General features: G+C 44.4%; 1 protein-coding gene across 1 annotated transcript; it reads left to right on the plus strand.

Annotated features, from left to right (window-relative positions):
* Window positions 1-19734: 19734 nt before the first annotated feature.
* znf438 (zinc finger protein 438) lies at window positions 19735-109970 on the plus strand. The gene is made up of 5 exons (XM_079575932.1): window positions 19735-19851; window positions 44981-45035; window positions 76360-76455; window positions 107075-108701; window positions 109156-109970. The coding sequence occupies exons 4-5, from the start codon at window positions 107098-107100 to the stop codon at window positions 109733-109735; spliced, it is 2184 nt and encodes a 727-aa protein (XP_079432058.1). The 5' UTR covers window positions 19735-19851; window positions 44981-45035; window positions 76360-76455; window positions 107075-107097; the 3' UTR covers window positions 109736-109970.
* Window positions 109971-144179: the final 34209 nt, after the last annotated feature.

The following is a 144179-nucleotide window of genomic DNA, read 5'->3' on the forward strand; positions in this document are numbered from 1 at the left end:
AAAGGAGGCACGGCCCGCGAGGGCCGTTCGATGCCGCTTGCGGCTTTAATTAGGCCCGAGCGGCCTGCCGTCGCAAGGGCCTATTGTAATCGCAATCACAGCGCAGTGCGCGCAGCGCACTGAACCTAAGTGCGCGGAGCGCACAAAAACAGCGCGAAGCGCTGTCCCCATGTCAACCGTAAACTCACCATGTAAAACAGTGAAGCCCACACCGGAGGTGTGGGCCCTTTATACTTATTATTGCATTAAAATGAATGGGGGTATATAGTGTGAATGGGGGTATATAGTGGATGACGAGCGCGAAGCGCTCGTCATCCACTCAGGAGACCCAGGACCCCCACGGATGCGTGCGGATCGTTGAAAGCTTTCCAAAAATGTATAATATGATATCGTCGCGAAAGCGACGATATTGTTTTTGTAAAAAATATTATTATTCTTTCTTCTTCTTTCTTCTTCTGCTCTTTGAGCAGGAATTTGACCCCCTGAACATTGTCGAAAACTCACCAAACTTTGCCCAAAATTCAGGTCCGGCGAAAAATTAATTAAAATGTGTGTTTTATATTGGGGAAAAAAAAAATGGCGCGACAGCGCCACCTACAAAAGTCAAAATACATTGCGCCAATGGGGGAGGGGCCGAAGTAAACTTTGTCGTAGAGCGACGAGATTCGGTACAGACGTTCGTCATGTGACGACAAAAAAAAAAAATTATTGTGGCCACGCCCCCTGACAAACCGGAAGTCCGCCATATTGACAGGAAGCCCGGAGAATGCTGAGTCAGCGTTTTCGCTGACATCGCATTTTAACGAACTCCTCCTAGGGCGTTTGACCAAATGAGCTCAAAATCGCTCCAGCTCATCTCGAGATGTGGGCCATCAAAAGTTATCCAAATTTTTTGGCTAAGTTTTACGGTTTGTGTGCGGCGAAGCCGCAATCTTTACGAAGTATTTTGCAATTCATCAAAAACTGAAAATCGCTCCCATTCGCACAAACAAACTCCGATTAAAAATCGGAAATATACATTTTATTGACCTTTCACCCCTGGACACAACAAATGTGAAAAAGTGACATTAGGCGCGATAGCGCCCCCTCCAGGTGCAGACGAAAAAATGCATTATGGGAAAAAAATTAGTTTGTCGGAAATGGATGAAATTCGGTATAAAAATAGTTGACGGCATCCCGATCCAAAAAGCCAATGAGACCCATATCGTATTTTGTACGGTGTTGCCATGGTGAATCAAAATACATTGCGTCGATGGAGGCGGGGCCAACGTCAACTTTGTCGTAGAGCGACGAGATTCGGTACAGATATTCGTCATGTGACGACAAAAAAAAAATATTATTGTGGCCACGCCCCCTGACAAACCGGAAGTCCGCCATTTTGACAGGAAGCCTGGAGAATGCTGAGTCAGCGTTTTCGCTGACATCGCATTTTAACGAACTCCTCCTAGGGCGTTTGACCAAATGAGCTCAAAATCGCTCCAGCTCATCTCGAGATGTGGGCCATCAAAAGTTATCCAAATTTTTTGGCTAAGTTTTACGGTTTGTGTGCGGCGAAGCCGCAATCTTTACGAAGTATTTTGCAATTCATCAAAAACTGAAAATCGCTCCCATTCGCACAAACAAACTCCGATTAAAAATCGGAAATATACATTTTATTGACCTTTCACCCCTGGACACAACAAATGTGAAAAAGTGACATTAGGCGCGATAGCGCCCCCTCCAGGTGCAGACGAAAAAATGCATTATGGGAAAAAAATTAGTTTGTCGGAAATGGATGAAATTCGGTATAAAAATAGTTGACGGCATCCCGATCCAAAAAGCCAATGAGACCCATATCGTATTTTGTACGGTGTTGCCATGGTGAATCAAAATACATTGCGTCGATGGAGGCGGGGCCAACGTCAACTTTGTCGTAGAGCGACGAAATTCGGTACAGACATTCGTCATGTGACGACAAACAAAACATATTATTGTGGCCACGCCCCCTGACAAACCGGAAGTCCGCAATTTTGACAGGAAGTCCGGAGAATGCTGAGTCAGCGTTTTCGCTGACGTCGCATTTTAACGAACTCCTCCTAGGGTGTTTCACCAAATGAGCTCAAAATCGCTCCAGCTCATCTCCAGATGTGGGCCATCAAAAGTTATCCACATTTTTTGGCTAAGTTTTACGGTTTGTTTGCGGCGAAGCCGCAATCTTTACGAAGTATTTTGCGATTCATCAGAAACTATAAATTGCTCCCATTTGCGGAAACAAACTCCGATTAAAAATCGAAAATATACATTTTTTTGACCTTTCACCCCTGGACACAACAAATGTGAAAAAGTGACACTGGGCGCGATAGCGCCCCCTCCAGGTGCAGAAGAAAAATTGCATTATGGGAAAAAAATTAGTTTGTCGGAAATGGATGAAATTCGGTACAAAAATAGTTGATGGCGTCCCGATCTAAAAAGCCAATGAGACCCATATCGTACTTTGTACGGTGTTGCCATGGTGACGTCCGGGGCCCCCCATGTTATTGTAATGGGGCTGACACATAAATGTCCCCTTATGCAACATTGCAGCGCGTTAACGCCCTCTGTCAGGAGCTTGTGGACAGTGGACATGGAAGTACGGCCCGTCAGGGCTGTCTGATGCTAATTGTGAAAATATAAACATTATGGGCGCGCTAGCGCCCTCTGCAGGCTGGAGCCATTATTCACATGGAGAGGCTAAAAATGTATTTTTGATGTTTACTGACAAAGATTAATGGCACAGCGGGGCAATAAAATGCAGTCTGGCAACGCTGGCGCCCTCGGTAGGGTTACATAGACGCGGCAATAGAGGCGCTAAAGGAGGCACGGCCCGCGAGGGCCGTTCGATGCCGCTTGCGGCTTTAATTATTCTTTCTTTCTTTCTTTCTTCTTTCTTCTTCTGCTCTTTGAGCAGGAATTTGACCCCCTGAACATAGTCGAAAACTCACCAAACTTTGCCCAAAATTCAGGTCCGGTGAAAAATTAATTAAAATGTGTGTTTCATATTGGGGGGAAAAAAAATGGCGCGACAGCGCCACCTACAAAAGTCAAAATACATTGCGCCAATGGGGGAGGGGCCGAAGTAAACTTTGTCGTAGAGTGACGAGATTCGGTACAGACGTTCGTCATGTGACGACCAATAAAAAATATTATTGTGGCCACGCCCCCTGACAAACCGGAAGTCCGCCATTTTGACAGGAAGCCCGGAGAATGCTGACTCAGCGTTTTCGCTGACGTCGCATTTTAACGAACTCCTCCTAGGGCGTTTCACCAAATGAGCTCAAAATCGCTCCAGCTCATCTCGAGATGTGGAGCATCAAAAGTTATCCAAATTTTTTGGCCATGTTTTATGGTTTGTTTGCGGCGAAGCCGCAATCTTTACGAAGTATTTTGCAATTCATCAAAAACTAAAAATCGCTCCCATTCGCACAAACAAACTCCGATTAAAAATCGGAAATATACATTTTGTTGACCTTTCACCCCTGGACACAACAAATGTTAAAAAGTGACATTGGGCGCGATAGCGCCCCCTCCAGGTGCAGAAGAAAAAATGCATTATGGGAAAAAAATTAGTTTGTCGGAAATGGATGAAATTCGGTACAAAAATAGTTGATGGTGTCCCGATCCAAAAAGCCAATGAGACCCATATCGTATTTTGTACGGTGTTGCCATGGTGAATCAAAATACATTGCGTCGATGGAGGCGGGACCAACCGGGGCCAACGTCAACTTTGTCGTAGAGCGACGGGATTCGGTACAGATATTCGTCATGTGACGACAAAAAAAAAATATTATTGTGGCCACGCCCCCTGACAAACCGGAAGTCCGCCATTTTGACAGGAAGTCCTGAGAATGCTGAGTCAGCGTTTTCGCTGACATCGCATTTTAACGAACTCCTCCTAGGGCGTTTCACCAAATGAGCTCAAAATCGCTCCAGCTCATCTCCAGATGTGGGGCATCAAAAGTTATCCACATTTTTTGGCTAAGTTTTATGGTTCGTTTGCGGCGAAGCCGCAATCTTTCCGAAGTATTTTGCGATTCATCAAAAACTAAAAATCGCTCCCATTCGCACAAACAAACTCCGATTAAAAATCGGAAATATACATTTTATTGACCTTTCACCCCTGGACGCAACAAATGTGGAAAAAATGCCATTGGGCGCGATAGCGCCCCCTCCAGGTGCAGAAGAAAAAATGCATTATGGGAAAAAAATTAGTTTGTCGGAAATGGATGAAATTCGGTACAAAAATAGTTGATGGCGTCCCGATCCAAAAAGCCAATGAGACCCATATCGTATTTTGTACGGTGTTGCCATGGTGACCCCCGGGGCCCCCCATGTTATCCAATGGGGCTGACACATACATCTCACATTATACAACATTACAGCGCGTTAGCGCCCCCTGTTCGGAGCTTGTGGACAGTGGTCATGGAAATACGGCACGTTAGGGTCGTCTGATGCCACTTGTGAAATTAAAAAGATTACGGGCGCGCTAGCGCCCTCTGCAGGCTTGAGCCATTGCTTACATGGAGAGGCTAAAAATGTAGCTCAGATGTTTACTGAAAAAGATTAATGGCACATCAGGGCAATAAAATGCAGTGTGGCCTCGCTGGCGCCCTTGGTACGGTTACATTGACGCGGCAATAGAGGCGCTAAAGGAGGCACGGCCCGCGAGGGCCGTTCGATGCCGCTTGCGGCTTTAATTTTTTTTGTTTTCTTTAATAGGGACAGTGCATATTAATGAACATCTGTAATTACGGTGTAAATATGCCGGATTATAGCAAACATGCTCATTTCCATCTGCAGTCCCTCGGCCGGCGACACAGAAAGTATCACAATGACATTTGAATGAATATTGCAATAAAAACGTCACGGTGACATTTCTGTGCCATGTAAACACAGCAGGGACGGGGCCTTTCTGTGTGGAGTTTACATGCTCTCCCCGTGCCAGCGTGGGTTTCCTCCAGGTACTACCACTAAAACATGTACAATAGGTTCCCCTCTGGGGCCAGGACTCCCCTGAAGTAAAGGTCAAATAAATAAAAATCAAATAAATAAAGACTTACTATACCACACTGGTCTGGATATTGCATCTATTAGATCGGGGTCCTAAGACTTTTTTCTCTGGGGGCCACAGTATTGTTCCTGACTGTGATGGGGGGCCGGACCGGGTTGGCTATAACATAGAATTGTATGACCCAGAGCAAAATGCCTCTTTGTGAAGTAGAGACGACTCGCCTGCACAGTCGTCCCCACGACTTTATCCACAAGATCAACACTTGATTCAGGCTCATACTTGTTTCACTGTCGTGGTTTGCAGAAATAGTAATCAAGTCTTCACACTTTGTTTTAATTTCCATTTATTTATATTTTCAAATAAAACATCATTATGTAATGTGACCAAAGTAATAACTTCTTACACTTGTATTGCGCTTTACAAGTCTGTGTCACAAGTTTCTCAAAGTACTGTAGTCATTATTCATTCTCTCCACACTCTGTGGTGGTAAGCTTCATTTACCACGGGGCTATAATGTGTTTATATTCTGATCTCTTATGTAAGTTCCCTCTACTGGACACCTGTGGAATTATTTTTTATTTATTCAAATTGCCCCCTAGTGGCTGGAATGAGTGAACTGGTTATTTAGTTAAAATATCCTAACTCCGCACAGGAATGGGCTGAGACTTACTTTTTTTGTTGACATACTCAGGGATTTGTGCTCTACAAGCAAATCATTAAACCATAGTTTGGGGACCCCTGTATAAGATGTTAAAGGGACTATACAGAGTTTAAAAATGTTAAAATGAAGTATTTTCTTCCCCCTACAGTTTCAACAATGTTCTAATGTGTAGAATGAGCTCAGACCTGTTCACCACAACTGCCTCTAAAATCCTGCACTGTCACTCAAAAAGGTGTCGAGATCGATGAAGTTAAACCAAAACTCAAAATGCAGTATTGGAACTAGCATCAAACCAAAATGTATATGTTCTGGACCTGTTCTGAATTTATTAGAAATCGCGTCCTGAAAGGTTTGAGACCCCATGATTCGGCAGGGATCGGCACCGTCAGGCCTGAGGGCAAAATCTGGCCCTCCAACAGAGAACCTCTGGCCCTCGAAATGATAAAAAAAAAAAATCAGAGATCAAATACCTGGTAAAGTCCTCCAAACATGTGGAAAATAAGGTTATTCTGCAAAAATGCCCTCACAAAACAGCTTATTAGGTCTTAATAGATACAATGTACAGTTGGGAGATTCGGCCCTTGGTGTTTTGAAAATCGGTCCTCCACCAAACAAACTGTCATAGGGAGTAGCTCGCTGAGGGCCTTTGCACAGCCAGAGGAGACCGGCCCACACTGGCTGAGAACATGCATGAGTGTACGACGTGTCCGGTAGTGAAAGCACCTGTGTGGTAGTGTTAGTGGTGCTGTGAGAAGCGTTCTCATTTCCTGTTGTGCAGATATGAAATATTGATATAATTACTCCCCTGTCTCAGCCACACACCTGCCAGAGCTCACAGGCCTCAGAGTTCTCACGCCAGAGCCACCTCGTCTGCACACTTTCACCTCTGAAAGCATGGTGACCTGAGAGTTTACAGCCTATAGGCCAGTGTAACACTCATTTGAAAGCTAAGGCCTACAATACTGATCCCAAAAAGTGGCAGAAAATACAGATAAAACCTTCAGTTCATCAAAATGCAGCATTTACTCATAGTGGAAAACGTAACAATTATTTTTATTTACCGTACTCTCCCTGATTGTTTCGTCCCTCTAATTGACCTTTCGCAAAACCCCGCCCCAAAACGGTCATTGTCCAATCATACCTCGCATAGTAATTGTTGCTATCCGTTATTCTCTGGATTTCCTGACATAGAAACAGTGGAGCATCTCTTTTTCCCTTCAAAAATCCAGGGAAAAAACAGAAGCGTTGCTAAGGTAAGACTGGTTTACCGTCTTGTCGTTTGCCAAGAGCTTCATGAGCCGTCGCTGCTGGACATCGTCACATAAAAGTTGCTTCTGCCGCTGGAATATCTGGCACGTTTACTGTTTGTAAGTGCAACAGGAAGCGTTTAGTTGCTCTGAGCAGAACATTGATATTTCCTCCACAGCCAGGGCCAGGGGCTGATCCATGGGCCGCTGCCCCCCCCCCCCTCACAGTGAGCAGTCTACTTGGACTGTGCCCACAGCCAGCCCGTCACACTTTTCTTCTCATGTGAAAGCTGCGACTTACACCTGCCCCAGATTGGCCTTAAAGTGACTGGGTGTAAGGCACAGAGGGCTTAAGCCTGAGAGGTCACAGGTCGTAAGAATGAGGAAGTCGTAACTTTCAGATTTAAGTCAGATGTGCTAAATAAGAGGCGCACGAGCAGTTGGAGCACTCTGCTCCTGTAGTTTAGGGGTCAGCCCTATGTTTCCCCACTTCTATTGATTAAGCTTAGGCACCAGCCCACTATCCTTAAGGTTAGTGGCAAGGGCAGGGTCAAGCTGATTGATATACAGTATGTATGTATGACGATTCACTCGCATGATGTGATTGGTCGATGTACCAAGTCACATACAGTAAAAGAATTGCACTCGGGGAACATAGGTAACATAGTTTAGCTAACTGTAGCTAACTAACTTAACAATAACACTTCTATTTATTCAGTACTAGACTAACAAAAGAGGAGAACTTACCCAGTAGTGTAAGAGCGTGACTAGTCCACAAAAGCCGGTTACACCGTGTGCTTACACTGTGTCCGCTGCTTTAGCCTCGATAGTTGAAGCGTCGCCTTCGTTTCATATTTTGCATGTATTCTTCCACTGCACATTGCAACCCATTTACATTATCGCTCTGGTATTGCATCAAAAAGAGGAATCTGACATTTGTTGAACTCCACTTCTTGATGAAGTGAGCGACAGTAACCAAGGGGGCGGGGCTTTGGCAAGAGGTCAATTTCTTGCTACTACACATTTACTGCACCTGCTGTGGTGCATGTTTTTGAACTTTTAACCATATTATAATGCCATTTCCTTCAAAAAGATACCTGGTAAGTATTTTACTTTGAGTAATCCAGTTCACCTGGTTTGCTGAAGCTTACACTGCGTTCCAAATTATTATGCAAGTGACATTTTATATCTGATTTTCTAAATTGTCAACTCAAATGAGAGTCAGCATAATTTTAAAGTCTTTAACTGGTAGAGGATCATTTAAATGTGGTTGAAAAAATCTCCCAGTGATAACAGTATTTTTTTCAAAAATAAATATAGCAAAAACCTCAAACTCTACTGTTACAAATTATTATGCAACTCATGGTTTCAATACATTTTAAAGCTTGTAATTAACTGAAAATGGTCATTTGTTGAATTTGTAGCATTAGGAGGTCGTATTTACTGAAATCAAAAGCTATTTCAATCCAAAAAAAAATCTTAACAGGTCGAGTTATATTTTACCAAAGGAGCCCTTGTGTGATAGCGGCTTCAAAATTCTGAAATCCATTAAAGTTTTTGGACAGTTTCTGCTTGGATTTCTTTGCAGGATGTCAGAATAGCCTCCCAGAGCTGCTGTTTGGATGAAAACTGCCTCCCACCCTCATAGAAGTTTTGCTTGTTGAGGCTCCAAAGGTTCTCAATAGGGTTGAGGTCAGGGGAGGAGGGGGTCCACATCATGAGTTTCTCTCCTTTTATGCCCATAGCAGCCAGTGATGCAGAGGTATTCTTTACAGCAGGACATGGTGCATTGTCATGTATGAAGAAGATTTTGCTAGGGAAAACACGGCTCTTCTTTTTGTAGCATAGAAGACAGTGGTCAGTCAGAAACTCTCTTCCCATGATTCTGGCCCAAAACATGACTCCGCCCCCTCCTTACTGACGTCACAGCCTTGTTGGGGCATGGTGACCATTCACCAACCATCCATTACTCCATTGATTTGACCATCCAGGGTCACACGGCCTCATCAGTGAACAAGAATGTTTGAAAATTAGTCTTCATGTATTTCTGAGCCACTGCAGCCGTTTCTGCATCAGTTAACAGTCTAGGGGAGGTCCGGATAGAAGTTTTATGCACAACTGCAGCCTCTGGAGGGTCCTACACCTTGATGTTCGGGAGACTCTAGAGGGACCAGCAGCTTCAAATACCTGTATGCTGCTTTGTAGCATCTGTTCTATTAATCTGATGTGTTTGTCTGGCAGAAACCGTCCTCATTGTCCCTTAATCTGCACAAACCTGTGTGTGTCTGAATCATCCACAAATCTCTTATCAGTACGATGATTACGCTTAATCTTTCATGAAATATGGAAGGTTTTCATATCTAGACCAAGACATTCAACTATTTCACGCTTTTCATCAGAGAGAGATGCTTTTTCTTTCCCATATTGCTTGAAAATGATGATCTGCTTAATAATGTAGAACGTCCTTTTTCAGTAGTTTTTCTCTTAACTGGGCTTAACCTGAAAACTAATCATCCCAGGTCTCTGAGATTAATGTCAGTGATTCAAAGAGCCTGAGACACAACGCCATCCATGAGTTTCATTGAAAAATGAATGAATTTTTTTTAACCTTTTTGACACTGAAATACAATCTGCATAATAATTTGGAACGCAGTGCATATCATATTATATCTCTCCTATTTTGTTACGTAATAGATAGAACTGTCCTCAAACTGCATGTATCGCAGCTCCATTGTTTGCATGTTAGCTTAAAATGGCGGTTTTGGTTTGTATTTTGCGTTTACTATGTTTAATTCCTCCCACTGTCAACATGTTTGAAAATGTGAAATATCAACGCTGAGGCGCCCCATAGCAGGTTTATAAGTCACAATGATGCAGGGTGTGTCCCGGGCCCCTCCTCTGTGTGGGCCCCTGCACGCCTCCAGTCCCTGGCAGCGTTTCCTAATGTGCCTAATGAAACAGTGAGGCTGCTCACGGAGCCACCCGTCAGCGCGGATCCACCCCTGGTTTGTGTGTGTTTGTGCGTGTTTGTGTGTGTGGGGTTAACACAACAGGACATGTGAGGCCCCAGGTGACTGAGCTGTGTGCCACGCTCCACTGGCCCCTGACGTTATTCTAATACATGTGACAGGAAGTGTGCGCGCAGCTAAATGCGGGCGCTCCGGGGGACTCGTTATGTCACGGCTGATTCACGCGCTAATATATTGTAATGTATTAATAGGGACTTCATTAGGATTTTCAACAAGCGCCCCCAAGCATAAACATGAATAAACACGCGTGTGCATGACCGCCCTGTGAACTGATTATTATTACCTTACTTTGATCAACAGGAAGATTCACCGTCAGGAGTTTCCTTTTTTTTTGGAAATAATAACTGTTTACTATTAAGTTGCAAAGACCGCGAATATACAGCAATAACAACAGCCCTGTTTCTGTGGAACAGCCTGTGGTTCAGCAGGGCTTGGATGTCCATGAGAGGTCAAAGGTGAAAGGGTGCGATTAAACATTCATTAGTAGCAAATCTATAGAGTTCACCCACTTCTGGTCAAAAATTGAAATATTAGCAGCTTCAAAACACAACACTGGCTAATCAGCTCTGTGCTAAGCACTGATTTTTACAAGAAACACTCAGGGCCAGATCTTGTGGCGGTGCACGGGGCGGCGCAGGCTCTTGGCGAATTATTTTCCGAGTGGCGGCGCTATATGTGCATTCGCCTCCGCCACCTGTGAGGGGGCTGACATTCACTTCCTGGTTTACATTGCGCTGTCTTGCGTTCTTTCTTAAGCCTTAGGCTCTCACAGGTCAAACTAAGAACATTATTTACCCCATCGTGAGCTAAACCATGTTCACATCTCGAGAGAAAAAGAGCTACAGCGTCCGCTGTGGCGCGGATCGGCCGCGCTCGGCGTGAACGCGAAGCAAAACAAAAGCACATGTTCACCCCCGACTCCCACACAACCACTCTCCTGGACGCGGAGTCGATCTGGTTGGAGGAAAATGTGTGTGTCTCCACCCACTTAAATGCGCTAAGTCTGGAGTGAGATCACAAAGTGCGCCCCGACTGAGCGCAAAATGTCATGCTATCGTCTCCGTTTTGATGCACAAGATCGGGCCCTGAGTATGTAAAGGAACAGGCCACTGTTTTTCCACACTGTGATATGTTCTTACCTGAGCTTAGACGAGTTGATGTGTACCTGTCTGGTCTTTGTGCCCGTGGAAGAGCGCGGTCGCTTCCAACTTCACCCCCGTTTGGAGCTGTAGGAACACATTGGGAGAAGCCAAATGCTTTGGTCGTTTTGCGTGACCGAGCGCACGCAAAAAGTATGTCAAAATGACCTATTCTTAAAAAAACATGAGAATCAGAGGTGGGTAGTACTCAGTTACACTTAACTTTTACTTAACTGTACTTTTGCAAGTAGTTTTGTCATACAGTACTTTTTTACGTACACTTGAGTTAAAAAATAGTATGAGTATTTGTAAGTATACTGTGAGTACATCTTTAAGTGACAAATCATCATTTTGATGCGTAAAAATGATGTATTTTGTGTTTTGTTTACTTCATTCCTCAAAATGATTTATTTTGATTTGTTTTTAAGGGATTTTCTTTGAAAATATTATTTTGTTAACATCATTTCACGTTTGGTTTCTCATAATTGATGTCACTACTGAAACATTTATCAGACCTTTACGTTCAAACAGTTACTCTCCAAGTTCTTTTTTACTCTACTTGAGTATTTGGGCCACTACCTTTTACTTGTACTTCAATCAATCAATCAATCAATCTTTATTTATAGAACGCTTTTCATACACAGGCGGATCGCAAAGTGCTTTGACATTTAAAAAAAGACATTAAAAACATTATTGCCCAACAAACCCTCCCAATATATACAGATGTCACAATACACACACACCTACACCCCCACCCCTTTTAGTAAAATCATTTCAAAGCAACATGATACTCTTACTTGAGTAAATATTTTTGGCTGCTTTACCTCTGCTTAAAATACGGCTACATGATTTTATGACTCTATTTAACCTTGTGTTTATGTCCTTGAGTGAGCACAGAGACTTTGCAGACTTTTTTTAAAATTTGGTGCAAAAAAGTAAATGGTATAATTTGCGTCCGGTCAGAGACACAGGACCGGACGTGGATGGGGCAGTTCAGCTCTATTGGCATGAGCACATAGAGATATGACAAAACAAAGGGCTGGATATTTCCTTTATTATGGCTGGGTTTCAGTAACGTCACATACATCAGACCTGATTGTTTTCATGATCTCAGATTTAGTATAAGTTTCTCAAAGCTTGTTATTCTCACCTCCGGATGAGACAAATACTCTCACACCATGTTCCCTTTGGTGTCCTGTGGACTCTGGTCATATACGTCACTCGTCCACCTGAGCCACTGTCATACTGTGGACCGCTCCTTTTGGATCACTACCATTTCGAATCCCTGACCAAGTTCCCCTACACAAGAGTCTACCCAGAATAAAATATATGCATTTCGCCTCCTTTCTACTATTACTACCTCTTTTCTACTACTTACTATCAAGAGCACATCAAAGTAATTATACACGAATATGAGTTCAAAAGTCAGAGAAGGCCGTTAGGGTGAAGGCATCAGTGGGGCCACTCAAACTGGAGGAGGCTACAACATCAAAGACAGAGGACTCAGTTCCCTATGGGGACAATAAAGTACACCTTAAACGCCCTATACCGGATTTTTTTTTGTTCACTTTGTTTGCTTTCATTGTTTGTAAATGTTAAATTGTTAGTTGTGTCTAAACACATTTCCAACATTCCAATTATAGGAGGTATGACTTTTTAAGCAAACGTGACATCTCTCAGGGTCACTTAGCAGGATCGCTGACCCAGACACGTGCCTGCTAGTTCAAATAAAAAAATTACGGACTATAAGCCTATACTATTTTCCCACACTTAGTCCTCCACCTCTGTCCGCGGTGTTTGCTGCACACCGGAGCAGGGGCAGCAGGATGCCCTCCTGCACTATAGCTAACATGGCTTTGAGTGCAAAATAAATGCGTTTAATTTTCACTAAAATACTATGGCGGGTTCAAAAGCCTCGATTCACCACAGACCCAGCTCAGAGCAGCCTGGAACACCGGGAAACTCCCAAGACTGTGAGTGTGCACGAACAGGCCGAGGAGGGCGGCTTTAAAACACGGCCACACTCCCGAGGAGGAGTCGCTGTGTGGGCAGTGCTTTGGCTTCACTGAACACACGCATGTGTACAAAATAATTGAATGGAAGTTCTTAAAGGGGGCCTATTATGCAAAATCGACTTTTTCAAGCTTTACATCATGTTATTAAGTCATTCCCTCATTAAAACCATGCCTGAAGTGTTGCCTTGGCACATTCACGTATTTTCGAGTAATCTGTAGAAACTCTGATGGCGGCCATTTTAGGGATAAAACGCCTGATTCCTTCAGGAAACGCCCTCGACCTCCAGGATACGCCTCCGACCTTTCGTCACCAGCCGAGTAACCAACCACTGCTCCTCAGCAGAACCCCCTCCCCGCAGTGTCTAGCCCTAAGATGTAAACAGAGTCATCATGGAGGATTAGCTTCATGTGTTGTGAACCGGAGCCACAGCAGACTTTTACAAAGACACACATCAGTGTTTCTGTTACCGAAACACCCAGGATTAAAACCGGTGACAAGAACACTTATTTCAGTGTCTGGTTCTGCGCTGGGCCTTGATGATGCGCAGAGCCTCCGGAGAAAGCTAATGCTAAGCTAAACCTCGAGTCATCACGTGAAAACGAGAAATATGCACAAATAAAGTCAATAAAACCACCACACACATAAAGAACCGTTTAACAATGATCACACACGGAGCCAGGCTTGTTGATTTGGAAGTTTATTGCTCACATTTCATCTACAATGGGTCATAGCCGAGTGGTTTTCTCCCGGAGCTAACAAGCTAGCCGCGACAAGCTAACGGGAAAATTCACTGAATACAAGCATATTATGCATTGAAAACGTCACTAAAACAGGCAACTGCTTGAAGCAGCCTTTATGATGATCACACACGGAGCCTGGCTTGTTGATTGTGTAGTTTATTGCTCACATTTCATCTACAGTGAGTCGTAGCCGAGTGGTTTCTCCCGGAGCTAAGGCACTATTAGCTGCGACAAGCTAACAACCTTCACCTTCACAACATTCATTGAAAACAGGCAGCATATTATGCACAAATAACGTCAATAAAGCCGGCAACTACTCGAAGCAGCCTTTACGATGATCACACAATGAGCCTGGCTTTACACATTTGTGGTTTATTACAGACTTTTTATCAACAATGAGCTGTAGTCGATTATAACAAGTTAACGGGTAACCTCGAAAAACCATTGTCCACCTGCACAGATAATGTCCGTCTTTGAATCGTATGGGCTCCTGCAGATCCTGGTGTCGTCCATGGGGGTATAGTTAGAGATCCATAGGGCATGGCAGATGCAAAGAGAAGCCTCCAAACAGCAGTTATTTTTCAGGCAAGAGCCCCTTCCAAGCGTCCGGTGTGGAAGGTTTGTTTCCAAATAATATCCTGTGTGGCCATTGTTCACAAAGTGATAAATAGTAGGTCCTTTCCAACAATAAAAATTAAAATGCACCGATCGTAGTTTCAATACTTGAGACAACGAGCGCAGTGTTGTTGTGATGCCACAGACAGCGTGTGGAGGGGGCGTGTCGGAAAGGGTCAGAGGTTCTTAAAGAGACAGAGGCCTATTTCAAGTCATTTGCTAACGCCATTTTGAAAGAGCAATTTTATACAAGGCAGTTATTCTAATTTACTGCATTGACAGACCAACAGAAGGTTTCGTCATCATTGTAGTGTCCTATAGACTGGTGCTATGTGGCTGAAAAAAGCATAATACCCCCTCTTTAATAGAAGTAAATGTACCTTTAGGCCTCTGTTTGCTTGGAATATTTGACCGTGCATGAAGAGAAAAGTCCAGCATTTCCAGTTCTGATGGTGCTTCTAATGCACTTGGAACAGCGTGGACAGCTGCGGCTTATAAATACGTAAGTAAGTAAGCGCTTTATTGTCATTGTACAACAAAATAGTGTTCAGGTGTTAGTCCTGAGCCGCTGCGGCTGAGCCACGCTGCCACTGTGTGTCAACCTGACCGTATGACCTGGGGAAAGTGTAGCACTCAGATGAAACCTGGCTGCCCTCTGTCTCCTCTGAGCCTCTGAAACATCAGCGCCTCCTGGGTTTATCCCTGTTTCAGAGCGTGGTGTCCTGCACTGGTCAGCTCCACCTCCTCCTCCCTCTTCCTCCTGCAGCTCCATCACCATCTCCTCGTTTGTCCCTTTTTTGTTTCCTGTAGCTCCTCTTGTGACGCCTCCGCTGTTCTGCAGGTGTGGGGGCTCTTGGTGCCTCTTCAGTGTCTCAGAAGAAGAAGTTTGTAGGTCTCACATGGGTTTAGCTGAGAAGCTAGCATTTTGTTTACTTTTCAAAAGCTGCTTTCTTCAGGACCATTTTGGACTCTCAAAGTAAACAAATCCACCAAACCTCCACAGCAAAGACGTACAAAAGTATCCAGAAAAACAATGTGGAACACAGAAACCACAAATGCAGTTTGCAGAAAAAGGCAAAAAATTCAACTGTACCAGGAGAGAGGGAGGTCGCTTCAGATGTACAGTATTAAGACATACATCTTTCATCTTGGTTATTATTATTTGATTGTTTTAGGGGAGACACTGCAGCCAAATCTATATACATATCTATTAATAATTCATAGGTTTAGTTTTGGGCACCCAGGACACAGAGGAGAGGTGTGGCAGAGACACCAAATCTCCATGCAGGCACCACTGAACAGCACCCACACAGCACCCACACAGCACCGCTCCCAAGGCACCGGGCTCCTTCAGAGGAAACACCGAAAGGACCAAAGGGTTGTTAAAAGAAAGGTTCAATGTTTAAATGAAATCGCACAAGGGCCAAGTCCATGGGCTGTGTGTCTGAGGGGAACGACCTGGAGTACTGGTCAGACTTGTGGCCTGAGGTGAGCGAAACAAAGCTACAGCACATCCAGGACATCCAGGACGTTCTCCAGCACACTGGAGAAGATCAGGATCAGGACACTACCGCACACCACCAGTGAACATCCAGGAGGAGGACACTACTGCACACACTGGAGAACATCAGGAGGAGGACACAACTGCACACAGGAGAACATCCTGGAGGAGGACATTACTGCACACACTGGAGAACATCCAGGTGGAGGACACTACGGCACATACTGGTGAACATCCAGGAGGAGGACATTGAGGCGATGGACAGTTTCACCTTCAACAATAGACTGGACTGTACAACGCCCTGTACAAGAAGGGCCAAAGTCTCGTCTACCTTCTGAGGAGACGGGGTCCATCCATCATGGACAACACCTCCCACCCACTGCACTGTAGAGGAGCAGAGCAGCTCCTTCAGAGGAGACTGTAGAGGAGCTGAGCAGCTCCTTCAGAGGAGACAGTAGAGGAGCAGAGCAGCTCCTTCAGAGGAGACTGTAGAGGAGCTGAGCAGCTCCTTCAGAGGAGACTGTAGAGGAGCTGAGCAGCTCCTTCAGAGGAGACTGTAGAGGAGCTGAGCAGCTCCTTCAGAGGAGACTGTAGAGGAGCAGAGCAGCTCCTTCAGAGGAGACTGTAGAGGAGCAGAGCAGCTCCTTCAGAGGAGACAGTAGAGGAGCAGAGCAGCTCCTTCAGAGGAGACTGTAGAGGAGCTGAGCAGCTCCTTCAGAGGAGACTGTAGAGGAGCAGAGCAGCTCCTTCAGAGGAGACTGTAGAGGAGCAGAGCAGCTCCTCTAGTGCAGACCGAGACACCCTCAGTGTAAGAAGGAGCAGCTCCTTCATCCCCACGGATGAACAATATACAGAATATGCAACAATACTGTTAAGTAACATATGTGCAATAACCTCTATGCAAAAGTATAGAGGTGCACCAATCTGATCGGTCACCGATCATGATCGGCCTATCACGGCCTGATTTTTGTGATCGTGATCGGTAAAATGCGCCGATCAGACAAAGGTGGATTTTACAAACTTTCTTTCAGAAGATATTCTAGTGAAAACTCCTCAGTATACTGCCGCTCAGAGCCATGTTTGAAATGTGTGTTGTGCCTACACAACAGCTCGGCATCACTGCTCTAAGGAGTGACCGTGTCCCTCTGCGCCTGGCTAATAGCGCTAACCATAGCGCTAACCATAGCGCTAACCATAGCGTTAACCTGCTACGCTTAAAGGTCCTATATCATGCAAAATCGACTCATTGGAGCTTTTAGCCATGTTGTCATGCTGTGTCCTTATCAAAAACACCCCCAGAGTGTTTTTTGGCTTCCACGCAGCTCTCAGTAATCCTCCTGAATCCTGCTCTCTGAGCAGCTGCTCCGCCCTCTCCTGGTGAACGACTGACCTGCTCAGTTGTGTCGTCGTGTGTTCACAGCGGAACGGAAGTGCTCGACGTCTGTAATGTAATGTCTTAATTCTATTCTTACGGCCTGATTTTAATATGTAAACCAGCTTTTTCATTATTTCTATTGTAAGAAAGAAAAAAGAAGAAAAAAAAGGATGTGCCCGAGGTGCTTCCAGGTCAGCTGGGGCCAAAACAGCGTCTGAACAGACGTCATGTTTGCGCTGCAGCTGAAGATGGAGCTCGTTATAACCTACTCTGGACACACCTGTTCTTTATTCTTACCTAACGATAATGTCACGAAGAGAAAAAGAAGCGCGTTTGGCTACGAGGACTTTATTCAACCTTCCTAAAGAAGGGCCCACTCGCCAGAAGTTGTTTTTTCTCTCCGGGATTCGGCGACTTTCACCAAAATATTGTTTTTCTGTGACTGTCTCTGATGGATGTTTGGTGAACCTTCGCCAGAATCAAAGTGGATTAACTTTTATAACCAACGCGAGTCCCATAATGTAAACACCCGATGGACCAGAGCGGTGAGTTTATCAAAACGTGTGTTAGCTTGTGTGTTAGTGTGTTAGCTTGTGTGTTAGCATATTAGCATGTGTGTTAGCCATTTATGAAGCTGTGTTGCAGATGTCAACTCCTTATAACTGTAATGTGAAGTAACTTCACTTATTACTGTTTATTTATATTACTATATAAATAAACAACTATACCGTATTTTATGTGCGGAGAGAGGGGGTGGAGTTAACTGAATCGAAACGTTGTGTCTTCCGGGTTTGAAAAATACCTCCAGAAAACACTTATATTTATCACAAAAATGAGTGCTCCATAGAGGTACAATATATCATATAAATGCCTGTACTTAACTTTGGAATGGCTAAAATAACAGGATACAGATCCTTTAAGACAAAAGCATAAAGGCTCATGACAATGAAGTATCCGCGTATGGGACTTCTAAGAGGCGAAGGAGGAGGCGATGTTCCATTATTTACATGTGCATCTACCACATGACTTGACCTGCTCACTTCTGTTGGTAATACATATGAAACGTGTGTGAAACTACAATCAGAGGCAGGGTCTGTGAAACCTGCCCTGTCTTATTTTGCTGAGAAACTGTGCTCTTTAGAGCTGAAATGTCACTAAAGTAAAACGTGTCTGTGTTTGGCGCCTCATGGAGCCGTCTCTTTCTTCAAGTTTCCTTCTCTGTCTTCAAATGTTGTCCAAACTTACCGTCCAAAACCAAAATGCTGCTCCTGTGTCCGCCTGGCCTCTCCATAATCATGAGGCCTAAGCAACTACAAGTCGCAAATTCAGACAGGGATTTGATTGGCTGAAATAACAATAAATAGTTTTAATTAATTTAATTAGTATAAACTTAAAAAAAAAAATTAAAGACATTGAACATTTTTTGCACAATAAAGTTTTTTGAAAATGTTGTTAAAGTAATAAAATACCATGCAAGAGTAATAATATTAATTTCAAATAAATTCACCCAATATTTGCCACTGTTAAATTATTCATCAATTAAAATCATGTGATTGGTATCGGCAATGATCGGTATCGGCTGATCAAAAAGTGTTTCTTGAGAGCTGATGAAACGAGTGAATTTCTCCATTGGTCTGTGTCAGGACGAAGTATGAGAGCTTATTATTATCCATATTTAGCATATTTTTCCAGCATAAGAAGATGCCATTGTAATTAAAAAGTCTGCATGTTATTAAAAAGTCTGCATGTTATTAAAAAGTCTGCATGTTATTAAAAAGTCTGCATGTTATTAAAAAGTCTGCATGGTATTAAAAAGTCTACATATTATTAAAAAGTCTGCATGTTATTAAAAAGTCTGCATGTTATTAAAAAGTCTGCATGTTATTACAAAGTCTGCATGTTATTAAAAAGTCTGCATGTTATTAAAAAGTCTACATATTATTAAAAAGTCTGCATGTTATTAAAAAGTCTGCATGCACAAAGGGACATTTCACTTTTTAAGACACTGGACAGTCACACACAGGCTTAATTAAACTCACTAACTAATAGTATTAGAAATATACTTCAATGTTCTAACTGATCTAAGTTTTCATTCATTCAGCTGTGTTCACTATGGTCTGGACTCGGCCGCTGATTGGCTGATCTTTCCCACAGGCTCCCACAGCGTTTGAGACCGAACCATTACAGTACAGCGGGGGTGCTACAGTCGTGTAGAGAAATCTGGATAATCACGTTGCGATATAACTGAAGCTTCTAGTATCAGCTATCAACAAGAGTCTAAACATATTTGTATGAAATTAAATTCAAATCAGCATTTCTATCAAAAAGTGGAAAGCGCTTTGGGAAGTTTGACTCGCCACCCCCGCGGTCTCCTCACATCGACCGGGCCCAAGATGGCTGCAGAGAAACACTTCTGAAGATCGACGCTTTTGGGACACATTTTAGGGGAAATGCGGCCGAGTCCTGCGTAGACACTCTCCCTTCACACCCCCGTGAGTCGAGGTAAGATGTGCTCCGACTTCCCCCCGCATTCCCATCACGCCTGCACGTTTTAAAGCGCTCATACGGGCTGTCGTCCGCACTGTTTCCCTGTTAGCCTTTAGCAGCAGGAAGCCCTCGTCTCTGCTGCACATTGAACGGTGAAAATGGCCTCAAATCCTCGTAACAGCGCAGTAATGGGGCAGTTTCGGCCTCGGACAGTTTGTGCATTGGTAAACGGTGTTAAAGCATGTCATTTCCGCGGGGCTAGCGCAGGGGTGGCCGGCGGGTCACTCTGCAGAGCTGCACAGACGTCAGCTGAGTGGGGTTCCCGCTGAAAAGTGCACGCAGATATATAGGTCAGAGGATGGTGCGAGGAGGAGTGAGATGTGCATCCTCAGCAAGGGTCACAGGAGGCTAGGGTGAGGGTGTAACCTAGTGCCCTAGTGCCCTAGTGCACTGGTTCTCAACTGGTGGGTCTGGACCCTTTACCTGAAAACATTTATTTCATTCATTATTTATCTGCTGAAAAAGTGAAGAAACACTACCCAAGTCTATTCATGTTATTTGATTGTTTTCTGCTTTCCAGGCTTCTTAAATGCTTATTCAACAATATTTTGTCAGGAAAGTACGGTATTTTACATTACATATAACAAATTAAACTGTGTTTTCTCATTCTAGTACGGTGATGGCTCCCAACCAGAGGCGGGCAGAGTAGCCAAAATATTTACTCAAGTAAGAGTAATGTTACTTTATAATGACTTTATTCAAGTACTAGTAAGACGTAGTGACCCAAATATATACTTGAGTAACTGTTTGTGTGTAAAAGTCTGATTCATGATTCAGTTTGACATAAATTATGAGAAACAAATTATGAAATAATGTGGAAGTTGTAATGTTGTCAAAGAAAGTGCCATAAAAACATATAAGAAGAATTTATTATGAAGAGTTAAGTAAACAAAACACTAAATACAGCTATGGTCAACATGAAGAGTCACAGTGGAACAAGTTGAACTAAAAAAGTACTGTGTGACAAAACAAAACAAAAAAGGAAAGTGCAGTAACTTACAAAATGTAACTACCCCCCTCTACCCCCAACACCCCGACACCATACCAGCTGAGAACCACTGTGTGCTCTGGTGATGGTGTGTGCACCTGAAGCAGGAGCAATCTGAAGTAGAAGTAGGAGCAATCTGAAGTAGAAGTAGGAGCAATCTGAAGTAGGAGCAATCTGAAGTAGGAGCAATCTGAAGTAGGAGCAATCTGAAGTAGGAACACCTGAAGTAGGAGCAATCTGAAGTAGGAGCAATCTGAAGTAGGAGCAATCTGAAGTAGAAGTAGGAGCAATCTGAAGTAGGAGCAATCTGAAGTAGGAGCAATCTGAAGTAGGAACACCTGAAGTAGGAGCAATCTGAAGTAGAATTAGGAGCAATCTGAAGTAGGAGCAATCTGAAGTAGAAGTAGGAGCAATCTGAAGTAGAAGTAGGAGCAATCTGAAGTAGGAGCAATCTGAAGTAGGAGCAATCGAGGTAGGAGCACCTGAAGTAGGAGCACCTGAAGTAGGAGCACCTGAAGTAGGAGCACCTGAAGTAGGAGCACCTGAAGTAGGAGCAATCTGAAGTAGGAGCAATCTGAAGTAGGAGCAATCTGAAGTAGAAGTAGGAACAATCTGAAGTAGAAGTAGGAGCAATCTGAAGTAGGAGCAATCTGAAGTAGGAGCAATCTGAAGTAGAAGTAGGAGCAATCTGAAGTAGGAGCAATCTGAAGTAGAAGTAGGAGCAATCTGAGGTAGGAGCAATCTGAGGTAGGAGCACCTGAGGTAGGAGCACCTGAAGTAGGAGCACCTGAAGTAGGAGCGATCTGAAGTACGAGCACCTGAGGTAGGAGTACCTGAAGTAGGAGCACCTGAAGTAGGAGCACCTGAAGTAGGAGCACCTGAAGTAGGAGCAATCTGAAGTAGAAGTAGGAGCAATCTGAAGTAGAAGTAGGAGCAATCTGAAGTAGGAGCACCTGAGGTAGGAGCACCTGAGGTAGGAGCACCTGAAGTAGGAGCACCTGAAGTAGGAGCACCTGAAGTAGGAGCAATCTGAAGTAGAAGTAGGAGCAATCTGAAGTAGGAGCACCTGAGGTAGGAGCAATCTGAAGTAGAAGTAGGAGCAATCTAAAGTAGGAACGATTATTTTGGTAACCGATTATCATCGCAAATATTGAACCATGAGATCAATATGGAAATTGTATCGTACCGTGAGATGTGATATCGTTCCATCCCCAGGGGAATCACCGTCTCTGAAAGCATCGTGAAGTAGAATTGACTCACTCCCAGTGGTACCTTTTTGATGCCACGCTGGTATTGTTCTACGGTACTACCCAGCCCTACTTCTATGTGGGAAGGTCATGGAGCACATGACAGTGTGAGCATACAGGTTTGCTTTCTCAGGCCACTAAACAGAGACATCATGTGGAAACCAACACATCCTCATCTGGCCTGGAGCTTATTGAGTTACTGTGATTATTATTAGTCATGAGTTTTTCATTCTACTGAGAACATCTTGGACCAGTGAAAGATACAAATCATTTTTCATCATACTTTGTGGAATGACTGTGACCGGTGTTTAAATACATGGCCTCTCTTGTTGAGGCAAAATGACCTGAACCCACATGAGTCCAGTTGATGACTTTAGAAACTTCTTCTACTAATACACTTCATTGCACGTTATATCAGTCAGTCATTGTTAGTGAAGTTCAGCAATGCCTGAAGCCCTGAAGCAATGGCCTGTGTCTGCGATCACTGAATAACTGCCCAATTTGAACCACTACCACTGCTGTTTGGAGATATGTCCCGAGTCACATGACCTTAGACGATCATCACTTTGCTTTGAAGAAGAAAATCAACGCACATTTGCAGACGTGCTTGTGTCTGCACTGACATCATCATCCGAGGGCAGAAAGAGTCTCAGTAAAAATCACTAACCTGTTTACCTGTTAAAGTCAGAGTCTGGCACTGACAATCGCCAAGCTAAATCGAGTAAACGTTTTAATCTAAACCGGTGTTTCCTGCTCAATTTTTAAGCTTTAAACTCTGCTTAATTCATATTTATTAAAGCCTTCAATCATAGTTAGAAAACACCTCCGTCTGAAGAACTGCATTTATTAGCCCTGTTCAAAAAAGAGAATAGATGAACAGGAATAAGAGGAATTGTCAATGACACTAATAATACAATCTTATCCAGTCCCGTCCCTGTTAATATTCTTCTAATCAATGACTTTACAGTGGAATGCAATAGAAAGCAATCGTTCGATACAATAGAAACATGAGAATTAAAGTTTATCGCATCAAAATTGAGGTTGGAGCTACTGCGGTAACGTAACCACAAGGGGCTGAGGGTTTTTTTTGTTCTTTTCCCTGCCTTGCACCGTTTAAATGACAAGAACATGTTCTTCAATCAGAATGATGGAGCCTCTTTGGCTGCTGGCCAGTCAAAAGTGTCTGCGGGGGAATCCTGTTTGTCTGCTCTCCAGTCGCTGTATACAAACTCCATGTGCGTCTCGGGCAGCGCAGACTCGCCACTAGTAAAGAGTGTCTCACGACTCGTGCACTGGATCACAGAATAATCATTTCCTTATGAACGGGGTTGGGGTGTTCACAACAGCTGTTTGCCGTACGGGCGGATCATTGTGTTAAGCCGAGCTATATTGTAATTGTATCTTTACAGCAGGTTTTTACATAAATACGAAGCGGGTAAACAAGCAGCTTTACAGCTTGTGATTCGGACAATGCATTCATGTAGCTGAATAAGCTCCTAAAATCTGTTTTTGCTTGTCAGATTTGGATCTTGTTGCTGCATGAAGCTGAAATGCAATAGATGAGTACCAGTTTAGAAGTTTATCTGCTGCTCGATGCTCAACTACATGAAACCGGCTATGGATAAAAAGGAATCGCAGTATCTGTCAGAAAAATCACAATTAGGTTTGTTGTCAAAATCGTGCAGCCCTACTGAGAACAAAGTGTTGTTATATTGTAAATGATGTCAAAATGTCATCTCATAGCATTTGTCTCTCGGATTAACCCCTAGTTTTGATCAGATTGTGACTGTAACTGAACTTTTGCACAGTTGAAAGTTCCATGTGTTGCGTTAGTCTGTGTAAATGTCAGTCAGACAGAAGAGCTCAGTGATTTGTGACTGGGTTTCATCTCGATCCTGCCGAGTCATTTCAGTTGTTGATGTCTGGGTGGGAGGCCTTTACAGTTGTCAGTGTGAGCAGCAGCAGCAGCAGCAGTCGTAGTGTGGGGGTTACCCGGGGAGTGCAGAGTTTCACACTGCCGCGCCGGGATGGAAAAGCTCTGTGCTTTCCTTCCACCGCTCCACTGTGTCATTATCTGAGAGGAGACGCCAGCCCCGCGCACGCAGCAGAACCCACGCACATTTATTTTCAGACTGAAAAAATATTGTTGCAAATTCTTCAGACTTACTTGTGCATGAGCTGTGGAGCCAGGCCGTCGTCTTTCGGGATGAATCATTATTTTCATAAGGGAGAAGTAGTGCACCGTGTTATATAATGTCGGACATATCACTGTCACCGAACTGACATGAAATGGTGTAAACGTGTAGACACAGATTTAAAGATATGCTTTTATTTTGTGACATATTAGTCCCCAAGTGCTTGTCAAGTTAAAATAAGTTTTAAAAATCTGTGTACATACAAATTTCTGTTCCAAAAGAAATAAATCAACCACAAATGTATAACTTATTTATAATCATAAACACTATCATTAAAAGTAATATATTTGTGTGACAGTGTTTGTCCAAGTGCTGCCCTCTACTGTTCTGACTGAATTCTTGATCATTATTGGCCTTTATTGACTGTGACAACAGTCTGCTAACTCATTAATATGCATGAGGGCGGTCATTAAATATGCATGACATCATCAACAGTATTGATATGGGATTAAACGATATCAGTATCTTTATAACACTGCAAAATATCGCGATAAATTTCAAAAGCTATATATTACCACACCCCTATCTGCACATGTTGGGGCTCGACCATCTCCATTTTTGATACAATTATTTTTTTTTTCATGATGAAAATTAAAACACGTAGCTAATCCATGAGCTCAAAATAAAACAAATGCTTTCCTCCAGTGTCATTGTCTCGTCCAAACTCCAAACTTTTTGCCAAAGAATTGTCTGTAGACCTGTAAAGTCCAAGGTAAATTATTGAGATCTACAAAAGTAGGGGTTGCGATTTCCCATTACATTTGAATGAATCGCCCAGCCCACGTGAACTTTTGCCCCCGGCTTGTCCCGTTAAGGAAGTGACCATATTTGGATTCCAGCGTTATTTCGGTCGCTTTAAACATGCCAATATTTGTAAAAGGGTCAGTGTGGGAAAGTTGCCTGGAGTGCGGCGATGATGTAGTGATTTCCTGACAACACGAGCGTGGGCAAAAAGTCCCAAAATAAGCATTGTAAAGGGAAAGTTTGGTCTTTACTGACTTTAAAGCTAAGCTGTTCAGGGGGAAAACAAGCTAAAACATCTCGCCTTAACCAGTGGCTGTAAAATACTGTGCTGTAAAATAAGACGGAAAAGGACATAGACAAATAAAGAAGTAACAGCTCTATTTTTGAAGTAATTTTGCGACTGCTAAACAAACATTATAATGTCATTGACGTATTTGATTGTCACTCCTACTGTGTTAGATTCCTCTTGTCCCCTGCACGTCCCTGGTTGCAGAGGCTTCTGAAATGGTGTGTCACTGGAACTGACTCAGCTGGCCTTTGTTTTGCTCTGCTCTGCTCACACTCAAACTGAAACTGCAACTGAGACCTTGGCTTTAAAACAACAGCAGTTCCACAACTTCCTGCTCACATTCAGAGACTCTAGGTCAGGGGTAGGCAACGTCAGGCCCGGGGGCCAAATCCGGCCCTCCAGCACAGAACCTCTGACCCTCAAGATGATTTTGAGAAACATTACTACACAAATCATAAAGTACTTTAACATTTTGGGGGTTAAATGAGAGAAATACTGTCAATGCACCCAAATTAGGTCATATTATGTACAACTCCGGCATTTGTAGAAAGTGCACTGGAAAAATAATAATAACTTTAAAGGGGCTAGATGCAAGTTAGCCATTTTATACTCACTACTGCCACCTCAGGTCATACGTGTAACTGCACCTTCTATTATGCTCATGCATGACGGCACTTTGGACCCGAATTAACACATTTTGAGTGACAGTGCAGGATTTTAGAGGCAGTTGTGGTATATGTGTCTGGGCTCATTCTACATATTAGGACATTGTTGAAACATGTAGGGGGAGGAAAATACTTAATTTTAACATTTTTAAACTCTGTATAGTCCCTTTAAGGAAGTAATGACAGAAACCTACTTGAAGTAAGAGATTCAATCTAAATTTTGAGTAGATTTGGTCTGGTCTTAGATCAGATAAAACATCTTATCGCTAATGGAACAAGTCATTATTCTCTTAACTCAGGTTATATTGTATCATTTCAAGTGAAAAACAAATCTTTTTAAAAGTAAAAGTTCATTTGTCTGATTTCAAAGCGGGTTTTATGCTCGTTCCATTGGCATTAGCATTTGTATCTTTATCTTAGATTAGTCCAAACAGACTCAAATTCAACATAAAGAACCTTTATTCAAGCAATTTTAAGTCATTTAACTCATTTAAGATGGTCACTTTTCTTTCGGCCCTCGGTCTTTTAAAATGAAAAAAATTGGCCCTCCGTTAAGAAAACTTGCCTACGCCTGCTCTAGGTGTTCACTGGGCCAGTACCTCTGAGCCTCCTTGCCCCTTCAGCGGCGGGAAGCCCCTTCTGTGCCCTCTGCTGTGCCCAGTGCAGTGGCTCAGAGTGCAGGCCAGTGTGTAGGACTTTGTTTGTTGCCTATACATTCTTATATTTTAAGCAGTTGAGCATTGAGCTTCATGCTGATCGGTCATATAATGTGGCCTGATCTTTATCAAAATCACAAGAATTAGTAAACTGTCTGCTTAAACTAATACCACCCAAACAATTGCATATTTTTATTGGCCATAATGTCATGTAAACATTCACAGGACAGCGTGGAATAAGTGAGTACACCGTTAGCTTTAATAACTGGTTGACCCTCCTTTGGCAACAACAACTTCATCCAGATCCTGATTAAACGTGCACAACGTCAGTCAGGACTTTACTGAACGTGTATTTTATTCTTCTGAAACCATTCTGGAGTTGATTTGCTTCTATGCTTTGGGTCAATGTCTTGTTGCAGCACCCATCCTCTGTTGAGCTTCATTTTTCCATTGATGATAGAAAATGATCCTCATTCCAGGATATTCCAGTATGAATCTGGTCCCGCTCGGCTTTTGTTTGACTTTGGATGTTCCGCACAAGTCGACCCACATTTCAGCGGCACGTTTGGAAACATGTCCCGGGGATGACTCAACTGGCCGTGTCTTTATTTGTATTGAGCGCGGTGTGAAAGTGAGCGCGGGGATGCTCCACATGCCAGCGCCCCCCTCTGTTGATTTTGGCCGTCTGCTCCTGCGCCGCGGTTTTCACATGTGGCCCGGACCAGCGCGGAGGGAACTGAGATGCTTGTCTAACATTTCCGCCCAATCATACGCCAGCTCCAGTTTCAACACACACACACACACACACACACAGGGTTAGTGCTACACACCGCGGCGCCTCTGCTGTCAGGGCTCACTGCTCTGCGACGTGCAAAGGTTTAGAGGCTCTTCATGTTTGGTCCTTAGCTTCATTAGAGTTGCAGAATATCGCTCCAAAACACCATTATCGTAATATTAGGTCAAGCAATGTCCATATGGCAACACGCTACAATGTATCACAAACTCGAGCTCTTCATCGGGCTGACATTTACAAATGTTTTGCAAAGTACGCAGTGGAGCTAAGATCTGGCCGACCCGAGCCCGTTTCGTTTTATGCTCGTTCCATTGGCATTAGCATTTGTATCTTTATCTTAGATTAGTCCAAACAGACTCAAATTCAACATAAAGAACCTTTATTCAAGCAATTTTAAGTCATTTAACTGACAATCCAAGTTTGATACCAATCAAACTTGGATTGTCAGCCCAATCTCGAAATAAACCCAGATGTAAATAATGATTTATTTAATGCCCGGTCAGAGCCTCATGGCAGTGCATTCAGCAGCAGCACCCAGTGTGTGAGAGGGACGCACTTTGCACACACACCTGGGCAGGTCTAGAGATGTGCGCGGTGTGGGGCCGTCCTCTTCTCTCTTCTCCCATTGTTCAGAAACATCACGGCACAGACAGGAACCAAAGCCCCAATCATAGTTTGTATCCAATAGTCTAAGCCTATAGCTTAGATTTTTATGAGAGAATTATAATGACATTAATTAAAAAACAACAATAAGACAAATACTTTTTTTTTTAATTCCTGAAGCCCGACCTGACCCAAACCCGACTGTCATGCGGCCTCGGGCCTAAAAATCATACCTCTAGTACACAGCGCAAAGAAAAGTTTCAGATAGAGTCCTGGGTTTATTTTGGTTCCATTTTAACCTTTATTTGGTCCTCATTTAGTACTTTTTGTTTAGTATGTAGTGTTAGTGTGGGCTCTCAGTTGTCCAGGATCTTTCCATTGTAGTACAGATTTACAAATATCTTTGATGGGTTCGGAGTTGATTCTTCAGGGTTCCCTTGGGGTATTAAATATCATTAGAAAGTACTAAATTGGATTCAGATTGGTATTAAAGATACATTTACTGGAAAATTATGACATTTATCAGCAATTTTGCCCCAAACTGTTGAGCAATTTCAGCAGTTTTTGCTGAAATTTACCAATTTTTTTGTTAAAAAGTTGCCCGTTTTATCTAGTTCTCTTTCTTTTGTTTGAAATGTTTTAAATCTTAATAAATGTAATAAACACAGATCTTTTTCTGTGTTTGTGGCATTAAAATACAGTATTTGGGCGTTAAAAAGCATTAAATTTATGCCAAAAGTGGCCGAGCCATAAAATAAAGTGGTGAAAGAAGTTGTGCATATCAGCTGCACTGGTGAGGCCGATCAGAAGTCAGTGTGGCGTTTGTGAAGGGGAGGGCTGTCGTGGGGCTTTGGCTAAACCTCACATGGCAACGTGTGTGGATGCGCCGTTTCGGGCAGAGGCGGCGGGTTTCACTTCGTTTGGATTTTTTGCAATTGAAATAATGAAGTAGGAGAAAGTTGATCGCAATTCTGGCCTCCTCTCTCCCCCTCTGTCTGGGCCAGCGATACAGTGTGGTGTGGAGAAGAGGCAAGAAGAATAACCACCTAAAGCTCATTCGCCAACACTTAAGACACAGGAAGAACTGGAGTCTTAGTGTACTAGTCATTATTTAGTAACCATTCAAAAGTACTTCTAAGCTCCATGACTTTATTACTCTTAGTTTATTTGACAGCTACTTAGTATTGACTAGGGCTGGGTGGCGTTACATTTATTTCGATACCAATACTTCAACAATACAACAATACTACTCGATAATGATACTTGTACTAAAATATTTGTCATAGAACCATAAAATAGATAGATAATGTTAGGTTATTCCTTTTCCTTGCGTTTAATTTCTTTTGCATTTGTATGATTTATGTAATATGAAACCAAGAAACATCCTTTAACTACAAAAGGGCAGAAAAGAACACTTTCCACAAATCCCCCCCCCTCCACATTTCCCCAAAAATTGTCCACTTTTTTCCCGGACAGTGTTCCCACTTTTGCCACCTTTTCCACAATTTTTTCCTCCAATTTTCATAATGTTTCTTCTTCCAAATTTTTTCCCATTCTCCCCTATTCTCCCCCATTTTTTCCTCAATTTTTGATAGCATCGAAACTTGGATCGAAAGATTTTTTTTTTCTGTACCTTTCGATACCTTTATTGCTTTAATACCCGTAGTACCTAAACCTTTCTTTTGACACCAGCCTGGTATCCTTTAACAATACCCAGCCCCAATACTGGCACAAGGTAGTGATGCATGTATGTTGGTTTCTTCTGTCGGGACAGTGAATGTTAAGCGACAGTGGCGTAGATGGTAGAGCAGGTGCACACTGTGGTTGTGTCCTTAGGCAAGAGACTTCACCCTCTCTGCTGCTGGTATATGAATGAGAGTGTGAATGGGTGAGTGGTTCCTTGATGTAAGCGTGTTGAGTGCCTAATGAAGGCAGAAACTCACTATATTAATGTGACCAGTCAGTCTCTTATCTTAGCTCTTGGCACTCCTGTATGACGTGCTAGACAATTTGCCGTCTTCCATTAGTCGGGCCAGGTCTGTTCTATTTTTCTTGTTCTTTGTAGGTTTCTCCAGCTTGCGCACCAGTACTTTCCTAAATGTAGTAAAAAATGTTGAAGGCTCTCAGATCGTCTTAGAGATGTTCAAATATCGTCGGCTGGACTTATGTCATGACATAATTTGAAGACATTTGAAAACCGCATCGCTAACTCCTATTGCAATAAAAAATAAAAGCTTATTTTTTTCCTCCTTTTTCTTTGAACCGTTTGAGGATGTAACACATTGGTTAAGAGTTTTGTTTTAAAATTCAGTGGAAAATAGCCTTTGCCGTTCCATTTGAGACACAACTCATCTTCGTCCCTTACCAGCTTGTAGTTAAAAATCTGACTTCTTTATGATTCCCTTTTCCTCCTTTTGCATGTTTAATCATTTATTCCCTCTTCCAGGGCCGTCTCCGGCACTTGGCCTACTTTCCTGTCACCTCGTCTCTGCATTAGGACTCCTCCATAGGCATTACCAGCCGAATTAACATTCGCTTTTCCATTACCGCCATTACGGCCCTTTGTCACTTCACCGCACATTTTAACCGAGGAGAAATAACCATTTTGGAAGTCCATCAGCTAATTTAATTTATTAAGACCTCCTAAGTTGACTTTTTAGGGGGTGGGTGGAGTGTTGCACCTGAATTCTAAGCAGCTGTTTGTGTTAAAAGCTGCAGTCTTGGAGAACAAGGAAAGTGCATCTCCAGCTTGAATAATGGATGTCGGCCATATTGTGGATGGAACCGCGAGGATGTGGTCGGGTAATAGTCTGGTGAACGTTTCTCTGAACAAATTGCGGGTCTTCGCCTGTTTTCCAAGAAAGTGCAATGAACAGCACGTCTAATGGTCGACTTGGACTGGATTTGTAGGCTCCTGTGTTATTATATCCAGCGTTCGAATATGTCCCTGGCCTCCCGTCAGAAATGTTTGGTCAAAGTTTGAGTGGATATGGAAGACTGTAGTGACTGTGGCAAACATTAAAGCCCTAGGGCCTCATTTATAAAGCTTGCTCATGGCGTATCCCGTATCACTCTGCGACATACGTGTGATTTCTAAAACTCCTACTTGGGGTACAAGACCCTGCTCTACGCAAAGACTGGAGTCAAGGGGAAAAGGCGGCACCATGAGAGGTGGCGACAGCTTGAGCAAATGTTTAATTCAGTTTCTTTCACTTAAAGTCCTACAGAAATTTCTGTGCAAAGAAGTGAAGTCCTACCTGGCAGCCTCCCACGATCTCCTCGTCTTTTCTTCTGTCTCCTCCATCCCGGCACAGCATTGTCGCTGATAAGAGAAAAGTCTGATTAGCCTATTGGAGCAAAAGTGGACTGAAAGTGACAACATGGGACACATTTTAAGTTGATATCTTGGGATGCAAGAGGAAAATATGCATAATAAGTAGGTTCAACAATCGGTTATTTATTACAAATATCCAATTCTGAACCTGTTTTGGTTTGCACGGTTCTAAAAGCACAACTTTCACCAACTTAATCTAAGTGAATGGGCCGGCTGTACCTCATTTTGAAGCCCTCGTAACCACTACTTTAACGATACCTGCCCCTCGATACCGGTGCCTGAACGGTAATTTTTTCGATACCTATGTTATTTTAGTTGAATAAAAATAATTAAATCATTTTTAATTAAAATAACGTGTGTATAAAAAAGTATTGCTCAGGACGTCCTAAACAGCACAGCGACACAGGCCGCAGCAGCGTCACCTGTAATTATTATCGCCTCCTGAGCTGCAGGGACAGATCCACATCAGGACACACCGTTTGCTTTCAGCTAAACTTTTCTAAACACGAGCTGCGCTTTGACAAAGCGAAAGTACTTCACACGGCAGATATCTTTACACCGTGAGAGTGCTCACTCTGTCACTAAAAATGTACCAGTCTTTGACTTTAGTAAACAACAGGCATGTTTACTCAGCTATGAGTTGTTTATATCAATGTAAACAACCTAGTAGCCTGAGTCATATGGATATTTAGTGTAGTCCAGTGATCTTTGTTTTTCCATTAAGGAACATTCACTTTTTCACTCACAGCAAAACACTTCTAAGAAAGTCTCTTGGGGTTGTTAGATAATCAAACCCAAAGTATCATATGGGACGTAAATAGCTGGATCTGTGCATCTCATTGTTATGATGCCTTTTTTAGGGCACATTCCTTTAGGGTGTGCTCGCTGTAGAGTCAGACTAAGGCGAGTGAGAAGCACCTGGCAAGCCTACAGACAGACAGTTACTCCCCTTCAGACTGAATGATTCAAACGACTGTATGTGCACATGTAACAAGTACAGTTAATGCAGGAGCTGCATTTGTAAAGTTGGGGATAAGTTGGTTGAAATTGGGGTTGGGCGATGTCCCCTGAATTGGCCGTTGACGATGTTACAGTGAACCATTGTGATGGACGCTGATATCGTCCATATCTCATTAGAAGCATTTTTAAAGACATTTACATAGCCTATATATATGCTGCATATTATTTATGTTAGGAAAATATGAGATTGCAGGATAAATGGATCTAAACTAAACATGATCTGAACAGAGTCACGGAACACACATTTTGCAAAAGAAATGTGTTAGAACTCGTGCGTAAAAGAGAGAGAGAAGACGACTTATTCAGAGTGTCAACTCAACACCAGTGCTCTTCTCACACTAATACAAATGTGAATCGGAGCTTATTATTTGCATTTGCTCAGTTTTAACGTAATGTTTAAGAAACTGTGGGTGAACGGGACAATATTTAGAAGTTTGCGTCGTAGCTTACGTTTTTGAAGCCGCTCCACGCGCCGCCCGGTCCGTGAGCTCGTAACCTCGTACCTCCTGCACCGCCTCTTTCTCTCCTCTCTCTTTCCTCTCTTGGGCCTTCGTGAGAATAATCCAAACCCATGCGCGCTCACCTAGCTCCAATGTGAGATTCCTCACGTTTAGTTTCCGTACGAAGCAAAGCAAAGCGAGACCATGCGGTGTGAATGCTGCAGAGAGAGAGAGAGAGAGCCCCGCGCGTCAGAAACAGAGCAGCGTCTTTACTTTAATAATTACGGCTAACACATCATGTCTTCTGACAGGCTACTGAAACTAGCGTGCATATTAGTTATATTCCTGATTTCATTTACAGTGCAATCCCTGCAAAGTTTGTAGGTTTACAAGGCCTACAGAAGACCAGTGCGTGTTTCTGACAGGAGGGGGCGTGGCATCACGATGGTGGCTCTGCATCGTGATGTTGCTCATCCATCACGATGGACGACATCACCCTAGTTGAAATTGTGGGGGCTTCTTGGAGGGACTGGACACACTTTGCTTTGAGCCCTGTTCATGAGAGGCTCCTCTTGGGTTTTGGACTAAGTTTTACACGACTTGGGCACAGTTCGGTTAGACGTAGAGTGTGGGTGAACTCTTAGTATTAAAAGTGGAAATAGAACATTGGCAGGGTCGCGGAGCGTGGCTCTTTGCGCGGTCTTTGTGTACGAGGCATAATTCACCATGTGGTCTTGGCTGTAGAGTCTTTATATCTGCTTTGCTGTCGCTTTGAATCACTGCCCGTGGTTTGTGACTATACTCGATATCGGCAGATACTCTGAGCTCAAATATTGATATTGGATCGGACTTATAAAACATAAATTGCCAGGGATTTCCAGATGCCATTTTCAAGTCAAGTCAAGTTTCACTTACACATAAACATGTCCAGGTGTATTCACATTGGAGACCGAAATACAGGTTTTAGACATGATAAATCTACAGAGACTTTGGTTTACAAATGACTTATTTGATCTAAATAACGTTAGCTAAATACCATTGCAACGATCAAACATTTAGATTCCAAAGCGATGAAGCGTACAGCCAAAGTGGGAAAGTGGGACTGGTTGTTGTGGTGGGGCGTTCTCATGAGGCTGCAGGGCAGGCCGAGAGGAAGGCGTCATGTTCCAAACTGTGCCATAATGTTACTGCAGGGTGAAGTGTAACCCAGAAAGGCCCTGAAAAACGGATGAATATTCCTGTTTGTAGTCCAGTCTTACCACTACTAGCAAAGGAGGAGCATCTGTTGGAGTATGACCTGCTAAACCAAGTATCCCATCAGCTGCTAAGGCTGTGAAGAGTCCTGGGAGACATTTGTTTGTGGGATGTTTCACTTGCTGACATTATTTAATTTAATTTAATTTAGATTAACCTTGTATTTCACCAGGACAGTCCCAGTGAGATGAAGAATCTCATTTCGAGGGGAGTCCTGACCCCAGAGGGTATCCTATTGTACATATTTTTAGTTTAACTGCAGTCCTTTCACAGACCAGTCAGACTGCTATTTTCTGTTACACAGCATCTGGTACAGCATTAATAAAAACATTTTAAATTGTCATAAACGCAAATTGAGTAGAAAAGTGATCTTCGTAAAGGAAAATGAATCTTCCACCTTTGATTATTTTAATCTCAGAGCCCAGGTCTCAGTTACTGTTTGTCTCACAACAGTGATACCAAACATGCTCCAAGAACAGATTAGCGCCTCAGATGAGATTCTACTGAAGGGAAAAACACAAGTGTCCACTTTTTAAATGTACATTTGGAAATGTGTGATCCGTTTGTCTTAATTCCTATTTACATGTTTGTGTGTGTTCTGGAACTCCCAATGGGCCTCTGACTCTAAAATAATTACTTTTCTTTCTTTTTGGTATCACTTTATTTTACACTACCGTGATGCATTGTACCTAGCTAAATTTAGTACAATGTAATGTGCTCTGTAACACTCTGTAATAACTTGTACCTGTGGGTTAGATACACAATGGAATAACTTTAGTACTTTTTAGGTACATAATGGAATAGGACACAAGACCTTCAGGGTTAGGGCTTAATGTTAGTGTTAGAGTTATGTCTTATTACATTATGTACCTACAAACTACTAATACACATGATTAAATAACACATAGGTACAAGTTATTACACATTGTTACAGAGCACATTACACTGTACTAAATTTAGTAGGTACAGTGTAACACTGTAAAATAAAGTTACCTTTTAGTTTTTTTTGTTTTGTCTCCCTTTTTCTGCTCGTTTTGTCTTGCGGTCAGGGGACTGATGTGGCTTTCAGGGTGGGGGTGGAGGTGGCTTGGGCAGTATATCAAATCTGTGTTTATTTTTTCATGTGTGTACAGAATGGACTGTAACTGACACAATACTAAATAATAAGTAAAAAAATGTAAATGTGTACTGATATCCGATATCACAGACTAGAATACTTAAAAAAATACAGTATCTGGTAGAGGTGTAACAATGCACCATGCACGATGCCCCGCGGTGCTAAAATCTGACCAGATGCATCATTCTAAACTGATGCCTCAAGTTTTAGTCCATATTTTGTAATTCATAAGCTCTGCAGCGCGTGTCATGCGTGCGCGCACACAAACAGAGCGTATCTAAATTAGGGCTGAAGGATATGGACTTAAAGTCATATCCCCATATATTTAGGTTGAATATCGATATACAATATATATCCCGATATGTTTTCTGAAATTAAATGTTAAGTCAAAGCCAAATACGAGTAGTTTTATTGAAACCTCACTATAAAATGTAAACATAAGCACTGTATAAAAAGCTCCTTAAGGTGCAAATTTAAATAAAAAAAATATCTTAAATAGAAATAGCCTATAAGATAAGTATTACAGTGCTAATTTGAACGATAATCGATGTACGCAATATGGTCTAATTCCATATCTCATTTAAAAATATATCGATATATTTTCAATGTCGATATATCGCCCAGCCCTACGCTAAATTGAAGTCTTGCAGTCTAGCTGATGACCAAGCTGCGGTGAATAACCAAATGGCCAGAACTCCCCTGAAAAAGAGATTTCAGGGCATCCATTTGACTTCAGCTTTAGATTCACCCAGAGGTCACAGGAGGTCACTGGAAATACACGCGTTTAAACCACTGTCCAAATACTTTTACTGCTGATCCAGTTCAGAATGGTAGGGGAGAAGACGTATTGTTCATTTTCACTGTGGGACTTCAGTCCCAGAAGTATTTGGTCGTTGTATGCTGGGCACAAAACCCATTCTCCTGTAGTTCACTTCTCCAACTCTTCTTGCGTTTGCTGCTTTCTTTTGCGTTTGTCTGGTGTAATCAGCTTAGCTCCTTCACCTGACAGGAGCCAGAAGTCAGAAAGCACGGCAGATAAAGGCTGGGTAAATATTTGGCCTCTGTGTAGTGATACCTCTTTGTGCCTGTATCACTGAATTACCCGACAGCAGGGGAGGGAGGGAGTAACTCGGTTTGGGCCTGTGCGTGTTTACTCTGTCTGCTGCTGCTGAATTTGAGACCAAAGCCCACGGCCACTGGTTCCTCGGGGTCCTACCCACTCTATGGCCTTTTGCACTAATTACCATTTTTACTAGATGTGGAAAATGAGCTTGATTATCTTTTGTATGAACTTGAAATCCAAACCTTATAAAAACAGATAGTGTAATAACAGCCAATAATGTCATTTATTTGGCCAGTTTCAAAATTGAATAAGCCAATAGTGTAATAACAGGTCAATAACGTAATAACTGGCCATTAATGTAACAGGCCAATAACACATTATTACATTAAAGGTTGAATTTATAACATTTGTGAAAGAATGAATGGATTAATCATGTTGTGATTAGAGAAAGACGTTTATTGAATGACTATCCTGAAAAGTAATAGTGAAAAAATCATAAAATTCCTTTGAAATTCTACCTGTAATCCAAAACAAGCAATTGTTTGAATCACTTCCTAGATTGCCGAGTGACAGAACATTTTATATCTCAATGAACTCAATGAAGGAGGTTGCTTAATATTGGGCCTGGTCATTAGAGGCTCTTTTTGAAAATGTAGATGATTTAACACTGATGAACACTGATATTTGAAACAAATGAAAACATTCATCATATCTGTCGGCATTTCCATCCCCCTTAATGCAATAATAGGTCTTTGGGTAAATAATTGTGGCAATTACATTATTCCTCTCCAAATATTAACACTATTACATTTGACAGATGCCCCTAGTGTGGTAATATCTTACTTTGGCATGTGCCCAGTGGCGGCATGTGCACAGGCGTGGTCTCACCCACGCTCTCCTCACTCCCCCTGCACACTTGAAGCATCCCTCCCTGTCTCTGGATCCAGTTACCCTGCCATTACTCAGACGTTCCCCCGGCGAGGAGACTCCATGTCCTCCCCGGACCCATAGACTAATGCAGCTCGACCACTGTGGCAGGAACAGAAGAGAGCGCATCAGCTCAGTCTGAGGAGGAAACTATTCTCATCTTTTATATTTGTGGGATCAAGGAATGACTACTAGGACAAAATATTCTGAAATTGGTTTACTCAGAGCTTTTGATTATCTTTTAGTGTAATATGAGGTTAGGATAGAAAAGTTTGATAAATATACATTTGAATTTGAAATTTCTTGTAATGATTTTTGACATTGTGAAGGCAGCATTTGTGAAAGAAAACCAGACCGTGTATACTGTTATCAGCATGTAGCACATTTTTCACACCTCTTTCACATAACAAAGAGGGACCAGTAAACATGAATACTGCCATAGCTCTTCAAGAGAATAGACGGGAGGTTTATGTGTAGCTTGAGGAGCTTCAGGCTAACACAATAAAAACAAAACAATCCAGCAGTACCTTTTTTGCCAATATTGCCAGTATGATATGCTTAGACATTAAAATAAAGATGTTCTTAATATTATAAACTGTTCACTGTTGACTGGGGTCTTTCCCACAGCTATTACCTACTATAAAACTACCAAGGTGAGGCCCCTTCTCAAAAACGATAGCCTTGATCTCTCCCTTGCCAGTAGCTGTAAAATATCACTAATATCATTATCAACATAAATGAATATATAAATAATTAGGACTAAATGAATAGTTTTCAGTTAAAACCTAAGCTAAAAAGGTGGGTCTTGGTGTCCCCTGTCCTTAGACTCTCCAACACGGCAAGGAAAAACTCAAAAACCCAGGGGGAGAACCACAGAAGGAGAGATCCACTCCCATGGACGGACAGGCTACAGACCCAGGGCCGATGGGAGGCCCTCAGCAGACGGGCCAAGATCGCAGAACGTTCAGTCCCTGTTTAGAGCTTCAATTTTGCTGGTCAAATCCCTGTAGGCGGGGTTCCTCTGTTCGGCTGGGTTCCTCAAATGCATGAATAGGTTTTTCTGCATCACTCTCAGGTAGGATGAAGAAGGAGGTAACTTACAGTCATCCAATGGCTTTTACGCAGGAACTAAGGCTGTCTAATTTATCCGTCTGACCTGGTTTTATTGATAAGTACAGCTGTGTGTTGTCCACATAATAGTGAAAATTTCTATTGTGATTTCGGATTATGTTACCTAATGGAAGCATGTACAATATAAATAAAATTGGCCCGAGCACTGAACCTTGTAGCACCCCATAGCACACTTTGGAACACGGTGAAGACTATTGGTTTATATGAACAAATTGGTGCCTGTCAGATAAGTATGATTTTAAACCAATAAGATAAGGTAAAAGCGGTTCTGAAAGATGAGAAGGACCCTGACCATAAAGACATTTAAAAACCATTAAAATAACTTTAAAATCGATCCTGAAACACACGGGGAGCCAATGCAGTGATTCTAAAACCGGTGTAATGTGGTCCCGCCTCCTGGCCTTCGTCAGGACACGAGCTGCTGAATTTTGTAAAAGTTGTAGAAAGCAGGGCATTACAGTAGTTGATACGACTGGTGATAAAAGCATGCATTAGCGTCTCCGTGTTGGCCCGAGAAAGTCCTTCTGCTCACTTACACAGCCCTCAATAACCTCGCTCCATCATATCTTTGTGACCTGCTTAGACCCTGCACACCATCTTGAACACTTCGCTCCTCCTCTCAGGACCTTCTCCACACTCCGTCAGCTCATCTGTCCACCATGGGCCACAGAGCCTTCAGCTACTCTGCACCGCGACTCTGGAACTCCCTACGCCAACACATGAGAACCATACAGACCATAACTCAGTTCAAAACCTCTCTTCAGACAGACCTATGGCCCCTCGTGAGTCTACACCCCACACTGTAGTTTTATCTCTTATATTGCGCTGTGATTGTGTGTTTTAATGTTGTAACTCCCTTGTATTTTGTTGTACCTTGCGTGTCTTGAAAAGCGCCTCAAATAAAATATATTATTATTATTTTTATTTTCTTAAAGCCAGACTGGAATTTCTCAAGGACACTAGGCAGTAATAAAATCATTAAATTGGATAAAGACACGTTTTTCTAAGATAAGGTAGTTTGGATACCGGCCTAAAATTGCTAAAATCATGAAATGATTGCTCTTCTCACCAACGCCCCTTTTTAAAGGCAGCAGGGGAGATCCCCGTCTAAAGTGAGCAATTCATCATGTTTAAAAGCTTGTCTCTTATTACTATTTTCAGTTTACGTTTTGCTAAAAGTAAGTCAAAGTAGTCTAACTCTTACAAGCAACACAATGACACATTTCTGAAACAGTAATATGTAAGACAAACATATTACATTTTTATAACCGTTAAGGTGCGTACAGACCAAACGTGCGTCCACGCCCCATCTGCCTCTCGTTGGACGCCAAACAACGCCGCTTCACACACTTCACACTCGCGACAAACGCCTGTTTGCTGGCGCGTGAAGTTTTGCAAGCGTCAAACATAGGAGGCGTGTCTGGCCACGCAAGGCGCACTCACACTTGACATCCGAACCTGCCACTCTCTAGCTCGTTTGAGGAAAGGCCTGGATGCACCGAACGGCCCGCGCTCACACTTACGTATAGTCAGCCCGAGACGTGCGTGAAGCGGCCAGGGCTGAGGGGTGAGCGGTCGGGGAGACGAGAGCGAGGCAGCCTCTGCTCTGTTTGATAAATACAGCCTTTTCTCACTGTTTTACGTGACAAATGCACCCGCCCATACAACAGCCGCTTGTATCCGTGCGTGTGCGCAAACACGACCAACCGAGCCGCGCTCCGCCTCCCTCCTCCAAGCGGCCAAAGTCCGGAACCGAGTCCCACTCGGGCATGGTTTGTTGCAGGTAACAGGTGACGCCTGAGCCCAGTCAGCATCCCTGATTGGTTAACAAGGCATAAATGAACGCACGTGTAGATTGGATTCCTTGAGTGCATGAAGCAGTGGGCGTGGCCTCCCTGTTCGCTCACCGCGCTGTTCTCCCTGGCTTTGACGCGCGTTTTTCCCCATCCGCTTGCGTTTGCTACGCTTAATACGCGCGGACAGCTTTGCTTGCATTTCGGAGCGCGTTGAAGCACCTCTACATAGGGTTAACATGGAAGTTGGAGGCGTGGACGCTTTTGGTGTGCACCTTTAGGGATATACCGATACCAGTATCGGGTATCGGGATACCAGTATCGGGTATCGGGCCGATACCACATGCTTGTACTCATACTCTTACTCATTCATGAGGTCCCGATACCAGAAAACGTTGCTAACTCGCGGCTAGCAGTTTTGGCCATTCTGACGCCGTTTTATGCCCAGGGGTTTATTCATGTGAAAAACGAACCCAGCGACTAAAAAGTCCTCAGAAAATCCAAATTAAAGACATACAGCATGTTTATATTGAGCCAAAATGAGCTGCAGCAGAACAATGAAAACGCTGTAGCTACTCGCTAAGTTACTACAAACACACGAGAAAATCCACACGGAGCTGAAGTAAAGACGAAAAGAGACCATTTAAGTAACATCTCAATACTATTGTTAAATAAAAACACATAAATGAATAAAGCTCAGGCATTTTAGGACATGAGCTCTTCTGTCTGTGATGGACAGGGCAATACAAATTTAAAATTATATTGAATGAAGATAAAATGAATAAATAAATGGCTTCAGCACAATTCTAATATAACTGCTCTTAAATGTGTAGCCTACTTAAGGAAATGTACATAAAGTACATAAAGAGTCAATTAACTAATTACAAACCAATCTGCTGTGAAAAAAAATAGAATGTTGAAGAAAATGCCTTGTACTCGTATCGGTTTTAGAAAAAGTGGTATCGGTGCATCCCTAATAACCGTAACTACAATTTTAAAGTAACTTGCCCAACACTGGTTAGTAAGCAAGCGGCGGCAGTGCAAGTGACTCTTGAGCTAAATTGTACAAACAAATCAAGCTCATCAGAAACAGCTGTTTGCGGTTGGGCACTCTATTTGGAATATTCACCTTATTCCGCCCCTTCCCCCCTTTTGCCACTTTTTGCGTTGTCTCGGCACTTCCGTTCGAGCGCGAAGCCCGTTCATTTAAACGGAGAACGAGGGAAAATATTCTCCGCTCAAATCTGATGTTTAGTCGATTGATTTGTGTAAAATGGTCAATGTTCATTTGCACCAACATGTCAACACTGCAGCGTTTCTCTGCGCGGCCTGAAACCGGCTTTGTTTTCGTGTAGTAACTGGTTTTATTTGGACTTCTCCAGTCCCATGTTAACAGATAGGAGAAAATGGGCGTGCACAATTCATGGCGGCGCCGGAATAAGGTGAATAAAATCCTTAGAAAGTATGTAACAATAGATCAATCCTGTACAGCATGATGAGTCATATAATGTAGCACAGTAGGGCAGAGAGTTGGCCCCACAGCACCACCCGTGCTTCATTCTCATAGTGGTCTGGACCGTTTTATTCTGACCGTAGTTAAACACAAAGCTAATCAAACTTCTGTCACATGACCCGCTCCAGTAGAAAGGAGGCTGGAGTGCACTTGGACAAACTTGAGTAGAAAAAGAACAAGCCAAAGTCGCCATCGCTCTGCGCTGTCATTGTGGGCGCATTAGCTGATGGACACGGACAAACCGAGTATCTTGTGGTCTGTTGCACTCACTCATCCTCCCACCGCTCATGAGCCGCGGAGATTTGTGTTCCTCTCTGCTTTTATGGTTATGTAATGTCGCTCCCCTGACGAATAAATGTCTTGTTAAACCCCGCGCAGCCTTCGCCCTATAAAAGTGAGTGATGCGGGCTGCGGTCTCCGGTGAAGAGTCCGGCTCAGTCCGCGGAGCCGGTGGATGGGTCGGGTCCAGCTGGCGGGAGCCTCGCATGACTCTGCACAAATTCCAGCGGCTTGGCTTTATGGCCTGATTAATGCGGACCGAGCTGAGCCTCTAAATCTACCTGGCTATCGGGCTCTCCATAGAGCTAATTTATGAAAGAGCGAGGGAGGTGCCTGTGTCTCGCTCTGTCAGAGGGAGGAAAGTTTAGAGAAGATACTGTGTCCGGCTCATCACAAAACTGAGGCACACCCTCAGTGCTCCCTCCACAGTACTGATGATGACAGTGGAAAAACATGCAAAGGCCATGCAGAAGGCCTCCACCTTATTGTGCGAATAGACCGGTCAATATCATGCAAAATCAACTGGTTTGATCCTAAACCAGTTTGGAAATAAACTCCCTCTATCCCAGCTCCCCAATAAAGTCTCAGTCAGAGCAGCCTCCAGTCAGTGGCTGAACTCTGGAGGTTCATGTGTATCTTCGAGTAAACCAAAATCAGCTGTTATGACTTTTATTTAGCACTAAGAACCTCCTACTTTCACTTTAGGTTTACATCATCCATCAACATGAATAGAAATAGCAAAGTCAGTGTGTAAAGACTGCAGTTCATTAGATAATGTAACGTCCTGTGTAGAGAACTAAACCTCTGCCTATGGCTCCATGGGGTCTTGGTATAAAAGCAGCGAACTCCATAATTTAGGCCTCTGCAAATATATTCTGATATGGCTCAAATGTTATACTCCTTGACGTAGGGGTGGGAGATATGATGACATTACATTGCTTACGATCTCCAGGACTCCCGCTCTGTCATGACCCAAACACTTCTACACAGCCGGCTTTATTAGTGTCTGGGAAGGAACCAAAAACCTGGCCTTTCTGCAGACACGATGTGGGATGCTAATGCGAGTGTACTCCATTTACGCAGCACCAGTAACATGCACACGTTTTGACCTCATTGGCCAACCAGCCCCTCACAGGGAAAGTACTTATTTTGTAGTTGTTAAAAGAATTTTGAATAATGAACTTTTAAAACTGCATTTCATGTATTTTGGATGAGGGGTGAAAGACGTTTTATTGCTTATCGATATGAGGCAAAACAGTTTAGTTGAAAACAACTAGCGATGTGTGACCTGCAACGATGGAAACTCACCGAGCAATCAACATATCGATCGATAGATGGATTGTTCTGCCGCCTCGCGAGTGTCCAGACCTACATTATCTCCATCAGGCTGCAGCAGTGAGGTGACCGGCATGCACAGAAGGCCTTCTTAGAACCACATGGAGAGAGGCTTGTGATGTCGCACAGTTTTTGCTTCTGTTCGAGTTGAATGTGGGCTTTTTGTGTTACTTTGTCTTATGTGTTTGTGAATAAATTGCTATTTGATTTCTCTTGTCAAGTCTAAGCTATGGTCTTGGAATAGTTCTATGGCCTTGGCCTTTCTTTTTCATTGCTTACTCCAACATCCACCTACCATCTCCCTTCTTGGTAACTTCTTCAGTAAATGTGCGGTGTGGGCCGGCACAGCGCGGCCGCTCAGGCTAATCCTCCCGAATTGAAAGCGAGGCGCTGCATCGGGCCAGTGGCTTGTATGCACATCGTCTATGTGTTGTTTTACAGTAATGAGACATCTGGGCCAATGCCACAGAGCTGTGTGGAGAGGAGCTGCCCCGCCTGAGGGCCCTGCTGCCGCCGTGCTGCCTGCTATAGACAAAACAAACGCTGACTGCTTGTTTACTCCCGTGTCCGTGTGGGCGCCTCGTTTGGCCTTCGAGCGCTGCCTGTGCGCTACATCTCGGCTGTTTGATCCGAGGCACATTTGGGAAAGCTTGTTTGGAGGTTTATGTTCACAAGGTGCATTTTCCCCCAACACGGTGTCCAAGCTACAGCGGGCGACAGTGGGTAATGGCTGTCGGTCAGGCTGAAGGATGAATCTCAATCGCAGTTTGAATGGTTGCAAGTACCGTCATTTCCGGACTTATAAGCAGCTACTTTTTTCACAAGCTTTGAACCTTCCGGCTTGAACAATGGTGCCGCTAATTTATAGATTTTCATGGTCATACTGAGCAACGTGAGAAAGAATAAAGCATAAACTTGTGGGGACACTGGAGAGCTCACGTTGTTCCTTTCAGACGTACCCCACTCATCTGCACAATAACTCGAACATGTGCAAACCCTAGTGGGCAGCAGGATGCCCCCCCGCACTATAGCTAACGTGATTTCGGGTACAAAATAAATGTGCGTAATCCTAGCTGCAATATTTTGGAGCGCGGTTTAAATTCGCCAAAACCAGAGGGCCGAGCTGGGGCGGTCCAGTACCAGGCCTCCGTGGGAAAAATAAGAAACAAGATTGCTACCCACTATTTCTATGTGTTTTCACATGCATATCGAGGACTGCAACTATCGATTATTTTAGTAATCGGTAAATCTATCAAGTAATATTTATTTGGGGTAGGTATTTTACTCATATTGAAAAACAACATTTCAGAAGACAGAAGGTGTCACTCATTTTGCTATATACTGTTATTTTCAGACTATTGAGCGCACCTGAAAAGTTGCACCAACTTAATCTGCTCTGATACCTGGCTCCGCCCTGGGGAACACTGCCCTACTTTGTGGTTTGAAACCATCTTCAGCCACAGCCTGCTGTCCCACGTGACCATGTGACAGTGGTGTGAGACTGAGTGAGTGGTGGTGATTATTGGAAAGGCCAACAACAACTTTTGAGTGACACTGCAGGATTTTAGAGTCAGGTCTGAGCTCATTCTACACTTTAGAACATGGCTGGAACATGTAGGGGAAGGAAAATAGTTAGTTTTTTCTCTGTATAGTCCCTTGAAGTGACTGAATTGTTTTTTTTTTTTTTTGTCTTGACAGATGAAAATGGATGGAGGAGGCTGGCAGTGACCGGTGCGGCACAAGACGCCCAAAGGTAACTACGCTACTGCACTGACCGCGCTGCGTACACATTTTTATGTTGATTCATTTAAAGCTCTTGCTCCTTTTTGTTTCCTTACAGTTGCATAAAGTCCTTTTTCACTTTATAGTAGAGGTCACGAGTAACGAAAAAGCAACAATAGCCCACAAAAACATGACAAAAAAGAGACGAAAACGAGACAAGCGCATCAAAAATGTGACAAAAACGCGGCGACAACAAAGTTCCCATCACTTTTATAGGTCTTAGCTTTCAAATGAGACATTACACGACAAGCTCGGTTAAGGTGGGTGTAAGAGGCAAAAATCAGCAGATTCTAAAACAAAAAAAAACAGTTTTTCTCTGTCTGTTATGGTTCTGAAATTAAAAGCAACAGGAAGTTATGTTGGCTCATTTTAAGGTGTGGCTGAGCTCTTTTACTGGCATTTTACTGTAAAGCACTTTGGTCACCCTGTGTGTTGTAAAGGGCTCTATGAATAAACGATGATAGATTGATTATCGGCCTGATATAAAGCCTACTTTATATCAGGGGTAGGTAAGTTTTAGTCTTTATTTTACCCCCTGATTTGAACACATGATAGTGTTGTTCCTCATGTTGGTGAAATGGGATGTTTGGGGTTTTTCTAAAGAAATTGACAACATTCTTCAACAGGTCGACATAGCTGATATTATATGTGTGCATTCAGATGACATACTGTACCTGCAGAAAATCATACGCATAAGGAATCTGATGTGCGGAAAGGTCACAGAAAGCTAGAAATTAGTTTTCTCTTGACGAGTGAAATTGGGTACTGGCAGCTTTAAGATATTTAATTGTATAAATGATAAAAGAACTGCCAAAGAATACAACTTTTTGGTGTGTTCAAAAAGGAGGCTGAGTTTTTGAGGCCAAGAGCTCGCGTTCAAGGCTTTCGATGAGCCGCATAATCACCAACTTCCTAATATTTTACTGCAGTGTTGAAATGGAAAGCTTTGGGATTGGATCATTTGGGATGAACTGGAACAAATGAGTAAAGAATTCAAACCAAATGAGCCCATGCCAGTCCTCATCCCGATGTGTCAGTGGAAACCTGCTCTGCCTTCAAATTACACACAACTCGAGATTTAGAGTATTTAGCAGCTCATATTTCAGTATTTTCCCACGTGTCACCGTTCCTGGACAAGAGTTTGACATAAACAAAACAAAAAAAAAACAGTGAAATGCAGTTGTCCGAAAAATCCTAATTGGGTATTTTTCCCAAACCCTTCAGGCCTAGCATACACGTCACACATGCATTAGCTCATGTGCCGTGTTGCCTGGAAAATCCACTCTCACTCGGAGGTTTGGGGGGCTCCGAGTGCTCTAACCTTGGCACAATCCCCCAGAGACGCCGGGTTAATTCCAAAGCGCTGTAATCCATTATTTGGGTGCTGGGAGAGCAGTGATAGCAGTGGTACCTGTCAGGACTAAGTGATTGCTCATTTCCTGTCCTGCGGGGGGGAGGGAGGGGGCCCCCCTCGCTCTAATCACAAGCAGCTGCTTCAGGACCTTACCTTGGCTGCCTGTCAGTGTGAAGACAGACCCTGCTGACCACTCTGTCCGCTCAGGAACTGTACAGTAAGGCCCCAATCAGCACATTTTTAACGGCACGAGCTAATTGGATTGCGGTGTCCATTTCACATATTCTGATACAGACTTCACTGTATCAGATGGTCTTTCATCTTCAGATGTTGCAAATGGAGATGTCCGGATGTGATCCAGAGATTGGTATTGCACTGGGTTGGAATTTACAGCTGTGTTGCTAATGCTACCGCTAATGCCCAGTGGAGCATACGCTGACGGAGGCTGTGCAGACGCTACACACCGATGTGCAGGGAAAGGTTCTTCAAGATTTTAAGCAGGGTGCCCAAAGTGCGGCACAAGGGCCAAATGCAGACCTCAGACCATTTTTTGGTGGTCCTCAGGCTTCTTTTTGAATTGGCACACATCTCATTTTCCAGAGATAGTACTCTTTACTGCAAGTTTCATAATTCCACACCATTAAAACCTCTTTTAAATGCACCTGGGAGAATGTTTCCCTGCACCAATCTGTGTTCTTCACGCCGTATACACTTCGATATGCAGCCCTTGATGAAAAAGGTTTGGACACCCCTGCTGTAAAGTAATACCATACCAACTTTATTTATCACGCACTTTAAAAACTTTACAGTTGGCCAAAGTGCCGTACACACTTAAAACAATGGAAGGATTAATAACATCTTAATAAATAATGCAAAGTGATGTAAATACATCAAACTACAGCCAACAATGAAAGACAAAGACAAATCCAGTAGTGCAAACAACATACAGTAAGAAAACTGAAACACATCTCACTCGAGAGAAAAGGTGCGTTTTCAAGAGGGATTTAAACACAGGCAGAGACTGAGCCTGTCTAATCTCCATAGGCAACGAGTTCCACAGCTTCTGTTTAGTTTTTCGGACCACAAGTAATGGCTCAATTTAATTTCAGAAGCTCAAACTATGAGCCATGAGAAGCATTTTGAACTGTTGCCTATTTTGTTGTGTAGGATCATCTACAGTTACAAAACAAAAATGTAACAATCTTTATTTATTATTATACAGTACTATGGGGATAGAAAAGACTGTCTCTTCTATTGTGTATTGGTCACAACCATAGTGTTATGTATGTAAATCCTTGACCGTGTCAGTTAGGGCTGGGCGAGATGACGATATTAGACCGTCTTACGATCTCCAGAACTGACGATCTGTCATTTTTGTGGGATCGTTTTATCACAGGTTCTAAGTACTTCAGCACAGTTGACTCTTTTCACTGTCAGTGAAGCAAACTCAAGCTGCAAACTTTCTGCTATGCAATGACGAGTGCTAATGCGAGCCTTTAGCAGTGAGCCGCTCCTCTACAGGCTCCTCAATCCAGAGCTTTAAACTCGGCATTCTGTCTCTATTTCAGCGTTATTTATGTCAGTGTCTTTCCTCCTTAATGCCGATGCTCTGCATAGATCGCAGCATGTGTTTTTTTACCTGGCTGGCACATGTGCGAAGAAGCGAGTGTGTCCTTCGTCCTTTCAGTTCTGTCAGGCGCTGCATCGTCTTGTTTAATTTAAATCCTGGACACGGTTCACAAATGCACTGTTTATCCATGTCTTTGAAAATTATAAGACTAATAACTTATGGCAACGAACTGCTTCTGGTTTGTCTTTTACACAATAAAGGTCACTGCATGTGATCACTTTAGTAAGACTCTTATTGTGAAAGGGTCAGACAGCGACAGAGCGTTGCATCACAGCAGCTTGACGTCATGGGAGAGACGTCTCAGAAAAGAAACAGCAACAGACATTAACAACAAGCCTTTGTCAGTCATTCATTATTGCTCTAAAACAAAGTGAAAGCTTCAATAAGTTAGTGAGTTAATATTTAGAGAGTGTGTGACCCTGATTGTAAAACCCATCCACCCAAGTTGTTAATCAGTCATCATTAAAGTGGCTTGGTTCATTTATCAGAAAATTGGGTCAAAATTGCAGGAAGTTTTCTGTACCCAAATTTCACACCGTGAACCCTCGCCCCCAGTTTTCTGTCACCTTTTTTAACCACGAGTGTGCATGTCTGACTGCACGTTAGCAGCCATGTGGTCTGCCATGTGGTGCTTAAAGTCTTTACAGGCCTGAAAACACAGTGGTTCCCATCCTGGGGGGCGGTGCCTGAGATTACAGGGGGTCCCCAGAGGCTTCTCTGGTGAGAGGGTCAGGTCAGGAGAGATATTGTTTGAGCAAATGAAATGGTAAAAAATCATCATATCGGACTTTTTAAAAGGGCGACAGGTGCCGGAAACTCCCACTTTTCTGTTTTTATTTAAAATGTGTGGGCCATTACTCTCAGCCTGACTGAAAAAAGTTTGGGGACCATAGAAATCCGCTATGATACAGGGAACAATCAAAGCTCCATTAGCCACAAACAATATAACAATCCTCTGATGAAGAAGTGAAGAGAAGTAGAGTTCCCAGTCCGTCGAAACATTATACCTAGTGTCTTTCCAAAATAACCTTAAAAACTAATTTGTAAACAAGAAGACATAATGAACGTAATAACAGAATATAACAATATAAAGAAGTAGATCAGAGCGGTTTTCACCAGCGGCCATTCACCCGGATAGACCTTCAGAAACACACGCAACTGAAACATTTGTAACAGTTGTAATATCTTTTTCTGCTGTTTTGTGACTGCATTTAGCATGGCCCAATATTATCACCATTTAACCCACATTCACTCAATTAGACAAAGGCATTCAGCTTAATCTTCACCGGGGCATTGCACGACTAATTGCAACACATTTTTAAAGCACAGTAAAAAAGTAAAGTCGTTCTAAGTCCGCAGTGACGTCACACGTTCGTTTCTTTCAGCCCTCGACTTCAGGTCACATTTCTAACATATTTAAAGCCGGTAATAATATGCTAATCCCAGAGCACATGGCTAATCCGCATAGCGAACAGGGCCTGTCAGTTTTCCACACTTTCTCCAACTCCAGAGCTCAGTTTAGCCACAATTGTGCTGTAAACGCTTCGACATGACGGTGGTTCCTGCGGTTGTTGTTGGGGAAGCCCTGTTAGCGCTCCGTGGCGGTGACTAATCCCCCCCCCCCACAGCCTCATGAGTCAGCCCAGAGCCCGTCCTCCTCCTCCCCGGCCCCATGCTCTCCCGTGATTAGCTAAACGGCACATTGATCGGGCCGGTCCACCGAGCCGTATTCATCACGCCGAGGGTGGGTGGGTGTGGGGCGCAGGATGTTGCACCGTCTGTCCCTTTTCTTTCATCGGGAAACCATAAGCATAAATCTGAGCCGCGCATTCCGGCGATATAAGTCTTACACGAGGAGAGGAGGATGGGCTCGATCTGCGCCGCTTTTCCTCAGGCACGTTTTATAGTCGGTGCTGACATCTGAAAAGTCCGCATTCAGCGAACGCACGCTCGCAAATCAGGGCACGCGTCACCCCCCCCCCCCCCCGCCCAGCTCCCCCCCCCCCCCCCCCCCCGCCAAACGAGAGAAGCCTCCTCAGCACGGTGCGAGATGGGGCTAATTAATAACGTAATTAAGATCAGAATCGAAGTGGAGGGACGCACTGGGAGTCGTCGCACAAGTGGGACACCAGAAGACCAGTTTATCAGCCCATTTCTACGAGGCCTGCCGTTGTAGGAGCGGAGATGATCGGCTGCGTGATACCCAACAGCGTGTGATAAGAAAACCCGCACGTGTTGTTGAGAATACAACAAAATTCTCAGAAACAGCAGAGACAGAGGCAGGCTGCTGCTGCTAGGACTGAACCATATTGAATTAACTTGCGATATAGCTGTGCAACTGTGCATAACAATATTATTGCAATATTTCACTGAACCATTTTAACTCAATATTTTCCTTTCTAATTAAACATAAGCAACATAAGCAAGTAGTTTTTCAGCAAATTGTGCCAAAAGAAGACTTAAAGTGAGGGTATTATGCTTTTTTCAATCACATAGCACCAGTCTATAGCACACTACAATGATGACAAAACCTGTCCCTAAAATGGCCGCCATCAGAGTTTTTACAGATTACTCAAAAATACGTGAATGTGGCAAGGCACTTCAGGCATGTTTTTAATGAGGGAATGACATAATAACATGATGTAAAGCTTGAAAAAGTCGATTTTGCGTAATACCCCCCCTTTAAAGGGGCTGTGTGGAGTTGTTGTGTCAGTTTTGTACTCGCAATTGCCCCCTCAGGCCAAACGCGCAATTGCAGCCTCAATGATAAGCCCATGCATGAGGCGCACAGGCTGTGCGAGCACCAGAAATAACAGTCCAGTCCTGGTCAAATTACAGATTTGCATGCAACTGAGAAGCGTTACTGTTTTGTAAGATATTTAGACCAAATCAATTTGAGTGCATATTTTCCAAGATGTGATACTTGAGCAAATGCATCGCAAACGTAGGTCTAATTGTACTAAGAAAAGAATTCCACTGGTAGAAAAGCCAAAATCGTCTCTTCAATTCCCTTGACGCGTTAAAGTTAATGTAGCTATCTTGTAAACAGCACATGTCCAGTGTTTACTTTTTGTAGTCGTTTCACTGCTTATAAACCCGTGAACTAGGGTTGGGCGATGTCCCCTTTATTGGCAGCTGACGACGTTTACAGGGAACCATCGTGATATTAGCTCAAAGTTGGGTAACTTCAAAATATGATAATTTACTTGTTTCGGTGAAGTTTGTACAACACGCTCCGTACGCCGCTGTTTTGAAAGCATCAACAGCCCTTTTCTCCACGTATTTAGTAATCATTTCTTACCTTTCAAGGAAAAACTATGCCAGCTGCAAGTCTTTTGTCCTACCCAGTGATTCTGAACCTTTTCCGACGTTTACTGTGGTTCTTTGCCGATCAGACTCCACTTTCGCCCTTTTTGTCGCGCTCGAACTTTGTTTCTTTTTGTTAGTTGGGTCTGGGCTGGAGTTTTGCCGGTGCTCATTCTCTGTTAAATCCATCCTTCCAAAGTTACCTCTCGCTCGGCAGATTCAGTATGGAGGAGTTAGCTAATGCTACAGCTGAGTGTGAACACGCATGACGTCATGATACGCATGACACTGTTTGCTTGTTCGCCCCGAGGCACTCTCTATTCAGGTAAATTTACAGGCATATTCACCTTATTCCGCCCCGCCCACTTTTGCCACTTTTTGCGTTGTCTCGGAACTTCCGTTGTACAGACACTTCCGGTCGAGCGCGAAGCCCGTTCATTTAAACGGAGAATGAGGGAAAATATTCTCCGCTCAAATCTGATGTTTAGTCGATTGATTTGTGTAAAATGGCCAATGTTTATTTGCACCGACATGTCAACACTGCCGCGCTTCTCTGCGCGGCCGAAAAACGGCTTTGATTTGGGACTCCAGTCCCATGTTAAAAGATAGGAGAAAATGGGCGGGCACAATTCATGGCGGCGCCCACGCAAACTCCCAGAATAAGGTGAATAGAGGCAATCGTGGTTAAACAGCTGGAGCATTTATGAGGAAGACATTTTAAATTTGTAAATATTAATTTGTGGCTAAACTTATGTTAAACTAAAATTGAACAGAATTAGAAAAGTAAATATTTCACTTTTTTTTTTTTTTTACAAATTTATAAGTTTAATGCATTGCTTTTTTGGGCTGAGTTTGAAAGTGTTGATCTCAGACGGACAAAGACCATAGTGATGTTGCGATACGGATATTGCATCACCTACATACGAAATGGTTTGAGATATATTGTGCAGCCCTAACTGCTGCTAAAGTGGGAGTATGTTTGAGAGCACGTAGATGGCAATAAAATCCACATTTAAGCCACTGAAATCCACCACAAGCCAAGTCTAACAAGTGAGTTTAGTTGAAGCTGCTTTATTGGCATCGGTCTGACTGACTACAGCCCAGAGAGTTTAACCTCAGAAAAGTGACTTTGATTCTGGCTCCTTCTTTTTTTTTAATCCAAAATGACATTGACAAATCACATGTTGCCTTTCTATCACTGTGGAAGTGACTCCAGTTAAACATGAGGCCTAAATAAATGTGATGGCCTTCCTCAGCCTTTCTAAATGACAGTATTACATTGATGAACATAATCGGGGTGCTTTATGCTTACATAGAGAACTAGGCTTTAAAAAAACACCATAAATTGGTACAAATGTATGTATTTCTATGAACACGCTCTCTCCGGCTGTATTGCTGTGCATGTGCACATGTGGCCACACCCCCTGCCAAGCCAAAGTGCCCAGGGGAAACAGCGTGTTGGGTAGTATGTGGGTCCTGTTGTGGACCACTGGCTCAGAGACACTTGTGTAACGTTCACTTAACTGACTTTGCCATCTCACTCTGAGACGGCGCTCGTAAACCCATGTCTGATCCAAGTGCACCAAACAAACAGGACTTAATCTGCCCACTCCTTGAGCCTCTCCTCTCTATCATCACACCAGGGACATGTGTTCAAAAAGCCAATGTTCCGCCGTGTTAGAGCCGCCGCGGCTCATAACGCATTCACCATCCATATTTCAACCGGAGTGAATTTATTTCAATAAATAATGTCAGTCCAAGGACACGCTTCCATCGCTCTGAGTGCGCGCTGTAATCCACACCAGATTGTTCCAGATTGTTCCATACTGTTATCTCATTGCTCTTGTGGCACTTCATAAACATGCCGACGGAATACTCTGTGTGTTCTGCGGTAACCACTGCTCAGGACTGTTTTTAAAGAGCACACGTTCTACATTCTGTGAGTGTGCCAACAGTGCTGCACTGTAGATGCTCACATTATTTTATTGCGTCTTTATTATAACTTCCAGCTGAGCTTTGGCCTTTGCTCTTTCAACCTAAAGAAAATGCGTGAAGAATTAAGAAGTTCAGTTTTAGTCATGATTAGCCTGGTTTTGGTTTATTTCAAACAATTTAAAAATAATAATAATGCATGTAAAGGACTGGGTTGAAGTGTGACCTTATTTAGTCCCACCCCTTTAGTCTTTTGTTTTTTACTTGTTTGGACAGTTTGATATACACTGTGTTCCAAATGATTATGCAAATTATATTTTTCTCAGATTTTTGAAATTGTTAACTCAAATGACTGTCAGCATAATTTTCAAGTCCTTAGCTGTTACAGGATCATTTGAATGTGATTAATAAACAACTTAAAATGTGCTGTTCCAAATGATTATGCACAACAGCGTTTCAATACAATTTATAGGTTGTAAAAAAAAAACTCTGGAGGGTCCTACACCTTGATGTTCAGGAGACTCCAGAGGCAGCAGCAGCTTCAAATACCTGTATGCTGCTTTGTAGCAGCTGTTCTCTTAATCTGATGTATTTGTCTTACAGAAACCGTCCTCAATGTTATATCACAAATTAAATTGCTATAACTGTCAGAAAAATCGCAATTATGTTTTTTGTCAAAATCGCCAGATCTCAACCACTAGAAGTGTGGACAATAAACAGAAGAGATATCACGGACCAATGGCTGATCCTCCACCAGCAACACTTATAAGCCAAAAGTGATTGAAAAAGCTGAAAGAAAGCATCATAATGGTACAGGACACATGGGCTGAGTGACTGAGGGCTGAGATCACTTTTCAGGTAGAGCGTAGGTGGTCTGCTCTGTTGACTTTGGACTTCTCCTCTGAACATGATCTGGAGGCACTATGTGTTAGGGGAGAATGGCGCTAAGAAATTTGGGATCCATTTTCTGGTTTCTTGCTCTTGACAAAACAGTGCGGGATGAGGAAAAGGTGAGACCAGAAAATCGTTCATGCAGTTGGATATTCATATAAAGTTGTTGTAATGAGCTGACTTTCTTGCAGCAGTGTGTCTTTTGCCACCAGTAAATGCAGCATTTGTAAAAGACAGACAAACTGCATGTGCTGTTGTTGTATTTGTGATCAAGAATGTGGAAGAGTCTACATCAGAGCAGTGTTTTCTTTGGCGGTCTGCCTCTTTCACTTCTCAACACAATGTCAGCCTGATTGAAACGCACAAGTGATTAAGTCACATGTTGTGTCTCTGTGAGAGCTAGAAATGAGTTTGGGCTGTAGCTTAAATATTTTACTCAACTATCTCTGAATCTCACAGTTTAAGAATGGGATCGTTCAGGTACGACACCTTTTAAAAAGGTTGTGTGATCAATCCATGGGTGGATTGTCGTGGTTAGTGTCTGGGACGGGGCATTCAATACAATTAGTTTGATTAATCTGGAAAAATGGCAAGAGTCCACTAAAGACCTCGGTAACTTCCTTTGGGGTGAAAATGCGTGGGTCTTGGTGCTCCATTCTTCTCGGAAGAGAGTGTATCATTTTAAAGTCAATCGTCAAAGCAAACCAGAGATGAGCTGGTGATGTCCCGCTCACAGACCCACAGACCAGGTGTCGGGTCTGAGGCCTTTTCAGTTTCAGGGACAAGCTTTGCAAAAAGGCGGAAGGTAGAGAAAGCACTTTTCCTCTGTGACCAGAGTTTACAGCTTATCTGCTCCTAAATAGTTATTTATTATGTTATGTGGAGTTGTATAATATGTAGAATCAGGGGTAAAGTAAAAAGTTCTAAATGTTGATCTTTGGTAACAATCAGCCCCTACAGTATATTCCAACTGTGGATGGATGCCAGTGCATTGGACCCTCTACCTTTAAGCGCTCACCTCTGCAGCAGCTCAGGCCTCACTTCCCTCCCACACTTCCTGGATGCACCTCGTTTGATCCCGCGGGTCGGTCTCCAGTTGAGCACAGACCACTTCCGCTCGTCTTTCCTTTCAGCCAGGAAGGGGTTACGTCGGTGCGCTTCCTGCCCCGCTCCCTCTGCGCGGGGCCGTGTTCTGATTGCCTGCCCGACGTTAAACATTCCCAGGCTCCTATAACCTCGCGGCTCGACTCCGGCGGTTCAGAGAGGGGTGTCCCAGGTGTACGAGTGGGCGAGACTCCTGTTTTCGGGGGGTGGGAGGGGTGCAGGTTTTTCCTCTCAGGTCTGGGTGGAAGGAGGAGGCAGTGTGCTGGGAAAACATGCTCCCAACTTTTTCTTTCTTTTTTTTTTTTTTCTTTTTGCGTTCTGCCTGATCGGCGCGCGGCTGTGGGAAAGCATCTTTTCCCTGGAGGCTTCCCCAAAAAAAGCCTGCACATAGTTTAACAGCGCTGGAGATCAAATAAACTCTGTAAACTGCGGGGAATGGAGTTGTGGAAGTTGGAGAGAAGTCCAAACCGCACCTCGGTATGGTATGGGAGATGCAGACTGTAGGTGTAGGGGATATTGTCCTGACAAGGGCTGCACGGTGGGAGACAAACGTTCAAACTGTGTCAAACCATGACTACAAAGAATAGTCTGGATCAAAAGAAGGAACAGAATTAGGACGGTCATGACCAAGCTTAAATTTAACTGTTTCAAATGTTCTGTTAGTTATTAAACACCATGTGGAATTAGAGGACTCGTGTTAATTAATATACACTGTCCCATCATAAACGAGTGCATCATTAAGTCCTGATATGGATATTTGGGTTTGTGATTAGCATTGTAGCTGAAAGTGTGCGTCTCATTCTTGTTTCCAGATTGATGTCATGACAGTGAAGATGATACTTGTTTGGCCGATAGCCAGACGCGCTCTGTTTGGCTGCGTGCCGCGCTTGTGTATGGGAATCCCCATGTCACACGGTGATCTGTTTGTAGCAGCGTCACTGTCTGTTCTTTTAAAAGGGTGACAGCTCAGTCTCTGCTGCTTTTCTTGGCAGCTTTTATCTTTGTGCCGTCTGCTTTGTGTTGGGACCGAGGATCCCCCAGAATCAACCCGTCACATGTGGAGCAGGGCTTTATTTGTAAATGAAGAATGCAGAAGACTATGGTTTGAACTGCTGAGGTAACATGAATTGTAGAGGTATAATATGATATCAGGATTTGATACAGAAGGCCAGCAGAAGAGAGCACCTTTATATGAACTAAACCAAGCTTTGCCGACATGATTGTGGTTTGGGATTACAATATAAGCAAAAGAGTTAATAAAAACAATAAAAATATATAAAAGCAGCCCAACTCTAAGAGCACATGGCTCACTCGGTACGTGTGCTCCATTCTGCCAATGGTCTGCTTCCACTCTAAAGGCTAAATGAAGGCAAAACAAAGATGACACAAATGTATGATGTAAATATTGGAGCTGTTTGTCAGTATTTAAGGTGTTGTGAGCTTTGGTCATGGGCCATGGCACCGTGTACAGATACGTCTGTACTGGGTCCTGTTCTACAAAAACACTATGGTATCGTACAGGCTTAAGTTCAGATACTTACTGCTACTGATGCCTGAAAAATTGGTGGTATCGGCATAAAATCGGATATTACGGACATTAAATTTAAGCAGACATTGCATCAATTAGTTTTGTGATGTGTTGTGGCTTTGTGCGATATGGAAATTGCGATGACAGTGATTTGGCATTCATTTGGCAGACTGTATTGAGCTTATGTGTGGTGAACATGTGCTCCTGCTGAACGTCATGCCTGTTTCCCCCTCACTTCCTGTGGGACAGCTGATCCAACCGCTGTGAGTCAGCCCAGGCCTCGTTCACACAGCGAGCAGGCTACAGCCTGGATATGACCCAGCGTACTGCGGGGGTAAACTGCTATATTTAGCCCAGCCAGGCCCATGCTAATGGCTACACAGGCCTAATCATCTCCAGGCTGCAGCTCGGCTCTGACAGGAGGGAGACAAACTCCCGCTAACCGCATGTGAAAGACTCTTTGGTATTAGCTGCAGTGATCATATTCACAGACTACATTTAATGATTACGAAGTTTCTGCTTGAAGGATGATGAGCTGGAGCTGTTGCAAATGTAACTCGTTGGCTGCAGGATAAGTTCAATTTGAATTACTGCAATTAGCAAATCTGCAATTATTATTTAAGCAATCAACAAAATATCAGGTCTCAATCAGCACTTATTTGTTATAACGCTTCTAACCCTGTATTTCAGACCTCTGCAATAATATATAATAACTATGGCTTGTTATGTGTAATCATGAAACTATGGCTATACAAAAGACAGTAAGGAGTGAGGGAATGGGCTGGTTAGGGTTTTGAATTTGCCTGGGGCTCCCTCTGCAGGGAGCGATCTGATTGACATGTTATTAAAAAAAAGAAAGAAGCTTTCTGTTTCTACCAACAACATGCTGGCAAATCCAAGACACCGTGATGAACACACAACAGGTTCAAAGATGAGCTTTAAAAATGCGAAGAACAGACGCAACGAAATCCAGGAGAAACGCATCGGAGCGCTTCAGCAGTAGAAGAAGAAACTACCACAGTGAAAAGGGTTACTGAAAACTACATGAAGTGTGAAATACTAAAACAAATTCCCCGAAGTGTATTGTGCTGACAGAGAAGGCAGACTTTGCAAACTTTGTGACAGTTTTTGTTTCATATACAGTAGTTTGGCCCAATGAATAAAGAATTATCCAACATCTGTAATACGACAGTCAACAGGCAAATTCCCAATAGTTAACATGACCTGAGCTCTCAAGAATGTAATGTGGATGTAGTCTGAGCAACAATTGGGATGGTTAAAAAGTTTGAAAACAAAAATTATAGATTATAGATTATAGTGAGAAGAGAACTTACCTGGTAATGCAAGAGCATGACTTGTCTAACTCTGTCAGTTGCATTTTTTTTTTCAGTTTCACATGAGGCTGGTGCATTAGCTTTGATGTAGCGTAAGATTTAGTAACTCACTCTCTGGTCTTGTTCACACTGCTGCACAGATGGAACATTTCCGAGCCCAGGAGCACTCAATGGTCCGCGCATGGTGGTTTGCGGCTTTACGAGGGGAAAAAGTCACTAAAACGGGCTTCACGGTGTGGGTTCGGCCAGAACCACACCTGGCTCAGGTTCGGACTGAGGTATGCCCTGGTGTTTACATCGGAGAGGGCTGAAAGATAAATCTGGACAAATACATGGTCAAAGCCACCAGAGCAGTGTGGAACGCTGTGTGCACTGGCTGCGAGTGGGAATTCAGAACTGGAGGAAAATGTTCATTCCTGATGCTATCAAACGACAGCCGCCAAAGTGTAATGTTGCTTTAGTGTTTGAAATGAATATTGGTCATTGTGCCTTGATAATGTTTTTCATTCTTAATTTGTCTCACAAAAACAGTAGGCTACATTTGTTTTCAACTGACATTAACCCTCATGGCTCCATATCCGTGTTCTCGAGGTACATTTTCTCCTTGTAACATTGTTTTTTTGTGTGCTATAGTGACATTTGACAAATGTGTGCTTTTTGAAATGTTATCAGAAGTAGAAAAAAGGAAAAAAGTAAAACCTAATTCATTCTGCCCAGGAGAAATACCCACACTTTTCCTCTTCAAGCCATTTTTGGCACCATTGACTTCCATTAGAATCACTTATTCTCACCCTGCTGCCATAACAATACAGAATGTGAAATTCTGGCAATGGCTTTTGAAATTTGTTACTCAGAGGCGAAAAAAATACACATAAGAAATTATAACCATTTTCTTTATTTGACCCCAGAAGGGGTTTGAGAGACTCATTTCCCATATGGTGATTCAATGTCAGATGTTTTGCCTCCACGTTGACAGGCATTAAACAGTGGATGGCCTGTCTGAAGCAGATTCCATCACTGCTGCCTCCCACAGCGGCTCCTCCTCAGCTTTAGATGCTCCTAAACCTCCACAGACGTGTGAAAGGGCCTTAAGTCCAAGAAAGGCACTCTGCTGCTTATATACAGTAAAGATTTGTATTATTTTTGGTTAAATGCATAGAATTACAAGGGTCCATTGAGTGGACACTGTTGGGAAAATGGTAAGAAACCTTGAAGACTTGATGCTGACTTGACTTGGACTCAAAAATGTGACTCGTTTACAGCTCTGTCCTTTGCAGAAGCTCTGAGAGACTGCAGTGTTTGTAACACAGAGGACTCGGAGACATCGGGGAGAAAGCTGCCAGTCAAAGACGAAACTTAAGATTGATGCCATACTCTCTTCCTGTGTTGGCTTTAGAAACCACGAGAACGAGAGAGGCTGCAAATAATATTCAATTAATGGCTGTAAATAGGTAACTCATAAGACGATTGCAGCTGAAAGAATCCTCTTCTCAAAGATGACGACATTTAGCATGGATCCTTGGTTTAATGACACCCCGCCTGATCGCGCCTGGGCTAAAGCCGCTTATGTGGGCTGTGAAGTGCTCTGAGCGGAGCGGGGAGCGGGGAACAAGTGAACTGTGTTTGTCAGCTTTTTAAACCTTGAAATTGATTCTTCTTCTGTGCTCTTTATTCTAATGACAGGCTAATCCCCCTCTCCCGTTTCCCGGCCGTTATAAATAGCGCCTCTTATTTCCCCGCTCCGCTGTGCGCTGCTGCTGCTGAAAATTAGCACTCATGATGAGTCCGCGCTCTTCGCAATCAATTTGCCACACTAAGTCCCCCAAAAGGTTACCTGTGGCAACTGCGGCACGGGCACGTACGCTCGGATCGGCCTCTCTGCCAATTCTTCATCAGCTAATTAAATAAATGGCTTTGTGGGGAGAGTCAGCTGAATGAAATGTCAAAATGTTGATGTTGAATGGTTCCATGATTTCGGGGCATTTGTCAAAGCGGAGAGAGCGCGGTAAAGCTGTGCTGCCTCAGGGTTACTTTAATGATATTAGTAGAGATCTGCTTATTTATGAAGCTCTTAAGTTATTCATGGCCAACGCTAGCTATCCATCACCGCTAGCAGCCTGTTTACTGTAGTCCGCCGCGGCTAAGCACTGAATTAACCAATAAATCCTTTGTTCCTTCACGGTTTAAATGGCTAATAGAGACATGTAAATCATATGCAGCCGCTGCGCCAGATTGCGCGGCTGCTTTTACAAACAGGCCTGTTCATTTGCTCACGTCTCCTCGGCTTCGGTGGGACACGAGCTCACAGTGAAGGCCGGTGATTTGTGCTCCAATCTGTAGGTTTCCACCAAAACGGCACAACTGGAATCAATGCAGCGTAGGGCCGCATGATTAAATATGACCCAATTGAAATCGCAATCTGAACGGCAGAGGCGGGTCGTGTAGCCAAAATATTGACTCAAATAAGAGTGTTAGGACTGAGATGATTGTGTAGTATGTGTAATGCAGTGGCGTGTGGAGGGGCTTTGAATCAGCAAAGCAGAGGCTTTTGCCAAACATGGGGAATTTGTGCTAACAATGAGTTTTTGTTATCGGGGCATTCACTTTTTACTCGCTGTCTTTGCAAATATTCCTCGCCGCTTAATGTTTTTACTACATGGCTGATGGTCGACCTCCGCTTCATGTTTTGCTGCTGATGTTGTGAAGAATGTGTCTCTGTTACTGATGTGTGATCTCCAGACCCTGCTCCTGCTGAACATCCGTGACTCGGTGAGAAGGCCTCCGATCTATGGCTGTGGTGGACAGTTATTACCCCCACTGCTGGTCCTGCTTGTACGGGCGGTGGAGTAAAGGCTGCTCTTTAGGGGTGCCCTCTACTGGCAGCACAGAAAATGAACAAGCGTAAACTGAAGATATCAACACACAACACATTTTCAGCTGACGACATGCTAATAAACCACTGGTACAGTAATGAACACACATTAGGTTCAGAATAGGTTTGGTGATGGTTCACGGGCTTTGAAAAAATCTTCAGATTATATACTGTAAATATAAATAAAGTGACACCCTTTTTGATATGCAGAGAGAAGCGCTTTATATAAAAGAAGAAACGACCAAATTTAAAGGATTAGTCAAAACTGTGTGAATTCACAATGTGAATGTTATAATCCTCATGGTTACAGACTAAAAATGTCCAATTTGCATGATATGATGCTTTTAGTAACCCAGAATCTAGGTCTACTCAGAAGCCAGAGATCGCCCTACAGTCTTTACTTCCATTTGAACTCAGTGCTTTCCAGTCATTGGAAACAAACATCTTAAGCAATATCTTTTTCAGGAAACTGTGTTTTAAAAGATTTAAAAAATGCTTATTCATCATGACCAAAGCAAGACTAAAAGTGATCTGTGAGCGGGTGTTTGGTGGAGGTTAGAGGGTCCAGTGCACAGATGAGTCATTTTACCCCAAGGGCAGCTGTGGCTATGTAGCTTCCCACCACGGGCAATGTAGTGACTTGTCACTACATTGCCTACATTGTTCTCATTGCCTGTTTAAAGCGCTATACAGATCTCCCCTAGAATAGGATTGAATTAAAATCTTAAGATTTTGATTAATGACTGCAAAAAAATCAGTCAGATGGAAAACTTCAGTGATTCTGTGAATTGCGCCACATATTTCAATATTAAAAAATGGATAAGTTCATGTTTACTCTGACGTAGCCCTGTTTTTTGTCTGCTTCAGATCATTTACTCCTGTCTGGTTTGTGAGCCAGGAGACCCACTTTAATTAATGAACCAAGAAATGTCCCCTTTTATCTGGGATGAACAGTAAGGTAGAGCTACTCTGCCCTTAATCCATGTTTGGATCTTGCGCGGGCACAAAGCCCCGTCTGCGCGGTGGTTGGCGTCCAGGTGGGCTGTCTGGCAGGCTGCGGGCTTCTCTGGGCCGCTCTGATAGCACTGGCTCCTTTTGAGGTCCCGGCACACTGTGGATAATGACACCAGCGCCCCATCCAGAGTGTGATCTGGGGCCAGCGCAGCGCCATCCAACGCCTCTGCTGCCAACGTTAGCGCGGCAGGATAAAGATAGGAGCGGAAGATGGCGTAAGCCCATCAGCAGACGGCATAAGCCGGGGCCTGACGCCACACTACCCGGGGGCCCGCTCTGAGGCGGCCCACCGGCTCCTCAGGCCTGTCCAAATCACTGAATCATCACGTCAATCTGTGACAAATAAAAGTATTTGTGCTCAAAAGACACGGGAACTCTATTACTGGAGCAGTTCACACAAAGTGCTTTACAGAAGGAAGTGATAGTTAGATTGAACTCAAAGTGTTGTTCCGCCAGATCAGGGCCTTTTGTGCCCAAGGAAAGGAACCGCTACAAAATCACTATAAGGGATGTCCCGATCTGATATTTTGACACTTCATGCTGGCCGATACGATCCGATACTGTCTTTTTGTAATATATTACTAGAGGTGGGTAGGGCAGCTCTCAGCTGAGGAGAGAAAAACCAACAAACTGGAGAATTGTTTAGTGTAAATACAATAATCCACATAGAGCTGACTTTATTACAGACTGCGCTCTCTAAATCAGAGTCTGAGCTGGATTTAACCAGAGCTAAATGTTGTTAGTGCTGCAGCGTCTGCAGTGTTTACAACATACAGGCTAACGTTGCTAACTCGCGGCTAGCAGTTTTGGCCATTCTGACGCCGTTTTATGCCCAGGGGTTTATTCATCTGAAAAAGTAACCCAGTGACTAAAAAGTCCTCAGAAAATCCAAATTAAAGACATACAGCATGTTTATATTAAGCCAAAATGAGCTGCAGCAGAACAATGAAAACGCTGTAGCTACTCGCTAAGTTACTACAAACACACGAGAAAATCTACAGGAGCTGAAGTAAAGACGAAAAGAGACCATTTAAGAAACATCTCAATACTATTGTTACATAAAAATACATAAATGAATAAAGCTCAGGCATTGAGGAGCTTTAGGACATGGGCTTTTCTGTCTATGATGGACAGAGACATAAAAATAAAAAATTATATTGAATGAAAATAAAAATAAATAAATAAATTGCATCAGCACAATTCTAATATAGCTGCTCTTAAATGTGTCGCCTACTTTACTTAAGGAAATGTAATTAATTTTCATAATTTTCTAAAATGTGTATTTTGAATATCTGATACTGGTATTTAGTAGGAGTATTATTTTCTGTAAATATTCAGCCATGTCAAGCCAAGGACGTGCATGTGTGTGCATCGTTATTTAGCTTATTCAACTTCTTATTCTCGTTCACTTCTACCATCGCACTGAAAGCACCTCTGTGCTTCCTTCAAAAGGAGTTTGTGGGAAGTGAAGTGATAGAAGGGGTCTCCGTGGGTCTATAAACAAAAGCTCCTAAATAGTATGTTTTGATTGAGAAAATAAAATTTAGGAAACTTTTCAATAATGAATAATAGCCAATGTGTTGTTTATATCCTGATCTCTTATTATGTCAGTGCCCTCTGTTGGACACGTGTGGAATTCTTTTTTTTTTTTTTTTTTTATAAGCGGCCCCTAGTGGCTGGAGTGAGCATTCTGGTCATTTCTTTAAGAAATCATAACTCCGCAAAGGAATGGGCTGGAGACTTGCTTATTTTTTTTGACATACTCAGGAATGTATGCCCTATAAGTCGTGGGCTGGATTGAATCGTATCGCGGGCCTGATGTGGCCCGCAGGCCATAATTTGCCCAGGGCTGGTAAATAGGAATCAAAGGTTGTTGGGTATTATACAGGCTAAAATGGGCATTTTATGCATTTTATCTGTGAGATCAATAAAGTACCATCTTATCTTATCTCTTATCTTATCTTACATTAAAACAAAAACAGTTTTATAATTGCAGCATTACAATCCCCTTCACAAAACAACAGCAGCAGATATGATCGTTTCTGCTTCGCAAGGCCATTCAGGTCCATTGCATGATGGAGCGCATGGCGGATTATTATCTGCACTACCTAAAGTACATCTTCACTGTTGGATTGGATTCTGCCCGAGTTTTAAAGCTAAATGACAGCTCTGCAAAGGAAACAAGGAACTTTTGCCATTGTTCAGTTATGAGTGCTGAGTATCCCCAAAGCAATGTGCGAATGATGGTTTGTGGTCATGTGATAATCCAAGCCTCTGTGAATTCAAATTCAACACACAGAAAGCCGGGAATTGAACCTAGGACCTTGGCAAGAGCGTTTTAGCCCCTGCTCCTCGGAGGCTCCCTGTGCAGCCCACCTTTCCCGTTATCCCGCGTCTCTCTTGATCTTCCTCAATTTGGCGCCTCTCACCCACGGCTCGTCTCTGTTCTCCGGGTTCCTCTCCCCCCCTCCTCCTCTGATTTCCTCTTTATTCTTTCCTCGCTCCCATCCACCGGGCCAGATTTCTCACCGCGTTTCCTCGTAGTCCTGCGAGGGGGAACCTTGAGGGTCTCGGTGGGATCAATTTAAAAAGGGGGAAGCGTTCGTCTCTCCTCCTCTCCCTGGCCCTCTCGGCTGATTGGGTCGGCTCGCCAGGAACTCGCAGGCTTTTGATCTTCGGGGGGCCCCCCTCCTTTTTTTTTCTCCCCACCTGCCTTCACTCCAAGTTTTTGTCAGGGCTTGCATCTAGAAGGAGGGGAAAAAAAGAAAAAGAAAGAAAGCTGTTCCACTTTGTGCGGAACGCGGGCCCCAATCTTGCTTCTCCCCACACCTGTGAGAGACTGTGTCCAAGCTTTGTCACTGGAGAGGGGGGGGGTATGAGCCAGTGTGCCACAAATGTAACACTGATAAGGACAGACACAGATGTTTTTACAATATACTGAAGGACAAAGCAAATCGTCCTTCTTTCGCCTTTATAATCCATTCACAAACACATCTTGTTTGCATGTCTCGTTTTTGTTTCCATGCTTACTACTTTTTATTCCTTTTTAGTGAACAGTAATATGACATTGACAAACAAACAAACGTGAGCGAGTAGAGTAAAGTTGTAGTTACACTGTGGGGGGTGAGAATCCATGCCCGGATTGGCGGCTCTTTGAAGCCATGTGTGCGTGGGGGTGTTCAGGTGGAGGTGGTGTAACTGGAGGGGGCAAACAGACAAGTGGGTTCATGTGTGGGACGTGTCCAGGAGGTACCATGCATTATTCAGAGGGGGGGGGCTCCTCTCAGGACGGAGGTGTGAGGAGGTGCCCAGGCCCACGCTGAGCACCAACCTTTGTACTGCTCACAAGAGCCGTGACCCTGAAGCAAGAGGAGCACAGAGGAGCACAGAGGAGCACAGAGGAGCACAGAGGAGCACAGAAGAGCACAGAAGAGCACAGAGGAGCTCAGAGGAGCACAGAGGAGCACAGAGGAGACACAGAGGAGACACAGAGGAGCTCAGAGGGGCACAGAGGAGCACAGAGGAGCACAGAGGAGCACAGAGGAGCACAGAGGAGCACAGAGGGGCACAGAGGAGCACAGAAGAGCACAGAGGAGCTCAGAGGGGCACAGAGGAGCTCAGAGGAGCACAGAGGAGCTCAGAGGAGCACAGAGGAGCACAGAGGAGCACAGAGGAGCACAGAGGAGCTCAGAGGAGCACAGAGGAGCACAGAGGAGACACAGAGGAGACACAGAGGAGACACAGAGGAGACACAGGGGAGCACAGGGGAGCTCAGAGGGGCACAGAGGAGCTCAGAGGAGCACAGGGGAGCACAGAGGAGCACAGGGGAGCACAGAGGAGCACAGAGGAGACACAGAGGAGACACAGGGGAGCACAGGGGAGCACAGGGGAGCACAGGGGAGCACAGGGGAGCTCAGAGGAGCTCAGAGGAGCACAGGGGAGCACAGGGGAGCACAGAGGAGCACAGGGGAGCACAGAGGAGCTCAGTGGAGCTCAGAGGAGCACAGAGGAGACACAGAGGAGACACAGAGGAGACACAGAGGAGACACAGGGGAGCACAGGGGAGCTCAGAGGGGCACAGAGGGGCACAGAGGGGCACAGAGGGGCACAGAGGGGCACAGAGGGGCACAGAGGGGCACAGAGGGGCACAGAGGGGACACAGAGGAGACACAGAGGAGACACAGAGGAGACACAGAGGAGACACAGAGGAGACACAGAGGAGCTCAGAGGGGCACAGAGGGGCACAGAGAAGCACAGAGGAGACACAGAGGAGCAGAGAGGAGCTCAGAGGAGCACAGAGGAGCACTGGAACCAGGGCTGTTCCCAACACAATCGCAGCAGGTACAGGGGGGTGCCAGAGTTTAGGCACCCCGGATCCAAATTTCTATTAATGTGAATAATGAAGCAAGGGGAAGATAAAGTGATCCCCAAAAGTCATGAAGCTACAGGTGAGACATTCACAAAACATGGTTATATTTGTATCTTGTATCTATACATTTTCAAAGGAAAAAGAGTATCAAAGTATCACAGCTCTAAACACGTTCTGGGCAGCCGAGAGTCTGTCAGTTCTCGTCTGAGGGATTGTGGCCCTTTCTTCCTTACAAAAGTCTTTCAGAGCTGGGAGATTTCTGGGCTGTCTGTCACACACTGCTCTTTGGAGGTCCATCCACAGATCTTCAATGATGTTGTGAAGATCAAGTGAAAAAGCTCAGAAGTCCATCAGCTCGATGCGGATTGGTTCATTGAGAATGGCGAAGTGAAGTGAAGACACTGCTAGTCCTGCCATTACACAATCGTGCAACAAAATTGCGTAGATCAGTTGTTAATGTTAGTCCTGAGCCGCTGCGACTCTGTACGCCTCCACTGTGGGCCGTCCTGACCAGCATGTTCTTGGCAGTAGGGAAAACCCGGAGGAGCCAGAGGAAACCTGGCTGCCAGTCCAGCTCCTCCTGGGTGTGTCCCTGTTTCAGAGCGTGGAGTCCTGCACTGGTCAGATCCTTCCTCTTCCTCCTGCACAGCTCCTGCCGTTCCCCCCGTGGCGCCTCCTCTAATTCCTTTTCATCTTTATCTTTGGCTTCCTCTCCTGGCTCTGACACCACTAAATCCAAGTATTAAATGTTTCACTTGTTGCAAATCCTAGCTCAAGAATCAAACCAAAGTAAATCACTCACTGGCTTTGGATTAGCATCAGTCTTTAGAGGCTTGTCATTCTTGTCACTGAAGTTCCATAGGTTCACTCCATCCTGGACAGCGATCAAACCAAGGAGCTTTTCTTCCTGCGAAGCTTGTGCCCGGAGCCTCACTAATTGACCACTAGTCTTCAGACGCTCGGTCATTGTTGTGACAGAAGCCAAACCCTCAACCCTTTCCCCCTCAAGTCTCTGCTCACAGAGGAGTTTTCCCGTCCCTACCTCCGTGACCGCTTCTCCTCCGGGTGCAGCCTGGGTTAGATTAAATTTCCCTGACGGACTCTGCCAAACCAGGTTGTGGGTTCACCGGCGGCGGGCCACTTCAGGACGGTTCTGATGACAGAGCACCTGAAAAGTTTTGCGAGGAGACTCTGGCTGTTTTCAGGGTCCCTCGCTGATGACATCATCGGAGTAGCTGTGCGCTAATTGGGGTTTAATGCTAGAGTGGAGCACGCAGAGCTGTAATTTTCCCGCCCGGGCCCCGGAATAGAGACGACAGCTTTTCATGTGGCTGCGCCTAAATGGGGCACCTTACATTCTTGTGCTTTTACCCAAAACCAGAGCTGGAAAAACGGTGTGTTTAGGACCGTTTTAGGTGCGTCTGTTTCTAATATTATTTCAACTTGTGCTTGCAGACTCACTATTTTATTTTGTCAGTTTGTAGTATGTTTATGCCGACGAAGAATAATCTGTTTGGGCCATGAGGCAATTAATGAAGACTAAAACATTATTATTGTTATTAAGGCTGCTCAATATCGCCATACTAGTGTTATGACCACGTTAGGTGACTCAATAGCCATATCATAAGATGCCACAACATATTACTAAATCACCATCTAACTGAGATTTTCTTTTTTTGCATGATTTTTCTAATTTAGTTCCATTCTAGCCTTGTTTTGGACCGGATTTAGTATTTATTGTTTGTTTTGTTTGGACACATACTGTGCAGGAGGTAATAAGAGTGAGCAGATATTATCTTTAGCAAAGTGGCTACATTTAGCCAGGCCACAACAGTAAGGACCATTTTAAAGGAACAGGCCTCCGTTTTTTCATACTGTGATATGTTCTTACCTGAGCTTAGACGAGTTGATACGTACCTGTCTGGTCTGTGTGGTCGCTTCCAACTTCACCCCCATTTGAAGCTATAGGAATATGTTGGGAGAAGCCAAATGCTAACAACAACTTTGGTCGTGATTGAGGGCACACACAAAGACCAGACAGGTACACATCAACTCGTCTAAGCTCAGGTAAGAACTTATCTCACTATGGAAAACGGTGGCCTGTTCCTTTAATGAGAGAACGGCATAATAGGATTAAAAGTATATGGACAGTTAGCAAGTCGGCCAGTCTGGGAGACTTTTCAGAGTCCCTTAGCATTAGCTGGCTTGATGTATTTATCCTACAGCCGCTCGCATTCGTCATCAAACATCGCAAGTTATGAACGATCCAGATGTTTTCAGCTGTTGTCAACTCATCGACCACATTTAAGTCAAAGCCTCATTAGAAATTTTCAATGAATATACAGACCTTTGGAGATTTTACTTTTGATACAAACTAGCGGATAAAAGTGTCCTGAGCTAAATGCTAACTGAAATTCAGTTAAGTTTCGGCTTATTGTGGCATCAGATACACATCCAGTGGTCACTTGTAATCTGTTAATGATAAACAAATCACAGAAATTATATAAATGCCATGAAAAGGACATAACATACCCTCCCACACGTTAGCATGGCGTCGGGCTTCCGTATTCATATGTATGGGGATAGAACATTTATTTCAAATCAGGCTCGGGATTCGACGACAAGCGAAATGTGCACGTTTGTAGGAACAGGCTCAGAGCTTAACTTTGGCACTTCCATGTGTCCTACACAAATAAAGAGAAGTGGGGTTCGATTCTATGGTGTTTTAAAGCACTGTGTTGTTTATATTGAAAAGCCATATTGTTTGCATTTAATGTCAAATAATAAGATCAAGATGAATCAGTATGAGGAAGTATCTGAATTGTTTTAGACAAAAGTTCTGCCTTTTTTTTTTCCGGCTCTCATCTCTAGAGGCGAAGTATGTACTGAAAAAGGAGGAATATACAGTACATGCAGCCCGCGGATAATGGATCATTAGTTGCTGATGAAGCCTCTGGAAAGAGAGGCTTAACGTCTGCAATAATATAACTCTGTACAAATGACGGTTGGAGAGCTTTTGTATTCTGGACGACTGAGAGTCATGTCGCCCAGCCCTACCAAAAATACATATTTTTATCAAAGGACTATGACTGAAGCTAAATGAAAATGTGTTTTCAGAGAAGTGTCAGTGAGGAGACAAAGCTCTTCTAATCTGGATCTGGAAGACAATGTGGTTTGTATAGGCGTGTGGAGGTGGAGGAGGTGGAGAAATGAGGCCAGGCAGATGCAGCGGGGGTACAATGGCGTTCAGAATGGAAGTCCATGTAGATGACAGTGATCCAGCGCCGGGAGCGAACACGCACAGCTCTGTACCTGCTCCTTATCCCCGCGCTGATCAGACTGCACCAGGTCTGGATAACAGGATTCAGAGGAAGAGGAGGCTAAGCTGGAAGTGACTCCAGGCCATGTAGGGACGCGGGGGAGCCGGGGAGTGTGCTGTGTTTGGGGGTAGCTTCAACATGTTGGACCGCTGATGTTCACAGCTTTGATGGTGTCTTTTTGTCATGTCATCACTGCTTATAGAAAGGAGACCGTGAATGCTGTTAGTTTGCATCTCAAAGTTTGTTAGAACTTCCCTCTGTCGGCCCCATTGGGAATTCTGGCTGGGCGATATTCACAAGAATGAATATCTCAATATGTTTGGAGACTTGGATGGAATGATATCGATGATGAAACGATATTTTTGCAAACCCTCAGAAATGTGTAAAAGAAATGTGATGGCAATCATCTACATTTAGATGACCGTGTTACTTAAAGATATATTTGTCTTGAACAAACTAGAAAAGTACAGAAAAAAGCACTGAAAAGCCTTTTTTGAGAGACTACACATCAAGTATACTTTATTTTTTATTCCTTCGCAACATTTTTTGCTTCTTTTCTTTCTTTTCACTTTTTCTTGTCATTGGAAACTATACTTGACATTATTTGCTGGGAATCCAATATTTGGATTGGATCGTATCGCAATACTTGATGCAATACCAAGTATTGATACTTTCAATGCTTGTGTTTGGAGTTATTGTTTGCCAGGAACAGTTGCTCAGCACTTTGGACTCCAGATGGAAATATGTTTGAAAAAGCTACAGTCTGGTACAAGCGTCTTTGCTCACGAGCATAATGCAATTGTATTTTGTCCTAATAAATAAATAAATGAAATGTTACATTTTGTGTTAATGCACTTCAATCTTAACACTTCAATAAATGCCAATGGCCTTTGGTTTATACATTTTGGACACATGGCTTTACTTTTTACACATTTTAAGGTAAACATATTACTTATCATAATTACTTATAATAATTATTGCAATACGTATCGGATCGTGACAAAAGTGGATCGCCCCAGCCCTATTATTTGCATAACTTGCCGATATTACGATATTGACGATTATATTTTCCACCTCTATTAAGAATTACATTTGCTAAAAGCAATGTTGAGCCTCCATTTTTGTGTCCAAGTAGTAATATTAATATTTGATAGTAATTTGATTCATCGTCCTCTGATATTTGCGTGTCTCCCTTCAGTGTCTGCCTGTGAGCGTTGGATGTGGCGTTCCCGGTGCAGTTCGCAGTAGCTGTCCCAGGTCGTTGCATGTCAGGCTGCCGTAATGCGCTGTGGCCCGTGGCGTGATGTCCAAATGAGAGCTGTTTTTCCTGATTAACTCTCGCACACATTCGTACACTGATCCCTTTGTAGCCGCGGCTCTCTCGGTGTCCTCAGCCCGAGCCAAGCCCCGTTCACTGCGATTCAGACGGGGCCGGCCGGTAATGAGCCCTGTCAGAGCCGGGGAGAGGGGGGGGGGACCCACAGCAGTTATTCTGCGCGGCCCCGTTTACGCGCCGTCTGCGAACACACCGCTGGAATTCCCTCCGCTGTGCCACGCTCTGGCCATGTGCCTGGTATTAGCGATGGAGGCAGCGAGAGCTTACCTTAAACCAGTCTGCTCCAGGACTTTCATGTGGACTTAGCTGTGAGTCCACTCATCGCTGGATGGGGCTTTTTCCACTGTATAAGTGTGCTGGATCTTGTCTACTTGGTCTGTAAAATACACCAGCAATAGTTTACCAGTTTAATAGACAGACGTTTCGCCCAAATCGATGTAGGCGGGAACCACAGTATTTGAGACGAATTAATCAGTAGAATAACTGGGACTTATTTGTATTTGAACTCTCCTGAATATGAGTGTGCATACTTCCTTAGTGTTAGGACAAACTGGACTCCACTATGCTTGTAACACACCTAATCTTATCAATATGTGTGTTTTCTGCACCAGTAGTCATCACTATTATATCATTTATGGTAAGACACGGCAGGTGAAAACATCTATTTTTCATGCAGTGGTCAATGTTGAGATTTTGAGTTAGCATCTTAGTTTAAGTAGTGTATAAAAAAGACTAAACTTATCCTTTACAATGCCTTTTTATGACGTTTTGTTACTACTAAGCCAGAGATTTCCCAGAAATATATCATTTATTTAGACTTTATTCAATGCATCCTGGACAACGCAAAACCCATGGTCCATAGTGGCCGTAGCAGAGGGTAAAGACAGAAGAAATACGCTATTTTGAAGATGTTTCTCCAAATTAGGTTTTTGTGACACCCTTTCAACAAAATATCTACTTCAGCTCCTGCAGACTTTACACGTTCCAGACTTGGTCTTTTTTCCCCAGGTTGGGAACCACTGCTGATTACACCTGCAAAATGAATTGACTTTTTGATTTGTTTGTCCTGAAATGTACACGTGGAAGACACTGTATGACACTGTTTTATGTATTGTATTTTATTGCAGGGTCTCTGAACTACAGGGGGTTTTCGAATATGGTGCCAGCCAGGTATCCCTCCTGACAAGTTGAATATGGGATCTAGGATAAGTAGGGTTTTGTTTTAGTTGAATGATTACCGGTCACACAAGGACTTACACTAGTCTGTATAAACCCTTTCTTTGTAAAAGAGGCAAATGACACAAAACAGAGGGTCCACACAAGTAACAATAAGAGTCCAGCATGTGTATTTACAAGTCTAGGAAAAAGTGTCCACAGTAGAAATCTGTCCCCTTCCCACAGTTCTGAGCAGGTAGACTTCCAGTTTACTCCCCACAAGGGTTCACTGTGGCCCTCCTCGCTGCGTGATGATGCACTCCTGTTAACCCCAGCTTTAGTTTCATGTCCGTCCTCGCTTCGTTAGCGTCAGCTCGTCGAGTGTCGCTGACTCTCTGCATTGTCCAATTTCACCTGAAGCAGCACAAAAGCCGCTCTCCTCCCCAAGTCGGCGCATCCTCACCTCTGTCCCCGTAACGCATCGGGACATCTGCAATGATGATTCCATGAAAATGCACTAAAACGTCCCTCCTCCCTGTCCGCGCACGTACACGTCAGCGCGTGTGCGGACGCTGCTCTTTTCCACCTCGAACAAAGGAGGTGTCAGGCCGAATTAGCCCCATCACCCCCCATCACCACCACCTCCACCTCAGACCCTGACCGGAGCTGCTGCAGGTACAGGACTGCAGATGAAGGACCCTTGTTTTTGAGATAGTCCTGATGTCCATAAGGTGGTGTTGGCTAACTAGTGAACCTGAAATCATTTTATTTGAACCGTTTTTTCACTAAAAAGACCTTCCTAATATGTTTACTAATGAGGGAAAATGAGACCTCCTTTTCAACACATGGACTGGTGCAGAGTCCAGACCTTGACCCCTTTGAGAATCTTTGTCTGATTCCTTGGCAAACATCCCAATCTTAATACCGGATTATTTTTGCTCCAATGCGACCTGCATTTGATCTTTTCATAACGGTCTGAACTGCACAGATCCGATATTATGAAATGCCATCCAGGCCACTTGGATGTGCACTCCTAAATCTGATTTGTATCTCATCTTTTGCAAAGCGACTTCGGTCTGAATGGCTAGGCCTCCTTTATCTGACTTACACTGCAGCATCACTCTACAAAAGCCATTTATAAGTGAATGACTTTATGTGAATGAAGCAGGTGGTCCACTGCGACCCGTCTGCACAGACATCGCTGCTCCACAAAAGGCCACAGCCCTGAAAGCAGCTTTTCCTTCTTTTAAATGTTTTAAATGTTTTGACTCTTTGAGCTTCTGCAGCTTTTGTAATGTTATTTTAGCATTCATTTAAAATTGTGTTTGGCTAATGTAAAATTCAGTTTCCTATTTGATTTTGAATTTCCAAGTTCAATTGAACTTTCGCAGAAGTCCCAATGTCCCTTATGCTGTCAGCGCTAACAAAGCCGCCTGCTGCTGAAATACTGAGGCTCATTTAAGAGCGTCCTGTACATAGGGGTAGGCAAGTTATCTTTGTTTAGGGCGATTTTTTTCATCAGCAGAAGACCAAGGGCCAAAGTAAAGCATCACTTTCTACAAATGCCAGTGTTGTACATCCTATGGGTGCTCTGCAAGGCATTGTAAAGGAATTGACGGTATTTTTCCACATTTCTAGAGTACTTTAACAGGCATTTGATCTCTAATTTGTGTAATGATGTCCCTCACAATCATCTTCAGGGCCAGAGGTTCTATAATGGAAGGCCGGTTTTGGCCCCCGGGCCTGATGTTGCCTACCCCTGCTGTAGCACTTAAAAAGTATACATGCCTAATATTCCAGTGACAGAAACAACTTTTTTTGTGATGATGCCAAGCAACAACAGCTCATGAGACTCTTAGCAAACGTTAAACAAGTCTTACCTTGGCTCATAAGTTAGCAGGCGCCGTTTTCAGCTTTGTTTCTCAGCTTTGAAATGGGAAAACACACGCCGAGATACATTAGAGAATGACTGGCAGCGACGGATGAGGTAGGATTGGACAATGAGCATTTGGAGAGCATCACTGTTTAGAGAAGCAGTCCTCGGGTTGGAGCTCTGTTTGGTAACATTCCTGTATTTCTGCGGTCCTGAATCTGCAGCTGTCTCCGGTCGGTCTGCAGACTCACCCCCACGACTGTGCGCCCTGGGAGCTTAGCGACGCATCACGGCTTCTGCTGACTCTTTCCCCCCGCGCTCCCTCACTGCTCGCGCTCACCCCGCTCTCCACTCACTCTTAACAAGGTTGTTGGAAGAGGATAAGGCGTGTTAAATGAATAATTTACACACAAGAGCGCTCCTTATTTATTTAATGCGGCTGGATCTAAGCGAGTGGGCAGCCCTGTCGCACTGTTTGCTGTAACGCGACAGCCGTTTAGAGCGCTGAGGTGCGCAGCGAGAGAGTGTGTGTGTCCACTTGTGAAGCAGGCCAAGCGGAGCAGTGTCTACCTTGTACCTCTTAAGAGCACAGGGCAGACAGGTCACATGACAAGCCCCTCACCTTTTCCAAAAGCCCCTACAGGAGTCAGGAATGCGTGCTATTGTTACTGCTTCAGAGCACACCGCACCAGTGGAGCCGCTTCTCTAAACTGGATGAGCGGTTGCATGCTGGATGGGGTATTGTGGACGCGTAAGGGAAATGTGCAGCTGTGTGTACAATGTAAATAAACAAATGCTGAACAAAGCTAATGAAGAACTTTAGAGAGTGGGTGTTCTGCTTTTGATAATTGCACTGGTTTGCAACAAATTTGGTGTCTAAGATTTGTGAGCTGATTTAGGGCAATGTTGATGTGCTGAATCCAAAAATCACATTGGTTTTGCTAACTCGGGCTATCTGGGGCTGGTTGGAACATCATTTACATTTGCGCAGATAATTGTAGATAATAATAAATCTGATACGTATCTGATCTTTTGTAACGCGACTTTAGTCTGAGCGGCCGGTCATTTATTTGGGCGGCACGGTAGCGCAGCGGTTAGTGCTCTCGCTTCACAGGTAGAAGGTCCGGGTTCGAATCCCACCAAGGACGGGGCCTTTCTGTGTGGAGTTTGCATGTTCTCCCCGTGTCTGCTCCGGTTTCCTCCGGGCACTCCAGTTTCCCCTACCACTAAAAACATGCACAATAGGCCAGGATGAATGATGTGTGTGAGTGAATGTATGGTGGTGGTCAGAGGGTCCGTTGGCGCAGACGTGTTCCCCCAGGGGAAACTGAAGCTACAAACGTAGTTTACACCACCGAGTATGGAGTGAATGTACAATTGTCTCATGTAAAGCGCTTTGTGACCATGTCTGTGAAAGGCGGTATATAGATAAAGATCTTCTTCTTCTTCTTCTTCTTATCCGACACATGTCATTGATGCGCTACAAATACCATTCATTCTGCATTAATGGGACTATACGGAGTTTAAAAAAATTAATATTAAGTATTTTCCTCCCCCTACATGTTCCAACAATGTCCTAAAGTGTACAGACCTGTTCACCACAACTGCCTCTAAAATCCTGCACTGTCACTAAAAAGTTGTTGATTCGGGTCCAAAGTGCCGTCATGCACCAGCTTAATATAGAAGCTGCAGTTACACATAAGACCTGAGATGGCAGTAGTGAGTATGAAATCACCAACGTGCATCTAGCCCCTTTAAAGCAGACTGGAGTTGATTGAACTTGTTATGACTGAAGTTGGTGTGAGTGAAGCCGCTCACCTGGCTGGACACGTTTCATTTAAAGACATCGCTGCCTCTGCTCCATTAAATCCCCAAATACTTGTTTCTCCACATTTGCAGTGCGAGATCATGTGCGCTTTAAGACCTGCAGACAAATGTAGTGTGAAGCGGCCCCTCGGCTGGGGCTGGTGGAACGTCCTCAGGGCTAGTTTAAACGGAAGGACAGAAAGTCAAAATCATGGGCCTCGTGGAACATAGAGATGGAAAAATCAACTGAGCACAAAAACCTGTCCAGAAAATGGATGTCGATTTTTCGTGTTTGCATTAGGGTTGTTCCGATGGACGATATCATGCGTGGAGCAGCTTCTAAATATTGTCCGGTTCACCCACTGTTTCTTCAACATTACGTTAAAACTGAGAAAATGCAAAGTGTAATATGTCGTATCTCTCGTAGTGATCCTACGTTTTGACATGTGCTGGAATCTTTCTGTGATGCAGGTGCGGTGTGGCGACCGAGGGGGCACCAGGACATCACCCGGGGCCCCACCCTGACTGAGGGAGGAGCCTGGGACCTTCGAGGGAATCAGCCAAACGGTAACACCCCCCACCAACACCACCACCACCGCCACATCTTCCAGATCACTTTGGCCAAAACAACAAAAGCTTTTCCCCCAATCCAAGTCGTTTTTGTTCCCAATCCGTGCAATCCTTGATCTGGCTGTCGTAGCTTATCGGAGCGCTCCATCCTCTAAGTGTGACCCAGGAGAGAGAAATCCCCCGGCGCACACTGACCTCATTATAAAAATAGCTCATCTGTGCAGCCATCGCGCTCGCCGGGCCTCTCCCGTCTCTTCCATATCATGATCTGTCCTACCTTGTCCACGCCGTACATACTTAGCGGTGAGATTAAGAGCTTAGGCCCGCTCCTTGTACTGGTAAGGTTTCCCCCGCGCACCTGTCATTACCAATCCAGCGGCATAATCCAGGATCATACAGAGGCTTTAATCACGAACATCTCTGCAGGGCCTTAAAGATGACGTCTGCATGTCCTGATCGACACGTCTCGGGGCTTCCACATGATGGTGGAGCTTCACATTCTGTATGGGAAGCTATGGGAAATGGCCACATATTAAATGCTGAAAAATATAACACTTAATAAAAGGTTTAAAGTAAAGGGTCACACATGGAACTTCCACAAACATGGGTTCACTGAGTTATATCACCTCTTTTCATGATGCAAACAAAACAAAGAGACGCTCCACATCCAGGAGGTGACAGGCTTTGAATTAGCAGCTGGACTGTGCATTTTAATTCTTCTTAATACTTTAAGGTTATTGCTATGTAGACACACAACCAAAAGAGTTCCTGGTCTGACTGAAAGTACCGCCCCAGAGCAGGAGCTGAAACAGTTCCTCTAAAACAGGCCCAGTTCCCCTCTGTCCGAAAGTAATCCAAAGGGGTCGGGTACTGCAAAAGGGTCCTGCTTGGGAAAGCACATACTGACTCAAAGCTACACAAGAGGACATGGCTGGAACATGTAGGGGGAAGAAAATACTGCATTTTAACATTGTTTAACTCCGAATAGTCTAAAATAGTTTATTTTAAGGGAAAGTTTATTTGAATTTGGGAGTATTTTAGTTAGTTTAGTTAACACTGGAGTTCTGGATAATCTGAGTTTAGTTGACCGTGTTGGGTACTTGGAGTCAAAATTAACATCTCATTTGTTTGCTTGACTTTGTTTTGACCCAGGAATTCCATGAGCCTGGGTGAGAACGCTCACTCTCTCATTGTCACGTTGACCTATTTAGATCAGGAATAAAACATCCAGACCGACCTGAGCCCATCCATGTCCCACCCCGACCTGGACAGCAGCTCTTGTCTTGTCTCACCCGGCACATACTTTCTTTCTCCTGATCTGGAGTTTGCTGCCTGCTCGCTCTGACCTGTTTTCTGAGCCGACAGCTCACAAATTCATCTGCATGTGTTTGATGCGATCTGGTCTACAGAAGCTGCCGTCATTAGGGAAGTGCACTTTCCCTAATGTCTGTTGTCTGTGTCTCAGAGCTACAACTGACTCTACCAGCTATGAGGAAGAAATGCACACAAATTACTCACTAGACCTGTGAACTTTATCAGAAGCTCCTGAAAGTTTGAAGCCTGTGGTTTTGGTTTCTCAGCTCCTCAAAGTTCTATTTAACCTCTTGTTTAAACTGAGGTTTCCTCTGTGGGAATCTTTACCGGGCATGTTTATACCAGAGGCCCTTCCTGACTTCCTGAGCTCTCTGTGTATCTCTGTGTACTCTTTAGAATGCAGCTTCACCACACGTCACTGGTGTTCACTCTGTGCTCAGTTCCTGTTGCACATTTCAAAATACCCCCAAAACTTTAACATTTGAGAGAGCAGCACAAAAACAACAGCTAAAGAAACTGTAGATGTCTAACTGACAGCACTGACATGTGTAAAAGAAAGGATATTTAGTTCTCTGATAGATTTTCTTCCAGGTAAAATGTGAAAATTCAACTCTCAACTACAATCCCTCCTCACAAAGTGTAGTCATCATTTCTTGTTCCATTGTTTCTTCTGCTGCTTTAATTTGCTCTGATTTTGAGTTTTTTCCAATATCCCTGCAGTTCTGCGCTCAAACTTTCACAGCGCTTCATAATAAGCCGAATGCCCATCTCGGGTCGCCCGTTGCATTATGGGTAATGGAATGTCTTTTGGCTACCAAACAATATTGATAGCTAGCATGAAGCAACAAAGAAAGCTCTGATTTGGACCGTCTTAACCGCTGGAAAGTTGATGATTTAAAGTGTTTTTGTCGTCGCCGTGGAGCTTGTTACGATGTTAGCAGAAAGTCTATTTTTACACCAGGGCTGTGTACGGAGAGAGACAGAAACTGAAAGAACTGAACGGCCGTTATTTTGTAGAGATGCTTCAAAAGTAACGTTCAGTCTTTGTTCACATAGTTGGAAAAACTATGTGAGAAAAACATTTCTGACCCTTGAAGGCGACTGTGGCCTCATGTCGCCGACATTCACAACATTTAAAGTGGAATAAGAAATAAAACCCTTTTTTTTGGTCAATAAGGAAGTGGACAGTAAATTGAATATATATTTCTTTTTTTTTTATTGTGACCAAAGAATCCACATACACATATGCCATCTAAATGTACTTTTTTAATATATATTTTTACGAGTGATCTGATGGTACAACATGGCTAATCGATCGCTAATTTGACAGATGGAATTTACCCACTTTATCTGACATCAACACCGTTTTGAAACTTTTCCCTGTGATTTCAAGACAAATTTAAATGATTAAAAAAGTGGCCGTGTCTGTGTCAGGCTGATCCCAGGTCCTGTCGTTCCCCTGTCCACTATGGTCCACTCCTGCCTACGGAGCCGCCGTCCTGACTTTTCCCTCGCTTTCAAGATATTGACAACATAAATATTTTCAAGAAATGTCACTTGAGACTTATAGTCTTTAAACCAATGCCTGTAAGTCTTATAATTCACAGTTGTGGCTCAGTATACTTCAGTGTTCACGCTCCTCTACCTGGACCCGCTCACACATTTCAATGAGTGGTTTGTTTGGGCCAAAATTAGGAGCCTGATTGACCCACATGTGCAGTCGAGATGGGCATTGGGCTTGTTGTTTCCATGCCGCCAGCTAAAAGTGTGGGCTTGTATCTTGATTCATTCAGTGTATTCTCCATGCAAGTCATTGCTGAGGTCCCAAACGCAGCTTCACTGGCCACTAAAATGCTGTTTAATCCACTTTGAATAATGAGCCTCTTCCTGTTTGCTGTTTGTCGACGTTCAAACTTTTCTACACCTCATCTGCTCCGAAAGTTTGTCACGACTGAACCCGTCATACCCCTCACTCCTCTGTTCAAAGCTCCATAGTAATGTGGAGCCAATACCGCGCTGTATTCTGTCCTTCATGTTCGTCTGAGTGCGGCGCCCTTGGGGTGGGCTGTACCTCCGCCCTTCCTCCTCTTCCTCTTCTCCTCCCCGACTTGCCAGTTAGCGAGCGTCCCTGAACCGCGCGGTAATTAGCATCTCCCCCCCCACACACACAACGCTGTTTATTTACCCAGGTACCGACGCAGCGCGGAGGAACAGGAAGAAAGGCAGGGCTGACGGAGAGAATCAAAGTAACAAGAAGTCGGGAAGACGCCACGCTCAAAGTCGAGGGGAAAAAAAAGGAAAAAAAAAACGAGGAGAGGAAGTTTCCCGCCTCCTCTGTCGTTTCATCCAAGGCACTAAAATTAGCAAGCCTGGCATCTCGCGCTCTCCATCCATCCTTCATCTCCTCTTGTTCCGCCGGAGCCCCATTAGAGTTCCCTGGTGATGAAGGGGCAGGTGTTTCCTTGGCGGCTGTCACTTTCCTTTCCACTGTGTTGGGACGGGATCAGGAGAAGGTGGATCTGCGCTTAAATAAACATGACGCCAGTTGATGAAGAAAATGCCTTTGCCCTGATGGAATGGAAGTTTGACATGACACAGATGCTTAGAAGTTTTGTCTGTTGGTAGGAACTTTTAGATGTTGAGTGTAGTTTACTGAGAAAGAAAGTTTTACTGAAATGAGTTGTTGCAAGTGGGTCTCCGGATAGAAACGGGTCGCCCTTCGCTCTGGTAAATCCAAACCTTCATCTACACGCTGACTTTTTCTGTCCAGTTGGCACAGAATCAAACTGTACTCTGTCAGGATTAGAAATATTACAACATTTTGATCTGGCGAGACCTTTGGGCAGAAGATATCGACCCTTCCTTATGTAAAGGCAGCTGGAGTTGACATTTGTTTACACCCATATGAAGTGCTGTTATCCAGGCCGTCTCATCTCCAAACAGGTCCATGAACAGCACGGGTGCGGGTCTCATCCTGCCGTTGAGTGCTTTATCACAAGGACCTTTGGGATTGCCCTTAGCGGTCGTCCACACTGCCCGGTCCTTCACACTGGGGCGGTCCTCCACACTGCCACACTGCCTAGTCCTCCACACTTCCCATTCGCCATACAGCCCGGTCCTCCACACCGGCGACTGTCCGGTCGCTCACGCTGCCTGTTTGGTCGCCCACACTACCCGGTAGCCCACACTGCCGATTGCTCACACTGCCCAGTCCTCTGATGCGTCTCCTCTTCTCTTTAGCACTTTGAAGCCCGTGGAGTTAACTGCAGGTTCCTATGAACTCCTGGCCTTGCCTTTGATTTGACCGCGGTCAGTTTCCTCCCATTATAAACCAGCAGCGTCCGAGCCACACAGGGAAGAGTGCAGGGGACAGAGAAACAAATTACTTAAGAACAGGTTGGAAATACTTGCTTTGTACCTAGTCTTAACAGGACTGAGTGCACGAGCACAATAGTGTCTATTGAACCTGGGCATGTTTTATGATTAACATGACAGAAATTTTGATGAGCAAAATCTACTCCTTCAGGGATGTCATATGTTGCTTTGCCACCCTCTGCTGGCAGCAGGAGGAATTACTTCACCATTTTTGGCTAATGGCATGCTACTAAACTGACTGTGATATTGTGCTGTAACATTTACAGATGCTATTTATTATGCAACAGGGAAATACAGATCTGAGTGGTGCTGCAGTGGAAAAAGAAACTGCCAGACTTAACTTAATCGCTCAAAATTACATAAAAGAAGCACAATGCTGCACCAGGGAATGATTTTTACGAGGGGACATTGTTGTAACATGGTTTAAAGCCATTAAATGGAATACAATGCATGTATTAGTATATTTATTATACTGTGTATATATGTGTAGTGTATTTGCTGTGAGAGGGCTCACCTGCCTTCAGACTTGGTTTGGAGCATTATTTGCTCATCTACATTAGGACTTTTCTGCTTTGCTTTGAGAGTAGGTTTGAAATGTAAACCTAATGTTTAAGCATTTGGAAGAAGACCTGATATATGTAAACTTGAACGTTGAACATACATTTTGATAATGAATGTAAAACATGGCATTGTCTGTGTGTATCTGAGCATTGGGGCACATTTGGTTTTGCTGCTGTTTGACAGTTACGTTTCTTCAGAAGCTAAACTGTTGTGACTAATGTGACATCACATTTCTGAATATGTTTTAAGCCTAGTTTTTGGACAATTTTTGACACTGATACTAAAGAGAAATCCAGCCAATGTTGGCGCTTACGTCATACGGTTATCAACATTTTGATTTACTTATAGTGAACATCCAAATTGAAATTTTTATTTGATTTGACATATAAATTGTTTCCCAATGTCCAACCACTCAAATGCTGTGCCATTGTGCATCCTCGTTGTCACAATGTAAAAAATTGACCTCTAGTGGTTGAGGCTGGCCTCATCAGTGTGCTGCTACACAGTCACACCAACACTCGGCCCCAGCGGTGACTCTGCACTTTTTTGGACTGTATCTGCCAGAGACTGTATCTGCCAGAGGCGCTGTGATGAGTGGCTTTTGAATCACTCTGAATGAGCAGACAAACGCTAACAAGTAATGGCAGTTTGAGGAGCAGTGGAAGCTGCATCCATCGCTGCTAGTGCCTGCGCCATCATTACGCTCTCATCTGTCACCTCCAGCGCCCGCACATCCACACTACCCCTGGCTTCTGCTCCCCCAGCCCTGCCCCTTCCTCAGCTGCATGCCTGAGTACTGTTTGACCTATTCCCCTGGTCCAAATGTCAGCGCAGGGAAAGGTCAGGTAAAGGTTTGCAGAGGAGAGATGCCTTGGCTCGGCTCTGTCCGTGTGGAGTGGTGAGGTGGGGGGAGTCCCAGCTGTGCATGGGGGTGGGGCTACTATTTATCGCAATCAAAGCAAAATTACCATTTACTATAGAATGTTTGCAATTGTCAAAATCGTAAAGACGCTCATTATTTAGGTCATGCGTTCTCTTGTTCCCAGGTATAAAAGTTGCATCAGTGTAGTTTAGAAACATGTTCAGTAATGCATGTATATATTGCAGTACTTTTGCAGTTTATGTTGCAGTCTTCTCTCAAGTGTTACTTCTTCATCAGATGTCAAAATGGCAATTCCAATCCCCAGACTTGTCAGATAAACCAGCTCAGGAGCAACAATGTTTTGGCTCTGAGTCAAATCTTTGGTGGATCTGTGAGCGACAGTGATGAGTTTTGTATCTGAACAGTGCTGTTGACAAAATTACATCAGTGGAGTCTTGTATTTTTCTCTCTGCAGTGTTTTTATTAATATTATAGTAATATTAGGCAATTATTTCTTGATCCAATCCACACAACTTGAGTTTTATATTACCTGTGAAGTGCAGTATGAAATGGCATCTTTAAAGAGTTTGACAAACTGAATTATCTATTCAAACAAACTTTCCTTTTCATACACACAATTGTCCAAGATTCAGTTTTGATTCTAAGTTAATGCTAGACCTAACAGTGTTGGAGAAAAAAGAATGAAATTTCAAACCTAGTGAAAATCCATCTTGAAGGGCTCAAGCTGATGCGTTTGTCTCAAATTAATTTTACATTTATTGACAACAACTTTTATTAATGCTTATAAACAACACTGCTACAATGAAAAGAGGTGTGCTGCTGCACAGTCACACAATAATGTTTAAGCTAAGCTTAAGCACTTTGTTGTTTAGCTACTTGGTTGTGATTAGCTAAAGCACAGTGCTCTTGTTCCCATCAGCAACAATGATCCCAGATAGATATCACTGTGTTGATGATGTTCACGCTGTAATATTAAACTGGCTTTAGTTGGGTTAGTGCAGGGGTCTCCAAGTACATTTTCCTGGGGGCCAAAATATATCGGGAATGTATAGCCTGGGTCCATTATAAAAAACTCAATTTTTTTCAATAAATGAATAATAATGAGCCGCACTGGAGCCTCATATAAATAGCTTACACTTGTATTGCACTTTACAAGCCTGTGTCACAAGTTTCTGCTTGATTGTAGTCATTATTTATTCACGCCACACTGTGGTGGTTAAGCTATTATTGTCGCCACATTCGCCCTTGGGCAGACTGTCCATTTACCGTGTGGCTGTAATGTGTTGTTTGTATCCTGATCTCTAATTATGTCAGTGCATTCTGCTGGACAGGAATTCTTTCCTTTCTTTATTTAAGCTGCCCCCTACTGGCTGGAGTGAGCATTCTGGTTATTTCTTTAAAAAATCATAACTCCGCAAAGGAATGGGCTCAAGACCCCTGGGTCAGTGCTTTGGAACCATTCTCCAGATCTTGGACTAGGATCTCGTTGAGTACATAGCTGGACAATGAGTTAGATTGAGCCCTCCCTGACATCAAACCCCCTCCCAGAAACGTCCTCTCATGAGGCCAGTTAACCACCGCGCTGGATATTTACTTTTCTTTCTTTTTTTCATGTTATTTATTCACTTATTTCAGCCAAAGACGTTCCACAATGGAGCACAAGGGAGGCATCACATGGTTCGTGACATGTCATGTAAACATACATTTTGCCTGAAAGGAAGTGAGAGGAAGGAATAACTTGGTAAAAAGCCAACTTCCGGGAGACTGATATCGACACCTGAACCTCCCATCATCCCATTACTGCTCCAGTTTCCATTCCGGGACGTTGGCACTTCCTGCAGATGACATATGTTCTAAAGGACGCGGGGGGTCAGGGGTCGCTGGTTGTCAGGGTTTACAGCATCCTGTGTTCAAAGACCTAAGCAGCTCGCTTTTATCCCCCATCTCTCTCTGACCGAGCGAGAAACCTGGAGAGATTCACCTTGAAACGGCCGAGGCCACGATCCCTTTGCTGAAATGGAAGCCTGCAGTTTTCAGGTGACATGGAACGATTATATCAGCAAGGTGCAGGATCTAATGGGCAGATTTTGTTCTTCTGCGTTTCTTCCTTATTTGTTTTGCCCAGCAAACAGAGTAAAGACAATGTGTCTTTTGAATGAAAGAAAGATTAAGCTCGCACCAAAGAGCCATGAGTCCCATCACGAAAGCAAGGTCACTTCTGCCTGTGTACCACATGATCGGTTCTGACCAATCCATCAATGGCTCAGCTTGACCATGCTAAGATAAATGTTACAGGGGTATTTTTAAAGAACTTAAAGGCACGCTGCGTAGCATTTTGGACTATACTGTTGCCATCAATACAAAACATCCTCCTAATGACCAGCTCGACACAGAAAACGCTCTTACTGCAGTGGGTAATCAAAAAATGGATTTGGATGAGAACCTAACGTACTTAAATCAAAAATTTTACTGACTTAAGTCGACATCTCCATGGATACGAGCTGGAGACGTACCCAATCCTGGTAAAGTTAGAGTCATGTCTGAGGAGAGCTGAGCCGCTCACAGCAAAAGCACATTCAGTAAGGAAACTATCTGTCAGAAAATAAATGCTTGTATTTCGATTTATTTAATTCTATGTGGTGTGGCTTTTATCTTGTTTCTTCTGTACATTGGACAAGGCATGGGAGACTAAAGTGCTACCAATGAGCTGTCAGGAAAAGGATTTCACTCGCCCAGCGCTGCCTCTATGTCTAATGTTCTCTTACCAAAACATAACAACATCTGGTCCGGGGACAGGGATGAGAGCAGAGTCTGGGGGAGTTCAGTGTGTGTGTCCAGATATTGATCAAATCAATTGTGGGCCCCGTGCCATACCAGTTGAGAACCTTGGATCTAACGCAGGTATCTTATCTTGGGCCTTTCAAATGGTAACCTCCTGGCTCCAAATGCAAATGTCCAAAATGTAAATGGATTCATTTCATGGGAATGTAAAAATCTACATCGACCATCGCCATGGCAGCATTTGTAAACACACTAAATCTTCCTACTTTAGAAGCTGGTCTCTGAAACTAGAAAGCAAGACACAGTTGGTGATCATTTGTATTTCTGCAGTATTGTGTCGCACGTCCTCACTTTCTCACACAAACCAGACTGGCTGTAAAACGTCTCGGCCTGTTGCAGGTGCGGCGGCCCGTGATCGACTGCTCCAGTGACTGTGACTTTGCGTGCGTGCTGATCAAACGGAGTGGGTGGTGCTTTACGGAGCAGCAGGTTAGCGGGCAGCGCATCGATCGGGGACGTCACGTGCACGCCACAGCGGCACGGCCCTAATTGGAATTGATTTGTGCCGCGCATTGATTGGCTCAGGTGACAGAGGATGACTTACTGCAAATGCCATATGCCGCTGATATGCTCCTTGAAACATGCGACTCTATGAGCAGCATCGTGTTCGCAGCTCTTTATCGTATTTTCACTGCAGTGAGATTACAAACGGCTGTGGCAAAGGGCAGGACACTTCTGCTGCGTTACTCTCTTCAGCCACTGCACTTCTGCTGCATTACTCTCTTCAGCCACTGCACTTCTGCTGCATTACTCTCTTCAGCCACTGCACCTCTGCTGCGTTACTCTCTTCAGCCACTGCACTTCTGCTGCATTACTCTCTTCAGCCACTGCACTTCTGCTGCGTTACTCTCTTCAGCCACTGCACCTCTGCTGCATTACTCTCTTCAGCCACTGCACTTCTGCTGCGTTACTCTCTTCAGCCACTGCACTTCTGCTGCATTACTCTCTTCAGCCACTGCACTTCTGCTGCATTACTCTCTTCAGCCACTGCACCTCTGCTGCATTACTCTCTTCAGCCACTGCACTGCTGCTGCATTACTCTCTTCAGCCACTGCACTGCTGCTGCATTACTCTCTTCAGCCACTGCACTTCTGCTGCATTACTCTCTTCAGCCACTGCACCTCTGCTGCGTTACTCTCTTCAGCCACTGCACTTCTGCTGCATTACTCTCTTCAGCCACTGCACCTCTGCTGCATTACTCTCTTCAGCCACTGCACTTCTGCTGCATTACTCTCTTCAGCCACTGCACTTCTGCTGCATTACTCTCTTCAGCCACTGCACTTCTGCTGCATTACTCTCTTCAGCCACTGCACTTCTGCTGCGTTACTCTCTTCTGCCACTGCACTTCTGCTGCGTTACTCTCTTCAGCCACTGCACTTCTGCTGCATTACTCTCTTCAGCCACTGCACCTCTGCTGCGTTACTCTCTTCAGCCACTGCATGGAACCACATCTGATGTTAGAACGGATAAAGACAAAGTGCACATTCTACAGATGGATAGCTTCAAGGGTCCTGAATAGTAGTAGTAGTAGATGTTGCCAATTTGAGCAGTGGCCGCTCCGTGGTATTGCAGCACAGCCAATAGAAAGGCATTATGGGAAATTACACTACAGCAGGCAGCAGGAGTTTGTCTGGCAGGGACCTACAACGTTCAACAAAGTGTGATTTGGGGCAAATTTGATCCATTTTCAAACAGATTGGGCAGTCGAAGAGAGTCGAGGCTCGCAGGCTTCAGCAGTTGAATCCGATTTGCTGTGTGATTGTCCCAGGCCACAGATCAGGAAGTGAGGCGAGCTATTGAAAGCAGTGAGCGGCCATTTTTACCCAATAGTTGAAATATGTCTATGCTGCTGTCTGTGTACAGGAAACGCATGCATCTCAGAAGTGTTTTAGTCTAAACCAGGAGTCCCCAACCTCAATGAAACAGGCCACAGTTTTTCCATACTGAGATATGTTCTTACCTGAGCTTAGACGAGTTGATGCGTACCTGTCTGGTCTTTGTGCGTGCCTGTGGAAGAGTGTGGTAGCTTCTAACTTCCCCCCGTTTTGGAGCTATAGGAATACATTGGGAGAGGCCAAATGCTAACAACAGCTTTGGTTGTTTTGCTTGACTGAGCGCACGCACAGAGACCAGACACGTACACATCAACTCGTCTGAACTCAGGTGAGAACATATCTCAGTATACAAAAATGGTGGCCTGTTCCTTTAAAGCAGTGGTATCTGAAATGAGAGTCCACGCACCTTTTTCTGTTTGATTTGGAGTTCGACTATTGACATTGCGCTGCAGCCTTTACTTTTTTACGCTCTCACAGGTCGCCCACCCGTTTTGTTTGTCCCACTGTGAGTTAAACACTGTCCTGATAGAAAGACAGGACAGGACAGTCCCGCTGTAGCGCTGCTTTTCAAAGCACTGGGTTCTCCGTGCTTTCAGAATCCTGACCTAGTCTGAACTACAGGCATGGCTGGTTTTTCGATGAGATTTTTGAATCTTGCTTTTCGAAACGCACACTGTAGACTGGACTTTCCGCAGATGGAGTGCGCTCTGTGCGATCGTCAGACCGGGCGCAGTGACTGGCTGGACAGACTCTCTATGGTGATGATGTGCACACAGTGGTCCCTCCCCAAGCTCATCCTCCTACAGTACAGACCGTACTCGATATATATTCTGCTCCAAGCACATTTTCTCCAGTTTGGCTTTTCCCAGACCTAAAAGCTTCTCGATACCTATAGGCCAGTGTAACACCTCATTTGAAAGCTAAGACCTGCATAATGGATTGTAACTTTTTTGTGACGTTGTCGCCACGTTTTTTATCACATTATGGAAGTGTTTTTGTCACGTGTTTGTCTCTGTGTCATTGTTGTTTTTTTTACACTTTTTTGTTGTGTTTTCATCAGGTTTTCATCGCTTTATTGTCACTTTTCTTGCTTTCATATTGCTTTTTCATCACTCTTTAGTCGTGTTGCTCTTCCACCATGTTTTTGTTGCTCTTTGCCTTTTCTTTATTACTTTCTTGTTGCATTTTCATCCTCATTTTAGTTTCCTTTTTGACACTTTTTCAAGAAGCTTCTAAGTGTGGGTTAAGCCGGGCTGGAGAAAATGTGCTCGGTTCAGGTGGAGGTTGAGAGATTTATTCTTGGCGCTGGGGCGGGACCTTGGAGATGTTCGGGACAGTGTTTAACTTACAGTTGGAGAAGTAGTTTGTAGTTTGTCCTGCGAGCTCTTAGTAAGATGCTCGAGGCTGCGCACGAGACGAGGCGCTCGTTGTAGTCAGTGTTTGTGTCACGCCTTTGCGACCTCTTTTTTTTCTCTAAGCGATGCCCTCAAGCGACCGGCGAATCAACTTCGTCTTGAGCAACACTGTAGTTGGGTCAGGTGGACGATCAGGCCTTTGTTTTTTGCATTGCCTAAATTATATAGATCTACCCATACCCATCTTTTAATTACTAGTACTCATTTGTATGTCCCCGCTGAGGAAAAATGATGGAAATATTGAAGCAAGCCTCATCATTTCCTCTTACATAGATGCCTTTTGTTCTAATGCCGCCCAGAGGTGAGAGGTAACTGGATTTTCTCCCAGCGTGTGTTTGTTTGTGTGTGGGGGTTGGCGTGGCCGCTGGACATGGCTCCCTCCGTGGGCTGGCCCCGACCCCCCGCCGCACGCTCTTATCTAGCCCAGATCCTGGCCTTTCATGTGGGCTCAGACCTGAGGGAGTGTGGCCCGGGCCTGGCTCCATACCTCTGCCCCCCATCCCCCCCCCCCCCCTCTCTGTGTCAGGAGCTCGTCTTACCTAGGCCAGATAACAGGCGGCTGATACGCTGCTCACTGCGCATCACTCAGGCTCACAATGGCTTGGATTATGGATATAATGGTCACAATCACTTGGCTTTGAATGGAAATCAGCTTTGTCTTTCATCACCGTCATATTTTTGTCTCTTAAATATAATTTGCAGCGCTTGCTCTTTCCTTTAGTGCTTGGATCAGGTGAATGTCGCCCCCTGTCTGCAGCGTTTGGGAGTGGAGGATTTGGAAAAGATAAATCGGAAGCGTGGCTCAGTATGATGCAACATCTTTGTTATTTCGACAGTGTAATGATGATATCCGGTGTTGGTGTGCGTTCAGATGTCCTGGTTTCAGTGGTAACTTGAGTTGAAATTCAGCTCGTTCGTTTTTAAATGCATTCTGTTGGACGCTCTTCTTATCGATCTCGACCATAGCCCGCTGCTACATCATTGGAAAAATATCTCATTGAGCAGCTCTGTGCTTCTCAGAAAAATCGCAGAGCAGGTCCAGTGATGGATTATGGGCGTTAAAAATCCAGGGAATCAAGTTTGTGGAGCTGCAGTCGAGAGCTGATGTAACAAGTGAACGTCTCCACTGTGAGAGCAATAAAGGCTGATCAGGTCTGATCTCAGAAGAAGAAACCACACATGTTCCCACTTTTTAAATTAAGGACATCAGACTTATTTTCATTTTGTCATAGAACTGTTTTTTATTTATTTTTTTATTTACAGTGATTATAATTGTAGTTATTAGTAGAAGATAACTCAAACTAAAATGTGCTATATTTACATCCAGACAAGTCTCATTTTAAGGTTTAATTCTGTGACTGTCCACCTTTCTTTCACCAGCCGGAGAATGTGTTGGAGGGATTGTAACCCCAACATGCGACTACGCAGGTTCATAGATGTTTACGGCAGTGCCACAACCCTATCAGAATATTTAGTCAACTATAAAGCCATTCCGCCCCTCCTGGAACCGCCACCTTTTAGTGGTGGAGGGGTTTGAGCGCCCGAATGATCTTAGGAGCTCTGTTGTCGGGGGCTTGGTGCCCCTGGTAGGGTCTCCCATGGCAAACAGGTCCTAAGTGACGGGTCAGACAAAGAGCGGTTCAGAAGCCCCTTATGAGAGACCAACAGTCCCGTTAAATCGTGAGACCGTCCGCCCGTGGACCCACCACCTGCAGGAGGAACCATAAGGGGCTGGTGCAATGTGATTTGGGCAACTCCCCCCAAGACCCGGCAACGGAAAAGTGGAAGAAAATCAGACGGATGATGGACGTCTAATGAGATATCATGATCCAAACTTCTCACCACCACTAATTTTAAGGGATTCAAGAAGAATTGTTAGACTTTTTCAATTGATTTTATTGAAAGGAATGCTCCCTGGGAAAGGCTGATGATGATAGTTCCAACCTACTGGGATTTGGGTTGGGGATTCTAAAAAATGAGCAGCATCACTGCCACTGCCCTTTAATGAGGTTGATTTTAGTCAAATAAAAACTGGTTAAGAGTTTGAGATGGTGGGCTCAACTGATATAATTTAATGTTGGATTATGGGCTTGGAAAATGTAAAGTCTGAGCAATGACAGTTGTATCCAGGGAGTACAGAACAATGTGCGTAGAAGAAGAAATGGCTAAATTTAAAATCTTTGCTCAAGGATTACTTAAAGTGATAGTCTGGATGTCTAAATGTTTTACATTTTTTAAAAATTGCACAAAATTTACCTCCTGGCCTTAAACTTTGATATATAGTGAGTACAAATATATATTATTATATATTTTTTAAGTCCCTCCTTCCCTGATCTCAGCAACTACTCAAGAGCCCGTTCGCCGATCGCGTAGACCAATAAAATGCGAGCAAGACGATGATTGACACTTCATGCGCGCTGCAGGCTCGCGCCCGAGAACTGAGCACGCGCAGATAGAGTTTCTCGTACCTGGATCCGCCATTACGCCCCAGCGCCGCTCTGGACAACAACAGCCAGAAGCTACGACTGCCTGCTCCTTCTCTTTAGACATGTAAACAGTTCAAAAGTCCATCTTCTAAACTAGCAGGAAAACGAGGGCAAGACAGATGTGGAATTTATATCGTAGAGTTGTACAACAGATGGGCGGAGCTACGTGAGCCCAACTTCAGCACGGAGGAAGAGAGATGGCAGTTTCTACAGGTAAATGCATGACATTTTGAAGTTTTCATGACGATAATTAGTTGAATTTAGTCCGTCATGATTAGGGTTTTTGCATATGCTAAGCGCTAATACGCTAGCTAACTATGACCTGTTTGCATGGCGTTATAAAGCTATAAGGTTAGCCTACTGTAAACACTGACACTGGTCACCGCGATGTTTTCACTACTTTACATGCACGTGAATTGACCATGTATATTTCTGTGCAAACTGGCGTTACATCAAATGTAGCATTGAGATTTGGAGACGTGCAGACACGCAGTGTTTATAATAGATCCATGAGTATATGTAATGTCAAAATCTAAATATAGTGCTTGAGTCTGAACTTTATTGTACGATAAATAAATGAGGGCCAGTGGGCTACGTGCGTTATTGAAGAAAATGTGATTTAAAATATAGCTTACTCTGTAAGAATTGTATTAGACTTGCACAATGTCGTTGTTACATTCTGTGTAAATATACATAACTTTATGTTTCCAGTTACCAAACCGGATCAGGAGTTCCAATATCTACTCCAAAATATAAAAAAAACAACCACTATTTCCTGCTCATATTGCTGTGTCAGCACTATCAAGTGTCCACGGGGACTTCTCTGAGAGGTAAGAATTTTTGGGGGTAAATTAGATTATCACACAACACGACAGTGAAGGTAAAGGGCAGAAAAAAATGTGCATTGAAATTCGAAGCCCCACATCCCAAAAAATCTACACAGAAACAAAGTATAGACGTGTGAACTGTAGTGGATTGAGGATAATAGTCTAATCAAATGGTGTGCATTACTTACTAAAAATAGGTAAGCCTTGCTGATGCTATGGAAAAACAGACACCCAAACACCACAAATAATTCATAAACTGCCACTATCCTGTATTTGTAGAGATAATGATTTTGAAGAGAGAGTGAACATCTTGGAGCAAGAGGAAGCTTCTACTTCAAGAACCGGAGAGTAAGTAAAACATGTTTGGTATCTTTATAGTTGTCACACTGGTCATTGACACTGAAATGAAAATAATATTTTTGTTTTTTGTTTAGTTTACCATCACTTGGTATTCCTGAGGAGGAGAACAGCCACACTGTGAGGATTTGAGCTTGTGTTTACAAAAACAAGTTTAAACCAATCCAGTCCTGTTCCACATAAATACATGCAGATATACACACGCAACAGAACATGTAAACCTTTGTACATAATACTCATTTTTCACACTGTGTTCAGGGGCCTCTCTGAGAAGGACAACAGACCTGAATGACCTTCAGCACATACATGAGCAGGAGGCAGAGGTCAACATTACAGAAGTGAGTACTGATGCCCACTCACACATTTCTGCTCTTTTCAGTGTCATCGTTTTTTTGTTATGAAACTTATAATTGGACACATCTAAAGCAGTTATAATTTTTATTTTAAATTTATAATCCTGACACAGGAAATGGCATATACAAAGACAGTGGTGTGGAGCACACATGATGTGGCTGGGACTAAGAACTTTGGCAAAAAGTTCCATGCAGTAAGTAAAATTGTGAGCTTTGTAAAAGATGCTTATTGTGCATTATACTGTACATGTATTTGATTTTTGTCTCTTTTCTGTGTAGGCTGGTCAGCAAAAGGGATGTTTCACAGTACTACAGTGAACTAAGACATCTGTGATCATGTCTGGTTCTGCTGCATGAACGTAACGCACTGGAAAGTGAACGGGTGAACAGTGAAAGGTTCAACGGCGTGAGGTCATTCTGAAAGAACGTTGGTTCAAAGAAGTACTAAAGTATGTGAAGTTTAGGTATTGTATTTACTATTTCTTTTTAAATGTAAATTATAGAAGCTTCAAAGTATGCATTATTTTTGTAGATCAACAGCACGCCTGGAGACATCTTATGTACGCCCGCAAAAGATACAGATGACTCGCCCATTATGGATACAAGAATGCAACTCTCAGCCTTCACCGTGTACACAGATCTGCAAAGAGGAATACTGATGGATGTATAATTGCATACAGTATGTACACATTTTGTAAACTATGTATCCTCATTGCTTTTCTACGATTTACTTTTTTAGCATTATTTTGTCTCTATTTCAGATACCGGAAAGTATTCAATAAAAAGTCCAGGTGCCGCAGGATTTATACAGTGAAGGTTGAGATGGACAGTTCATATATTCCAGAGCTCCAGACAATGATAGTTGCTGCACGTCGCGCAAAAGTGAGATCCTCAGACAACTGGGTTTGCTGTAAACTGACCCAACAACCCAGGAGTTACTCCAACACCAGCACATAAGGAGATGGTATGGACTCATTTACTCTTCTCACAATATTGACTATAGAAATTGCATACGTCTATGTATCCATAACATTATCCTTGTTTTTTACAGGTCAACAATTGCCACAGAAATAACATGATGTTTTTTTTTATATATAAATAAATAAATAGTTGTTGAAAAATATTTGACCATTGTTTGATTCTATGTGTAACCAAATGTTTCCCTGACTAGTTATGAGATGGTATTTCTGTGCATGTTTTTTTTTTAGGTAATGTGTTGCTGTGTGTGCTTAGAAATTACAAACTGTATTATATTGCATTCTTTATTCTCATGAAAACAAAGCAAAGTGACTTCAACTGAAATGTTAATTACACTCGACATGTGGCATAAATCCAATGTAGGGCCCACTAGGATCAGTGTGTCTGATTTAGTCTCTAGAGGCTGCAGGCAGCATGTTTTTCAATATCAGTGGGCATTTCTGCATTGGGGTGTGTCCAGGAGGTGCAGAGTGAGAGATGATGTCAAACAGAACACCAGGGTCTTTGTCCACCGTCCTGACCTCCAGAGTCATATTCTGATTGTGCATAACAAAAGAAAGAGTAGTTTTGTTTTACTAACACATTTTATTACATTTGCTGTAAATGGTTACACAGACTTCTGAAGGGACTTACACGTTCGAAGTGTAGCCTCTGATTATGACCAGGGGCTAAATCCTCTTCACTAAGGTCTAAAGCTGGGTCTCCAACATGCTTCCACGACCCTGGCCACAGATGCTTTTGGAGATGGTCTGCTTGATGCTGCAGGTGGGGTTTATTTATCATCGGAGGATCCTCCCATTACAGAGCTTTGCAGAAGATGAAAGATAAAATAATTAGAAAAAACAAAAGCAATATGGACTAAATCTGAAGTGGTCTAAAACACACCAAAAAGACGACAGGACAATAAATCGTACGCTAGCTGTTAGCATATCAAAGAAGTAAACACAATGTCGCGTGCTATAAACCATGCCAAACGATGTCAAAACTACATGTTTACTAGTTATACCAGTTTATTTGACATTTCAGTACAAAGTTAGCTGCATAAACGTGTTATCGCCGTCAAAAACACAACGATTTTCTAACATAAAATGCATTGTTACCTTGGAAAACTCCATTGTTGACAATGTCACAGTAATGTCTCTCCTCGTCACTTCTTGGCCCATTGAACCTCGCGCGTGCACGGGAAAACAGGCGTGGCTTCCCCGACAAATCAGGAGGGGAGGGGGCGGGAGCTGGAGCCGTTTTTTTCAAAAAAGAGAGCTCTCTCTCTTTATTCCTGACAAACTCCAGACTATCACTTTAACCTACGTTTTGAGATACTGCTCCAAATATGTCTTTAGGGAACATGTCATGAAGATCCAAAAAGTCAATTCACCTTCTGGACAACGCCATAGAGTATTTATTTCATATGCAGCTTGTTTCTCTGGCTAAATCTGATCATTAAGATGAGCCTGAATTCTCGGCACTTGTAGATCTTAAATTCCAGACATTTCGGGGTAATTGAAAGCGTTTTTGAGGTCTAAAAGTCACCAGGAACATGAGAATATCTGGTCACTGTGTATTCCGCTCCATGTTCCAGTGTCCTCCATCTCACCCCTGACCTCGTCTCAGCACAAACAGCCCGAGCTGACCTCTGCCTCCCCCCCCTTTCCCCACTACTCTCTCCTCCAAACCCCCCATACCTCTGACATCTGACCCCCTGCGCATCAGGACGGCTGGCGTTTCAGACCGCAGAGCACGCCTGACCTCCACGTGCACACGCGTGCCCAACATCTGATCTCCCTGGTGTCTGTGGCCCCCAGCTGCAGAAACAGCCCGCACCACCAAAAGTAGAGGACACACAACAAATGTCGCCATCGAGACGGAACTCATCACATCCTCACTCGGGCTTCATCTTCGTCTTTCATGAAGTTTGAATCCAGTGCTGTTCACTCTTGGAAAAGTATTAGCTTTATTTTTGCTTTTTACATTTGACCTAATAACCTAAAGAAGAAAAGGCCAGAGCAAAAGTGTGGGTCCTGCAGTAGCCTCCAAAAACATTTTACTTTAAGAGATTTTTGTCATCCCTCTTAGAAAAGTCTTCTGAACGCACTGGTCTGCAGAGGTCCATCCACAAATGTTCAATCATGTTTAGGTTAGGAGACTGTGAAGGCCATGGCTGAACCTTCAGACTGCAGCTCTTGCTGTCGTCGAGCTGTGTTCACGATCATCACCCATTTGTAGAAGCCATTTGATTTTTTTACTTCAGCTTTTTCACAAACGGATGCGTTTTCCTTCAGAATCTTATTGCATCCATTATTGTACAATGTACCATGAATTCTTCCTTGTGCCATTGTGCCCAAAGAATGATGGATCCACCCCCAGGATCAACTCCTTTGCACTGTCCCCCTTCTTCTCCAAGTGCTTCTTCTCCAGTTGCTCATTCAGGCCAAAATGTTCTACAGTGGGATACAAAGGTCATCTCATAAATAAAAATTTAAAAAACAGCAACGGTTTTACTAGCATAACGTTTTTGGCACCCCACTATGTGTATGGATAAGAAGTGAGAGACCAGGCTGGTCAGCATTTCTGATTGGTGTGGACCTCCCTCTGCAGGCCCCTGTGGGTATGACACGATTTTTGCGCATCATAATCTTTACGAGGAGACTGAAATATGAACTGTTGAACGAACACAAGACTCATTTTAAACATATTGGTAGAAGTCTCAACTCTACAGAGCTAATGGATTTAATCACTTGCATGTAGGGCTGTGCAAATGTAAATGTGATTACGATTTCGATTACTAAACTGATAGCAAAAAGAGCATAATCAAGACCAAACCATTATTAAGGATGCCCTCACAGTTGTTCATTGGGTCATGTGCGGTTCATGGTAGAATATTGTCTCCATAACCCTGGCTGCTCCTTGTGTAGATCATCCAAAACTCATCATCTCATGAACAGGGCTCTACTCACACATGTATAGTGACTTGACTCATTTGTGGGCATAAATACTCGGACAGTAACTTTGACACAGACATAGAATGTTCTTGCTCAATTTACCAAACTCTTTTCAATATCTGTTTTCCGTCCAAACTAAGAGCTGTGGGTTGAGATAATTCCTGTACACAAACTGATTGTTTGTTCTGTAAACCTTGACAAAACACAGATTAATCTCCTGATCACTCGGCTGTGATCCTCGCGCTAACATAATGCTAACACCTCGCTAACACGCTGCAGTAATTGTGATCTAATGGTGCTCTTTGATGAGTGTGTGAGTGTGGCGGCTGTTATCACACAGCTGTTCAGGGACCCTTCAGTGTGCCGCTCCTGGCTCTGCTCCAGGATCCCCGTTCCAATCCAAATCAACTCCAGTGCTCGCTATTGGCAAATCCCGAAGTCTACGATTACGTTTGTAAGGTTTCAGGTACAGCGTTATTACTGTTTTTAAAGGTAATATGTGCAAAATCTACTTTTTTGAGTAGATTTTTGAATATAATAAATATCCTTTAAAAATAGACCTTTAAAGTATCATACAACACTGGAAAATGTGATCTCTATATGATGTCACAGAGAATTTTCTTTTTTTTTGAGAAGTTACAATTTCCCATGTAAATCTATTTATTTGGGAAATGTTGTGAATCGGATCGAATTCGATTTTAATAAAGGTCAATCACGATAATCGCGCGGTGCGTTTTAATCGAGGAGAATTGGCCAGTCCTGTCACATTCTGGAATAAATATGGACGACGCAATGCTGCAGCGCCTGTCAGGTCAATCCCAGGGAAACACTCGGCCCAAACAAACAAACAGGAAGCACAGGACGGCACATGCGGCACGAAGAGGAGAGGACCTGGTGCTTTTATGTGTAAAATCAGCTACAAAGTTGCGTTAACTCGTCTAAAGAGCAAAACAGAAGCACGTGAGGAGCCTCAGAGACCAGGACGCTCACGGGGATGAAGAGTTTAAACCTTCGAAGAGGATAAATGTCATCGCTGTGTGGACCATGTGGATTTGTTTTGAGGCTGCAGCCGTGGATTAGCTGGACTTCTAACAGTGAATTGTAAGTTTTGATCATCTTTTTTACTAATAAATGCGCGGTTTACTCATTTCTTTATGCAAATAAAGTTAGCGTTTCACTCCATGACGTCGTGGCCTTTTGAGGCTCTGCCCACAAACATGCGCTCGTTTTATCTGACATCCTTCAAACATTCACATTTTTTGGGTCTCCTTTGCAGATGTTTGTGTGTTGCAGATGTTTGTGTGTTGCAGATGTTTGTGTGTTGCAGATGTTTGTGTGTTGCTTGTCCAGGTGAAGGGGGGACATGGGGAGGTTTTTGTTTTGTTTTTGCTGCTGAGTTAGCTGCAGTTTTCAGTTTGGCCGCAGCGTCTATTTACAGACTCGTTTTTCTTTTAAACAAAAAAAGATCGATCAATATGGGGAAAATAATCGTGATTATTTTTTTTCCAAAATGGCCCAGCCCTGCCTGGTCATGTTGAAAATGTGCCCTGCAAACCAGACCAAACTTGTCCCACGATACCTTTGTCGTTTTCAAACCAGGGCAGCCCTCTGACTCCTCTCCAGTCTCTCCTCTGTCTGTGATTGAAGAGTTGTTGGAGAGGGGAGGCTGATGAGGAGGAGCTGCCTGTCCCCGGGATGTCCCCTCTCCTCGCCCCCCTCCTGTGCCCCTCTCCTCGCCCCTCCCTCACCTCATGTAGGCAGGGACTGACCTACCTCTTTGCAGGAGGCACTTTGCGTGGAGCTTTTTGGGGGACGGTGTTTCTTTCTTGAAGAATAGACTCTTGAGAGGGGGCTGAAATGTTTGCGTGTTTGTCGAGGTCCTTGGGGTTTGCAGGTTTTCCATCTTTAGTCCCACTGGAGACACGGGGAGATTTACATTGTTACAGGTAAAGATTTAAATGCCACTTTTCCTAATCGTGACTTTGATTCAGCAGCGATGCCTGACAGTAGCAGGAGCAGCCTTAAACAGAATGGATGTAGGGTATTAGAGCATATGGTGCTATGACGAGTGTGGCCCTCCAGCCCCTTCTCCATTATTAATCTTGGCAGGGTGACGTCCCGCTGTGATTGGTCGGTGTGACACCCCGGGCTGCTATGATTGGACAGTTGTGACTCATCACTCACAATTACCTATCCTATCAGCCACTTCCTGTACAGAGGCACTCTCACCGCACACTTAACACGCCTGCGCCTGATTAGTCCAAATGTATGACAAGTGTGGCTGTTACAGGGCTGATGGGGATGTCAGAGTAACCTGCCAGGAGATTTACAAAACACTGCCTAAAACCTTGGAATAACATGGAGTAACATGAAGTATTGCTGCATATTTAGGCTCTACTTTTCTCAAAATGTCTTACCGCATTGATTCTCAACCGGTGCAGCTTTGAGACCGACTGTGTTTAACAGATCAAGACATGGGCATTGTCACAGTCCATAAGGAGCCTGGTATTGGGATGGCAGATTTTAACTGAAAAGAAAAGAAAAGAAGATATAAGATCTTATCTTATATAAGATATAAGATAAGATATAAACAAAAAACAATAAAATAGTAAAATAGTGGTATGTTATGTACAATCACCACCAAGGAGTTTGTGGGGACAAAAGTATAAACAGTAAATATTAGCAGTATAGTATTAGCAGTGCAGGTTTACATCATAGTGCAAGTGGTTGATAAAGTGATTTAAATACAGGGATTATTGTGTGTATTTCTGCAAAGGGGTTCTTGCACATGTTACTTCAAAGTCTTGTTATACAGTTGGACAGCAGTGGGGATGAAGGACCTGCTCCTTCTTGCACTGAGGGTGTCTCACTGTGGTGTCTGCCACTGAAAGAGCTGCTCAGCTCCTCTACAGTCCCCTGCAGTGGGTGGGAGGTGTTGTCCATGATGGAGGTGAGCTTGGCTAACACCCTCCTGTCGCGCACCACCTCCACAGAGCCCAGAGCTGGCCCTCCTGACCAGCTGGTCCAGTCTGTTCTTGTCCCGCTCTGTGCTGCCCGGGGCTCAGGGCAGCACAGAGCGGCAGCGTAGTGGAGAGCAGAGGCCACCACAGAGTCATAAAAAGTCCTGAGCAGAGGCCTGCTCACTCCGAAGGACCTCAGTCTCCTCAGAAGGTGGAGGCGACTTTGGCCCTTCTTGTACAGGGCGTTGGTCCAGTTTATTGTTGAGGTGAACACCCAGGTACTTGAAACTGTCCACCTCCTCAATGTCCTCCCCCTGGATGTTCAGTAGTGTGTGCGGTAGTGGCTTCTCCTGAAGTCGATCACCATCTCCTTCGTCTTACTGGTGGTGTTGTGCTTATTGTTTTGAAGAAGTCATCCTGCAGATAGTGCTGTCCACCTGCTACTGCAAGCAGGAAGACCGAGCCAGAAACTGTTTAAATCAGCTGACCAGACACGTCACAGTAAGACCAACACCTGTGTGGAAGGCTGCAGATGTAGCCGAAAATGTCAGGTATGACATAACGCTCAGGTCTGGCTACAAGAACACATTGTCATTGTTACTGGAAGACCAAGGAACAATGAAACAAGGACGGGCGGCACGGTGGCGCAGCGGTTAGCGCGCGTGCTTCACAGCTAGAGGGTCTATGTTCGATTCCCACCTGGACTGAGCCTTTCTGTGTACAATAGGCCACGATGAAGGATGTGTCATAGTGGTGGTCAGAGGGATCACAACAGCGCTTCTGGAAACTGCACTCCGCCGAGTGTGGGCTGAATGTCCAATTGTCTCATGTAAAGCGCTTTGTAAATAAAGTTGTTCCTCTAATTGGACTATTAGCAATCCTCTTCTGGTCAGACCGGGCAGGAGATTGGACTTGACTCTCATTCATGTAACTGCAGTGGTGAAAGGTTTTAGGACCACTGCTTTAGATAAAAATAGCATACTCTAAACAAACTCAGAGCAGATTGAAACGTCCATCCCTCATACTTATACTTACCATAGATTTATTTCTCTGCGACCACCACAAAAGCAAAGACTTTTCGATGACTCAAAGCTGTCATTGAACCTTACCCGTGTCAGATGTAGATGACTGGGCCTGTAGGCAGACTCGTATTACCCATGTCAGATGTAGATGACTGGGCCTGCAGGCAGACTCAGTGCCTGAGCCAAGCCCAGGAGAAGGCCCCTGCTCGGGTTTGCCTCATCATCCCGGTTCACAAATAACGTTTCATGGTTTTTCCACAGCGTCTCATGAAATGTGCTGCTCTCATACGGAACCGCGGCCAGCTCTGAAGGGAAACTATAATCTTGGAGTGAGGTTTTAAACAAGTCTTTATTATCTCAATCTTCCGTGTTCTTTCCATCCATCAATCACCGGCCGCAGGTATGGTTCTCCAAACAACAGCGAGATTCCTGTGCTTTATATCAATACCACGCGGGCATATCAAAAGAGGCCACATAACAGCGCACGGCTTCAAAGGCCTTAATTGTAAACACATTTCCAGTTTCAGGTTCACATTCGGAGCCCACTTTTCAAGAGGCGTTTAATTCGGGCTTTGTTCCAGCTGCTCTGTTATCCCAATCAGTATAAAGTGCAACAATCTGGAGGTGTCACTGTAAAAGGCAAACATTCAGCGGGCCCAATTTCTCCCTCGGAAAAAAAAAGGTGTATAGGTTTTCAAAGGCCGGGGAAGAAAAGGAGGGCATATCGTTTAACAGCTGCAAGTGTTTGAGCGCGAGGATTATTTATACAGTACCCCAGCCGAGCGGCCACTCCATAAAACCCGAGATATCCACCGCGCCAAGGACAGTCCAAAGCAGCCCCAGAGCAAAGGATACAGTTCTGTTTGGACACAGTTCTAAGTACAAGACACTGTGACATAAAAGTGCAGTGCTTGACCGTGTTTGGGCGAGACACATTCTAAATTTAGATGGAGATAGAAATGTGAAGCTTTGGCTGTAAATTACTGAAGAAGAAAGTGCATTAAGGTTTTGTTTTATGTTTTCATATAAAAACAAGGCATTATATGTGTAAAAATGGTCATAGTCGTTTTTTGACGGCCAAATATTAATATTGGATAGAGCCAGGTTTAAGTTTATGATTTTATTTGTGCCATTATTAGTTCCAAAGACTGAGCACAGACTCTCGAACCCCAGAAGATCAAGAATAAACTAGACTTTCACGTTTTTTTTTTATGTGTAAAGAAACCACCGAGTGCGAGACTGGGCTTATCACGTTTTCAAGGAGCGCCCTCTGCATGTAGTAGTGGCAAACAAGCTTTCACTTCCAGCGAACAGCATGTAATCAAATCCATGGCGCCAAGAGACTGAGCGCAGAACAGCTCAGTCCCATTAACGGGTCCGCTGATGGATTCTGGGCTTTAAAAATGTGTAGGACGGTAGATCAGGAAGTGCCGATCGTGGTAGAAGTAAGATCTATATGAAACAGGATTACCCGAAAGTGAAGTAAAATAACATGCTTAAAGCTAAACGTCCATTTTGCATGGTTAAAGTTTGGGCCTTGTGAATGTTGTGTCTTTATGAGAATAGCTGATATATGCTGTGTGAATGCTCGAGTGCATTAGTATTACCATGCTCTCTGTGGGGTGGTGGTGTTTAACAGCTGGAGGTGGACCTTGAGTCACAGAACATGGAGACGTCCACGGACATCTCATTATCATCACTACTCCACTGTGGTGTTCCTACCACTGTGCAGCTGGGAAACTCACAAGGACTGATACGCAGTCTTCATTCTGCTCAGTGGACTGTTTGACCTGGATTATGTTTCTGTAGGTATACATTATTATAGGTAAACAATGCTATAACTAAATCATCCAAAAGGCATTTAAGAGCTTTGGATTAAACATTTACGCCACATGCAGGACATCATCATCATTCTGTCTTTTTTTACTGATTTTTTCTTTATACCAATATGACCGTGAGGTCAAAATTCAATCAAGGCGTCACATAAGTCGTACAAGTCACAGATTGAAGTACAGAACACAAAAACAAAACGAAAACAAACCTCCCCTCCCTCCCCTCCCACCCCATCCACCCATCCCACCCCTCCCTCCCCCCATTCATACAATTGATGCTGCAAAGATAAAAACAGAGATAGATGAAATAAATAAGATAAAACAATACAAAAAGGAAAAAATAAATAAATAAAATAAAAGAATTATTTTTTGTTTCTAACCTGTGAACATTGTACTGTGTCTTTGGCCATTTTGCCTGGATCATTATTATACTCTATAATACATGTTTTTATGTTGTCTCCTACACTCAACCATAGTTTAGTCGTAGTTTAAGGAGGTGATCCGAGGCCACAAACGTGGTCATCAGGTCACAAGTTAAAATTGAAACATGCAACACAGGTGATCTTAATAGTGTCACGTGTTACATGTAAATGGTCACATGGACATAAGTGACCGCCCACAAAAGAATACATACACATACACACAGTAAATAACATTGTATAAAGAGGAAGAAGACATACAGGAGATAACGCTCACGGACAATGACAGCCGTAGTGGAAGCTCAAGTACAAAGAAGAATATGTTTAAAACACAATGAACATTTGCACGTTTAAAATTCAGAGTCCGAAACATGTGTAAAAGCTCCCACACACAGCACATTTTTAGTGCATGTTTTTTAAATTCCGAGTACACCACATGTGGAAAGGCACCAACACACAACAAAGAGGCGCAGGAAAACACTCTAAAGGAAAACCGAAAAATCTATATCTTTGTTAAGGCCAGGATGAATAGTAGCTTTTAATGTATCAATCCAATAAGTTTCTCTTGGTGAAAGTGTTCTGAGTCGGTCTCCAGCTCTGTGAGTGTTTTTCATCATATCAATGACAATGACCATGACTTGCAGTTGGCTGATATTGCATTGACTGGAGAGCTTGAAGTGTTGAGCCATTGGATCATTAGGATTAGCAGTCCTGTTGGCATATTTGTGTTCTGAAAAGAAACCACTGGGTCTTCTCTTTGTTAAATCAATATAGAAACCACACATGCAGTTTAAATGACTAGTTTGCGAAATGCCGGCACAGAGATTCTTGTGCCCTGAGAATCTTTGAAGGTGGTACTTTTATTAATGTGTGAGCAGTCGTTATATGAGGTGCATCAGGAGGTGCCAACCGGAGACCTGGAGCTTTATTTCATTTGCACATATTAGTAATCCTTCATATTCAGTCAGTCTCCCTCTTACTCAAACACCAGCCCACACGCTGATATAGTACGACACTATTCCTCCAATTCACCGATTTGCCAGTGTCGCAGACCATTTCCAAACATTTCATCTGCTGCTCCTTTCACCAGAGCAAAAGAGAAAGTGCACCCTCTGCTGACATTCTGTAAAACTACATGTAATTACATTTGTATAACAAGATTGTGAATGCTTTGTATGTTAGGCTTTGACAACTACTTTACACATCTTAAGGAAACAAGGTTTCTAATCTGCCTCTATGGCCGTTTGGATCATCACCCACCGCTCACAACTTTGTGTCACATTAGAAAGCATTTCATGCCACAAATGCTGACTTCAGATTTTGTAAAAGGATAAGAATGTGCCTACACAAGGGCTGCACATTATGAAAAAAAATGTACAGTGGTCCTCGCTATAACGCCACCTAACGCGGCCTCGCTCTTTCGCTGATTTATTTTTAGTACAATTTTTATGCTTTTTTACAGCGTATGAACGGCATACGCACATTGTGTTCTGCGTCCTGACTGGCTAATCGCAGAGTGAGCCTCCTCTCGTTGCATAGAGGATCTTTGTGTGTCGTCAGCGCACACACTGCAGTCATAGGCCGGGCAGGAGCAGCTCCAACTCCGCGTTTACTTTCTCTAAACCTTTCCGCGAAAATAAACACCGCTAGCATGTGGCGCTCGCCTCAGCTAAACACTCGCCTTCTGAAGCTGGAACTGCTACGATAAAACTTCGTAGCTACGATTGTCTCGTAGTTTGAACAACCGCACAGCGGAGACGAGAGCAGCTCACCATGTTTCCATCCCCACCTCTGTGATGTGAATCTGATAATCTTATTACACAAAAAAAACACGCAGTGTTCACGAGGCATAAGGGAGAACCTGTGTGAGAAATAAGTGAGAAAAGTGTATAAAGTGTGTGGTGAGGGGTTTTACAGTTTTAAAACATATAGAATTGTAAAAAATAAAGATGACTACTTTGTGGATTTCATTTATTGCGGGAACACTGTATTGCCATATTTGAAGACTGTCTTTTTTTTATTGCAATAACAATATCAATGCAATATTTTACTAAACCATCACAGTACAAACTGAGCTTGTATTATCCAGGTGTGTTAACATTTTTATGCGACCATGTTGTTATAATATGGATATGGATCGGTTCAGTGTTGAAGTGATCTGATGTGAGAGGAAGCAGAGTGATGTAAATAAGTGTAAAGTGTGATACAGGTCACAGCGGACATGTCTTTAGAGTGCAGAAACAGACTGAGGACACAGGCCTGAGTCCAGCCGCGGGGCCTTTCATGCTCCGCTGGCTCATCCTCCAGCAGAGCCACATACACACCCCACAGAGGCACAGCAGGAGCCTGGCTGCACACTGAGCTCGTATCAGAGCGGATACTGTGCCTTTAGGCTGGAGCTGGATGTGGCAGACGGGCTAACAGCACAGAGGCTAACGTGATGCTAAAAGAGTAATGGCTAACTGGGCTAACAGGGCGCACAGCTAACACGAATCTTATCTGACACTGGGTTAATGGGACAAAGGGCTAAATGGATATGGGACTAATGGGACACTTTAACAGTATGTTAAAGGACACATGTGAGACAAGCATGTGTGTTGACACGCTGGATTGTTGCCATCTGTTGTCCCACACCTGCACTCACCCTCACAATCACACTCCTTCTCAGGGGACACTGCCTTCTTAGTGGTAGGAGAAATTAGAGCACTTGGAGGAAACCACCACAGACACGGGGAGAACATGCAAACTCCAGACAGACAGGCCCCACCTGGCCCAGGGATCAAATCCAGCCACCGTGCCACCTAGATCTGATTCAGGATTGATTTGATGAAGTAACAGGGCACAGGCCAAAAGCATAGCCTGGTTCACCTCTGCTCTCTAAAAAAAAATCATCTCTATTAAAAGTCATTTTTAACAGGATATACTGGGAATGAGGTCATACTCCGGAGAAGGATCTTGGCAACTTGAGCTGGAGACCAGGAAGTTAAAGGCACTGCTGTGGATTGATCAGATTTGGAACAGTGCAGCAGGCGCTTTAGACATTCACAATCACAGCTGTTATAATCAGCATCTTGGCCCAATATTAATCCCAATCATACAAACATTTGTTATGTCATTCTTAGAAGAGGTCGTTCACATGCAACTCATCTTAGTTTGGACACACTGGGGCCATGATGTCTACATTGAGCATGTGCAGATAATAATATTAATAATGACTCATTATCATGAAGCTGTACCCTGGTAAAGAACTCCTTTGTGCTTACTGAACAGGGCGATTTATTATCCACAGACAACTGGAATTAAATAGATTGCATTTTCCTGTACTTTTCTGTCTCAACAATGACAGAGAGTGAATTGTCCTTTCCTGGATGGTGTGCCACATGTTTAGTATTGGCTACTGTTCTTCTCCATCAACATGAAGCAGAACACGTTCTGTTCTGTTCTGAGGTGAATTTACGATTCAGACGTCGCAGGACTAAAGGAAAAGTTGCGGAGAGGCTGCAACAACAGAGCTTTTTCCCCAAACCCGTTCTGTGTGGTGTTGAATGTGATGAACAGCGCGTGGATCACCTGAGCCAAATCGTGGTCAGAGACAGTATTTACGCTGATCGTTCTGTCCGGCTTCCCCGACACTGCGGCTCGGTGATCGGTTTGAAAACGTGATGACAGGGATGTTTTGCTTTCACTTCAGCAACTGTTACATCATTTTAGTTCACAAAAGTATTCCACGTGTAATGGTCCGCTGATTGAGATCTAGATAAGCCCGTCTTAAATTCACACCAGCCCGACGCACTGTCGCTGTTTGGGAGCAGGGCGAGTCTCTGCTCAGGTCTCCTCTTGTCTGCCCCGTCCCACCTGATCAGAGCAACACTGGAGCGACCTGAACCCCTTACTGAGCTGACAGTTGCACAGTCCGGGTGCCCATAATGTTTGTAGCGTACGTTTATGGCGTTGGTTTCTCACTTCTCTTTCTATAGTTTCTCACGTACGAAGGCCATCTGCCGTTGACATTTTTTTGAGGATAACTGTGAAAACCCCTACAACTGAAGCATATCCATCCTTGAATAGTCTGTCAAATGTATGCCAAATGTACAGTATAGATGTAAATAAAGTTCTCCTGACATCTAGACTCTCCAAACGGTTTATGTCCACTTTTTGATCGATCTTAAACTCTCCAACAAAAGCTGCATGTCATGTCTCTCCTCTGTCTGTCTTCCAGTTGGTGTCAGGTCGGCGCTCAGAATGAAGAGTCTTCAGTTCCGGACCATCGCCCCGAAGGCCCCAGCCGCTGTGCCCTCTGTGTCCCCCGCGCTCCTGTCCTGCCAGCCCCCTTCTGCTCTCCCTGAGGCCAGCACCGCCTCCTGCCCCAAATCCATCATCGTGCCCACCCAGAACTATGCACTCATGCAGATAGCAGGCCAGGATGGCACTTTCTCCTTGGTGGCCCTACCTCCTTCTGTGTCATCCCAAACCCCGCAGCAACAGCAGCAAACTCCGAAGAACCTCAAGCTCCCCATCCCCAGGTACCAGGCAGCTCGGAGTAAAAGCGCCCCCGATAAGGCCAAGACGCCGCCGGCTTGCAAGACCAAAGTCACGCCCAAGGTGGCAACGGGGACTCAAACGAAACTCCTGCCCAAAGCACCTAAAGAGGAAAGTTCCGATCAGCTTCTTTTCATCGACCAAGCCTCCCCTGACCTCTCGGTGACTGCGCTGCTGCCGGAGAACGCCGTACTATACCCTGGTTCTCAACTGGATCCAAAAGCGGACCCCACAGATCGCGTCGTCCATAATATCCAGTACCCCAATCCTGGCATCAAAACATCACCCGGGAAACCTCCGGAGGAAAGTAAGACCGCCATGCAGCTGTGCCAGTCTAAGCCATCGAGCAGCATCACGGTCCTGTCCCCCGCCATCTTCAGCAAAGCCGTGCAGATCATCCCGTCTCCACCCAAGGGCAAACTGCCCATCCTTCCCTATTCCAAAATCAAGAACAGTCTCATCCCAGCAGCCAAGCTAAAGTCGATGACGCCGGAGAAGAAGAATTTAGGAAGTCCGCCGCTCCGGTCCAGCCCCTCCGATTCCACTTCCAAGACCATGCCGGTAGCTGACAAACCCGAAACCACTCAACAGCCTCAAGTCAGAACCGCTCTCGTCCCCATTTTAGGGCCTCTGCAGAAAGCTCCGGGCAGGAAGCGAGGCCGCAAGAGGAAGACCATGGAGGACATTTTGGCGTTCGAAGCGAGGAAAAAAAGATCGCTGACGTTCTTTCGAAGGAGGGTTCCCGAGAAGCCGCCAGCCGCTGTCCCAAACAAGCCGAAAGAGGTGGAAATTTCGAAGAAGTACCGCAGCATTCGGCCCAAGCCCATGTTAGTGATGGAGACCGTCCCTCAACTCGTCAACATCCCCGCCCTCCAGCCAGATGGCCAGGACAAGGAGCTGGCACTTGGCCCGCAGACAGCCAACGCTTTAGGCAACCCTCCGCCGCCCGCCCCGGTCAGCCTGCACCTGAGGGGGGCGTCCCATTCGAGGCTCCACCGCTGTCCCACCTGCAGCCGCTGCTTCCAGTTCAAACACCACCTGCAGAGCCACATGAACAGCCACACCAACAGCCGGCCCTACGCCTGCCCCGTGTGCCGCAAAGCCTACGCGCACTCGGGCAGCCTGAGCACGCACATGAAGCTGCACCACTCGGAGGTGCGGCCGCGGAGGGCGCTCTGCTGCGAGTTCTGTCACAAGGCCTTCGGGTATGTGGGAGTCTACTTCAGCCACCTGCGCGAGGTGCACAGGGTGGTGCTGACCGTGGAGCCCTCCATCAGCCAGCACGAGGACACGCCCACCATGGAAGGGTGAGATTGGCACTATTGCGGTTGGAATAAGGGAGAAATGGGAAGAACAGGGATGACAGTGGCTCAGGTGGTAGACTAGTGCCCTCATAACTACATGGTTGATGGTTTAATTCCTGCTCTGACCAGTGTGTCCTACAACTGTGTTCTTGGGCTACTAACCAAAAGCAAAAGCCAAAAGTTCCAGCCCCATAAGAGCGGCTCGATTATGGCACAAATAATCATCAAAATGTTTTATTTTATCATTTTAAGCATAATTTAACCCTACATTATTATATATGATTATAAATATGATTGAACTGTGCAAAATCCCATGATCTGTTTAAACAAATATTCTGACAGTTTAATGTAGGACTGTGTGGGCTTCCTTTCACTTCGAATAATTCTTTTTTTTGGTGGATGTTTGTCACATTTAATTGAAGGAAGCCATTGAGCAGTACTCTTTTCTCTATCTCAGGACTTCAGAATGTGGGGAAGAGGAGCGCGAGGACCCGGTGGAGCTGCAGATCAAGTGCGGCCGCTGTCAGGCCATCACGCCGACCTTCGCCGACATGAAGATGCACCTGCGGCACGTGCACGGCGAGGAGCTGCCCGTCCCGGAGGGCGAGGCGCCGCGCTCGGGGAGAGAGGCGGAGGACGAGCTGGTCAAGCACGCCGCCCACTACTGGAGACAGCTCAACCACAAGCGCAACCTGGTCAAGTGCGGGAGCTGCGACGAGGAGTTCTTCTCCTTCTCCAAGCTCAAGAGGCACGTCATGTCCCACCACCTCAGCCGGGACGGGGAGGGCGGCGGGGGGTTGTCTCCGGACAGCGACGGTGCGGGGTTGGGGGTGCTCGCTGCCAAGGCGGGTCTGAACTGCGTGCTGTGCAGGGAGGTGTTGGACAGCAGAGACGGTGTGCTGGAGCACTGGAGGAGCAGGCACCACTGTGAGCAGCCCGGGCTCCTCTGGGACGCCCTGAGCTCCTACTCTGGACAAGAGGAGATGGATGTGGACACACCGCACCCAAGCCCACACTCTGCCTCCTGTCCTCACTAGTCACCCTGGCCACACTGGTCATCCTCTCATCCTGCCTCCACTCATCCTCCAGCCCACTCTCGTCATCCTGCCCACCTCTCTTGACCACACTAGTCCCCATGCCCATACTAGTCATTCTGCCCATACTTATCCTCTCCTGCCCGCCCTTGTCCCCTTGCCCACACTAGTCCTACTGCCTCTCCTCTAGTCCTCTACCTTCCCACACTCATCATCTCATCCTTCCCACAATCGTCATCTGCTCCTCCCCACTGATCTCCTCTCATCCTGCCCACACTCATCATCCGCACCTTCCCTCCCTCGCCATCCGCTCCTGCCCACTGCCCACCTCCCATCCCGCCCACACTAGTCATCCTCTCTTGCCCACACTCGTCCTCTCCTGTCCTGTCCTGGCCTTGGCACAGAGCCTCCACTCTGGCTCCTCTCTCAGTTCCTCTCAGTTCCAGCAGCAGTGTCTCCACAGGTCATTTATCAGTTACCGGCGCATTGTTCTCTTATGGACTTTTGTTCCTTTCCAAACATTGAGCATCTACTACGGAAAAAGATGAGGCTTATTTAGTCGCCTTTTGAATTCCTCTGTCACAGGTTCTGTTATGGAGCCTGTCAAATGGCCTCTAGGGGGCAGCACAGTGCAGTTCTGTGTTTCTTCTTCTAAACGTTGGTATATTTGATTGACAGCATTGATTGCATTGTCACATGGAATATTTCAAAAGTCAAAAACCGAATGATAAAATGCACCACTTCTAACTTGATTATCTCAGAGGTTTTAAACATTGTTCTCAATCTATATTCAACACTCTCGGCCAAACAAACCCACCAATAAAATATAAGCACATGATATGAAGGGTCCTGATTGGTCTGTACTTCCTAAAGTAGGCGGGAGATAAAACACAGTATTTTCATTTGCTTTTTGAGTAGCAGCAGCTAAAATATAATCACTTTAACCCGGATAAATGAAAAAATTAATATTTTTTTGCGATAATTTTGAACTGAAGCCTTTGGGAAACACTGCTGCCGGTCTACAGCACAGTCCTTCAACTCAGAGGAGACTTTCTTTCATGTTTCAACTATAGATTCACGTTGGATTGCACTGTTTTTGTTTCGAGGTACACTGTGGTGGAAGCTTTATTATTTTCTTTGCTTATTTAATGTCTGTCAAAGGTAACTTATTACGCAGACGGAGCGGTCTTTTCTCAGTTTCAGTTACACTTGACTGATGTGGGTTTTTTGTCCTCACCAATATGTTGAAAGTATTACAGTAAAGTGCATATGGCAGGTCGTCATGTTTTCAACCGATCTGATGGGAAAACGGCTTTTGTAAATGTTTGTCAGTGACGTGTGGTCAGGGCAGGCGGTCAGTCACGAGGAGAAACTATCCCAATTTTTAAAATAATTACAGAATGTGACTTTTTTTTGTCAGCTTTGTTTTGAACACACACTGACCTGGGCACGTTCTTTCTCGCTCTGCAGCCATTTCTCCTCCAAAACATCAAATACATTTGGAAATGGTTTGTCAGGGGCAAAAGACAAAGAATCTAGTGCATGAACGAGCGCGTTAAACATGACAGTGTGAAAGTTTGAAAGTGCCATATTTGAAAAGACCTCACTGCCCCTGGTGATGTGTAGGGGGCGCTGTGCCTGTGCTGCACTGTTCTTTTGTATTTCACTGCACAGTTACAAAAATAAGGAATGTTTGAAAAGAAGAAACTGTGCCGAAATTAAGGCCTTATATGTCATTAAAATATATTCACTTGGACTTAAACTGGCATTAAATCTAAAAATCTTACAAGTTACGACGTTGCTCGATTCTATTCTAATTCTGCTGCAGAAGTTCATCAGAAATACACAAACAATGGTCCAAAACACAATCAGTTTTTGGTTGAAATTGTGCACAATTATTTACAGAATGTTTGCTAATTTTGAGAAAAGAAAAATGCCCAGATTTTTTGTGGCATTGGTGGCATTAAACATGCAGCAGACAGGCATGAACATGTTATGAAAAAGTCTTAAAGTTGTATAAACCCTGAACGTGCACAGCCACCAGAACGTGCACGTTGCCGACTGTAACCCTTGTCGCACGTCACTGATATTTATCAGTTTTACACCAGTGGAGTGATTATTAAACTAAAGTAACGGTTCTAGAAAAGGATCAAAACCAAACGTCACCAAAAGTCTTGGTCAGTATTTGTTTTGGTGAAGTGGCTGAACCTTTGGGTTGAACTGTGTAACCTGTACTATGCACTTTCCATTAGGGATGAGCCCATGATGAGGAAACGATTGATTCAAGTCCTACACATTGGTACCTGTTGCTCTGGCCAGTTAAGTATAGTGATGATGATGATGAAGGTCTGCAGCAGAGGGCTGGACCAGAGCGAAAACACAAAGGGCTTTTCCTTTCACAAAGAAGGGACTCCAGCTGCAGTCCGTCTGAGCATTTGAAAAAACATGTACAATAAGCTATACGTTTCTGTTGCCTTTACTCGCCAATTCAAGAAAAACACAAATGTGTCTAAAGATGTAATATTTTGATGGTTTATTTAAATCCTTTGTATCCACGTTACCCACACAAGTGTATTTATGTATTTATGTTTATTTGCCACTGGGGAACATTGAGCTTTTGTTTCCATCCCACCCTAAAACAATGCAGGTATGTTCACAACAATATTCCAGAACCAGCTCAAATGTATTTTTCATGCACATGGTGAAATGGAACAGTGTCTGTAACTGTGGATTACAGCTCGGAACGAAGGCGACTGTTTATTCAGAATGACAGTATATACAAAATTATTTACCAAATTGTCTATTTTTCCATGATTCCAGACGGGTATCCTAAGTTTTTGAATCAAGCTAACTCTGGGTGGTTGTATCTGCCGCCGTACGGACCCTGTGGCTGACCCGTGACCTCACTGGCTGACCCGTGACCTCACTGGCTGACCCGTGACCTCACTGGCTGACCCGTGACCTCACTGGCTGACCCCGTGACCTCACTGGCTGACCCGTGACCTCACTGGCAGACCCGTGACCTCACTGGCTGACCCGTGACCTCACTGGCTGACCCGTGACCTCACTGGCTGACTTGTGACCTCACTGGCAGACCCGTGACCTCACTGGCAGACCCGCGACCTCACTGGCTGACCCGTGACCTCACTGGCTGACCCGTGACCTCACTGGCTGACCCGTGACCTCACTGGCAGACCCGTGACCTCACTGGCTGACCCGTGACCTCACTGGCTGACCCGTGACCTCACTGGCTGACCCGTGACCTCACTGGCTGACCCGTGACCTCACTGGCTGACCCGTGACCTCACTGGCTGACCCGTGACCTCACTGGCTGACCCGTGACCTCACTGGCTGACCCGTGACCTCACTGGCTGACCCGTGACCTCACTGGCAGACCCCGTGTGGCCTCGGACTGATGCGGTCACGGCTCTGCACAGTCCACGCCTTCGTCTGAGCGACACCGCTAACTTGAACCTCTGTGCAGGGCAGAGCTTGGACACGAGCCTCGGTGTCATCTTCTTGTAGGCGGGGCTTCTGGGATAGACTTGTTGAGTGTGTGTGTCGTGTACTATGTCAAGGGTTTGTCCGCACTTGTGATTGTACAAGTGAAGTGCAGTTGTGACCCGGGGCCTGGCCACACTTACCACCACACCTTCTATGCATTTAGGTCTTCTTCTTCTTCTTTGCCGAAGTGTTAGAGAAGCGACTCGCCCTTTCCAAAGATGATTGGTAGCCTGTCCGGAGTGTGTGCTGACGGTGTGTACCGGACATGTTTGTGTGTAGGACTCCATCAGGGCGGCGGCTGTGAAAGGGCTTTGGGAATGAGACCTAGGCCGGGGACACACTCCAGCAGGGATGGCAGAATGGTGGACTCTGGACCTGAGCGTAAATCCCCTCAGTCGAGCAGCAGCATGTTCTGTTTCTCTGCAGCTGCATCTACAGCCCAGAGGGACGGGAAGAGAAAGTACTGTCCCTCTGCTCCTCGACACCTTTCATTTTGTTCAAAACAGTCGAGGAGTGACTGAAATACAGCTCGCGAGATTGTCCTGATTATCTAATAAAATATGCACGCGATCGTTAACCGCAAATAGTGCCGCTATTTGAAAATGAGCAGCGATCCGGTTTGAACCTGGACTAAACCAGGACTACACCAGGTCTAAGCAGGCCTCATTTTACTTCACGTAGGAATTCTGCTGTTTAGGAGCTAAAATAAGTTAAAGCAAGTTAATAAAAATGTTTGCTAGACAATTCTTTTTCAAAATAGACCTGGATGAATTTAATTCAAGGCCCCTGACCTCGAGGGTGGGAGGGCAGCATGGTGCCTCACAGCTAGGAGGTCCTGGGTTTGATCCTGCGTTGAGACGAGGCCTTTCTCTGTTTGAATGGTTCTCGCTGTGTTGAGTTAAAGGGACTTTTAGAGAGTTTAAAAATTTTTCCTCCCCCTACATGTTTCAACCATGTCCTAATGTGCAGAACGAGCTCAGACCTGTTCACCACAGCTGCCTCTAAAATCCTGCACTGTCACTCAGAAAGGTGTTGAATCGGGTCCGAAGTGCCGTCATGCACGAGCGAAATAAATGTCAAACTTGCATCTAGCCCCTTTAAATCAAATAATTGAGTGTGTTTGTGAGTGTGACTGTGGGGACGTGTTTACATGTATGAGTCTCTATGCAGTGATTACAGTTATAAGAGCTGTAGGCCACATGTAAACGCAGTACAGTGAGAAAACAAAACATGCTAATGATGCTTTTATAAAACTGGACTTCATGATTAAAGTTGCCCCTAACAATGTAAGGGAAGCAAAGTGCATTTTTAAGCGGACGCACTGCTCGATGGTGTCAGTGGATGGTCCTTAGAGACTGTTGCCACGGTGCAGTCACTTCCTCTACACCTGCTTCTGCGCACTAATGATGAGGCGTCAACAAACCCATTTGGAACAAACGCCGCTGTGTGTCCAACCTGCTTTATATACACTGGCAGTTGGAAGGGTCTCAATGTCATGAACCGATTTTGGGGATATTGTAGCTTTCAACTCGGTTATTTGACGATATATATATACTGTATACGTGAGAAGCCTGGAAACCTCATATTTGACACTTACCGATAACATTTTTTTAACTTCAACAATACTTGGTTTTCGATACGATACCTGAACGATACCTATACTAAGTAATCTTGACATCTCGAACCAGAAAACGTGTGGAAGATCAGCAAGTTTACTCAGGTTCATCTCCAATGTCAAGAAATGGGGAACAATTTGGGGGAAGTTCAGAGAAATTGTGGCAAAAATAAGGGAAAATTGTGGAAGAAAAATGTGTAAAAACAGATTAGGGATACATGGGGGGAAATAAGGAGAATTTTTGCAATAAAAATAATGGGAAAAATTAGGCCAAAAGAAATTGGGAACATTTGAAAGGGGGAAAGAAAATTATAATGGGGGGGAAATGATTTATTTGAGCAGAAACATCCATTCACTTTCGATACCAAACGTAACTTCCGATACCACGCCGGTGTGTAACCGTACCCAGCCGTACTTCCCGATGCACATCTCGCTTTGGCCTGGAGCAGAGGGCGGGTCCAAAATGAGCGCTGATGGGCCCTGGTCTCCCACGTTGCAGACCATGACAGTGGAGCGAAGGCCTCTCGGCGAGTGTGTCCCCGGTTTAAGTCAGCTCTGTAGCGGCTCACAGGCTGGTTTAGAGAAGCAGGGCTGGGATGAGGGTTTGGAGAATCTGATCCACGTGTAGCCAGGCCTTACGAGTGAGTCCTCAGTTCGGTCCAGTCCAATATGCTATTTTCTATGTCACTCTACGAGTCCAGCGGTCTTTAGTGCACCTTTAGTACCTTGCTTGCTGCTGGCTCTGAGACGTTTGTAATGTTTGCTAACGTTCTAATATGCGATGCTTGTTTCCTGGTTTGAAGTCCACTAGTACATGACTGTTGTCTGTTGTCTTTGATATGAAGATAAAAAAAAGAAAAGAAAATCACAGGGTCAAGTGAATGTACGTGAATGTTTAAAAAAAAGAAAAGAAAAACTACCAAAAGTATACAAACTTTATGCTATATAGAGTGAATCTATAGATAGATTTCTAGAGCTATTGAGATGAATTCATATATATATAATATATATATATATATTTCCATAGAGTACTTAGCTGCTGTGTGCTGTCCAGTGGAGGTTTAAGCAGAGTTTTATGATGAGTAAAAGCCATGTGAGCTGCCCTTCTGTCTGTCGAAGCACAGGGCCCAGATCCCGACACCATCCAGGAGGTGGCAGCAGTAAGGCGCAGACTCACTCCTCAGATAGAAGAAGAAGAGAGATGACTGTTAGCACAAGTAACACGCCACTGTAGCTGTTCTCAGATGTGTCAGTGTCAGAAAAGACTGAATGTTTGTGTAGTGACTGCTGTGAACCTAAACCTGATGTTTATCAATAAAATATATGCTCTGACTGTACCTGTGCGTCTTTCATGACCTTTTACAGGAAACGTATCACGTATAGTCCAAGTATGTGCCGCCTGCAGAGGGCGCTCCAGGCCAAAACCCTGACTGACCCAGACTCAGTCTTCACTATTTCATAAAACTGGTGATTGGACATGACGAGATAACTCCTGAGGATCAGGTCATTTGTTTGAAACGTTGTGATGTTTAGCCGTATTAGCTTTGTTTTCTCCAGTCATTCAGGGTTCAGTGGTCAGCACTCACTATCACTGTCCCATGTTCAAGAAATATTGATCATGTGATGTTAAAAAGTACAGAAATACTGTTTTAAAGTAGGAAGCAAATGTTATATTTGATATGAATCGAAAAATATATCGTTCATATTACTTAAGATTAGCCTGATAAACCACACCCACTTCTTTCTGCGTGAAAGAAGGAGGGTCTGACCACACACGGTAAACAAGTTGCTGATTGGTCAATCATGACCGTCACAGAGAAATGACACGGTGACGTCACTCGCTGCAACACTATGTTACAGTTCAATTAACATTAACATTAACATCAGCCAAAGCTAATCATGGATGAAGTAGTCCAGAGGATTTTGCCTCCGCGTGAGTTTCTATCCAGGTCATATTTTGTGACACAGCTGTCGCCACGTCCGCTAAATGCTAATTAGTTTATTTCACTGACAATCTGTGCGCGTTAGTCCCGCCCCTTCAAACTGCTCCATGACCAGACTAACGCCCTGCGTGGAATGGACAGGGAATAGTATGGCAGAGCCAGGCAGCTCTGTGATCTGTGAAGGGGGTGTGGCCTGAATGTGTTGTGCATGTGCAGCAGAGTGCACAGCGCTGCAGAGGTATAGCCCCAAACTTAGGCGATGTTCTCTCTTTTAAATACAGTTACATGAAAAGTTGCACGATCCAAGTCTAGTTGCACAAAATTAACATGTAGATTTTCTAAGTGGATAGATCAGGGCACTTTTATAAGGTGTAATAACCAGTGTTGGGAAAGTTCATTTCCTACATGAACTAGTTCAAAGTTAAGTTCACAAATTTCAAAATGAACTAGTTCGTTCATAGTTCATAATTGTTCATGCTTAATAGTTCGTTCATGGTTCCAAAAATGAACTAGTTCATAGTTCTTTTTTTTTTTTTTTTTGCTACGAGCTATTATTCAGGCATGAAAAAGGTGAGAAGTACAGTATCTTCCTCTCTCAGGGAAATATTTTTAAAATCCATATCTTAAAGCAACAATCTGAAGTATTTTGAGATGCATTTTTGCCAACCTTGGGAGAGCTGGAGAAAGTTGACTTCAGCCATGAGTCAAAAATATCATGGCCTCCTCACTTAGTGTTAAAGCTCTTTATGTCAGCCTGTCACTGTTTTAGGAGTGGATTTTGGAAATCTTTGCTAATCATATTTTGTTTGTTTTTTATTTTTTTAAAGTTTATTTTTAAATTCTTAGTGGAAAATGAAGTTACAGATATTCAATTGCATTTGTGTTGATTTGTTAATTTATCATGTGAAAAAAAAAAAATTTTAGGAGCTAATTTGTAGTTTAAAAAACTTTAAAAAAAAAAACTTTGCGTGCGCAAATGAGTGCGCACGCGGAGCAGAGGAGTTTGGAGCGACAGACGTTACACAAGGGAAACTCGCTTCGTAGCCTCACACTGTGGCTGCTCGCGGGCACCGTGCGGACCCGCTGGTTACCCGTGTGCAGGGCCTGTGCCAGGGCCATAAACAGCAGAGTTCACCCCCACAGACAGTGATGTACCTGAACGCGTTCATTGAACGAAAGTTCATGAACGCGTTCATATTTTGGGCGAACGTGAACTGAACGCACTGGATTACTGCCTGATGAACGAAACCATGAACGCGTTCATTCTGGTGTCTGTGAACAGCATTTCCCGTTCTTTTTACGTTCGTTCATTATGGTGCCAGATTTCTTATATCTGTGGTTTAAGACCGCGGATCAGTGAATATAATTATAAAACCCCGCCGCGCCGTCAGAGTTTACCAGCGGCTCTAAACTCTGGCGGGTCCACGGTGTAGCTCGCGCTAGCTCCGCCTCCGCGCCCACGGCCCGACTGTGTCCAGTTCTGTGGGGGTGAACTCTGCTGTTTATGGCCCTGGCACAGGCCCTGCACACCGGTAACCAGCGGGTCAGCACGCTGCCCGCAGCAGCCACAGTGTGAGGTTACGAAGCGAGTTTCCCTTGTGTAACGTCTGTGGCTCCAAACTCCTCTGCTCCGCGTGCGCACTCATTTGCATAAAGTCACAATGCGGAGTTTTTTAAACTACAAATTAGCTCCTAAAATTATTTTTTTTTCACATGATAAATTAACAAATCAACACAAATGCAATTGAATATCTGTAGCTTCATTTTCCACTAAGAATTTAAAAATAAACTTAAAAAAAATAAAAAACAAACAAAATATGATTAGCAAAGATTTCCAAAATCCACTCCTAAAACAGTGACAGGCTGACATAAAGAGCTTTAACACTAAGTGAGGAGGCCATGATATTTTTGACTCATGGCTGAAGTCAACTTTCTCCAGCTCTCCCAAGGTTGGCAAAAATGCATCTCAAAATACTTCAGATTGTTGCTTTAAGATATGGATTTTAAAAATATTTCCCTGAGAGAGGAAGATACTGTACTTCTCACCTTTTTCATGCCTGAATAATAGCTCGTAGCAAAAAAAAAAAAAAAAAGAACTATGAACTAGTTCATTTTTGGAACCATGAACGAACTATTAAGCATGAACAATTATGAACTATGAACGAACTAGTTCATTTTGAAATTTGTGAACTTAACTTTGAACTAGTTCATGTAGGAAATGAACTTTCCCAACACTGCCCACAGAACTGGACACAGTCGGGCCGTGGGCGCGGAGGCGGAGCTAGCGCGAGCTACACCGTGGACCCGCCAGAGTTTAGAGCCGCTGGTAAACTCTGACGGCGCAGCGGGGTTTTATAATTATATTCACTGATCCGCGGTCTTAAACCACAGATATAAGAAATCTGGCACCATAATGAACGAACGTAAAAAGAACGGGAAATGCTGTTCACAGACACCAGAATGAACGCGTTCATGGTTTCATTCATCAGGCAGTAATCCAGTGCGTTCAGTTCACGTTCGCCCAAAATATGAACGCGTTCATGAACTTTCGTTCAATGAACGCGTTCAGGTACATCACTGGTAATAACACACTTACACTTCGACGTCCACACAGTGAAGTCAGTGCTCAGATCAGATTAGATTTAAAGTCGGGGATGACCGTAGTGAAGTGAGGGAGCTGCTGTGTGTTTTTAGACAACGAAAACGTCCAAAGAGGAAGAGGCAGGGGTCAAACCCCCGAATATACAAGGGGCATGTCAAAGGTCACATGAAGAAGAAACAAAAAGATAGAAGAGGTGACTGGAGGACCGAGTCTGCACAGTGCATCAAACGCCAGGTATGCACAGAGTTCAAGTAAACAAAAGTGTAATTATAACATTATTACTAAACGGGTTACACTAATTCATGAACGCAAAGAGTAAACCTGAAAATATGGCACCCCCACCTTTGTTCTTGTTCTGTTCATCTTTAGAGTATTTCATTCAGAAATATTTTAAAGTGGTTACAACAGCCCCCCTGGTGTCCACACTGGCCCCCCTGGTGTCCACACTGGTCGCCCTGGTGTCCACACTGGTCCCCCTGGTGTCCACACTGGTCGCCCTGGTGTCCACACTGGTCCCCCTGGTGTCCACACGGGTCCCCCTGGTGTCCACACTGGTCCCCCTGGTGTCCACACTGGTCCCCCTGGTGTCCACACTGGTCCCCCTGGTGTCCACACTGGTCCCTAGAACACAACATGCCCATAAACAGATGAAAGTAGTTGAAATGATATATAACCAGCAGCTGTAGTGGGTAGCTCGCTCTGTGGCTGCTTTACCTGCAGCGCTTCTGCCCAGTATCACATTAAGCCCACACGGCTCACTAATTGTCTCAAAGCAATATGCGCTAATCAATTAGGCCGTTAATTGTTTCCGAGGCCCAGTCAGGACGGAGTCGCCGCGGCTCACGATGAAGACAGATCGGGGGAAACGTCGGGAGAATAGCGCTAATTGATATGTTCAGGTGCGTGTAGCCTATGTAGGTTAGCCGCGGGCCCGTTAGCGCCGCCGCTCCTCCTCCCAGCAGGCCATCTGTCTCTCAGCGCAAACCTACGGGGTACACGTGCGCGCACTCGCAGGCGTGCACACCTTTGGATGCTCATCACAATGAGGGAAAGAGAGGAGAAACGGCGCTGAGAAGCTAACATGACAGCGGCGGAGGGGAAGACGAGGCTCGTGTCTTCAGCATAAAAGAGCGACTCCATCATTAAAACATGCGCTGACATTAGGCCTGATTCACCTGCTCTCATCCCACTGCAGCTCCACTAAAGAGAATAAAGAAGTCTTTCCTTCAGTGCTCAGGCCACTGGCGACACTTGACCCAGATGTTCTTTGCAGGGGATTGCTGGTCACATCTGGTTCTTTTGTGTTTTCAGGTAAGTCAACACATTATCCTGGCGCTGTACTTGTTCTCGACAGTGACGTGCGATCAGGGGATGATGATTAGGCCTCCCCACACATACTGACCTCTGACCTGGGCTCATTCGTCCAGCTTCCTAAACAAAACTACATCTGTACATGTTTTTTGTTTGTTTGTTGAAGTTTTGTTTTTCTATCTTCTGGATAAAGAATCTGACTCATGTGCGACACATGACTGAGCTGAGTGTCTCTGTGAGTTGCCTGGCTCTCCTATTCCCTGTCCATTCCACGCAGGGAAGTTAGTCTGGTCATGGAGCAATTGGAGCAGTTTGAACGTCCGGGTCTAACGTGCACAGATTGAAATAAACCAATCAGCATTTAGCGGACGTGACGACAGCTGTAGTTCAATTCACAAAATATGAAGTGAATATGAACGAGAACTCCTTCATCCATCATTAGTCTTGGCTAATCACTTCTGCATGTGTCACTGTTGATAAAACTACAACATAGTGGCACAGCGAGGGACAATAACCTGTGACGCTTGTGATTGGTTTAGTTTATTAGTTTATTTCAACATGGACCATGTTGATGCATCCATCAAATCCATCCATCCATCTATTTTCTTCCACTTTTCCTTTTTCCGGGGTCGTGGGGGCAGCTGTTGGAGCTGCCCAAATCACACTGCACCAGCCCCTTATGGCTCCTCCTGCAGGTGGTGGGTCCACGGAAAGGACGGCCTCATGGATCTAACCGGGCCTGTTGGTCTCTCATAAGGGGCTTCTGAACCGTCACCTAGGACCTGTTTGCTCTGGGAGACCCTACCAGGGGCACGAAGCCCCGACAACAGAGCTCCCAGGATCATTCGGGCGCTCAAACCCCCCCCACCACGTTAAGGTGGCGGTTCCAGGGAGGACGCGTCAAATCATGTGATGAAATATCAATCTTTACTCACAAAAACAGTACACAATAGTTTTATGACTGAAAGCTGTTTATAAACTGGCTTTGGTTGGATGTCGTACTGTTTGAACATTTTGGCCAGAATAAAAAAACATTTCTGCAACGATTTAAAAGAAATTCTATTCAAATATAAATTATATTTAGCCGCCGCCATTGCCAAACTACAACTAGCAAATGCGGCGCAAATGCTCGAAGTCGCCTACAAGCCCCGCCTCCCCCGCTCGCTGAATGGTAGAAAGTCAACCGATGTAACGCGGCCACTGAGATCAGACCCAGACGTACATGCAGGGAAATATAACGGACCGGAGTTTACGGACGGCTCAGGCCGGGCTAAGAACCAGTCTGTTGTATTTCTCTGCACAGTTTAGTTTTAGAGGCGTTTAAACATAAAGGAGTGATTAAGAGTGACGACTTAGACGAGACGTCTTTTTGTGGATGAAATGCAATAGAGAATCTTTATACTGCAGCACATGTTGTCCATGTGATGCATCACGATGGTCGATCTCACAGGTGGGCGAAGTGCGTGGCCCGTGTATGTCACATTGTCTTCATTTTGATTTACAATATCGTGATAATACATTTTAAGTTCAGCATTTGTTTTTTATTTCAAATTAAGGAACATTCTCACAGAGACTGCAGGTTTTGCTGACTTTATATCGGAGTCTGTGATGCAGGAAGTTACAACAGATTATCTTCCATCTGTCTTCCATATGACTTTTTTTATTTGTTTGTTTTTGTTTGTCATGGACTCTTTGCTGACTCTTTGCTTTGGACACTGTGTATCATGAATCATTACGTTTTATTACAAACATGAGGTCGCTCACTCATCGTCTCGTACGTCCGGGTGAGCTCCTCGTCAGTTCTGCAGATTGAAACATTGCTATGTTTAAATGTATAGATGTATTGTTGGACTCCTTCCTTGTCCCTCTGTAGCTGCAGCGGCTCCAGCCTGCGCTCACAGGACCTCCTCCTGCTCCTCTCGGTTTGCACTGCCCTCTTGAAAAGAACAACACACGGAGTTTCAGTTGAAATGTTTGAACAAATGTAACTTATGTGTAATGGCCTCTTGGCCAGGACTTTCTTGAAAACGATATTTTCAATCTCAGTGACTTTTATCCTGGCTAAATAAAGGTTTAGTAACATAAATAAAACCTGCTCCAATGTGTCCCCCAGATTCCGGTACATTCCAGTGACTCATGAGGCTAATCCTTACTGCACTTTAACTTGTCACGCATTTGTTCCATAGCTCACTCACCTTCCACTCTCCAACACACCACACACAACATCCACTCCCAGCGCCGTCTGTACTGGCTCGGCTGGAGTCGGTGGCTGTCTTTTCTGCCGCCGCAATGAAACAAAGCGAACGGCGGCACATCAGAGCTCGGCAGAAACCAATCCAGCCTCGTCCCAGCCTCGTCCCAGCCTCGTCCCAGCCTCGTCCCAGCCTCGTCCCAGCCTCGCACATAAAACAGAGTTCGCTATCGGCTGATGCATATTTCCCTTTAATCAGGGCCAATGTGCGGAGCGGCAGTCAGCAGCGCTCCCACCTCAGCGCTCTCCGCTGGGGCACTTCAAAGCCGACCCCCCCGTCACACTGTGGAGCTGGGACAAGGAGTCTTCCAGCCGCCCCTGCTTCAAGTGGCATCACGCTGTCTGTTTAGTCTGATCCACAACGCTTCAAACATCCGCAAGCAACTTTCCTCATCCGTTAGATATGAAGATCGCTAATCACTTATTATTTGAATGACTGTGTGCTTGTGTTGCTTGTAGCGCCCTCTGCTGGCAGCAGGGGGAATCGACCATAGCCAGCACAAGACACCAACCGTTTTTATTCAACGGCACGCTCACATGATGTGATAAATGCAGTTTGAGAGGCTCAGGAACGGTCATTTCCGGACTCTACTACACAACAGAGTCCACGAAATGCAGATTGAAGCATTTCTGTGGTAGAAGAAGAGACAGGATTACTCAAATCTGTCTGCCTGGCTGACGGACTGACCGAAGTGGGTCTTGACTAGGGCTGAGTACCATTAAACTGGAAAAAAGTTTAGCTACAACAGGTATTGAAAAAGTATCGAAAGCAGGTATTGAAAAAAATATATACAATGACAACTGACATTATACAATATATAATGATAATGATAAAAACATACACATATTTTAGAATGTATTGTAAACCAAGTATCATTTGAAAACATTTATATAAAAATAAATGTTCTGAAATCAGTGCCTAGAGTTGCTTTGTTTCCTCGCGCTTCTACAAGGGTTTTCACAGACTTATACTGATAGATACAAATACAAATACTAATCCACAGATACATACAGATACAAATACTAATCCACCAGCAGCTTGTATGAAGAGTTGGATCAGTGGTACGAGAGAGGCCCCCCTCCACTTTACCCATTTCAGTCAATAATAAGTATCATTGCATTACAAACTGCTGGTGAGTAAGTCGTCCATGTTGGCTCAAGTGTCCTGTGACCCGCCTCAGTAAGTTCCATGAAGCAGCAGCTGACACGTGCACTCTCCTCTCTGATCCATCACAGCTCTGGTTTCATCAAACATTCATCCCAAGTGATGTCAGGACTTACATCTACAAATGGCTGCCCCCCCTCCCCCCCCTCCCCTGGTCCTCTGATGGGAGGCTCGCTTTCAGAGATCAGTGTCTAAAGCGCGGCAGGCCCGGGACGGTTAATAATTGATATGGGGCGGCGGCAAAGGAGGATCGATCTGAGGGAGCACAGAAGAGAGACTTCAGGAGCAGGCACACTGGTCCACACTGGTGCACACTGGTCCACACTGGTGCACACTGGTCCACACTGGTGCACACTGGTCCACACTGGTGCACACTGGTCCACACTGGTGCACACTGGTCCACACTGGTGCACACTGGTACACACTGGTGCACACTGGTACACACTGGTACACACTGGTCCACACTGGTGCACACTGGTCCACACTGGTGCACACTGGTCCACACTGGTGCACACTGGTCCACACTGGTGCACACTGGTCCACACTGGTGCACACTGGTCCACACTGGTACACACTGGTCCACACTGGTGCACACTGGTCCACACTGGTCCACACTGGTCCACACTGGTGCACACTGGTGCACACTGGTCCACACTGGTGCACACTGGTCCACACTGGTGCACACTGGTCCACACTGGTGCACACTGGTCCACACTGGTACACACTGGTCCACACTGGTGCACACTGGTCCACACTGGTGCACACTGGTCCACACTGGTACACACTGGTACACACTGGTGCACACTGGTGCACACTGGTGCACACTGGTGCACACTGGTACACACTGGTACACACTGGTACACACTGGTGCACACTGGTACACACTGGTGCACACTGGTACACACTGGTACACACTGGTGCACACTGGTACACACTGGTGCACACTGGTGCACACTGGTGCACACTGGTGCACACTGGTACACACTGGTACACACTGGTGCACACTGGTACACACTGGTACACACTGGTGCACACTGGTACACACTGGTCCACACTGGTGCACACTGGTACACACTGGTGCACACTGGTGCACACTGGTGCACACTGGTGCACACTGGTACACACTGGTACACACTGGTACACACTGGTGCACACTGGTACACACTGGTGCACACTGGTACACACTGGTACACACTGGTGCACACTGGTACACACTGGTGCACACTGGTGCACACTGGTGCACACTGGTGCACACTGGTACACACTGGTACACACTGGTGCACACTGGTACACACTGGTGCACACTGGTACACACTGGTACACACTGGTACACACTGGTGCACACTGGTACACACTGGTGCACACTGGTACATACTCGTACAGACTGGTGCACACTGGTACATACTGGTACACACAGGGTGCACACTGGTACATACTCGTACAGACTGGTGCACATTGGTGCACACTGGGACATGCTGGTACAGACTGGTGCACACTGGTACATACTTGTACACACTGGTACATACTTGTACACACTGGTACACACTGGTGCACACTGGTACATACTGGTACACACAGGGTGCACACTGGTACATACTCGTACAGACTGGTGCACACTGGTGGTGCACACTAGGACATGCTGGTGCACACTGGAACAGACTGGAGGGATGGGTAGCGAACCCCGGTATCAGTTCGGCCCCGGGGCCACGTGTGCCGGTCCACCCGGAGCGATAAGCTGCAGTCTTAACGGTCATCTTGACGGGGCTGCTGCATTTGCTAAGCACTCAAATAATCACACTAAAAAGACTCTCTCCGCTCTCATTGACACATTCCCTGCATCGGATCTGCTCATCCCCGATATCGACACGAGAGCGCACGGTGTCGGCGTTCTTCCTCCCTACAGCCGTGAGACGGGTGCACACAGTAAAGACACCCGGTGTTAGACTTTCAAAACGTGCTTATTATACTCAGATTTTTATTATTTATATTATTTTATTTCTATTATTTAACTTCTATTTCACCTCCCATAAATGTATACACAAAAGGGAAATAAAGAAGGTCCAAATGTAGAGCACCTAAATGTAAATAGTATAGGCCTAGGCTATACTGCCTATATACAGTGGCCTCTATCTAACTTTGTTTCTTTTTTTTGCCTTTTAAAGTACCGATAACAGCATCGTTTAAGTACCGGATCGATAAGGAGTATCGAGTGTAGTAGTATCGATACATCCTTGATGATAGTAGTGAGCCAGGCGCTCTACCTATGGAGCTAAATGAGTGGAGCATAAGCTCCACCACACATAAATGAATGTTATGAACCGCCCAGCGCTCGGGTTTTCAGTTTTCATACAGTATTCAATGCAATAGTCGAGGTCATTGGCAAAACAATAAGGCCTTGAACAACAGTATAAGATATAAAAGCGAGGACAATAGTAGCTGCATGTTGTTTGTACCGAATTCAAGCTAACGCCTCAGAGCACTCACAAACAGGCTATAATCATGGAGTTTACAACTCGCTGCAACATTTGTAACATTTCTAAACAATCTGAAAATGCACGTTTCATTAAGGAGGTTCCTCTCGCGACTGCGACGCAACTAAACTTCACTAAACCAACTGTAGTGAGGTGGGGCAGGTGTCCCAGCATTAAAGAGGGGGTATTCTGCTTTATTCAGTCACATAGCACCAGTCTATATCTCACTACAATGATGAGCAAACCTTCTGTTTGTCTGTAAATGCAGTAAATTAGAATAACTGCCTTGTATAAAATGTCTCTCTCAAAATGGCTGTAGTGAATGTCTTGAAATAGGCCTCTGTCTCTTTAAGAACCTCTGAGCCTTTCCGACACGCCTCCTCCACACGCTGTCTGTGGCATCAGTGGGGAGGGGGTTCTGCTGAGGAGCAGTGGTTGGTTACTCGGCTGGTGATGAAAGCTCGGAGGCGTCTCCAGGAGGTGGGGGCGTTCCTAGGAGGACTCAGGCAAACCTATCCCTAAAATGGCCGCCATCAGAGTTTTTACAGATTACTCAAAAATACGTGAATGTGCCAAGGCAACACTTCAGCCATGTTTTTAATGAGGGAGTGACATAATAACATGATATAAAGCTTGAAAAAGTTGATTTTACATAATCCCCCCCTTTAAGCCAATGGAATGTAGGGGGTGCACTATGAAAGGGGCCTTTTCCGCATCACCTCTCACTTCTCTGACGTCACACCTGCTGCGGGGCTCGGCTTGGCGAGCAGCTCGTCTGGGGTTGTCTGATTGTGCGTCGTGTCGGGAGCGTCAAGCCGGCGATGTCGACTTAAGGCCATCGACTCTGTGCAACTTCCATGCCTCGCTGATGCCGGTCCGAGTGGTGCCGCTTGGCTGGACGTGGTCCTCGTAGGGTGTCTCGCTTCGTTTTCGCTACCCGGCAGGATCTTTGTTTTGGCACCTGTAACGTGTACTGATGTACTTCTATTTACTGTAATATTTAAATGTATTTACAGGGTCCTGGCAGCACCATCATGCCTCTCCTGTTGTCACCCCCGTTTGTCAGTCGCATTTCCTGTCGGACCAAATGTGCTTCTGCAATCTGTACATGCTCCGGACTTTTAAATCAAGTAAAACATGAAAAACAAAACATCTTTTGTAACTCATTGGCCTCTGCCCGGCTCCTTCCTGTGTGCCTCAAGTTAGAACCTTATTTCCAGTTATACTGGGTGGCGTTGTGGCAACATTTATTTACTTTTTTAATTTAAAATGCTCTGAGGAAGGCTTATGCTGAAACGGTTTTAGAGTTTATTCTATATTGAAACCGAATAAAGAAATATGTGAGTACTTCTGTCTGGATGCATGAACTACTGATGTACTACCCTTTCCAGTTTTTCTAAAACATTTACTTTGTTATTTTTATAGTCACCTCCATTCTGCTACACAACCAAATGATCACACTGTAGATTTAGGAAATGAAATTGTAAATCTCACCATGGACGTAGGGAGGTGTGGAGTGAAAACAAAAGTCCCAGAATGACCAAAACATTGTAAATCCTTTCCATGGAAACCAGAAGCTATTTCCAAACTGCGCACACTGAGACGAGGGGCAGGAGGGCGAGTCACCTGACGACTCCCAACATGCACTTCTGTCAAACATTTATGTAAACTGTATAGATATAGAGCTCTGAGGTCCTCTTTTCACTTTTATTGGCAAATGTGGTGTGAGGGGAATGAGTAAGGCTGTATCCGAGAGGCCCAGTGCTCATATAGGAGGATAAACGGCATCAGATACATCGAAAAGACAAGTCCAGCCCTGGCGGTCAGTGTGTGGGTACAGCCTAAATGCAGTTCACTCCCTCACTGTTCCCGTTGCCAGTGCGGTCGGTGACGGAGAGCTCCTGAATGCAGCTTGTGTCCCTGACGCAGGCTCTCCGTGCAGGCCTTAGTGTCACCTGACCTGATGTCCGGAGGATGGTGACACGGCTGATCCGTACAGATGGTCCAGGCGTCCTCTGGGTGTGCAGGGGCCTCCCGGTGATCAGGGCCCAGCGCCTTTTACCCTGAGGAGGGCTCCTGCCATCTGCTGTGGACCTCTGCTCTGCTCTCCGATTACTCACCTACTGTACAGGCCGGGCTGCGCTGTTCACTTAGCGTTAGCACGTTAGCACGTTAGCAGTGGCTGGTTCCATAACGGTCTCAAGACAAGGCTGACCTGGAAGCAAGTGAGGAAAGCCATGAATAAAACTGACAATACAAGACATATGTTTAAAGCTGTATAGTGCTTACCTATTATTGGGAAGTGGGTTTAGGGGAAAACACTTTGGAAGTAGGGGTTCAGCCCGATGTTCGCTGGTGCCTGTTGTGTTATTTTTAGTCCACACAATGATAGTGGAAGCCGTTAAATGAATATGTTAGTTGTGTCACAGTTCATTCCTAACTTTAACATATTTGCTGGCATCTCAAATCTTCATAGGGATGACTTTGTCGGTGCATTTCACAACTGGCAGGGACACTTTTCAGGGTCATTTTCACAGAAATGCTAGAAAAGCTCATAAAGTTGATACAAATGCTTTATTATTAATTGCAGTGTTTTCCCATAAATGTCTGGGTTAAAAATATATACTACATGAGGACAAACTAATTGCGTTCCACGACTAGAAAAACTGGTTTTGTGACTTATGCAGAAAGTGTTTATCACCAACACAACAGGCAACTAAGCATTCAGTGCATTCATAATAATAATAATACATATCATTTGTAATGCACTTTACATTTGACACCTACAAGTGGTATTGACTATTCAGAGTCTGTCCAGTCGGTTGTACTATGTCATGTTGATGAGTTGGAATGATAATAGGAACCTCAGATGTGGAAGTATATGAGAGTCGAACATTGTGGCTTTGTCAGTGAAGGCCTTTTAAGTATTAGAAAACTGATTATCTATCGCTTCCTTATGTTCCCCAGACCCTCTAGACCAGGAGTTTCCACCCTTGTTTACCAGGCGAGCTACTTATACTTATACATATACATCAGCGAGCCTACTTATGCTTCAAAAACATTGTAAATCCTTTCCATGGAAACCAGAAACTTTTCCAAACTGCGCACACTGAGACGAGGTGGTGTGAGGGGAATGAGTAAGGCCCAGTGCTCATATAGGAGATATACTAGATTAGAGGAGGATAAACGGCATCAGATACATCGAAAAGACAAGTCCAGCCCTGGCGGTCAGTGTGTGGGTACAGCCTAAATGCAGTTCACTTCCTCACTGTTCCCGTTGCCAGTGCGACCTTGTTGGACCAGGAGTTTCCAACCTTGTTTACCAGGCGAGCTACTTATACTTCTACATATACATCAGCGAGCCTACTTATGCTTCAAAAACACTTGTGATCGCAGAAGAGTTACTTGCCAAGATGGTATTTCAAAGAAAGTGACTTGAATTTAGTCTGTGTACCTCATAATATTGAACCAAGTCTTCACAGATTGTGTTCAGCATGTTCAAAACAAACAGAAAATGCATCTAAAATTTGAGTTATCAGACGTGTAGAGATGGAGAAAGTCTTGGAGAAAGCCTGGAGACGCTCGGCGAGCTCCTGGTCGCTCCCGAGCTCCTGGTTGGAGATCCCTGCTCTGGACGAGTTCCCCAGCCGTGTAACTGATGCCATTGCCGTTTTCTTCTCGTACTTACTCTAAGGATTGGGATAGTTTTCTTGATGTCGTAAGGAACACTCACTTGTTACCCTGTCCATGAAAAAGGAGGGACATACAGGTACGGGGAATACGGCAATAACAAAATCTGATGAGTTAAAGTGGTTAAGCTGAGCATCGGTCCGGTGAAGGTGCATGGGCTCCGACTCCAACAAAACACCACTCCAGATCTGTTTTGATGAGAGAAAAGCATCATCATATGGCTTTAACATGTCGTAACCCCTTTGTATTTGATCACACTACCTTTTTTACGCCTACCTCTGCTGTCAGAAGTCGTGTTGGTTTTGCGGTTCGTCTTCCTCACATATTTTAGACATGACTCCGAGGTGGATCTCTCTCCGTCCTATATCAGCCCGTGCCCACGGCCTCTCGGAGCCAGACTAAATAAATAAATTACACTTTCAGATGCCCGCTTACTCGCCAACCTTGTTAACGTCAGCTGGAGAAGCAAACAGAGGCTTCTTGTTGTGTGTGCGCGTGATGGCTTCATTATCGTGGCTTCCTCCTCGCGCTCGTGTGTGCGCGGCCCTCCAGCTGGCCGTTCCTCTGAAGGCTGCTCGCTGAATGTAGGTTATTGCTCAGGCAGACGGAACTCCCCGAAGGCGCAGAGCGGCATTAGCATCGGGTTAGCTCGGCCGCTCCCCCCCCCAGGCTCACATGACTGCAGAAAGATGCTGCCTGTCTCCTTTGGACTCATTGGACATCACAGATATATGCTCACTCCTCACATTGTCTACAGAATCTGCACTACCTCCAGCTTTCTCTAACATGGGCATCATGCTAGACTCCATGGGTGTTCTGGTTTATCCTTTTCCACAAACTGGTTCTGCTGCCGGTGTCAGCATCGGTGCATGCGTTTGGTTTGGTTCATATCTGCTGCTTATAATTACGTAATACATCAGCACATCTGACAACTCATAATATTTAAATTCAAATTCACAACTCATTCACGTTTAACTCATTCATTCACGTTTGGCCGGCGTCTCGTGCCAAACACGTGATTCAGTTGCACAAGGCGTAAGGCCGCGCAACCGAACCACGCTTTCGCCGGATGCGTCTTTGGTAAGTGAGTGCGCCCCCTGCTGGTCTCACGAACTCCTCCTCCACACACAAGGTAACAAGACTATCGCCATCTGCGTGGCCCGAATACGCACCGGCTGCTGTAATACTTGGTTCCTATCCTGGTCTCCAAGTTGTGGAGCTTGGCCCTGAGTGCCACACTGCAATAGGATTATTACATTTTGTTTTATTCTATTCATTGTTTGAGTGGATGTGGATACGAATGAGTGTGAATGCGGTTGTGTCTGTTAACAAATGATTTTAAAGTAGATTTATAAATTGAACAAAGTGCATTTTCTAATAAATTTAAATAAATTCTATTTTATATAACTTTTGCTTTGTCTGTCCATTTTCATGCTCCTCTCGAACCTGTGACCTTGTAAACAAACAATCGTGGTTCCTTGGGCCCAGAATCCAAGGTGGCATTGTTGGTAATTATTAACGTAGCTACATTTTGATTTAATTTAAGCCTCGGCTGCAACACATGCCCTTATAGTTTTTAAGTTTTAAATACAAAGTAGATGTGTTGAACCTGTTCTCTGACAATGGCATTTTTTTCCTGTGGCAAACAGCAGAACTTCTAAAACTGAAACTGGCCCAGAACCGGCACTAACGAGCCTGGTGTGTACATTTTCTTCATTACGAGTACAAACATCAATTATTAGTTTCTTCAATACTACCAAGAGGGGAGGCAGAAGAAGAAAATATCTTTAAGGAAGAGGCCACCGTTTTTACAAACTGAGATATGTTCTTACCTGAGCTTAGACGAGTTCATGTGTACCTGTCTGGTCTCCACGCATTCCCCTAAGTCACGTAAACACAGCACAGACGGCGTTAGCATTTAGCCTCTCCTCCTCTTGTCTATAGCTCCAAACGAGGTTTGGATAAAAAAGTATAATTATACTTTATAGTGTGACACTTCACGTAACCATATTTATTAAGGTAAAACGTGGAAGAGCTTGGAAACTTCTATCTTGTCCTCGTTTGGAGCTACAGAGGAGAGGAGGAGAGGCTAAATGCTAACGCCGTCTGTGCTGTGTTTACGTGACTGAGGGCACGAGTGAAGACCAGACAGGTACACATGAACTTGTCTAAGCTCAGGTCAGAACATATCTCAGTATGTAAAAACGGTGGCCTGTTCCTTTAAGGATAGTGGAGTTTATAAACTGAACAGGCTACGCTCAAAACTATTGTTGGAATAGAGGTATAAAAAAGTGTCGGATTGGCGGGATGTCGCAATAGACATCTGCTCTATTGAGCTATGTGGTCTGTCCGCACTTAGATCCACTGCACTTATCACTATATCACTTTATATTACATCATTTTATCCACCATATGTAAATCCAGTCCCAATTGTTGTCGTCTACCATATTTTACCTCTTATTTTTTATCTTATTTATTTTAATATTCTTTATGCATGCCCCTAAAGCCTTATAGTTTAAAGTTTAGAGCTTATTTTCATCTAAACTCTGTGTTATATGTTTTTATGTTTAATGTTGCACGTCTCACCAAGAAAAATTCCTAGTTTGTGAACCTGTGCAAACAATGGCAATAAAAACTATTCTGATTCTGATTCTGATTCTGATGCTGTGTCTGGAGGGTTGTCGGAATGACTGAGCAGTTTGATTGAGGAGAGTGACAGCCTTAGGAACAAATGTTTCCTTCCTCCTCTGTGTCCTACATCTAAGACAACACAGTCAGCGTCCTGAGCCTGGAGAACCCTGCAAACAGAGGACGTGATGGATCCTGGAGGTTCAAGGTTCCTTTCCTCACCCTCTGCTGATCACAGAAGGAGGCAGGAGTTCTCATGGTGGACACAGGAGAATGTGTGTGTGCTCTCGAAGAGTGAGTTAAAGAAGGTGGACATTATGTGTCTGCTGACGTTGAAGGAGTTAAGCTTCCTCAGGAGATACTGCCTCTGTTGGCGCTGATGGACAATCTCACTTGTGTTGGAGGCGAACTTCAGCTGATGGTCAAGCACAGTCCCCAGGTACATACAATTTACCATACAATTTCCGGTCCAAGTAGTGGTCGTAGTTAATACACAGCGTCAAAACAAACCAACAAAACACGACCAGTCGCCCTGAATGAAAAACATCAAGACGGCTCTGATGGTGAATAAAGCACTGCCCTGTTTCATGAGGAGAGTTTTGTAGAGATGGTGTTGTTTCTGAGTGAGGTAACGTTCAGTGTCACAGTCAGACTTGGTGTATTTACTGCATATTATGAAAAGTTGCTACTGGAGTTTCGGGCCTCTCAGTTTACATGACATTACCCAAATGGAACCATAGTTTTTACTCTGCGTTGCTGACTCTGGGGAAGCAGCGGCGTCTACATATCTTGGGACTGCATCAGGTTCCACACAAAGCATTCATTGGTTAAATGTCGTGCACAAATAATAATAATACATCAAATTTTTATAGCGTTTTTTTTGGACACTCAAAGACGCTTTACATGTGGGATAAAACATAACAGCATTTTGTTCCAAAGGACGGTCTCCATAGAGAAACTCTGACTTATTTTGTTCCATCGCCAAACTTAGAAAATAGGGCTTCTCTTTGACAAGCAAGAATGATATTAATAATCCAGAAATGTAAATGAGCAGGTAAACGAACGCAAAACTGAAGCAGAAAATGTTAGTGCAATTTATTCTAGCAGCTCTCTGCGTGTTTGTTGTTTATTTATTCATTTGTCCTTTTTTTCAACAACAATGTCTCTCAATAGGAGACAGATACAACATCAACACATTTAAAGAACAATATTTACGCACGAGCCGGTCTGTGCTCTTCCTGGGTACACAGGGTGAGAGGCAGGGACGTGCGATAGGTGCAAAGAGATTTCCAGAGCACAGAAAGGCAGTGCAGGATTCCTCAGACGTGCATGAATCGATCAGAAAACCACTCAAGCTGTAACTAGAGGAAAACCAACATAACCAGTTTAGAATCTCACAAAAGTCCATTTTACATCATTTGTCACCTTTAACATTGATGTGGAGACGGGATCTGTCACACCACCCAACAAACGGGTGTTCAACAGCATGCTTATGTTGTGAGCAGAGAATACAGTGTCATTCGCAGACTTCCCCAGGTGACTGCTGGGCTAGCTGATCATATAAGTGTATAGGATGAAAAACATAGGGGACAGAACACAGCCCTGTGGTGAACTGTTAGAGGTGCTTATGCTGGCTGAAGTTCGTTCCTCCACGGCATCTTTCTTGGCAATCATCTGTGGACATTTAATCGTACATTACCTGAACTGTCCTGCCCCTTTAGGGGGGGTTCACACCTGCATGAACTCTGTTTCTTATCATGCACTGATTCTAACTGAATGCTTTTATTTTTCCTACGTGAGTACTATTACCTGCCAAAAAGATGTGCCCCATCCAGAGGGAGACTCGGCGAACAATGTGGGGCGTAATTGGCATGGCTGTGCAGTTAACGCCCCCTCCCACCTGCAAACTGTAGCCGCTCGCCCCCCTGGGAAATCACACATTAGCATTTAGCCGCTTCATCTGCGACGCTAATCAAAGCCAAACGTTTCAATAATACAACACGAGCTCAAAGCGCTTACGCAACACAGGGAGAGGTGAAGTACGGGTGGGGGCCCACAGCCAAGGACAGGGGAGCGCCTGGCACCCACAGAGCGGCTGCAGGGAGGGGGTGGGGGCCCGGCGGAAAGCCTGGGCCGACCTCTGGATTCTCTCTAATGACGTATATGTAGAAATGTGTCCAAGTTTAAAGGGCAGATATAATATTTTTTTTTTGTAGCTTTTGTCAGTTTTCATAAAAGCAGGATTTTGCCTCTTATCTTTTTTTGCTTGGGCTTTGTGCAGTTTAGCTCAGGAACTAACCAGACACGTGTTTGCTGACCTTCAAGATGCTGAGAAGTTTGTTGCTGGCATTGAGCTGGCGACAGCGGATGAAGGAAACTGAAGCTTTGTAGATGCAGCTTGATTTGTGTGGGAGCAGAGACAATTGACTGAAGACGCTGCCAGACGAAGACCAGACTGGTGTATCCATCCATCCATCCATCCATCCATCCATCCCCTTATGGCTCCTCCTGCAGGTGGTGGGTCCACAGAAGGACGGCCTCACGATTTTCAGGCCTGTTGGTCTCTCATAAGTTCTTCTGAACCCGTTTGCCATGGGAGACACTACCAGGGGCACGAAGCCCCCGACAACAGAGCCCCCAGGATCATTTGGGTGCTCAAACCCCTCCACCACGTTAAGGTGGCGGTTCCAGGGGGGGGTGTATGTATGTATGTATGTATGTATGTATGTATGTGCATATATATATACTGTATATATATATATATATATATATATGTTTTTTTTTTATTTTATTTTTTTATATATATATATATATATATATATATATATATATATATATATATATATACAGTATATATATATATATATATATAGAAGAAAACTCTTCCTCACCCTCCGCGGGCGGTCTCTTTCTCCTCCTGCTCGGGTCCTCTACCAGAGGCCTGGGACCTTGAGGGTTCTGTGCAGTATCTTTGCTGTTCCTAGAACTGCACTTTTCTGGACCGAGATGTCTGATGTATTTCCTGGGATCTGCTGGAGCCACTCCTCCAGTTTGGGGGTCACTGCCCCGAGTGCCCCAACGACCACGGGCACCACTGATGCCTTCACCCTCCAGGTTTTCTCCAGCTCTTCTCTGAGCCCCTGGTGTTTCTCTAGTTTCTCGTGTTCCTTTTTCCTGATGTTGAAGTCGCTTGGTATTGCTATGTCGACCACAACGGCTCTGCTCTTTGTCACCACCACAATGTCCGGTTGGTTCGCCATTACTATTTTGTCCGTCTGTATCTGGAAGTCCCACAGGATCTTGGCTCGGTCATTCTCTACCACCTTTGGAGGTGTTTCCCACTTTCATCTGTTGGAGCCTTGTCCTTGATGTACTTATGGATCTTGGATGTTCCATCCTGGATAGTGGCTCTCACACTCACTAGTCCTCGGCCTCCTTCCTTACGGCTAGCGTACAGTCTCAGAGTGCTGGATTTGGGGTGGAACCCTCCGTGCATGGTTAGGAGCTTTTGCGTCTTAACATCTGTGGTCTGTATCTCATCCTTTGGCAGCTTATTATTCCTGCAGGGTATCTGATTACTGGCAGGGCGTAGCTGTTTATTGCCCGGGACTTGTTCTTGCCATTGAGCTGCTTCTTAGGACCTGCCTTACTCGTTGGAGGTATTTGGCCGTAGACGCTTTCCTTGTCACCTCTTCGAGGTTGCCATTTGCTTGTGGGATTCCGAGGTACTTGTAACTGTCCTCAATGTCTGCTATTGTTCCTTCTGGGAGTGAGACCCCTTCTGTGTGGACTACCTTCCCTCTCTGAGTCACCATCCTACCACACTTCTCTAGTCCGAATGACATCCCAATGTCTGCACTGTATATCCGGGTGGTCTGGATCAGTGAGTCGATGTCTCGCTCATTCTTAGCGTACAGCTTGATGTCATCCATGTAGAGGAGGTGACTGATGGTGGCCCCGTTCCTGAGTCGGTATCCATAGCCAGTCTTGTTGATTATTTGGCTGAGGGGGTTCAGACCTATGCAGAACAGCAGTGGGGACAGGGCGTCTCCTTGGAATATGCCACATTTGATGGAGACTTGTGCAAGTGGCTTGCCATTGGCTTCAAGGGTGGTTTTCCACAACCTCATCGAGTTTGCAATGAAGGCTCTTAGAGTCCTGTTTATGTTGTATAGCTCCAGGCATTCAATGATCCAAGTATGTGGCATTGAGTCGTAGGCTTTCTTATAATCAATCCAGGCAGTGCTCAGGTTAGTGTGTCGGGTTCTGCAGTCTCGAGCGACTGTTCTGTCTACCAGGAGCTGGTGTTTGGCACCTCTGGTATCTTTACCGATTCCCTTCTGAACTGTGCTCATGTATTGATCCATGTGCTTACTTATCTTAGCCGCAATGGTGCCGGACATGAGCTTCCACGTTGTGGAGAGGCAGGTTATTGGCCGATAGTTGGATGGGACTGTACCCTTTGAGGGATCCTTCAGGATCAGGATTGTGCGCCCTTCGGTTAACCATTCAGGGTGATTCCCATCCCTCAGCAGCTGGTTCATTTGTGCTGCCAAGCGCTCATGGAGAGCCGTGAGTTTCTTAAGCCAGTAGGCGTGTATCATGTCAGGGCCTGGTGCTGTCCAATTTTTCATACCTGAAGCTCTTTCTTGGACGTCTGCCACTGTGATGGTAACTGGATTCTGTTCAGGGAGGTTGCTGTGGTCCTCTCTCAGAGCCACCAGCCACTGTGCATCACTGTTGTGTGCTGCCTCCTTCTCCCATATGCCTTTCCAGTACTGTTCAGTTTCCAGCCTTGGTGGGTCTGCTCTGTTATTGTTACCCTGCCACTGAGCGGACACTTTCACTGGTTGAGTTGCGAACAGACGATTTACTCGTCTGGCTTCGTTGTCTCTCGTGTACCTCTTTAGGCGGCTGGCCAAGGCTTGGAGCCTTTGTTTGGCAGTTTCCAATGCTTCAGGTATGGGCATCCGGCTGTACCTTTTGGGTATATATATATATATATATATATATATATATATATATATATATATATATATATATATATATATATATATATATATATATATATATATATATATATATATAATTGTTATTATTTATTTTATTCTGAAATGCTTTTTACTTCTTATAGTTTTGGGTAATAGCTGGCCTTGGCTATAGTTTATATTTGTGTTTGTTTGTTTGTTCAATTGCTGTTGTAAAGCCCCCAGACAGTCAGATGTGGAAAGTGAATTTTATTTGCCACTCAAGCCAAGTTGGGCTGTTCTGTGTTTTCTGTTCCTCTCTCTCTTTTTTTTTTTTAAAGTTGATACTTGATCCACAGCTGCATAGGTCTTCCCTGAAGGCAGCAACTCTATCAAAATCTGTTAAAACCATCCAAATTTTCCTGAAGTAATTGTAGTTATACCGGATCATAGTCCAGTATTACTACAAATTGTAATCGGACATAAAGTTGCAAGGATCTGGAAACTTATTAACCATCTGATCAAAAAGGACAAGAAAAAAAATAGTGATTTGTTCTTAGCTACCAATGACACACCAGATATAACCAATCCTTTGGGAAACACAAAAAGCATACTTTTAGAAACTAGAAGGTCTTGGCTTTCAAATAAGGCATCATAGTGGCTGTAAAGTCTCAAGTCTATACACTTTGAGATTTGGACATGCATAATTGCTAACCCTAGCTGTAACCCTAAGACAGCAGGTAACAGGTCAATAAATAGTAATGAAGTGCTATTAAAAGGTGTAAGTAAAGTATCCTAGTTCTAAAATAACATTACAATGTGACTGCACATTTTGTGTGCGTCCCAAATCTATAGTAAAAGTTATCCACTTAATACTCATACTGGGGCTCTGCGCAGTACGGGAGCAGCAGTTCCCATGCCATTAGTCCGAAATCTCTCTTACCCAGTTGTGTTGTGGATTAGAGAGACAACCACTGGCCCTAACCTTGAGGTCGGGGGACTCTCGCCTGAACGATCCCACTCAATGGGGACTAATGCAAACTCTGTAAAGACACATGCGAAGCCCCGGACAGACACAGATGCTACGGCGTGCACATGTTTGGTCATGTTTGGGGTGGTGCGTTCACGGGAGCCTTCAGGTAGGAGATGGCAGCACTCTGCACTTGTGACAGGCACACAGAGTAAGGAACACTTCCCAGTCCATTTTGAGCGTCCACGTCGTCTAAAAACTTGCCCGAAACAACACGCCAAAGTGAACAGGATTACCCAAAGCTGTGCCAATGAAGTGAAATAACAGGGAGCGTTAAAAGCTGGTGCGTCTCCTTTCGGTCGCCACATACTGGGCCCCCACTTGAGTTTGGGCCTCGTCACTTTTGCTGTACGCTTAATCCGCTTGTTACACTTCACACAACTTGGAGCATTAGCTTCTGACGGCTAATTACTGCCTTCCCTTTCATGTTGCAACTTTGCGCATTCAACGTTCAGCAGCTCAACTCCTACTTCTGGTCTACATTGTTGCCTAATTCAAAATATGGCCATGAAAATGCTCCCAGCGCTCTCCGCAGAGGTGTTGTGCGGCGCTAAAAGCAGCCTATGTGTCAGATTAAGCAGGAGAATGCCAGCGTGTGGGATTAAGGTAAGGCTATATTACTCATGTGCATTGAGGGCTCCTTTGGGAGGAGGGACACACCTAACGGGATTACAGCGCGGGACAAAGCCGCGCTTGGGCCTTTGAAGTCCCCCGGACGCCCACCGGGACCAGGGCGCCGCGAGAGGGGGGCACTGCCAGCTATTGTTGCACCTCTGGATGATGCCGCTTTACGGATACGGGGAGGAGAGAGGAGGGCATTGTGTTCAAAGAGCTCGGCACACAGCGCTGATTCACGCAGGTTCACCCACAAGCAACCAAAGCTACTGCAACTTCTGTATGCTACATCAACATGAACTACTTCTCTTTCCACTCTGTCACTACTACTTCTGCTTCTTCTACTTAGTGGCCGTTACCACCCTCCGCTGCGGAGTCTGGGGTCACTTCAGGGAGCAGCATGTGGCTACGGATTGATTTAGTACAGACTGGGTCCCTCGATCAACCGTCACTGCCTTTATGGGAGATCCTGAACAACCCACTGAAAGAAGGCAACTTTCCTCCGTCTGCCTGGGCCAACCCTGCCGTGCCGCTGACGGAGGAGAACAGCAGCTCTAGACCGGTGTTTCCTCTTAGGTTAGGACCTAAAAGTGGGCTGTGGTTCCATTTTCAGAAGCTCACAAGCCTTTGATCGAGAACATTTATTTCAATATTTATCAACCAAAGAAGTATGGAAACACCAGTCCGTTACAAAGCCACAGGCTACACTAAGAGTGGGCTACTACTTATCCCGATCTATAATTACAGACCGGTTTCATTATCTTGGGCGCAAATCTGACATCAATGAGTTTGCACAGTGACCTTCAAGCATTTATGAGACACGAACAAACTGCACCAGCTTTTTGCAGCACTTCTGCAGGTGCACACTGTTGTTGTGTCCTTGGGCAAGACACTTCACCCCCTTGCCTCCTGTGTCTGCGCACATTGGTGCATGAATGAAAGTGTGTGTGAGCGGTTCATGGATGTAAAGCAATGGGAGTTCCTGATGTAGGTAGAAAAGCACATGTGCAAACACTGAATTAGGCCCTTATTGCCTTCATTGGTGAGAAAAATATGGCACTAAATAAAAAACAAATGTACTTCTTATTTGGGTCGCGGCTGGTCCTTGGATCATGAAGCGAGTACTGACTGGAGGCGACGCTAAAGAGGAAACCCACGATGAAGCTCGACCATGACCCCAAAACAATAACACTCAGCTTTTGACAGCACCGGTCCCTCCAATGTCATCAACAAACTCGTAGCTTCATGTGGTTGAGGAAAACTGTGCAATTCATCTAAATGAAGGTGAGTATGTTGTGTGTTTATTAATACACTTTGTAAGAGCTCCTTTACAGACGCTCTTTTTCTGACAGGTCCAGCTAAACTTTTATAAGTCGACTATCGGCCTGTTGTTCTAATTGTCGCATTTAGCTGCAATTTGTCACATGTAAAAAAATAATCTAATTTTTTGTGCTATTATTTAATACAGATACTGGTATCGGGTTGTTTGCATGAGTTAGCTCATTCTTTGGCAGTTTGTAAAATGGAGCATTCCTCATTGGGAAAAAAATGATGAGGCTATATGTCGATGTTTATTATTGGTGATGGTAACAGATGAGCACTGTAACTCGTTACCTTCATAATAAATTAGCGCAGAAACATAACCAGCTACCTTTCCAGAGGAGTAAGAAGCTAACTTAACAAGTTACTTTTGAAAGTAACATTACCCAACACTGATGCTGACACCAATAGCACTCACTGCTCCTCTCACTCACACATATGTAAGGGAGAGCCCTGAGGAGCCTATTATCCTTCAGTTATTACCACTAAACACCGACAGTAGTAGTAGTAGTGTACAAATATGTTAATTAGGCAAAGCCGTGGGAAGATATTATAGTTAGGGGGTGCTGCGGGACAAAATGTACCCCAAATATCCTTTTTCTGTGCATATTTCTTATTTATTCATATTGCCTGCCGTTCGCAAATTATCCACCAGGGGGTGCTGCAGTGCCCTCAGCACCCTGTGTTCCCACAGCTTTGTAATTAGGGCTAAACGGTTATTGATTTTATGCCAATATCCCAAAAGTTGAATTGCACATCGCAGAGGCTCCACCTGGTGCTATTCTTTTACTTATGCCAGTGTGGTTTATTATTAGCAATATTTTATGGGTCAACAAAAAAGTGAAACTTAATATGTGTTGCTTGTGGTGAAGAAGCAGTATAAAAAGGAAAGATGGTACGAAGTTAAGAAGTGTTTCTGAAGTTTTCTGTGACACCTTCAGTGCTTCCTCTGCATTGGCTGCTGGATAAACGTATGTTAATAGATGTAAGCCCACTCCACACGTTTGCATATTCATGGGATTATACAGGTTTAAATGCAGCAGAGGAAGGCGCCCAGGGCCACTGCAGATTATCTCCACTTTATCAAAGACCAACTCCACACAAACATGAGGCTCCCACCTCTGTCTGAACACACCGTTCCCTTTCTCATGGCATGGACACAAGTATATAGTACCAGCTGTGACCCCAATGAACATATTCAATTAATAATGATTCAAGCACTGATCAAAAGGTTAAGGGCAACTATCAAAACTATTAACTAATCAATTAACTCAACACCTGAACACATTTCGTTATACAATTGTACAATGACAAATAAAGCACTTACTTTGGCCCGGCCCACCTGTTGAAAACCACAGATCTACAAAACCAATATCTTTGTCACACCAAGCGAACATGGACAACCAGTGTTGGGAAGATTACTTCAAACAAGTATTTAGTTAGTTATCTGAGTTACAGTATGATAAAAGTAAAAAGTAAAGTAAAAGTAAAGAATTACAAACAAACCTGCAAGAAAAAGTGCTCCTTCAGAATGAGATTGAGCAGCTGTGTTACTTTCACAGACCACACGGTGAGAGCAGGATCTGAGGGACGCAGCTTTTCTGTGAGCCATAATAAAATAATCACCTTCGTTACTTAGACAGAAACAGGAACGCCGTTCTCACAGAGGAAATAGTAAATAATCTGATTACTCGTTACCAAACTGCGTTCCAAATGATTATGCAAATGACATTTCAGTGTCATGAAGGTAAAAAAAGAAAAGAAAAAGGTTTTCAATGAGACTCATGGATGGTGTTGTGTCTCAGGCTCTTTGAATCACTGACATCAACCTCAGAGACCTGGGATGATTAGTTTTCAGCTTAAGCCCGTTAAGAGAAAAACTACTGAAAAAGGACGTTCTACATTATCAAGCAGATCATCATTTTCAAGCAATAAGGGAAAGAAAAAGGGTGTTCCACTTTATTATGCAGATCATCATTTTCAAGCAATATGGTAAAGAAAAAGGGACTTTCTGCTGATGAAAAGCGTGAAATAGTTGAATGCCTTGGTCTAGGTATGAAAACCTTCCATATTTCATGAAAGATTAAGTGTAATCATCGTACTTTTAAGAGATTTGTGGATGACTCAGAGCACACTCGGGTTTGTGCAGATAAAGGCACAATGAGGACGGTTTCTGCCAGACATATATATCAGATTGGGCGGCACGGTAGTACAGCGGTTAGAGCTCGTGCTTCACAGCTAGAAGGTCCGGGTTCGATTCCCACCAAGGACGGGGGCCTTTCTGTGTGGAGTTTGCATGTTCTCCCCGTGTCTGCGTAGGTTTCCTCCGGGCACTCCGGTTTCCCCTACCACTAAAAACATGTACAATAGGCCAGGATGTATGAGAGTGTGTTTGAGAGTGTGCATGGGGGACGACGGATGAAAATTAGCCTAAGGCTACAATCCGGTGTGGCTTGTTCATTAACTTGCACTGTCCCTACCAAATAAACCGTAAATAAATAAATAAATAGATGAAGAGAACAGCTGCTACAAAGCAGCATACAGGTATTTGAAGCTGCTGGTGCCTCTGGAGTCTCCCGAACATCAAGGTGTAGGACCCTCCAGAGGTTGCAGTTGTGCATAAACCTTCTATCTGGGCCTCCCCTAAACTGTTCATTGAAGCTGATGAACAGAAACGGCTGCAGTGGCTCAGAAATACATGAAGACTCATTTTCAAACAGTCTTGTTCACTGATGAGGCCGTGTGACCCTGGATGGTCAGATGGATGGAGTAGTGGATAGTTGGTGAATGACCACAATGTCCCAACAAGGCTGTGACGTCAGTAAGGAGGGGGCGGAGTCATGTTTTGGGCCAGAATCATGGGGAGAGAGCTGGTCGGCCCCTTTAGGATCCCTGAAGGTGTGAAATGACCTCTGGAGTTTCTGACTGACCACTTTCTGCTATGCTACAAAAAGAAGAGCCGTGTTTTCCCGAACAAGATCGTCTTCATCATGACAACGCACCATGTCCTGCTGTAAAGAATACCTCTGCATCATTGGCTGCTATGGGCATAAAAGGAGAGAAACTCATGACCTTAACCCTATTGAGAACCTTTGGAGCCTCAACAAGCAAAACATCTATGAGGGTGGGAGGCAGTTTTCATCCAAACAGCAGCTCTGGGAGGTTATTCTAACATCCTGCAAAGAAATCCAAGCAGAAACTCTCCAAAAACTCACAAGTTTAATGAATTAAAAAATGTTGAATCTGCAATCAAATAAGAGGTCCTGTGTTAAAATGGAACTTTTCCTGTTAATATTTTTTTGATTGAAATAGCTTTTGATTTAAGTAAATATGAC

This window comes from Gobius niger (genome assembly GCF_951799975.1).
Source record: "Gobius niger genome assembly, chromosome: 18".
Taxonomy (NCBI): Eukaryota; Metazoa; Chordata; class Actinopteri; order Gobiiformes; family Gobiidae; genus Gobius; species Gobius niger.

Bases quoted from the DNA above. Each gene is read 5' to 3' on its own strand.
- znf438 (XM_079575932.1), top strand. From the start codon at position 107,098: ATGAAGAGTCTTCAGTTCCGGACCATCGCCCCGAAGGCCCCAGCCGCT. The intron at 108,702-109,155 runs GTGAGATTGGCA...TCTCTATCTCAG, and splicing joins GACACGCCCACCATGGAAGG to GACTTCAGAATGTGGGGAAG.